General features: G+C 37.7%; 2 protein-coding genes across 2 annotated transcripts; both read left to right on the forward strand.

Annotated features, from left to right (window-relative positions):
• The first annotated feature begins 42,440 nt into the window (after window positions 1-42,440).
• On the forward strand, window positions 42,441-112,050 carry LOC131063578 (uncharacterized). Its single transcript, XM_057997437.2, has 5 exons — window positions 42,441-42,773; window positions 42,860-43,054; window positions 43,139-43,261; window positions 43,390-43,533; window positions 111,373-112,050. Exons 1-5 carry the CDS (start codon window positions 42,690-42,692, stop codon window positions 111,745-111,747), a joined length of 921 nt encoding a protein of 306 aa, XP_057853420.2. The 5' UTR covers window positions 42,441-42,689; the 3' UTR covers window positions 111,748-112,050.
• Window positions 112,051-130,632: 18,582 nt separating this feature from the next.
• Window positions 130,633-132,227, forward strand: LOC131063579 (uncharacterized). Its single transcript, XM_057997438.2, has one exon. The coding sequence runs from the start codon at window positions 130,921-130,923 to the stop codon at window positions 131,875-131,877; it is 957 nt and encodes a 318-aa protein (XP_057853421.2). The 5' UTR covers window positions 130,633-130,920; the 3' UTR covers window positions 131,878-132,227.
• Window positions 132,228-144,179: the final 11,952 nt, after the last annotated feature.

The raw sequence follows: 144,179 nt of genomic DNA on the forward strand, positions 1-144,179 counted from the left end.
TATTGTACTATTGATGATAAAGAGATGCCACGGTAAAAGTACCACTAGCAGTGAGTTTCCAAATTAATTGGTCTTCTTCTTCAATCCTCACCATTGAGTTCATGACTTTGTTCAAACTACCCAAAGACTGATCCACTTGAGATAAGTCTTTCCACTGTCCATCTTTCCAATAATCCTCCACTTTGGTTCCAAATCTTTCCTTGCATTGGTTCTTATATCTGTACCACTCTGGGTTTTCATTTAAAGGGATTTCCATAAGCCAAGGGTCCTCCCAGAACTTAATAAGATTCCCTTTCCCCAACTTCCATTTTGTACCTTTGATAATTAAGTCTCTTGTCCTAGAGACATTTTTCCAAATATTGGATCCAATTGGGATAATCTCCACTTTGAGGAAACTTTGAAGATTTGGACATTGGCTTTTATATTTGTTGTCCCATATTTTTTTCCACTCTCCTTGATTTATATATCCTCTCCAAATCTACTTGGCCATAAGGTATTCATTTATGTCTCGTATTCTTCTAAGGCCCAGACCACCTTTATTCATAGGCTTATAGACCTTCTCCCAAGCAATTAAGTTCATTCTCTTCTTCTCCTCAACCCTAGTCCATAAAAAGGATCTTTGTATTTTTTCAATGGCCTCAGCATACTTAGTAGGAATCCTAAACAGACTGATGGCATAGAGAGGGATACTTTGAAGAGTGTTTTTTAGAATTTGAACCTTACCTGCTTGACTAAGTAGAGCTCCCTTCCATCCAGACAACTTTTTATGGAATTTATCCACCAAGGCTCCCCAAAAGGTATCCGGGGGATCTTGACCTAAAGGGAGCCCCAAATAGGAGGCAGGCAAGCTACCAATTTGGCCACCCAGAATGTTACTAATTTTAATCCTCCTCTCCAGGGTATTGATAAAATAAACAAAGCTTTTAGACCAGTTTATAAGCTGACCAGTAGCCTCTCCATAGATATCCAAAGCCTTTTTTAGTCTTCTAGCGTCCTTCATAATGGCTTTTCCCATTATTATAGAATCATCAACAAACTGCTGATGAGAGCATATTTGATCTGCTGAAGAAGGATTCAGACCACAAAACTCCCTTTTCTCAACTAGTTTTCCAATACATCTCCCCAAACATTCCGCCATGATGATAAAGATCACTGGAGATAGGGGGTCCCCCTACCTGAGACCTCTTGAGGCTTTAAAGAAAGGAGAGGGGGACCCATTCATTAACACAGAGAAAGTAGTCGAAGAAACAAGTTGCTTGATAAGGCCAACAGTCCTAGGATTAAAACCAAAAGCAGAAAGAACATCCATCATAAAATCCCAATCCACTCTATCATAGGCTTTAGAAAGGTCAAGTTTCAGAAAAAAAAACCTTTTTTAGAAAAGGCTAGAGAATGGATGTTTTCATGAACAAAGATGATAGAGTCCAAAATTTGCCTTCCTGGGACAAAATCACTTTGTTGAGGCGATATAATGGAAGGAAGCAATTTGAGAATTCTAGAGGTAAGAACCTTAGAGATAATCTTGTAGAGAGAGTTGCATAAGCTTATAGGTCTGAAAAGATCCATTGAATCCGCCCCCATCTTTTTGGGTATAAGAGCTATAAAAGTACCATTAACTTCTTTCAAAAGTTTTCTAGCACCAAAAAACTCTTTCACAGCTCTGGTAACATCATCTCCAATAATATGCCAATGCATTTAGAAGAAGAACTTGGGAAAGTCATCCGGACCTGGGGCTTTGTTGCCCTTAGAGGACTTAACAACTATCAGAATTTCATCATGGAAGGGAATGACAGTTAAACGGTCATTGTGATCTTCCCCCATAATGGTAGGTATACTATCCAGAAGTTCCCTTTGGGCCTGTTTATTCAAATTCTGATCCTTAGCAAGTAGATTAGAGAAAAAATCCTTTGTAGCCTTGCTCATGGAATCATCATCTTCAACACATCTGCCATTCACTTTAATCTGTACAATTCTATTTATGGCCTTATGTCTAAGAGTGGACATATGGAAGTATTTAGTGTTCTTATCCTCCTCCTTTAACCAGACATTGCTTGATCTTTGTTTCCAGTAGGTTTCCTCTTTAGCTATCATTTCATGATATCTCATTAGAATAGCATCTTCAGTGTTTCTAGACATATAGGTATAACCATTGTGTTGTATCTCATCCTGGATTTCCTTGAGTTCTAAGAGGGTCGATGCTTTTGAGGTAAAGATGTTCCCAAAGCAATCCTTATTCCACTTCTTGACATTATCTTTAACATTCTTCAGTTTTTTGCCCACTTTATACATGACATTGCCTTCAATACTGATTTGCCACCAGTTCTTAATCTTACTTTCCAGATTTGGGTGTCTAGTCCACATTTTTTCAAATCTATAAGGGAAATGTCTCCTATTTTTTACTTCAGCCGTTAAGGTTATAGGGTAATGATCTGATCCTGCCCTTATGTGAGAAGATAAAGAACATTCATGAAGATTAAACCAATCTAAGGAGAGAAGAGCTCTATCCAGTCTGACCTAAATCAAATTCTCACCACTTCTTCGGTTAGTCCAGGTGTATTTGACTCCTTGCAACTCCAGATCATGAATGGCATTATTGTTTATAAAGTCCATTAGGTCCAATCTGCTATCCAGATTAGCATGAATCCCTCCCTTTTTCTCATTTTCCTTCAAGGGAGTGTTGAAATCTCCCATTATTATCCAGCTGTCCTCAGCAAATCTTCTTCTCAGCCCAGTAAGATATCTCCACATCTCGCTTCATCCAGTCTTAGTGTTAGGAGCATAAACATTTGTTAGGACCCATGTAGTGCAATTCTTAATGTGCTTAAATCTAATATAGGCCAGATTATTGTCCTGAATTAACACCTCTCCTTCTATATTGTTTTTGTTCGAGAATGTAACAATTCCTCTCGAGGCACCTTCTGAACTACCTCCACTGACTCCTCCATTTTTGAAAATATTCAAACTTTCAACTTTATCTTTCACCATCTTAGTTTCTTGAATCAAAAAAATGTCGGGGTTTTTGTCTCTAATTGTGTTTCTAACTAAATTATGTTTGTGAGGACTATTAAGTCCCCTAATATTCCAGGAGATGATTTTCATGGATTTTTAGAAATACCCACCTCAAAGATGGTTCTTTGGGTACCATCTGCTAAATTCCTTCTTGTTTCCAATGTTCTTTTTTTGGCATTTGAGTGTCTTCCTAGAGAAGTGTGTTGCGCTCCCACATCACCAAGCCTGCTTCTGGTGTTTCTAGTCAACGTACTATTTACTGGGTTATTGTTATTCTTTTTCTTTTGCTTGTTCTTTCTTTTATCCTCTGCAACTTCTTCGTCCTTCTGCTTTGATTCATTCTTCCCCAGTGCCTTTTTTATATCCTCTTCATCTCCCCATTTTGGATCTTATTCCTCTGAATAGGCCAGCTTTCCCTTTGCTGGGGTGGTTAATGAGATTTTTGAGAGCCCTTGGCCCAAAATGGTACCAGGTTGGGCCTTTTGGAACTGGTCTATTTCTTTATCTTGATCTTGAGATTTTGAGACAAGGTTGAAGTTATCTCCCTTCCTCTTTATTATCTGTGGGTTGTTTATCTGCTTTCTCTACCTCTATCTTGTCCTCTTTCTGATCCTCTTGCTGAGTGTTGTCTTTTTCTTTGTGTACTGAGTCCTTAACACCCTATTCCAACATCTGAGTCTTTGGTTGATTACCCACTTCACTAGTGATTTCTTCCTCCACCCTTACTATCTGGGACTGCTTCTCCTGATTAGGATCATTGGAATCCTGAACTTTTAGTGGCTTGTCCACTTTTTTCCAAACCTTAGTTTGGATATGGGGTTTATCCTCTTTAGATGGACATTTTTTAGCCCAGTGTCCGACTTTTTTACAATGAAAATAGGCGAAGGGGATTGTTTCATAAACAATATTCTGCTTCCACTTCCCCAGTTTTGATTCTATCTCTATTTCCTCTGGCAAGTTCGTATCAGGTCCAACTCCAACACAGATCCTTGCATAGATCAGCCTTCTTCTAGAAGTCGTGATTCGATCAATGGCAATAAGCTCCCCAAAGGTATTGGCAATTCTTGCAAAAATGTCTTCCTCCCAGAATTCCATTGGGATCCCAGGGAGTTTGACCCACATCGGGACTTGGGCCAAAAAATTCTTTGCTTTCGCTACATTAGGGTACCACTTTTGGATGTATATGATGTATTTGCCTATTTCCCAAGACCCACTACATAGAATGTTTCTTCTATCCTTATCACAAGAAAAGGAGAAGGATAGATAGCCTTTGTTCATTGCTACCACATCAACCTCACCTTTTAGGTTCCACTTTCTTTTGAAAAATCCATGAACTATTTCTATATAAGGTCTAGATCCAAAGAAATAACCAATCAAAGTGTTTTCCATTCTAGCGATGTTTTGATCAATGATTTGGTTAGGAACAACGATAGCAAACTTGCCTCAAGACACATTCAAGGAGTTTTTAACAGGAGGCGATGAGAACTTACCTTTGGGCTTGACCCCAAACAACGAGGACCACTTACGTGTCTGTCCATTGGGTCCCCCTTTAGGGTCCGTTGACAAAAGAACCTTTTCCGGATGATCTTTACCTTCCACCATGTTCCCTGAAACACAAGTCATTTGTTGTCCTTGGGCTCCTTCTGAGTTGCCGTCTTCTATTTTTGAAGTTTGAACCTACCCTTTCCCGCTCTCTATTGCTAACTGCTCTTCACATGGTGTTGTTCCTCCCCCTGGGTCCCCCAAGTTCACGGGATCATTGGGGTCCTTACCATTTGAACCTTCTCCTTCCGCAGGAATCTCTGAATCATTTGTCGCATGCTGTCCCGATGCCAATCCAAAGTTCCCGCTCGAATTTGAATCCTGGAACCGCCCGCCTTCCATCTCTCTCCCGCTTCGTTTCAATTGTAATTTTTTTAAATAGTGTATGTTATTCATCTACTAACAGAGATATATTCACAACCAACACTATAAGTATAGTGTGGTATTATTTCTATATTAATATACCATTAATCTCAACCTTACTACATTAAGCTCTACGTGCATGCATTGTTTTTGCCAATAAAAATGGACTTGCAATCATACTTACTAAGCACAAACATGTAGTCTACTCTCCTACTCACATTATGCTAAATTCATAGTCACATCGAAATAAGATACTTTCTTTCAACCTTTTCTTTCAAAATTAAAACTCAGAAGGTAAGAATAGTCACATCAAAATAAGATACTTTCTTTCAACCTTTTCTTCATTTAATTTCAATTAATGTGAATTTCCAAAAAAAAAGAGGGCATGTCTTTATTTTGGTCTTGCCACTACGGAGGTTTTAGAACAAACCCCTCGACTCAACTTAAGACAACAATGAAAAATAATGATATTTGTAGATGTATGCAGGAAAAGCGGGAAAAGCAAGTTGATAGAACTTGAAATGTGAAAAATGGAGTTCTATGGAGCCTTTCTCACACACCCATAGGACTTCTTAGTGCAAGCTATGGAGTAATGAAGTATCACTCAGCTTCCCAAGGTTGGTCCCATGGTTCTCTATCTTACACGGTCCCTCAAACCAATGTTTTTGCTCTCAGATCACTGAGCAAAATGGTTTAGGGATGGCAAATGCAAGAACGAGGGATACTTTTGTTGGTTTTAATATGAGATGCATCCTAAACTATGCATGATCTTAAAATGCAATAAACTAGATTATAAGATGACAAGGTTAGTATAAATACTATCCTAACATGATATATTAGTCTATGATTGAGCTAAAATGATAAAGAAACTATTCTAAACATGCATATTTAGCTAATTCCTAGTTAAAGAGAGGCTAAAATGATGAACATAAAAATGATATGAAAGCTTGAATGTATTTGAGCATAAGTATGATACTACAAACTTGGATTCCTAAAATGGAGGGATGAGAGCTCTATTTATAGCAAAAATAGGGCAATGGATGGTCAAGATTGAAAGATTCAATCAAGGGTTGAGTTTGAAAGTTGGGAATCCATGTTTGCAATTTGCACCAATGAAATGGTGACAAATGTCAACATAGGGTTGGATTGAGAGAAGGGGTTGGAGGCATTAAATGCCTGAGAAGACCTCATGGTCATCTAGAGATAAGGGTTAAGCTTAAGTTAGGCTTACCCATTGGATTAAGAGTTAATCCAAGGATAAACTCTTGTGCAAATGATTAAGAAATAATCATGGTCAAAGCATTAAAGGCTTGATGAGACCCTTGGGTTGGATGAAGGTTAAGTTAGGCAAAAAGTCTCTAACCATGTAAGAGGGTTGAATTAACCATTAATGGTTTGGGAGACTTTGGGAAACTAAGTGGTTGAAGACTTGAAGCCTTTAATGGTTATCAAAGACTTTAAGTGTTTGAGAAGTGACTTCCCTTTGCTTAGGGATGTGACAAAGTTTAGAGATGGGCTAGGCTAATTTAGAAGTGATTAGAAGGGTCTAGAAGAAATTAGGAAGGGGTTTAGGAAGCAAGTGGGAGATGTAGGAAAATGCAAGTGAATGGAGGGATAATAGGATTTAATTGAAATAAAGTTAATTTAATTCAATTTGGTTGCAATTTTGGGGAAATTAAATAAATTAGATTTATTCAATTTAGGATAACCTATGTAATTAAATTTGAATTTAATTAAAAGTGGATAGAAGGGATTTAATTGAATAAAATGATTTATTCATTAAATGGGTATAGTGAATTTAATTGAGTAATTTACTTAATTAAATAGAGGAATACGGGTAATTTAATTAAATTGGATTTAATTAAATAGAGAAATGAACATAAAATATTCATTTAGGAATATGGTCATTTTTATACGTCTACAATATTTTCCTTTCATAAAAAGCAATATTCACACATACGGCATATATCGTTGCCTTCACTGTTAAGTCTTGATAAATTAAATAAGGATAAGCTTTCAAAGGAAGTCTATATTCATACATGTATAAAATTATATATATTCGGTGCTAATGACAATTTACATTAGACTTGCACAAGAATCATGGCACCCGATAATAAATTTATAAAAGACCATATCAAAAGATTTGTCAAAATATTTAATAACAATATCATACGATAAAAGGGTGTGAATTAATATATACATATATATTATATGCATACTTCTCTATACAAGAACTTATATGTATGTATTCATTAATGTCTTGGATACATACATATATGTACTTGTATATGAGTGTATATGTATATATATTAAATGTGTGAAGAAAATTGTGTGTGAAAAAAAATTGTGCGCGAATACAAGTGATTGAAATGTCTATGATGAAAACCAAGCAAATACAATTAGCTCAAACACCTCAAGATAGGGATGTTAGAAAGAAATGAATAAAGCATAAATGACATAAAAACCATAAGATGCAAAGTCTATTCCACTCCATGATTTGATTATCCCATGGCAAGATGTGTGCTCATGATGTAGCTTGTGATTGATGTTGCTCTGTGATGTGTGATTTGAAGACAAGAATCGAGATATGAAGATAGGATGAGAGGATGTGAGGATGAGATGATAGGATATGAGGATTAAATTATGCATTATGAGGGTATGATTGCAATAAACTAGATGAAATTTGGCATTATAGAGTTATGAATGTATGAAAGTGGAGGATTTGCTTGAAAAAGAGGGGGGATTAAATAGGAGTTGGAAGGAGAGGAAGGGATTGTGCAAATGCAACACTTGTCCTTAAGGAGTACAAGTGGAAATCTTAAAAATGTCATGTGAAATAAGATTCCACTACAAGTGGCTCAAGTGTCCCCAAGAGGGACAAATGTCAAAAAGGTCTTGACATGTGTCCTCATTTTGGGAGGAAGCCACCCAAAATTGGTTTCAATTTCCTAATATTTAGGAAATTAGGGAATGTGCACACACATGTGAGGGGAGAGGTTAGAGATGATAGGGTTGGTTAAGAGGATAAGGTTAGTTAGGAGGATAGGATTGGTTATAACCCATGAGGTTAGATTGGAGGTTAGGTTAGAAGGATAGTTAAAGTTAGGAGACATATGATCTAAATGGGATATTTGAATTAATTAAATTCAAATAAGGGAATGAAAAAGGGGAATTAATTAATTTGATTAATTAATTCAAGGAATGGAAAGGGGAAATTAATTAATTCAAGGGTTGGAAAGGGGGAATTAATTAATAGATTGATTAATTAATTGGCTAGTGGGGCATGACTTCATTAATTAAATTAATTTAGCCAAAAGGGATACTTGATTTTAATTGAATAACATGAATTATTCAACTAATACAAGTGACTTAGGAGATTTGATCTAATTGAATTATCAGTCAAATTTAAGTTTCTACATTATGCCCCTCTTCACGGTGGCGCTAGAATAGTGTTAGTGTGAAGACAATAAGACACTAGCAACTCAGAGAAAAGAGACCAATAAAATGCACCAGGTGGACAAAGGAATGGCTAGGGATGCCCCCTCGAGAGGGTGGAAAGAGGAAGGAAGGTTGGGTGACATCTCAGAAGAAACATTGCCCCAACAAACAAGGATGGAGGGCAGGAAGCAGAGGGGAACGAGGAATGAAATAGAAAGAAAAAGTGGAGAGACGGAGCATCATGGAGTGTGATCACCTGCAAAATGAGACGTCCTATAGTGAGCACTTATTTTGATTTAGAATTGTACGTGATTCACTAGGGTATAAGGAACCAAGCTAGAATTTCACAGCCAATGCATGGAATAACACATATAAACAGACACACGGGTTATTCTAGCACCACATAGAGTTATAGAGACCTTGTAGGAAACGATGCTAGAATAACCTCAAATAGATGATATGACCCAATGTAAAATGAGATAACAGAGACCTCATGAGGGTACAACAAGGAACACATCCAAAACACATGACAAGAAAAAACCAAAAGCAACAAGATCACATCCTAAACCTTGTTATTTTCATCGTACCATGATATAAAAGATTGTGGTGACCAAGAGGAAACAAGACCCGAAGAGCTTAAAAAGATAAACAAAGATTAAAAAAAAAGAATCAAATCCAAGACGAGTGTCTGAGATATCTTTTGTCAAAGGAAGATTGATGTGATGAAGATTTTATGATGTCTGACTTGAGGAAGGATACATCCTACACAGACTGATGAGGGGTGTTGTTGATGTGAGAACGATATATCTCAAAACAATACCAGGATAAAAGATTGAGGATGGGATGAAAAAAGGGATCTGGTAGGATCATGATGACAAAGATGCTCAAAGATGACTGTTGAAGGACCAGCTGATAGGATATGATCTTGAAGACATGACCGACATGTGTGATATGTACAATGACACCTATATACAAGGGACAAAGCAACCTAGGAGAAGGCGACATAATATATAGGATGAGAGGAGACTATGCATAGAGAACCCAATGTAGAGGGAGATTTACAAGGACAAGGAACAAGGGAAGTGTGAGGTGAAGTAGATGGAGGCGAGTGATAGACGAGGGAATGCGGGTAACATGGGATACTGTGTTGAAAACAAGTGGATGAGACGGGGATGCAGATGAGGGTGGGTATCAAGAGATACCTCACTGCAAAGAGATGGATGTGAAGAACTAAATGATAATGGAAATTTCCCTTTATATATAGCACCTGTTGCCAGGTTTTCACCAGTGGATGAAATTATTTCTCTTTACTATTTTTTTAACTATGTGAATCTTGCCACTCTATAGTCTTCATCAGAAACAAATTATTTCAAAGAGATTCATAATGATGGTAGTTCGACCTTGATTGGTAAGACTGCTTCTACACCATAGACAAGGGATATATGGGGTGGCTCCAGTAGGAGTCTCGATACTGGTACGATAGGCCCAAGGGGTGGGATTGAGATGGAGATTCTAGTCATGACCAGTTTCATTGCCAACTTTCTTTAGCATACAAAGCAAGGTTTTATTAGTTGCCTCATCTTGGCCATTCCCTTGGGGGTAATATGGTGTAGACCAACAATGTTGAATATGGAATGTGGAACAGAGATAACAATATGTTGGTTTTTGAATGGGGTTCCATTGTTAGTAATGATGGTGGAGGGAATCCCATAGCAGTAAATGATGTGGTATAGGATAAACTTGGACACTTGTACACCAGTATTAAGGGTGAGAGGGATTGCTTCAACCAACTTGGTGAAGTACTCAGTAGCAAAAATGATAAACTTGTCTCCATTTGAGGAAGAGGGATGGATCTTACCAATGAGGCCAAGGCCACATGTAAAAAAAAGCCATGGTGTTGTTATGGGCTGCAAATATTTTGTTATAACATGGATCAGATCTCTGTGTCACTGGAAGGGCACACATTTCTTGACGAATTCACAACAATCATGTTCCATAGTGGGCCAATAGTAATCCACTCTTAAGAGTTGTTCAACAAGAACATATCCACTCGTATGAGCACCACAAGTTTCAGCGTGCACTTCTTTAATCACAAGACTAGCCTTGTTCAAATCTAAACATCTAGAAAGGATGTCATGGTAGCCATGATGATATAGATTGTCTCCTCCAAGGGTAAACCAGACGCAATGGTGAATAAGATTTCGGTGGTCATTACAGGATATATTGGGTGGAAGGGTACCATCTTTAAGGTAAGCAAGGATATCGTGGTACCAGGGTGATTGGGATCCAATAATGTTGCACACCATTTCTGTGTGTGATGTCTCAAATGCAGGCTACAAAAGATGCTCAACTAAAAACTCATATCGTGGACTATCTGATTCGATGTGAAGAAGGAACTCGATGGTAGCCATTGCATCTGCTGCCTTGTTCTGAGCTCTAAGAACTTGCTCAAATATGATACTTTGGAAGTTATGCTTAAGGTCATCCACCATTATTTTGTATGGTTGGAGCTTGTCATCCTTGGTTTGATATTCTTTATTGACTTGTCAAATGACTAGTTTTGAATCATCGTAGACAAGGATATCTGATATGTTCCACTAAATAGTTGTCTTTAAACTAGTGATTAATCCTTTATATTCAGCGATGTTATTGGTACATGGAAAGGATGACTTAAAGGACTTGGAGATGAGGTCAACCTAAGGAGTGGCATATAGGAATCCTACCCCCGCTTTCTTGTGTGTATAGGAACCATCAAAATAAAGTTTTCAGGGGGGTTGTGTTGTAATGGATCAAACATATTCATCAGGAAATTTTGTGATCAACGGGTGAACATCAAGCAATGGTGTTTTTGCTAACTAATCAGCGATGACCTGCCTCTTGATGGCCTTTTTGTCTATATATTTGATATCAAATTCATGAAGTAACAAGACCCATTTGGCCATGCAGCCTGTTAAAGTTGTCTTTGATAGTAGGTACTTTAGTGGATCAATCTTGCAGATGAGTTTAATTGTATGGCTTAACATGTAATGTTAGATTTTTTGTGAACAAAAGACAACAACTAAGCATTATTTTTTCATGGAAGAGTAATTAAGCTCAAATTTGACCAAGGTACGACTGATATAGTAAATTGTTCTCTTTTCCTTGATCATCATGTTGGGTGAGAAGTGCCCCTACAACCGTTGGAGTAACTAAGATATACAGGAGCAAGGGAGGCCCTAGGATGGGTGGCATTAGGATTGGAGGATTAGCCAAGTATTATTTTATCTTATTAAATCCCTGCTAGCATTGGCCATCCCATTTAAACTCTGCACCTTTTTTGAGAAGATGTGTAAACGGGTGACACTTATATGCAAGTTGGGAAATGAAACAACGAACAAATTATAACTTTCCTTGAAAGCTACGTAGATTCCTTAATGTTTTAGGAGGAGGCATCCCTAGAATTTTTTTTCCTTTTTAGGATCCACCTTGATACCATGCCTGGATACTATAAATCCTAATAGTTTACTCGAGGTAACTCTAAACACACACTTCTTAGGGTTCAAGTGTAATTTATACTTAGTTAGGCATTCAAATATTTGTTTGAGGATTGTTGGATGTTTTGCCCTAGTCTTTGATTACATAGTATGTCATCCACATAATCTTCCACTATCTTATGCATGAGGTCTTGAAATATCACCACCATGGCGCATTGATATGTAGCACCTAAATTCTTAAGACCAAAAGGCATGACCTGGTAACAAGAAGTTCCCCATGGGGTGGTGAAAGTTGTCTTGTGCTAATCTTCTTCTGCTATCTTTATCTAGTTATATCCTGAGAATCTATCCATGAGAGATGGCATTTCATGTCATGTTATTAAATCGACAAGGATGTCAATGTTGGGAAGTGGAAAATCATCTTTGGGACATGCTTTATTCAAATCCCTGAAATCTATACACACTCTGATAACACCATCAGGTTTAGAAATGGGTACCATGTTGGAGATCCACTCTAAGTAATCAATTGGTTGGATGAACTTAACCTTCAGGAGCTTTTCCAACTCTACTTTGACCAAGAGTGTTATTCTAGGATGCATCTTGTTTAGTTTATGTTTAATTGATTTAGCATTGGGGTCGACTGTGAGATGATGAACTACTAGCTCAGGATCTAGACCCGACATGTCAGAATAAGACCATGCAAAGTTGATAGGATACTTATGAAGGATCTTAGAGAAGAACTAAAATTAATCATCAGATAATGACGCGGCTACATGAGTTATGTGTGGGTTATCTGTAGTACCCAAGTTTATCTCTTTGGTATGATCTATGAGAATAGTAGATCTATCAAGAGCATGTGCATCAATGAGGGGAAGAAGGGAATCCTCATCCTCTCGCACCTCAAAGAGGTTTTCATCAGAAGATACACCCTTTATCTTTTACCATTTTATGGTCTATAGGTGCCTGAGAAAGGTTTTCACCATGAGATTCTTGATCTTTTGATTCCTTTTCACTTTTGTGATTAAGGATTTTCTCTTCCCCAAAATAGCCTTGAGGATCAAACTTATACACTATGTTCTGCTCGGGATGGTACTAAGGTGCACACTCAGTTGCCCGTAGAAACTGCAAGAGCGTTGTATCATTTTGGAATGTTTCTAGATGTGCAACAGTTTGGCCCCAATCAATGAGCTTAGGGTGGCAAAGGGGAAGGTCAATTAAGAGAAAGAATGTGTCAAAGAGGTCAAATGTGCCAAAGGTTGAGGAAAAATTTATATCATCGTACACTTTTTTTATAACCTCCTTAGGAATGTCTTCAATACTGACCGAGTCATTTTCATTGTTTCTAGAAGTGCTAACTGAACTCGAGGCTTCATAGGAGGGACATCCAGAACCAAGCCCTTGATGGTAAATAGTAGGAGTTGTCTCAATGGGTCTTCTGATTCCTTTTTCTTCTTGGCCTTGTCCACCACCTTGGTAATTCCATTTCTAAGTATCCCATTTGTGGGCAACTAGGTATTTCTCTTTGAGATGCTTGAGGTGAGTATCATTATCTACGAAGACATCCTTGAAGAGACACTGGTTAATATCTCCTTCTATGACCTCCTGATTTAGTTCACCTAGAGATTGGAATGTGGTGGAGCCACACTATTGCACTACAGGTTCCTTCTTCTTTTGCTCTTTGGTTGGGTTTTCATGGGCATGTGGATCTAAAGGTAAGGAACCTACTGGGAAAGTTTCTTGTAGGGTATGTTTGCCACAACCAACATTATTGATCTTGAGTTGGGAAAAGAAAGATGGAATGGAAGTTTTCTCCTTGGCAGAGTGAGTATGGCATCAGCGTCAACATATGAGGAAGATGGAGTGGCAGATGAGGTTCCACTATTGATGCCTAGGCAATGATGGGAATATGGAGATGAAGCCTTGAGAGTGTGACAATACTCGAATAGTTGAGCGTCACCACAAATCATGATTTCGCATCCTTGAAATGGAAACTTGAGGCATAGGTGATAAGTGGAAGGGATGACCTGCATGACATGGATCCATGGGCGACCAAAGAGGATATCGAATGATAGATCAAGATCAACGACATGGCATAATGTGCTCTGTGTTACCGGTCCTACTTGAATCGGAAGGTTGATCATCCCTACCAAATTTCTTTCAGCATTGTCATACGCTTTGATGGTAATGCATTGATTGTGCATATCTGCAACAACGTACCCCACTTGACTAATAAACTTCAATGTACTTCAGGGAAGAACCATTATCAATCACAACTCATTTCACTTCGTATCATTTGACGATGGCTTCAATATTGAGCAGATAGATATGGTCAGGATCTGGGACCATGCTAGCAGATTGAGTGAAACTAAGATGGTAAGTGGAAGACAAATGGGCTACCATAGCCTGAAACTACATAGGATTAATATTTTTGGGAACATGAGCCTCTTGTAATGTTCATGTGAGGATTTCTTAAATGAGTAGGTGAGGCTTTTAGCAAGTCTAGGATGGAGATCTGCGCATGAGTTTTCTCTAAATGCTCGAGGATATTATACTGCATATATATAGATGTGACTAGGGTAGCATTACGTATGGGAGCCCCTAAGGACTGGCATACGAGCTCTCCTAGTGGTCATTGTGCATTGAGTATTGACTCCTTTGACACGAATCATATTGACATGATCTTCTGCCAAAGTAATGCAACCTATTGTAGGACCATAATCAAAGGGTACATTATTGTAATTAATGTTATTGGTAGTACAACTTTGATTAGCATTGGATGTGTTGGCCTGTCCTTGATGCTTAGGAAGGGCATTTTTGTGCATGTCAAGATTGGCATTTGGGGACTTTCTTGTGATAGGATCAACAATGATTTTGCACTGGTCAATGAGGTCCTGAACTAGGTGTTTGAGCTTCATGCACTTGTTTGTATCATGACCCTAGATGTGATGATAGGAACAATACTCATTATCTTTGTACCAATTATGCTTAGGTTCAGACTCATTGATTGGTGTTTTTTGTGGATACATGACCATGTTATGTTGCTCCATGCATTTGAAGATCACATCTATGGGTTCCGCCATGAGCGTGAATTGACATCACGGGCCATTGTAGCCTACTTGATGGGGAGGATCTTGAGACATGGTGATCGTATTTGTCCGATTAACCTATGCATTTTGTGTTTGTGCTTGTGGATGCATGGTGGGAGAAGGATTGACGTAGAATTGTTCTGAGGGTTGTGGTTTTGTAGCCACAATCATTTGTACTATTTTGGAATCAGTGACCATGCATTACCAACAACATTCCTATTTTTGTTCCAATACATTTTCTTGTCATGATCAGGTTTATCAGAATACTCCTTATAGAGTTTAATGACTCCTTCATCGATCAAATCTTGTTCCATTGACACCCCTTTAGACATGATTTCTTTAAAGGTACTTGTGTAATTAAGTCAAATGTGATATGCAATCTTTGGGTGTAGGTTGCTGATGAAAATCGGGACCAATTGAGTGTTTGACATCGTACACGGGAGATGGTCAGTGAGGGCTCTCCATATTTGGGTGTAATCTAGAAGACTTTTAGGCCCTTTTTGTTTGGTTTGACATAGATCCAACATAGAGATATCATTTTCTATATTGTAGTGATAATGAGAAACAAAACGCTCAGACAAGTCTACGAAGGTAGTGATAGTGTTGAATGACAACTTAGAAAACCATTCTAAAGAAGGTCCATTGAGACTCTTGGAGAATAACCATATAAGATAGTTGTTGCACCATGCCACCTCCTGACAATCCATAAAGAACTCTTTGACATGATGATGTGGATCACCTTTCCCTTTGTATTTATCAAATTTTGGCATTTCAAAATGTTTAGGAAAAGGTATTTCCATTATGGACTTGTCGAACGAGTAAGGACAAAGTTCATCAAATTTGAAGACCCATTCAGAGCTACCCTCTTGTAACATTTTGAGAGCGACCTTCATTTCCTCGCATTCGATATTGACAGGAAAAGGATCAAGAGATGACATAGTAGATTTATAGTATGGTCCTTGTTGCACCACTTGGGGTGGAGGAAGATAAATCAATAGTTGTGGCAAGTTTTGATAGCTCACCGAATTTTGGTACATAAGAGCACACTATTGGACAAACAATGGTTGTTGATATTATGGTGCTTGTGAGTATGTTGTAACATTCTATTGTGAAGCAATGTGTTGTTGTTGGGGTTGCACATTAGGGAACGATTGAATTTGGGGGTCCACCTTGAAGATAACTGCCCCCTATATAGTTGGGATATACATTAGATTACACATTTTGCAATGGGGATTTTGACTAGTGTAACTTTCCAATTGATGAATGTTCATCACTACCATAGATGAAGCTGGTGTCTGTAGATAATTGACTCACGGTTTTGAAATAAAAAGTTGCGTCGCCACTTGAGGTTGATATTGTGAAGTAGTAACAACTTGTGGTGTTGATTAGACAGGTGGAGGCAATGATGTTAGCGGTATTGATTGACCAGGTGGGGTGCAGATGATAATGGTGTTGTGTAATTCATGCTCCCATTCGTATCTTGTGGTATAGATCATGGTAGATAACTTAGCATTCTCGTGGTCCAAGTTGGTGATGTGTATGGTGAAAAGTGAATAATGGAAATAACAATATTGAAAGACTAAAATAGATTCAACCACAAAACCCTAGCCTAACAACAACAAAGGATCCACCATAACATATGAAGATTACCTAAGACAATGCAAATCAACAAAATAAAAAAGATTATACCATCACATGTCCACTAGGGTTTGAATCTCCATTCTTCGTATCTCCATTGATCTTGCTTGATATATTTGCTCTCAAATTTTATGTGTGCACAAGAACTCAACAAAGAACAGAAATGTGGTTGATAGCTTGATCGCATAAGATTGATCAGAATGCTTGATTGATTAGAAAGATCATTAGAAAATTAGAATTCTTAGGAGGCTTGATAATGAAAGAAGCATCCTCTTATATAGAAGACACTGTAGGAAATGGAGGGATAAGATTAAGAGGTGTAAAGATAAATGGTCGGCTACAATTAGAGGGTGGGTAGAGGAAATAAGAAAATAATGAGAGGGGTAGGTAGTGTAGGAATTAAGAGATGAATGACATGTGTCATGGGTAGAAAAGGCTAATGAATTCATTAAATAAATACAGATTTATTTAATTAATAGAAGAAGTGGGATCAATTAAATAAATAAAAAGTATTTATTTAATTTAGGAGAAGGACAATTTAAATAAATAAAAGTATTTATTTAAATGAGGAAAGACTTAGAAGAGGATGAATGAATTAATCAAATAAATAAATAAATATTTAATTAATAGAAGATTTAAGCTTAAATAATTAAATAAATAAAAATATTTATTTAATTAGACAGGACAATTTTAGGTGTCAACATTTTGCCCCTCTTTGAGACAATGTAGCTTGTCGCGTTGGCTCAAACCAGATAAGATAAATTGATACGAATTTGCCCAATGACGAGAATGATATGCCCCCTCGAGAGATTGGATGAAAATGTTTGAAAAGATCGCAGACAATCTCTCAATAAGAAAGAAAGGCTAGAAAAAACTGACAAGATAGGATGACAAAGTCACGCAAGAAAAAGACTGACTCAAGAGGAATCAACAGAATCATGTCGATGTCTTAAGAGGCCAACATTGATAGTTTTGTGATGAACATATGCTATCAATTGGATAAGCTGCTTAGAGTATTCACTCAAATAGGTGCCCTAAGGAAGATAAACTAAAAACAAGGCTAGAATTGACAATTCTGTGATAAACATACATTGCCAATTAGATAAGCTGTTGAGAGGATTCACTCAACAGGTGCCCTAGGGAAGACAAATCAGAAACAAGGCTAGAATTTACAATTATGTGATAAACATACATTTCCAATTGGATCAGTTGTTGAGAGGATTCACTCAACAGGTTCCCTAAAAGATAAGACAAAAGCAGCACTTTGTGATGAATAGGGACTACTACTAGGATAGAGTGCCATATGATAGATATAAGCACTAGGATAAAAGAGAAGCACTTTGTGATGAACAGGGAGTACTAATAGGATTAACACAATTTATTTGCTTGGATGCAATAGGACCTACCTATGCTAGAGTCACGGGAGAGATTCCCTTTGACTCAGGGATTACGACCAGAGTTGACATTGGAGGATAAAGTAGCAATTGAGGCCATGGGCTTAAGATATATTATGTATATGCCTGAGTTTTGGGTGAACATGGGGTTGCTGATTGTATTGGCCAAGAGATGGCACTCAAAGACATGCACATTTCATTTACCAATGGGTGAGATGATAGTCACTTTAGAGGATGTGTACAGGATACTGCAAATACCAATCTATGGGGAGTTGGTTCCTTACGATCAAGAGGGAGATCGGGAGGCACTGAGACGAGTGTTCTAGGATCCTAGACTAGAGATGAGAGAAGGACATGTGGCTTGGGACACCATGACAGCTACAGGATTGGCTCTACCGACAGTGCTAGCAAGAGTGATCAGTGGGTTCCTCTGTCCAGATAGGGCGACACGAGGGTTGGTTGTGGGATGGGGGAGGACTCTGGAGACATTGATGATTGAGCACACCAGGTTTGCATGGGGTTGTGTCTACTGGCACACTTGTATTATGAGCTGCATCAGTTTGTATATCATGGATCAGCAGGATTGGGATGTGGAGTGACATTATTGCAGGTATGGGCATATGAGCATCTTTCGGTTACACGGTCAATACACTTTAGAGGCAGGGGACATGGGCACAGTTATGTGCATTTGTATTCAATATGATTACTTCTCAGCCATGGATTGGGAGGCTAGAGTATTGGCGTCGAGTGATTGATGAGGTAGACCTTAAAGCTTCTTCGACTTCCCTTCTAGACCTTTGTGAACAAGTTTAAACCATGGACAAAAGTCTTGATCAAAATGAAAGGTAGGATGAAAATGCAAAGACTATGGAAGACCAATAGGTGTATGAAGTGTAGATGAATCTAGGGTAAACTTGCAATGTCCAAAAGTATAAGACCAAAGTAGGAGAGTAAGGTGTGGCTTCCAAAGAGATGATGGATCTCTTGATGAGGTAAGTTGACCTTGACTCCAAGTATGTATGTTTGAGAGCAAGGTGTGGCTTCCAAAGAGACGATGGATCTCTTGATGAGGTAAGTTGACCTTAACTCAAGAAGACCAAATGAGACCCTAAGATGATGGATCTTGATATGAGACTCACCTAGTGTTGTGTTATAGTATGTTTGCAAAGTTTGATGAGGACAAGCAAAGTAACCTTTTGACTCAAATTTGGAAAATATGTATGAGGGCAATGCAAGTGAAGGAAAATGATTGACTTTGTGTGACCAAGACAGGTTGACTGAAAGATGAAGCCCTATGAGAAGTAGCCTTAGAATCTCTTTAGATTTGAAAACTTAAGTCCTTATTGTTCTCAAGAGTTTTCTTTTAATCTCTCAACTGTGAATGCAGACGCAGTTTTAAGAAACCCATACGTGATTCTAAAAATGTTTTGCAATTTTGTCCAATTGTAAAGTTGTTGAATGTGACCAAATCTCAATGTTTTGACTTTTAGTGGCAATAAGACACAATAACAATGAAGACTCAATGTGTGAAGGTGTTTTTGTCCAAAGGATCAAAAAATATTTCCAAATGTGAAATGTGATGTGAAATATTTTTGCATACACTTGAAAACACGGTAGACATAATGTTTCTTTGTTTTGATTTGAAAATGTTTGAGTGCTTTGATCATGCAAGCACAAATCCTAGGGTTGGCCAGGACAATAGTTGTTGAATCTCACGTGGAGTTTCCCTCGAGCTACACAATTCAGAGCAAATACTTAGATGCTTGACCCCACTGGCTCCACCCTCAGCACTCACTTCTCCATGGCACCCAAGCACCAGTCCCCACGAAAAAACTCCCTTGTGGCAAACTTTGTATCTCTACTAAGGACCATAAGAATTTAAGTCACTTCAGAGGTCCAACAACCTGCGCCAACAACTAGAAGGTTTTTGGTCCTTCTAAAATAAAAAGGTGCTAGTAAGGGTTTTAGTTAGGAGAATATCCTTCGAAGTCGCGCAAGAATGATTGAGGCCTATATCACAACAAAGTACCAAACACTTTAGTAGTCACGCAAGCATGATTTAGACCTCAAGGGCCCTACAAAGTGCTTGATGTGAGATAAATATCAAATAGCTCCAACCTCCAAAATTTTCATCGCAAGAGGCCTATTTATTAGTGAGTTGGAATGCTTGGGTTTTAGTCGTACTCACTTGGGTCATTCCCTCCTCACTAGTAGTCCTAGTGACCACACAGGGAGGCGGGCCCTCTAAAGATAAACACAAAAAATCCTAATGCTCAAAACACAAAAGATACTGGTTCAATTTTAGTGCACCAATTGAAGTGTTTGCTAGACTAAGAAGACAAACCAAGCAATTTTAAAATCAAATATTTTCCACAGTTCCTGCACCGAGATTATTAGTAGTTTTGAAATAATACCCCTCATGTAAGAACACAAGTTAGGTAAATTTTAGATCCAAAAGACTTTGTGAAATAGGGGCCTTCGACAAGATGTTTTTTGATAGATTCAAAGATCTGATTTTCCATGAGTTCTTTTGCATCATTAAAAACATACCACCTGTAAAATTTTCAAGATATTTCCAGAAATGTAAGAAAATCCAAAACATTTTCTAATTTGCTCCAAAAATTAATTTTTTATGAAAATCATAAAAAATTCATAGAAAATGCGCAATTGATCCAAAAAATCTGAATTTTTTACTGGAAACTCTTGATAGCCTTCCAAACTTGCATTAAAAAAGTCTTGCAAACATTCTAAGTAGTTTGTGAGATATGATCAAACTAATGCAAAACCCTAATTTTTAAAGATCCATTTTTTTATGAAATATGTTGCATCAAAATTAAAATCACAAAGAACAAATCCTATGTATAATTCTGAGAAATTTCAAAAATTGTAAAAAAAATTGAAAAATTCACTCATTTGCTCTCAAAATTATTTTTTTATGAAAATTCATAAATTTTTTTTAGAAACTTCAAATATGCTCCAAAAATGCTGATTTTTTAACTAAGAGCTTATGATACTGTTCTTGACCTGCAAAAAAACATTTATGCAAACCTTCCAAGTCATTTATGAGATCCGATCAAAATAATGGAAAACCCTAATTTTTAAAAATCCATTTTTTTATGAAATATTTTGCATCAAAATTTAAATCACAAAAATTAGACCCCCTATAGAATTCTGAGAACTTTCAAAAACTATAAAAAAAATCCAAAAAATTTGCCCATTTTTTTTCTCAAAATTAACTTTTTATTAAAAATCATAAAAAAATTCATAGATAATGCAAATATGCTCCAAAAATTCTGAATTTTGGATTGAGAGCTCTTGATACTGTCCTCAACCTGACAACAAAATTTGGTGTAAAAATTTCAAATGGTTTGTGAGATTGGATCAAATCTCTCCAAGATCTTAATCTTGTGTCCAAAACCCTAGCTACACAAGGTTATTCTCCAAATTGTCTTACAAAACAACAATATAAGGTTAGAAAAACCTAAAAAAGAAAAAATAGATATAACAAAAATCCATGTCCCATCGGGTGTGCCAAAATGTGTATGGTGAAAAGTGAATAATGGAAACAACAATATTGAAAGACTAAAATAGATTCAACCACAAAACTCTAGCCTAACAACAACAAAGATCCACCATAACATATGAAGATTACCTAAGACAATGCAAATCAACAAAATAAAAAATATTATACCATCACATGTCCACTAAGGTTTGAATCTCCATTATTTGTATCTCCATTGATCTTGCTTGATATATTTGCTCTCAGATTTTATGTGTGCACAAGAGCTCGACAAAGAACAAAAATGTGGTTGATAGCTTGATCGCATAAGATTGATTAGAATGCTTGATTGATTAGAATGATAATTAAAAAATTAGAATTCTTAGGAGGCTTGATAATGAAAAAAGCATCCTCTTATATAGAAGACATTGTAGGAAATGGAGGGATAAGATTAAGAGGTGTAAAGATAAATGGTCGGCTAGGATTAGAGGGTAGGTAGAGGAAATAAGAAAATAATGAGAGGGGTAGGTAGTGTAGGAATTAAGAGATGGATGACATGTGTCATGGGTAGAAAAGGCTAATGAATTCATTAATAAATAAAGATTTATTTAATCAATAGAAGAAGTGGGATCAATTAAATAAATAAAAGTATTTATTTAATTTAGGAAAAGGACAATTTAAATAAATAAAAATATTTATTTAAATGAGGAAATGCTTAGAAGATGATGAATGAATTAATAAAATAAATAAATATTTATTTAATTAATAGAAGAATTAGGCTTAAATAATTAAATAAATAAAAATATTTATTTAATTAGACAAGACAATTTTAGGTGTCTACAGTTGCCTATATTGAAGGTGCATTCATAGGTCAGATGATAGGGTTAGTAAAAGGTGTGACTTGCATCACACTATACATCATGGGAACCTGGGCCATCGTAGGAAGTGATGTGAAAAGTTGTGTAAATGACATATTGATTGGGGCATTGTAAATCCCACCTCTTGTGAGTGAAGATGATGCTAGTGTGGACCATTGATCATAAAATAGTTGATAATGTCAATTAAGAGTATCCATGGGTGATAATATGACCAGTATAGGTTGATCATTCAGTGATAATAGTGGCAATAATTGAGCCTATTGGTAGATTGGGAATGATGATGAGGTTTGTCATAAGGGAACCTGTTATTAAAGAGGTTCTTGTGGGCTTATAGTCATAAGTATATCAGGTGAGGTGATAGTCATGCCTTCTGCAACTATGTTTGTGAAGATGGTATTCTTACACCTCTCTATGGTTTCGGCAACCATTTGGGCATGTTAGCGTCCCCTCAATTTTTCATTAAAATTTCAAGTTTGCGGGTTGCCTTTTGGTGTTTCTTCCTTTTCGGTCTTTGTATCTCTTTGCTTTGAACCTAAGTCGTTGAACCTTTAAACAGTTCAAAGTGTGCTTTAGGTAATGTCCTTAGCAACTTTGTCTTAATTAAAAGCAAGCACATTATTGTAATGTGTTTTGAACTTTGTACTCGTGAACCTATTTGGTTCAAAGTTCAAAAGTTTCCTTTGTGTGAGTCGCGACTGTGTAATGTTATTTAACAAGCAAGCGTAAATATGTTTAAGTCGGTATTGAACTTGAACTTTGAACCATTTGTATTTTGGTTCAATGGTTCAAAGTTCAAAGTCCTTTCACTTGTTTGTGTGGTTATCGCTCGCTCTCGGTATTGTTTCGAGCCGCTAGTTTGAAAGTTTTCTGTTGTTCGCTCTGAATGAACTTGAACCATTGAACTCCTTATGAGTTAGTTCAAGGTTCAAAAGGTTCACCCCAAGATGACTCTAAATATTTTAATAACATTGGAGGCAGCGCCACAAAAAGGAATATTCCCAGCATCCAATAGTTTAAAATTCTTAATTTGGAAAGAAATCATGAGGACATTAACTATTTGTGCAGAGGTGATGGACAATTAAGAAAGTGTCAGGTTTTCAGTCATATCACTATTACTTCACACAGTTGAATGAATCATTATGAAGCATGTGTAGATTTTTCTCGATTTTTTTTCCTGTTTGCTTAAAAAGACATGTGAATTCATAAGCAAAATTGTAAAGGTTGTAGTTGTTATAACTGAACGAACTGGAGACGCCGAAGGTAATTTTAGCTTCACTTTCCTAAGAGGGTTTCACATATTCATGGTGGTAACAGGTGAGTTCAGACAATTTCCCTATATTGTATTTCTTTAGTTCAGAAGGTTTGTCAGTGTAGAAGAAATCTTTGGTTTGTAGAAATAGAATTATGACGTCGATACTTCTCAAACTTGGTTGGACATCATGCTTGGTGAGCATACTTCCAAAATTAGATGATACTTCTTTAGCTCAAGCCGACCTAGGGAATTTATTAGAAAGGGCCAGAAACCCTGAAGTTGGTTCAATAATTGAGAGAATAGTAAGAAGTGGTCTGGTTGAAGCTGTTGCATTTCTAGTTGCTACCCCATGTCCAGATTTGGTAATAGCATGTAAGAATAGATACGATGTTGAAAATAGGTGCATAAGTTGTTAGTTGATATTAATAGAGAAACAGTAATGGCTGCTATGGGCATCTCGCATAAGGAGTCATATGAAGACTGGTCGATTGGGACCTCATATGCATTCTTCTCTGAGAAGAAAAGTGTATACAGAAGTGTTATTGCAAGAAATTGGCTTCTAAAAGTTCAAAAGGGTGGGTCACGGCTGCCGAAGCCCCTTACTAGGGAGCACTTCATTATAGAAGTGCGAGATATTGTGATATTGTTGAACATGCCGAAGGGGAATTCACACTCCTTTTATTGGGAGGACTAGATATATTTTTATATTCAGGTGCTTCTATCAGGTGAAAAATATCTTGACTGGGTGCAAGTGATTGTAAAAAAGGCTTCATGAGGGATTAAGTAATTTTGTGGGTATATCTAGCTTTTACATGTCTTCTTATTTATTCTACATATTAGCCTGTACCAGAGATTGGCACAGGACTGCATAGCGAACCATGGGTGGATGGTATGAAAGTCTATGATCACTATCCTTTACTACAACAATAGAAATATGTAGAGCATATCACCAGATGGAATGGTGTATTTGCAGGAAGACTTGCATTTGAATTACAAGGTGATGTTAATAAAATGATGTCAGTTGAAGCTATGGAATTGATTAGTATATATGACAGCTTTTTCATTCAATTTTCCAGGTTTACCTATCTTCGAGTAGGTGGTTTTGAGGGTGAACCGTTTAAGCTACCCAGATATGCCTTTGATAGCTATGTACTCATTGAAGTGAGCAGGCAATTGTCTCATATTGATAAGAAGTTAGGAACAAAGGGTGAATCTGGGGTTTCTTTTCCAATTGAACTTGGCTATTACAACTGTAAATCCGTGCCTGATGCTTTGAACTTGGAGCTGGAATTTAAGAAGATGAATTTGTAGCCTTATGTTGCTAGAAGGAAGTTTGAAAACAGGGGATATGTTGTGGAGAATCTAAATGCAGATGATCATTTCTATCATGAACCCCAATTGGAAGATTACTAGGAAATTTGTAGTGATGAGTACAAAGTAAGGAAGAGATTATGGTCGAGATTTACTCTAGAACAAGTAATTACCATGAGAATTCCCATCAATGTGTCTGGGGTGCAGGAAGATGTAGGGGGGGATGTTTTAGATCCTGAATTTAACAAGAAGGTTCAAGGGTAGCCGATTCTTGAGATTGACTGGGACACAAAGGAAGATGAAAACATTTAGGCCAAGACCTTCAATGTTATAAGGAGGACTGAAAAATGGTTAAGAGATTAGAAATTTAGAAAAGGATCATTCATGTCTTCCCATGAACTAACAGTCGGTTCGCATGCTGCAACTCAACTTCCTATTTCTATCGCTAACAAGATTGTTGATGTTGCAGGTGATACAAAGCCAGTTGTTGAAGAAATTCAACCCAGAAGATCAAAAAGGTCCCTACTGAGTTCTTCACCAGTCTGAGTGACTCATTCAAGAAGCAAAAAGAAGAGAAGAGAGCCAACATTGAGCCAAATTGTTATAGAACTGGATCCAAGTGAGGAAGTTGAAGTGATAATGGATCGATAGGAATTGAATAATCCTCCAGTATAAGATGTAGATACAGGTAAAGAACCAGAAGGTGAGTCAAATCCAATGAACACCCTAACTATTGTTGATTCCCCGAGTGCTCAGACAACTCCTCCATACAAAGAAACTTCAAGCACTCCGCGATGGTTAGGGGCTTCCATTGGGAAGAAACGTAGTGTTGTCCCAATCATAATCCCCATGGAAGATATGGTGAGCAAGTGCCTTGAAAAAGTGTCTAAGTCAAAGAAACTCAAAACACAGACAATGGTGGAGGTAGACGAGGCTACAGGTCATTGGATAGCTGAAATAGCTAAACCTATCCTAGGCAGAGATTCAGAGAAAGCTACTGAAGATGACTTCATAGTGGAGAAAATCGACTTGGGAGTTGCTTCACGGGCGGTTGATGTCAAGCACTTGGAATCCTCCACAAAGAGGATGATTTCAAGATCCTTTAAAGATGAAAAGGAGTTGAAACAGATCATCACCTAAATGGTTGAATACATTAATGCTATACACCATCCAAGTCCTCAACCCATGTCACAAATGACACTATCCTTTGATCTCAAATCTCTGATGAACCAAAAGATGTTAGATCAGGTTCAAAGAAATAAAATGGTGGTAGATAAGTTCGATGAATGGCTTGATATCATAATACAACAAGGTTCAGATTATATTGTCAGCTTGGTAAAAGTGTATGAAGATGTTGTAACCGTAAGTAAGGAGTTAGAACTAGAAGTTGTCACCTGGGAAAAGGAAAGGACTAAATGGGTGGCAGTACTTGCGCAAATGAACAATAAGCATAAATTCGGCGTAATGAAGTTCCTAGTTGAGAAACCCGTGGAGAGTTTGGATGACAATGTGCTTTATTTGTCGAGGAAAAATGTAGAATCACAAAATTCAATCATCAAACAAGGCCATGAGGAATCTACAAGGCTTCTTAAAGGGTTGATGGATCTGATCGACACAATGCAAAAAGATCTCAAGTGTATTGACATTCAACTCATGAAGGAAGATGCTCAAACAATTGAAGCTGCTGCAGACATGGAGAAGATCTTTAAGGAAAGAATGCAATTCATCAAGGAAACAAAGTCCTTGGCTACTGATGATTTCTCAAAGGCGGCTAGAATAGAGTCAATGCTCACAGTTTACTCTGATCATTTGGAGGTGCATAAAGCTAGGGTGTTGCAGGTAAATGTGGATAAGGAGGTCTGGAAGCAACACATCTTACATATTGGACTAGAGTATTTTCAAGTCATCTTGATTTTCTCAGCAACACATCTGGAGTAGTGTAACATGCGCAGTTCCATGACAAAGTAGGATAAATCAACGACCTCCTCTGCCATGTTGGAGTCCTAATCAGCTAATGGATGAGCTGCCAACCAATTTGCGGCTGTTGTTTATTTAGTTTCATCTGTTTTCAAGTAAGTGGTTTCTTTAGCTCTAGGTTAGAGTCAAAATTTTTAGTTATGATGTAACAAACTATTGGCCTGGAGCCTATTTATGTAAGTTTAAGTGAAGACCCGAAAAACTGTGGTTTGGAGGAACAGATTTGATTTCCTTGAATTTCTCAGAACTGATATTTCTTGTATTTGAATGAAAATTCTATTTTGATGCAATCTTTAAAATCTGTGTGTTTGAAGGATTAGCGATCTCTATTGGGATATATGTTGATGTGTGAAATATTTCATTTCATTTCCCAGTTCTCTTTGTGTTTTTGGATTCATTGATTTTCGTCGTTTATAGGTAATCTTCATTGTTGTTTGAATGACATTGACCCTCCTTGTCCTATGAGACATGAGAGAGAATCGATAAGTGTTTACACTGCATTGAGTTTACTTTATTTTGGGTTTATGGAATGAACAGGTGTGGCAGTAGAAGTCTGTGAACTCTACATTTGAAATAGATATTCAATAATATTCTTTACAGTCTTCATAGCATTCTTTTGTGTTGATGAATGAATGTGAATGCCTTTCGCTTTTTTTGGTGAAAAGTCCATTTATTTCTAAATTTTATGTATAAAAATTCATTGTAAATCTCATGAGGAGCTGCCCTCTAATGCAGAGGATGAACCTTAAATTGGTTCACCCAACTATTGGTTCATTTTTTTTCCTTTCATAAAAAGGATGTGCAAGAGTCATATTGTAATTTAAATATAATTTAAAGAAAGGGGCAAATCTGTTAACCAACAAGGCATTATCGAGATTTAAAAGTAACTGACCAATAGGATCAATTTGGACATCTGTCTCATCGGGTTGATCGACCATGTTATCAGCAAGGACAATCAGATCAAACAAGTTATAATTGATAGGAACACTTTCAAACATGATATGACTAACCCCTGAATCAGTATCTGTTTCAGGTTTAGAAAATCCCATTCCAAACTAAGAAGGTTGTTGTTCCATAGCTTGATGGGATTTAGATCAAGTGATAACGAGCATGAAATGTGAGAGGAGATGAGAAGATGATGAAGATGCAGAACTGAAATCAAGGATTTGATAAACTGTCTGATTTGATCAATGTTGGTAAGAGATGAACTCAATGATTGATTCAGAGACAAATCGATTAAGGAACCAAATAATCAAAGCACGATTGGATGACGTCTGAATAAATTAGTGCGATACTGAGGATAGTTAAGAGGATACACTCAAGCAACAAGATATATCAAAGTGAATCAAACCTCTCGCTCAAGGTGATAAGATCATGATGAAATAAAGATGCAACTCTAGACATGATATAGTCATAGAGTTGATGTTGATTTGTCACAAAAAAAGAAAGAAAAGATGCAGACTATTGTGATTTGAGAAAATGAGAATGAAAAGAATTGAATTGTCTGATTTGATTAAGTTGATAAAACTGATTGGTGGACTTAATTGTAGTACCAAATGATTAATAAAAAAGATAAGGATCAGAAAGCGAAAGATGGAGTCGTGCGGGTGGGAGTCACAGAGGGCCAAGCTAGGGCATTGATGCCCTAGCTTGTGATCGAGCATGCATGCAGGGTGTCGAGGGTGCACAGTGGAGGTCTGTGCAGAGCGGGGAATAGTCAAGGGAGCAGGGGAGTCATGTCGTGGGCTGTGGGAGTGTGCAGGTTGTGCGACTCAGGAGTTTTTTCAAGCAGGCCAAGGGTTTCCAGTGGGGTTGGGGGCCTCGTTTGGACCTCCATCCCAGGGGTGCTTGGAAGGGGTGGAGTTTTGGGTGCAGTTCAGTCTAGTGGGCCCCTTTGGGGTGTGGGTTCCTTTCTTCTTGAGATCTAATGTCGAGTATTAGCAGTGAGGCCTCGAAGGTACCACTTGCCATGGATTTTCATGCTGCGGTGGGCTCAAAATCCCCATCCCAGAGCATGAAGACTTTTAAAAATAACCTTTTCTCCTCAAATTCGAGGTCTGGTAGTACTGGTAGCTCTCGCATTTTGAAGGTTAATGGTTGCTTGGAGAGATGCAGTGAGAGGTCGAAGCTAGTTATTCCTCCAGAGATGATAGTCGAAGAAGTTGAGTACTTTTAAAAATGCTATATTGCAATTTTTTGGGAATGAGGGTTTCCTTGCAGTTTTTGGAAAACTGGGCGCAGAGGACTTGGGCTCCGGAAGGGGAAATGGAGATTATGATGCTGGCAAACAACTACTTTATGGTTACCTTCAACTACATGGAGGATAGCAATAGGGTTTTTGAAGGAGGCTCATATTTTTACAACCAGGTGGAGTTGTTCATCAAACCTTGGCATGCAGGGTTTAACCCTTCGGAGGAGCTCTCGAATAGGGTTCCAGTATGGATTCGTTTACCACGCTTTCCAATGGAATTTTGTCGGGAGGATGTGCTCTGGATGCTTGTTGCATTGCTTGGGAAGCCAGTAGGATCTTCAACACAAACCTTGGGGAGAAAGGTAATGACCTTTGCGCATATTTGTGTTGAAATTGATCTTAGTAAACCTATTCCAGATGCTATAGATATGTGTGTGGGTTCTTATTCATGGGTTCAACAATTAGATTATGAGACTTTACCATTTTGGTGTTGTTTGTGTCATGAGTATGGGCATTTATAGCGCAAGTGTCCTAGATATAAACCGGTGGAGCGCCAACCTCAGAGGCTGGCCCATAGCCTAGATGGGGCTGATAAAGGAAAAGTTGCTATGACGGTCGAGGGTGTGGGTGTTGATAGTTTTGTCTCAGTTAAGACAAAGAACGAGAATTGAGGAAAAAAGAGGCCCCTTCAAGAGAGACAGGAGGAGGATACCTTTAATAGATTCGAGGCCTTGGATGACCTTAGCTAGCAGGAGGTGAACCGGGGGTTTACCCCTTTGGACCAAGGAGCTTCAGGGGGGCTCCAGAAAGAGTGATTGAGGACCCTTCCTAGGCTCTGCAAGTGGTTGGAAGCCAACATATGGAGATGGATCAGCCAGTAGGGGTCCAGTTGGGACTCACTTCTGTTTTGGAGGTGAATTTAGTTTTGGGGGAGGGCTCTTCGATAGCTCTGAAATTGGATCCATCTGGGGGTAAAAGTAATAAGCCCTCTGCTCACCTGGGTCTTCATCAGAAAGATATTAAGAAAAGTGCTTCGGAGAAGATCTCAAAGGTTGGCAGAAAGAAGGATTTGGAGAAGATCAAATTGATGGGAGAGAATTTGGTTGAGTCGGGGTCAGTAAAGACTCTGGATTCTCGCTTTTCCAATCCTCCAAAATGATTGTGCTTTCATGGAATGTGAGGGGCTTGAACAATGGCCCTAGACAAAAAGTTGTTCGGGATTTGATTAGGAATCATTCACTCGATGTCCTATTCTTGCAAGAAACTAAACTCTTGGTGGAGAGTATGATGGGTCTGGTGCCAAAGCTATGGGGTCGAGGCGAGTGTTAGTGTATTGGGGCAACGGGTTCCTCTGGTGGGGTGGCCTATCTTTGGAACCCTTTAAGGTTTCACCCTGTCTGGTGGGTTGCCTCCAGGTCTTCGTTATCTGGGATTGTCTCAAGTATTGAGACTGGAGAACTCATCTTGTTTTCTAACATCTATGCCCCTACTGATCTTCAAGGTAAGCAGAACTTATGGTCTCATATTTCTTGTATGCGAGGGCTAGTCCCTTTTCATCCTTCGATTATGGCGGGAGATTTCAATGCCATCCTTGAGTTGAGTGAGAAGAAGGGGGGTGTTATGCATTTGGAACCTTCTTCTATCCTTTTTCAAGATAGTATATCTTCGTTACATCTTGTTGACATTAAGCCTGGTAATGGTTTGTTCACTTGGAACAATAGGAGGGTGGGGGAGTATTAGATTGCGGAGAGGTTGGACCATTTTCTGGTTTCTAGTTTTTTGGATTGGTGGGGGGTGGACCACAAGTTCTGAGATTATTGAATGGAGAGGGTCAAACCACTGGCCCATCAAGTTGGTTTCCTCCTCGGCTTGAGTCACTCGCTCTCCTTCATTCAAATTCCAACTTATGTGGCTTTGGGATCCTGCTTTGTAGGCTCTTGTAGCAGAGTGGTGAAGGAAAGGGAGGCCGACCTTTGGTACTGCTATGTACACTTTTACCAAGCAACTGCAATTTATTAAGTTTCAGCTTAAACAATGGAACCGTCAGGGTTTTGGGAACATTTTTCAGGCTAAGAAAGTTGCTCAAGTTGTGCTGAATGGCATCACCAGTGAAATCAGAGAGAATGGTTTGTCTAAGGCCTTGCTTAGGGAGGAAGATAGGGCTTTCAAGGTGGTAGAGGAGTGGGAGCTTAGGGAAGAAATATACTGGAAATAGAGAGCTCGTATTGATTGGCTTCAGGTGGGGGATAAGAACACTGCTTTCTTCTTCAACTCAGTGAAAGCATGAAGACATGGAAATTCCATCCCTGTTGTAGTCAATGATAGAGGTGAATAGTGTTTATCCTTGCAGGAGATCTCTAGGGAGTCATTACAATATTTCCGGTCCCTATTCAGTGAAGACTCTCAAGGGGAATCGGTGTAGGAGAATCAGGTTCTTGCTTGCATTCCTTCTCTTGTCACCAGGGAGATGAATGAGCAACTTTTGGGTACTATTTTGGTGGAAGAACTTGAGAGGATTGTTTTTCACATGAGGAAAGGAAAAGCCCCTGGACCGGATGGGTTCTTGGTTGAATTCTTTCAAGAGTTCTGGGATATCATCAAACTGGACTTACTAGAAGTAGTCCAGGAGTCTCAGAAGAATAAGCAGATGCTTCGGGATTTGAATGCGACCTTCATCTCTCTAATCCCCAAGTGTGATGGGGCCGACAGGTTAGGCCAGTTCCACCCTATATCTCTCTGCAATGTGATTTATAAGATCATCTCCAAGCTGATAGCAGATAGGTTGAAGAAGTGTCTACGAGATGTTATTTCTGAGGAGCAGAGTGGGTTTGTGGAAGGATGCTAAATTTTGGATGGAGTGGTCATTGCTACGGAGACCATTCATTCCATGGCAACCTCCAAGGAAAAATATATGTTTATCAAGCTAGATATGGCTAAGGCTTACGATAGAGTTCGATGGTCCTTCCTCCCGAAGATCCTTAGGGCTTTTGGCTTTGCTAATGAATGGATCAAATGGGTTATGAGTTGTGTTATGTCTACTTCCTTCTTTGTGCTAATTAATGGAGATCATATTGAGCTATTTGGTGCTTATAGGGGTCTTCGCCAGGGGGACCCCCTCTCCCCTTATTTATTTATTCTCCTGGCTGAGGGTTTGGGGAGGCCGATCAAGTATAATGTGGGTCTGGGTATTATTCAGGGCTGGAGTTAGGGTAATGCTTTGCAATCACAGTCTCACTTATAGTTTTTTGATGACATGACCCTTATGGGACTTGCTCGGATTAGAGAAGCTACTAATTTGTGTAAGATCTTGGATGTTTATCTTGCGGCTTCGGGCCAGATGATCAAGGAGGATAAATCTTCTATCCTCTTTTTCAACACTCATGGAACTATTCAAAGGAGGATTGCTCTTATCTTAAGATTCCAAGTTGGCTCTCTACCCTTGACCTATTTGGGTATCCCTATTTCTCCTGGGAACCCTCCTAGGGAGTCATGGCAGTGTATCTTGGATAAATTTTGACGAAGGTTACACATTGGACTCACAGGTGGTTATCATTTGTTGGGAGGGTTCAACTTATTCAGTCAGTGGTTCAGGCTCTTCCAATTTATCATTGTATGCTTCAGGTGGCTCCTAAGTGGTTCTTGAAGGGTTTGGACTCCCTGGCCGAACAATTCTTATGGGCAGGCAATCTGTCATCTTCCAAATGGAGTCTTGTCAATTGGGACTTGTTGTGTAGCCTGAAGCAGTCGAGGGGGGCTTGGCTTAAGGCAGTCTATCTTATTTAGGGAAGCTCTGGCGGCTAAACTATATTGGAGGTGCCGTGTTCAGCAGGATCGAGGCTGGGCTAGGATTTTGGCCATCAAATATATGCAGAGGATCTCGATGGAGGAATTCCCTAGATATCTGCTTGAGGGAAAAGGTTCAATAGTCTGGTAAACTCTCAAGAGGGGGGCTTCTCTCATTAAGGTAGGTCTCTTTTGGATTTGCAAGAGGGGGGAAGAGGTCCTCTTCTGGAACGATTCTTGGGATGGATACCCTCCCATCCTTGACCAGTTTCCTAACCTTGGGAATCTGTGCCAGAGATTTCTGGAGGTAGGGTGGTCAAGGGTGAGTGACTTCAAGGCTGTTTATAGGTGCGGGTGGCTGGATTTGGACAATGGAAGGCTCCTAATGAGTGGCCACTTGTTGGGATGGAGGAAGAGTGTGCAGAGTTACATGGCATTCTGGTGAGTAGACACTGTAGTTCCCTCAAAGGTAGGGATGGACTTGCTTGGTATCCAAATCCTAAGGGCATCTTTACTGTGGCTAGTGGTTACCAGGAACTTTTGAACCGAAGACTGGAGGGAAGAGAGGTGCGCTGGTGGAAACAGGTGTGGAATAAATTTTCTTGGCCGAAGTGTAGCTGCTTTGCTTGGACTTTGGCTTTGAATAGATGCTTAACATGGGACAACATCCGCAAGCAGGGATTCTTGGGGCCTTCTATTTGTGTTTTTTGTGGTAATAGGGAAGAAGATTTCTCTCACCTATTCTTCAGATGTCCCTTCTCTATGCTTATTTGGCACTATTGGTGGGGGCGTGGAAGCACCCTTATGTTCATGCAGATTCTCTGGTGGAATTCTGGAGCAGCTTGGGCAGACCTCCTATATTGTCCTCCTTCCTCCAGACTGTCTGGTATATTGGGCCCATTTTCATTTTGTGGCAGATCTGGCTCGAGAGGAACAGGAGGATCTTTCGTGAGGTTAGATTGGTTGTTCAACAAGTGTGAAATAGAATAATTGTTATGATTTGGGAGACGGTGGAAGCTAAATGTGAGGTGAACTTTCCTCTTGGTAAAGAAGAGGTAGAGACTTTGAGTAGGTTGGGTTTGCAGGAGTTATCTCCCGCCTCCGCTTGTGTCAGAAGAGGTAGACGTGCTATGAAGAAGGTTCAAAGGGTGGGAAGGTGGTTACCTCCTCAGGATGAGTTTATCAAGATTAACACTGATGGCTCCTCTAGGGGTAACCCAGGCCTTGCTAGAGTTGGTGGGGTTGGTAGGAATAGTTTGGGGGAGGTGGTTTTCCTCTTTTCGGTTCATAAAAGATGGCAGTCTAATAATTTATGGAGGGATTTGCGATTCTCTATGCCCTAGAGCGTGCTTGGGAGTTGGGTCGAAGGAAGGTTATTTGCGAATTGGATTCGCAAATTGTTGTTAACTTGTTGACTGAGAAGAAGGTGTGTGGGATTCAGTGGCAGTTGGTAGGGATTGTTCAGCAGATTCTTCAAATTAGTTCTTTAATGGAGCAGGTGTCTTTCATCCACATTCCTCGTGATTAAATAGAGCAGCTGATTGCCTGGCTAAGTGGGCCTCAGATCATGGTAGTGATTGGAAAGTTGAAGGTTGGGAGCATCTCTCCTTGGATTATTGTCAGGACCTGCAAAAGATTTTTGTTGAGGACATGGATAGACACGAAGTTGGCTGATCTGGGGCTGGTTTTGTGGTTCTTTTTGGGGCCTCGGGACTCTAGTTCTCTTTATAATTCTTGTGTCTGATTTTCAATAAAGTTTTTACCCCTTTATTTAAAAAAAAGATAAGGATCAATTTGATTGAAATGATGTAATATGATTGGTGACTCAACTGATCAAATAAGGAAATCTGACTTTGATGAAAAGATTTAAGTGAAGATTGATGATGATAGAGAATGCAAAAGTTCAAGATGAGGATAATGGTGATAGAGAATGCAAAAGTTTAAGATGAGGATGAGGATGATGATGCAAGCAAAGAATGATGACCAAGATCTGATTAATGATTGGGATGTTCAAATGCAATGAGATAAACCACACCCTAGAGATAGATGATAATAATGACACAAGGATTGAAATGATGACTAAAGTGATGACTTCCAATTGAGATCATAAAATTTATTACGCAAGTCATGACCTTAGTAGACAATAATAACGATGTTAGATTTGCAATGATGACCAAAGTTATGACCAACAACTGAGATGATAAGAGAGACCATGCAAGTCAAAAAACCCTAGTAGACGATAATGATGACACCAAATTTAAAATGGTGTCCACCAGGGGTATGACTAATAACTGCAATAATAGAAGTGAACATGCAAGTCACAAACCCTAATAGATGATAATAACGATGTCAGATTTGAAATGATGACCAAGATGAATTAGTTTGTCACTAGACTAAGGTAATTTCAACAGCATAACGAGACAATTGGCACAAATTCATTAGAATGAGAGGACAATTTGTTGAAGGACAAGACCAAACTAGGACCTAGTGACGTGAGATGTTTGATATATTGAATTGATTTTTGACAAGATAGTTTTGACACCAAACATGGCAAACATGCAAGTATGAAAATGAAAAGCAATCATGCACTTCCTAGGTTGGTAAAGAGATAATGCTTGTTGAATCCCCTAGCCTAGAATACCACATTCAACATGATAGATAGAAGCTTGACAGAATTAGATTCATTTCACAACACACACTTCTCGGGTGTGCCAAGCTTCAAATTTATAAAGATCCTAAGATCTCAAGAATTTTTTTTATCTCAAATTGAGGGGTACATGAGGGGTATATTCAGCATGCACATATCATAATGCTTGAGTCAACAAATAGAGGATTTTGGAAAATCTAAAACAATGGTTCATAGTACGAGATTCTCTTTCAGGGGTCCATGTACGCTCTCTCCCTCAGGAGGCTTCCTTCCTATAGAACATATGTATTGGGGAAGTCAGCGTAGGTAGGCAATTAACACCTATTATGAAGACTTTCATCCCACATATTTTATATAGCGGCTGAGAAGTGACTAGGCCTTAGCCCATTATCGCTTGGGTTGTTCTCCCCTCACCCGACCTTATAGGCTACTCGGGGGGACAAGCCCTCTACATACTAAAATGAAAATGAGTGTTTCTAACACTTTTCTCATGCACCCAGGACCACGAGGGCCAAGGGGAGAGGGTAGTGTGTATCAACTATGGGATCATTCACATGCACAAATGTTCCCAAGGAAAGCAAACACAAAAGATATATGTTCTTTTTAATGCCCAAATTCAAATGTTGTTTACTCTAAAAAGAAAACACTCTCCTAATCTACCTCTGCAAGCAAATAGTTAGAAGTCTAATATTTGTCTTTGACTGATTGAAACATCTCTACAAGCAAAATGATTAGTAGTTTGGGGTTCTTATTGTCTTTGACAACTTGAAAAACCTTGGCAAGCACTCTCTTTTTACCACACACTGCAGACAGAGCATCAGTAACACCAAAAAACCTTGAGAATAGAGACAAATCTGAAATAGAATTGCATTACATTGACCAAACGAATGCAAAATGATATATGGACGAATGCGACATGTTGTCAATACTAATTTAAATTTCTGGCAGTACAAATGCGAATTTCTGTTAGTACTAATGCGACATGATATCAATCCTAATGGAACACGGAATCAGGACGAATGCAACATGCTTAACTATGCAAAACAAAAATTAATATTTTGCAAATAGATTGATAAATTTTTCACATATCAGGGTTAGTAGTATAAGTGGAATCTTGGGAGCATGCTATATTTCTAAATATAAGCTAGGACCCATTTTTCATATTCCAAATATTTGATTTGTGCCTCCTCCTCTTTAATCAACTGTTTTGCCCTCAACACCCTAGCGTATTGTTTCTGCAACTTCCTGCATTCTGCCCATTCTTGATATCCTACAAATTTGATTTTAACTTTGCGAGCCATGGATTAACACATTGAAAATCTATATTCTTCCCTGCTTAGAAAAAAATTCAAATTTGGAAATGAACAGATATCAGGAATATAGAGGTGACACCAAAACTAGCAGAAACGGCATATGAAAAAGTTCATTTTTACCTAGATGAATGCAACATGCTACAAGGATGAATACGACATGATTACTAAATGAATGCACAATGTTAACTAGATGAATGCAAAATTTTGCATAGACTAATGCAAATTTCTACGTATACGTATGTGAAATTCTATTAACAGGGTGCAAATCTGTACAAAAACCTGTAAAATGAATTTATGAGAGTGCAATTTTTTGCCTTCCAGTATCAAAATACATGCAAACAAAATTACTCAAACAACATAAAACAATTAGATCGACCCATGAAGTGGGTTCCATCGGGCATGTCAGAAAATATGTGAAGAAAATTGTGCGCGAATACAAGTGATTGAAATACCTACAATGACAACCAAGCAAACACAATTAGCTCAAACACATCAAGATAGGGATGTTAGAAATAAATGAATAAAGCATAAATGACATAAAAACCATAAGATGCGAACTCTATTCAACTCCTTGATTTGAATATCCCATGGTAGGATGTGTGCTCATGATGTAGCTTGTGCTCAATGTTGCTCCACAATGTGTGATTTGAAGATGAGATTCAAGATATGAAGATAGGATGAGATTATGGGATATGATGATAAAATTTTGCATTATGAGGGCGTGATTGCAATAAAATAAATGAAATTTGGCATTATAGAGTTATAAGTGTTTGAAAGTGGAGGATTTTCTTGAAAAAGAGGGGGGATTAAATAGGAGTTGGAAGGAGAGGAAGGGATTGTGCAAATGCAACACTTGTCCTTAAGGAGGACAATTGGTAATCCTAAGAATGCCATGTGGAATACGATTCCATACTTGTCCTCAAAAAGGACAAGTGACTCAACAAAGGAGGACAAGTGTCCCCAAGAGGGACAAATGTCAAAAGGGGCTTGACATGTGTCCTCAAGGATACATGTCCATTTTGGGAGGAAGCCACCCATAAATTGGTTTCAATTTCCTAATATTTAGGAAATTAGGGAACGTGCACACACATGTGAGGGGAGAGGTTAGAGAGGATAAGGTTGGTTAGGTGGATAAGGTTAGTTAGGAGGATAGGGTTGGTTAGAACCCATGAGGTTAGATTAGAAGGGTGGTGAAAGTCAGGAGACATGCGATCTAAATGGGATATTTGAATTAATAAAATTCAAATAAGGGAATGAAAAAGGGGAATTAATTAATTTGATTAATTAATTCAAGGATTGGAAAAGGGAGAATTAATTAATTCAAGGGATTGGAAAGGGAGGAATTAATTAATTGGATCAATTAATTCAAGGGTTGGAAATTGAGAATTACTTAATAGATTGATTAATTAATTGGCTAGTGGGGCATGGATTCATTAATTAAATTAATTTAGCCAAAATGGATATTAATTTTAATTGAATAACATATATTATTCAACTAATGCAAGTGACTTAGGAGATTTGATCTAATTGAATTAATCAGTAAAATTTAAGTGTCTACATTAATATTAATGCATGAGTGATAAAAATGATTAAATTTCATGGTTAAAATAATAATAACTTAGCTTAGAATACCAATCCACGACTAGAGTTGTGAAACCCTAAACACGTATATAGACCAAAATAGGGTTGCCTGACACAACGAGTTGACGAAAAACAAGGTCAACACAAGACAACCCAACTCAACTTACAGTTAGGGTTTTCAGATGGCATGAGTTCCTCTTCCATTTCCTCCCAACCTGATGATACTTCCCCTCCCTTCTTGGAGGATGACGAACTCCTACACACACTTGGCCAATTCAAACAGTTAGCCTAAAATCCTGTCATAATTTTGACATTGCAATATTATCAACAAAAGTAAAACATCTTATATGTCATCATGTTTAACATCAAAACATCAATGTAAAAGTTGTGAATCATCATTTCATCGTACTGAACATAAAATAACATTACTAAAAAAATAACAGGAAATATCTAGGGCACCATCACTCAATTATAACATGAAACATCTAGGGTACGAATAATATTGCGTAAATATAACATAAAAAAACTAGGACACAAATAACATGGCATAAATATAGCATAAAACAACTAGGGCACAAGTGGGATGTAACAATTTGTTTTTATTAATGTATGTTTGATGGTTGTTCGGTGTCGCTAGTTGTTCTATTCTAGTGGTTGTTTTCTGGTTGGTTGTTCACTGTTGTTAACTGTATGGGATTAGGGCCCTTCCGCTTAATCAAAACAATCCTTCATTAGTTATTAATAGTATATATATTATACTAATAACTATTATCTAGTTTTATTTTCAAGAATTCCATATACAAAATATCTACTTTGAAGTTGGATGGAGGAGGTCAAATAAAAGTATCTTGGCTCCCTTCCTCAAAAGGATATGTAAAATTAAATTTTGAAGGGGTAGTGTAGTGTGACCTAGGGTAGAAAAGTTGTGGTTTTATGATAAATAACTCACAAGGAGAGTTGCTATATGGTGGCTTTATTTTTCTCAACATTAGCACTAATAATGAGGCAGGACAAGAAGCCATAATGACAAGATTAGGAGTAGAAAAGTCACAAAATATAAAGAAATTGATAATGAAAGGATATTCAATGGTTGTAATTTATGTGATGATGAAGGGAAAAATTTTTGAGCTAGGAGTTGAATATTCATATAGGGGAGGCCCTCAATTTGAAATAAATTCTATACTCTATTAGGTTTTCTCATTGCAAAAGGAATTTTAACATTGTGGTGGCTTGTTTCTCTAATCAATGAGTGCAACATTTGTTGATTACAATAATATATGGTCATGGTTTGTATTCTTAGCCAAATTTAGAAATGGATATTTCTTTTAAATCTCCTTATGTATTTGAGGGGCTTCATGTTAAGGGTGTGTGTGTTTTCACATATGTTATTTTTTAAGGATTTGGGAGTAGTATTTGGGGTTTCTTTTCTCTTTGAGGTATGTAGGGCATTCTTATGCGTTATAAAGATGATTGATGACATGTATGATTAATATATTTCATTTAAGTGGTGGTGAAGAGATATGTTAGCATGAAAATGCTTGTATGATGCATTACTCACAATAATCGATGGAAGCAATTGCTAACAACAAGAAAGTGTAAAAGATGATTTCTTGGTTAAGTCTATGGGAAGAATCACAGAGCATATCTACTCATTTAATTTCATATCATGTAGGTTTCATTTGAAAGTAGATGGAAGGTTGTGGGGCATGTGAAGCAATAAAGTTATCATCATGACAACACTCTAAAAGTATGGATTTTCATTTGGCATAACACACTGCTTTTATGTCTTGAAGTGAGGTAGTGACCTAGAGTTTGGAGATTACAAAGCTTTGCTAAGGGTTCCTATCTATCTCAACATAGGTGCTATTAGTGGGGAACTAGGATAATCTTGTTTTGAATCTTAAGTTTGGTTCCTTGCCTCAGAATAAGAGTCAAGTATTGGTGCATCATAGAGTGTAATTGTTGAAGGATGGCATGTCAAATTGATGTTTACAATGTATTTTGCGTAGTGATTTGACCTTGCTAGGTTTAATAAAAAAATATCTTGGCAGATCAAACATTAAGAGATGGTTGTCACTTTAATTCATCGATCTAAGAGGCATTCACTATAAATTTAGTATTTTATCTCCATCATACCATAGTTTGTTTATGTCTCAAAATATTTCTTACTGGATAGTTCATAGAAATGTTGGTCCCAAATATCAATCTAGAACTTGGTGTAGATGTGTAAGCTATAGGAATTAAGGGTATTGGCTCAATGTCATATTCTTCTCAGGGGAGGAGATTAATTGAGTGCAATAGATGAAAACTTGTGATGTGAAATATGGATATTATGAGCCTACCGTGGAGACATTAATTAAGCATTATCTAAGCCACATATTCATTTTTATGGATAATTGGAGGGTGGTAGTGATTACACTATTCCCTTTTTTTGTGAATTCTTTATTAATTATTCTTAGTGTTCTCAAGAGATTTGCTATGGATTTCGATTCCCAATGCTAGTTGGTAATCATAGGGGACCATTAGCTAACAAAAACTGTGCCATGGGTAGAGTTGGTGGACTCTTAACAAACTCAACATGGTGGGAGGGAATGATGGAGTTTGGTGTAGTGGTTTGAACCTCTAGTTTGATCACAATGTTTTGTTTCTAGATTTTGTTGTTTCTTTGTGTTAGTATTTCAAAATTTTGAGGGGTGTCTAGGGTTGAAGGAGTTGGTGGTCATGACAACATCTTATGTATGCATGTATGTATGTTAGTTTTTGATAGTTGATGGTGACTTTTGGTAGCATTTATTTTGTCAGTAGTTCTTTTTAACTCTAGTAAGCTATACTGTTATCTTTATTATGGGTAGGGGCCCTATAAAACCTCCACTAATAAAAAAAATCACATAATTATAAAATATTAAAAATAAAATAAATCTTAAGCTCTATTATGAAAATAATGAAAGAAGCCATAAGAATTTTAATAAAAGTAATAGTCAATATGACTTTAGAATAATTTAACAATTATCATAATTAAAATTTTGAAAAACTATATAAACAACTACAATATATATTTACAATACAAAATTTAAACTTAAATTAGAAATAATTATTTTTTTGTTTAATAAAAAATTATTTTCACTATAAAAAGTAACTATAAATAGCACTCTTAATTGATTAGTAAAATAATATTTAGTATGTTTTAATTTTTAGGTTAGGCAAAATTTTAGGTCATTAAAATAATATTTAGTATGTTTTAATTTTTACGTCATTAAAATAGTAATTAAATAATCAATTTAGATTTAAAAGAAATAATTACTCCACATTTATACCATAAATGAAATACAATATTATATATATCCTTATCATATAATATTAAATCTATATAATACAATAATATAATCTAAAATATTGTATGAAAATTAAAATATCAATTATAAATAATAATATTACCCAAAATATACAATAATAAATCTATTATTAATAATTATATTAATTTTTTTATTAAATAATTATTAATAGAAATTAAGATTATTATTATTATTAATTTTATGTTATAATTTAAATAAATTATTATAGCTTAATCTATCATTTTTAATTATATTATAATTATAATTATAATTCTTATTTATTATTATAATTCTAAAATCATTATAATAATGATTAAGATTAAAATTAAGTTTATAATAAAATTTAGTGTTAGAATAAGGATTAAGATTAGGGTTAAAAATAAGCTTCAAATTATTTCTAATTTAACATTAAAGTTAGGCTTTGAATTAGTTATAAATAGTATTGTAATTTTATACCTAGCCCTCTTTATTATTGAATAAGCTTGGCTCAATAGAGAGGTCATAATGGAAGGACCTCATTTTTGGCATAAATGCATAGAAGAGTCCAAACCAATCAACAAAATAGTCCAACAAAAATTTGAACCTTAATGATAACATTAACAATATGAAAACTTAACTATCATACTAACAAGGACCCACTTTTTAGTTGATTATTATTATGACTTTAAGTTTTTCTAATATTATTTGTTTTAAAAAAAAATAAAAACAGAAAAGAATTAAAAATCCAAGGCAGAGGCACATCCCTCCATAACTTGACCAGGAAAAATGGAAAGAGCCGACTTCTGTGCGAAAATGAAAGATTCAACGGTAAGAATAACTTGCAAGTGGAAAACATTACTTTTAAAAAGAGAATGTCCATTGTAAATGAAGTACGACACTTCATAAACACGTGCAGACAGGCACGAGGTTACGTATAGGAGAGCAAATAATGGTGAATTAAGTACTGTGAATCACCTGGAGAATTCAAAGAAAGATTTTGGGAATGGATAACCAAAACGCACCTTCTCCCTTCGCAAGGATATCATTACCTCCATGGATGAACAACGCCTTGCACAAAGTGATGCAGGTAAATAAGATTACATGAATTTACACTATTAGACAAGGTAGTTAATGCATGACTTGTTTATTGCTCTTCTTGTCTTCTCTGATCAGGATGGTCAGGCATGTGTGAAGTCAATGTCTAGTCAATTGCACAAGCTAGGATGCCCTCCAAGGAAGGATGGAGTAAATGCAAAACCCACAAAGGGAAGAGAGCCGAAGGCTTTGGATTTCAAGGCCAAATTGGCAAAACAATTACAAGCCTGGAGGGAAAACAATGAATGGGTTGACACATCTCCGAAAATAGAGGTATTCTGTGCCTTTTCTCACATAGTTATGGTAATGTAAAGATGGAATGCTCTTAAAATTGTAATTTTGAGGTGGGTTAAACAGGTTACCGTCCCTAAAGGTACCCTCTGCAATCTGAAGGCCATTGTTCAAGTTGGGTTGCCACCAGATGCAGTGTTCGACATTGTTATTGATCCAGAAAACAAGAGGGTATTCAAAAACATCAAGGTATGCAGTTACCCTTTTATCTGGATGGGCACCCTGCTGTATGGTTTTTGTGATCTATATATAGAAAGTAAATTGTTTTGGTAACTGATTGTTAAATGCTTTATGCACTTGTTGGGATTTGTGCTCAGGAAGTAACATATAGGAAGGTTTTGGAAGATGATGGATATCGCCAATTGGTTGAGGTTGAGCAAGCTGCAATGTGGAGGTTTCTTTGGTGGTCTGGAACAATAGCTGTCAGAGTTTATGTTGATCAGGACAGGCGCAATCATATAGTAAGTAACTAAGACACACCATTTAGTTGATAAAATGCCCCCATCTGTTTTTTTGTTAAGTTTCTTCACAATGCTGCTTTGACATTGATTCAAAGATTTTATGGACCGTGGGAGACTTGCAGACAATGTAGGCAAATTTTGAAGAGGCAAATTCTCATGGATTATGGAAATCTACTAGGATTGAGCTATTTTTATTCAATAGATATGTCAGTTGCGATCTACACCTTTGAGCACAAGAAAATGGATATAGAAATATGAGGACATCAAAACAAGCAGAGAGCACCCTAGAAATGTTGAACATCAGAGTTAGTAGAATAATTTTATAATTTACAGGAGTGCCATTTGCACCTTTTGAACATTGCAGGGGTTTCAAATTAGCAAGTTCATGCTTTTGTGTCTATTAGTTTATGTTTTACTGCGTCTATGATGGGGTCCGACACTGAAGTATGGTTAAAAAAACAAATTTAAAAATACCAGGATTTCGAATAACGTGTCAGAGGATTTTATATTCTAACCCTATGTCTAGGGTATAATTTGAATGAAATAACTTTGAGTAATCAAGCATGATACCGAACAGGCTAAATCTTGTTGTCATGGTACTGAATTTTGCTGCAGCAGGATCGTGACATAACTACAGATCACAAGCTATGGAGAAATCTAACCTTGACTCTGTTGCCTAGGAAATATTAAGTGAACATGGCAATTTTATAATTAGAACTTAAGAGTAATGTTGTTTTACAAAACTATTGAAAACTTTAGACCCTTTCAAGCTTGGTTGCTGTCCATCAATATGAAAGGTACTTCTGTTTTCTTATTTTTATAAATAGAGTAATAATTACAGGGGAATTAAGCTGCAGGCAGGCGCATTAAAATTGTTTTTATATCTTTGTAAACATTTATGTTGCTTATTGTGTCTATGACCACTTACTACCTTCTTGTTGGCTGAACCCAATGATTTCTATGCTGCTTGTTTTGTTCAAGCTTCTTGCAAGCATCAATTCATATTCACACCAATATTTCTGGTATTGGATGACAAGTTTTATACCGTTTTTCTTAACTTTCCAGACACATTGAAAAATAATGCATTTCTCAAGTGAGGTGGAAGCAGTTCTTGTAGGGGAAGGGCTAGCAGGCGTACATTAATTAAGGGGGCTTATTCTAGCAAGCTGATTAATTAACTGTTGTATTGTAGGGCTATTCTATTGGTTAGGGGTAGGGGGAGCCCCTACTATTCTTAGCCAGCAGGGGGTAGGGCCAGATTCTATATGCCTGTGGGGCAATTAATCAGCTTGCTACAATAAGGGGTCTAAGCTAGAGCTTAAAGCCAAATGATTCAATCTAAATTAGAGCATCACCAATTGATCTTTCAGAGTCAGGAAATAAAATATTCTAAGTTGCTGGTTCAGGCATGGGTTCACAGTTTCGTGTGCCAATTTTTACCTAGGTTGTAGTTGGATATGGCCATACAAAAATACATTAGATATTGAAAATATAAAAGAATAGCCATAATTGGCAAAAAAAAAACAGATAAACAAAATTTAGTACACAACAGAACTGATAATTGATAATTCAGTGTAAAATCTTAAAGAGAAATCAAAACAGTTTATATATGTTCAAAATACAAACTCGATACAAACCATCTAATTGCTTTTCAGTAAGAGCATTGCCATCATCAATCGGTTTATTAGAATTACATGGAGCATCAGTGCCACTCTCCCTAGCTGCAGTATGCATGTCCTGTGTAGCTGCTTCATGCCCCTCATTGTTGATTGAGCTAAGCAAATGTAATTATGCCAAGAGGTGTAACTACAGTGGCAGCAAGAGATGGAGTATGAGCATGTTAACAAAAACAATTAAAGAACCGACTATATTTAGAAAAAACTAAAACTATTAAATAAGTCTTAAATATACTAAAATAACTCGTAGTGAATACAAATAAAATAATTCTTAAATAATTTTAATCTAAAACATTTTTTAAAGTATAAATTCACTGTAAAATAGCTCTTAAATAAGTAAAAATAAAGAAAAATAAAATAACTTAAAAGTAATTCTAGTATACAAAATAAAAATAAAATGAAACAAAATAATTTACAAATAGTTCTAAAGTAAAATAAAATCACTTTAAAATAAATATAATAATTCAATATTCATCTCTTTTTAGGTAGATGCATTTAAGATATCTTTGCTACTATTACATACATATTCCTAGGTTATAGTGTTTTACAAATATTTGTTTTCTTTTAGAATTTGAACAGCATCTTGGAGATGAATTGAGTGTGCATATCTTGTTGATAAATATGTCTAGATTCAATTCTTGAGCCACTTTTTCCTTTCTTCATATTCATATCATTTGTGAGAGACATTGCTTCTAGAGTCTTTGTTAGGAGTTTTGAATATTTTTCATAATAGATGGTGATATTTTCTTGCATTGAATTTTGTGTTTCTCCAGCGGGAACTTCTTCTTCCCTTTGAATGAAAGTAGGATGAAGAGGTTTTTCAACAGTCCCAATTTGGGTTATGTTGACGTGTGTTTTGTGATCACGCTCAACACAAAATAAAGTTTTCCAATGGTCACTTTTCTCTCTCTTGATCAAAGTTCAATTGTATGTTAAGATTGCGATAAGTTCAAACAATTGACTCCAAGGTTCTGATTATTCCATGGATGTGACTCAGTTGGCTTGATGTGATATGCCGGTAATCCAAGGGGACTTACGCACACTTAAAGAAGATTAAACAATTTTACGACTTTCAAGGAATTTAATCACAAATGATTTGTCAATGAAAAAGCTCTTCTTTTTGGGATTTTTGATTTGAGAATGCTGAAAGTAAAATGAGAGAGGGTTTAGGGAAGCTATGCTAAAATCTAAGAACAAAGGAGACAATGGTTGCCCAAGTGAAATCAACCACACTTTGCTTTGCCAACTTCATACAACTACACAAAGGCGATGCAATCTTCAAAGGTTGTGCAAGAGATTTTCATAGCACCAATGAACACCATCAAAGAACAATGTTCATCTGATGATCGAAGTTAAATTTTCACATAAAATGGCTCAGACTAACCTTACACTGTTGATAACAATCAGCTAGCAACAAAAGGTATGAGAAAAAGATTTCACTCTAAACAATATCATCAATCCCATTCATCTAAATGCTTGAAATTAATCTACTCTAAGTGAGGAAAGCAAGACCATGCAAGCTACAAAACAGGACAAGTATAAACCATCAAAAGAACAATGTATATTATAGTTTACTGCTCCAATAGCTTATCGCAACAATCTTAGACAATCTCTCCTCTCTTTACAAATGAGGGGATTGTTGAGACATGGACCAGCTAGGACTCGAACCTAGGACCTTCCATACGTTGCTGGAGTGCTCTACCACTGAGCTACTGGCCCCTCTTGGACCAGTCCATCGTCGGACTGGGTGTGGCTTATTTCCAACACCAACACCCCCCCTTAAGCCACACCTCTCGTGTGCTTGGGGCTCCTAGCCTGGACCTGGCTCTAATACCATGTTTTAACCGCGACACTACATGTCCGAATGGGAGGTTGTCGTTGCTCTGATAAAGTATTCTGGCTCTGATACCATGTTGAGACATGGACCAGCTAGGACTCGAACCTAGGACCTTCCATACGCTGCTGGAGTGCTCTACCACTGAGCTACTGGCCCCTCTTGGACCAGTTCATCGTCGGTCCGAGTGTGGCTTATTTCCAACACCAATAGGGATCACCCCTTTATATAGGCCTCAAGCCTTGATTACATGCAAACCCTAATTAGGGTTTGACCCCAAAAGATTCCACACACATGATACAACAAGGTGGGAATAAACAATAAATGCCTATCATGCCCTTTTACAATAAATTCTTTCTTTCCCAAAATGGTGTCCACTGTGCATTAAATGCACCACTCCAAATTTGTCCAATGTCATAAATATTCTTCCATGCAAAAATCAGCCATAATGCCATAAATGCTCCATCATCTCCCAAATGTGACGGCTACATGCAAAAAGATGCTCCACTACCTTATTAATTACGACGGCTGCCATGCATTCTACCACCACTTGGTCAAATATTCTTGTCATGAATGTGCCACCATGTCATGCAATCAAAAGATTCTCGTCCGGAAATGGACGACCATTATCTCGCTCATTAATGGCATATGCAATGAATCTGGCGACGACTGTCTCCAATTCTCCTATGGAGACACTTGGCATGCTTTCCATCTTGAATTCCATCAAGGCAATTTCTTCTTCGCACTTGGAGAAAAACTTCTCCCAATCTTCCGCCAATTATTGAGTCCTCCACATTGTGTTGGAGAATAAGGAAACATTTTCTAGATGTGTGTTGGAAAACGATTCCACAAAGAAATACTTATGCAATCTGCTCCTAAGGAAGTCCATCGTCAACTCATCTTCAGTCACTCCTCTCGAAAATAGTGCCTCAACTACCTTAAGGATTTCTCCTTGTACTTTCCTGACTGAGTCTCTCAAAGAAGTAGACTCTCTGCTGAATCTTTCAAAATATTATTTTCTGGTGCAGATGACATAAAACCACCGTGGGAAATCATAAACATTGTTCTCCTGGACAACTTTCCTATCAATCAACGTTTGCCTAAGAATCTTCATTAGCTCTTCGAGTTGCGGAATAGTCAAGTCTTGGTAAATGTGCACATCTTCCCATGAACTAGTCACGACTTCAGCCTGTTTGGGATAGAAAGGATTCTGGAGTGAAGGCGAGCCAAGTTCTCAATCAATCCCCCTGCTGAAGTGAAAACGCCTTCCACCCACTCCTTAGAGCATCGAGCTCTCTTCCTTCTTCAGCGCCATCAACAAATTTCTTAGGAAGAGAGGAGGGAAGAACAAAGAACAAATCTTCCTCTCTAAGGGGATGTTTGAAACCCCACACATACTTGCACAAGGCCCAATTTTCGCTCTTTAGCCTTTTGCACTTTTCCTTCATCTTTTTCATTTTCTCCTTCATGGCCAGAGAAGATTTGTCAAAATTTTCCACTACCCATGTCGTGGATGCATGCCCCAAATTGACTTCCATGATCACATATTCATTAGGCGTGATCTCACTTCTGTCTTTGTCTACTATAGGCTCGACCAAGTGCACTGTTCTCAATCCGAATTCATCACATGTGATCTTATAAAATTTTCGGGCTGCCTTCTTTTTAGCGGGTTTATCCATCCTACTTAGAAGTCTCTCCAATTCCTGTGCGGGATCCATTTCCTCTTCGGACTCTCTTCTCATTCTTTCCCTGAGCCAATCAAGAGCGGCTGTAGGTTGATCCTGAACTTCCATGTGTACTTGCTCTTGTGAAACTTCCTCCATGTCTTCGAGAATGGTTTTGATGAAATCATTCTGATTTTGCTCTTTTGGATGTGGAGGAAATTCCTGCCTTTGATTTGCCAGTTGAACTAGTTTGTGAGAAGCACTGGCGCTGAGCATATCTTGTGCTGGTGCCTTATCAAAAATATTATCCCGAGGTTGACTTCTTGGAGCCTCCTGTGCAAACATCTCAACCTCCTGAATACTGGATGAACTGACTAGCGATTGCGCTTCTTCCACCCTTCTGTTGAGGCTCTTTCAGTTGAACTTCTGGCTGGACTTTCGGTTGGGCATCTTTCATCTTCCTTGTTTTGGACTTCTTAGGAACATTCATTTCTTTACTATGTCCAACTCCTTCTTGCTAGATTTCTCCTTCTTCAGCTTGGGCTTGCGATGATCCTTTTGTGGCGTCACTATGGGAATCCATATTCCCCATCAATTGGTAGCTCAGGCGAAGATTTGCTTCTTTTAGCATCCTGATGTGTCGATCAATCCAATGCCTTGTAAATTTCAGAACTGGCCTAGCAAAAACATCTAAATCATCAATTTCAGGTTCTGACCAATCCAGAACCTAGATGGGTGTATCCTTCAACTTTTCAAATCCTGGCTATATCACATCTTGATCTTCCTTCACCTAATCTGGCACCTGAATGATTTCACCAATTCTAATCATGTCAAGGGGCAATCTGGAAAACATTCTTTTCCTAATCTCAAGATCATCCTTGGCATTTGCCCAAAAACCCTCCAAGTGAAATTTGTGCCTGAACTTTATTTCGGCGACCATCCTGATTTTGTTATATGGATCAAAGTAGGATCTCGTCGTATGGAATGTCAAGTCATAAAATGCCAATTCTTCCATAGACTTTTCAGCCGCTGCCAATGACGGACACAATTCCACATAGTTGCCTACGACAATAGGGAATTCAATGGACAACTTTTTTTTCTTCTTCTGAATCATAAGCTGTCAATTGCCTAGTGAGTTCCAGCAACACCATTTTATCCAAGGGATATCTTGGTAATTTGTGCGGCTGAAAGGCAAATCCTTGGACCCGGATATAAGTAAATTTTGGAAACTGAATGTATAAGGCTCCAAATTTCTGTATTAGCGCCCTGGCCTCGGGCGACACTCTTGTGTGGAGTTCATTTACAACAATTTCGTTAAGTACATGGTGAAAGTGCCATTCACCAACTTGAAAGAATTGGTGTTGTACAGATGCAACTGGGGATAACACTCATAGACCTTAAACTGTCTTGGTCGACATCCCATGGGCCCCTTTCCTGGCAAGTCGTCGAAACTACCCATCCTTGCCAGCAAATAAATCACATACGAGCTCATGTAAAAGGATTGGGTTTGCTTCAACTTCATATTCTTCAAGTGTTCATGCACATAATGACAAATCAATCTTGCCCAATCCACTATCCCGTTGTTATTCATAACTTCACCAATGAAGAAGAACATCCAGGTTTCAAATGTGAAGGCATGTAGACATCCCATTATCCTATTCAGCATCATTACAAGGTCCGCGTACTCCTGCTTGAAGTCAAAACTAGTAATCTGTTGAGGCATCTTAGAAATATGTGGTCTTGACTTCTGCATCCAGGTTTTGTTGATCACCTCATCACATCTTTCAATACTAGACTCATATATTGCTGCTGCTCTATCCTTGAGTCTGTAAGTCATAGAATGATATGCCGAAATCCCAAAAGTTTCTCCAATAGCTTTGGCTGTCAGGTTAGTGTAATATTCCCCTTAATTTTTTTTTTGTTTTTAGCAATAAGAGTTACAAGCAAACACCATAACCCGTTAAGGTTAGAGAAATAATCCAAACTGCTGAAAGGGAACCCTTCCACCTTTTGTTCACCGAGAGCCCAATCTGGGAGGGTGAGAGCATACGGTGTTCCGGGGATCGTTAGCACCATCAATCAAACTGAAATTACAATGCACGGGCGGCAAGCCAGCCCCTTCTGCTTATCTAGCAGGATAGAAACTGAACTCTTGGTGTAAACCAGCCAAGGGAAATTACAAGAAATTGAAACTCAATCACTCTACCGTGTATTTCGGCAGGAGGACATTACATTAAGCTATCACTCTACCGCATATTTCAGCGGGAGGACAATTGCATAAAACTTATCACTTGACCACTTATTCAGTGGGAGGACTGAGTACATAAACTGAATTACAAAGCAAGAAGGCGGCTAAGTCAGCCTCTTCCACTTATGCAGTGGGAATTACAAATAAGAACAACAAGAATGATTGATCAGTACTACTGAAACAATCTTACAAAATAGAGATATGAGATAAGATAAGAAGCTTAATGCTGATCTCAAACAATCTACTATCAAAATCACACCACACTTGAACACTACTGCTGTTCTAATTCTGCAAGCTAGAAAACACACTATCCAATCACTACCGGAAACACCAAAACACTCATAACTTCCTCAAAACTAACCGGAATCACACCAAATAAAATGCAAATGACTAATATAACATAGGCAACCAATCCAATACCTCAAAATCGCAACTTGGAAGCCTCAAATGTGTTACACGCATCCCAAGGTAAGTCTGAAAATGGTGCTATAGCAGCAAACTTTGATTTGCAACCAAAAATTGTGATGACCACCAAAAGCCACACCAAGATAGGAGAATGATTGTCTTCCCAATACGCTTCCAAAGAGCCGATACCCAGAACAATGCAATTACTTAGTCAAGAGGTATGAGCAAAATATGGTTTCAGCAACTCCGCGACCAGCAACAAGGAAACACTCCAAAATCCACACAAAACTCTCCACAATTTGCAGAACACTCACAGACAACACTGGAATTACAGGAACACAGCTAGGTACTATCTTCCAAGTACAAAACTGAGACTTAGCTAGGAAGCCACACTTCGAAGCTCAGATTTTCAATCGCCAAACTGGCAGCATAACAATGCAATTTCATAAGATACCCAAAATGAGAGCCCAGGGCTCTTATTTGTAACTTCTTGCTCCACCAAATCAAATGCAAATGCACACAATACGCCCAAATTACATGTCCTCCAAGGCGCCCAACACATCTGAATTTAATTAAACATGTCCCCTCAAAATGGCGTCCACTTATTCCCAACTCCCTAGGCAAAGTTCGACTTTTTGCTAGGTGAACAACTTGCAATATTAAAACAATATAATCCTGACATGTTTAATCACTCTCAACGCCACCTGACTAAGGTAAATAATAATATTAGTAGCATATATTTATCCTTTTCCCTAAGTCACCCAAAACACAATTAATAAGTAATATAATAATTAAATATTAAACCTTAGGATAAGGAAATAATATTTAATTCAATAACTTATAACTCCGGTACTGATTAACATCAAAATCAAGGATGAAGTTGTGCGATGAAGACCATAGAACTGCGTTGAATCAGGACCCTGTCCGAGACTGCTAAAAATAGAAACGCTCAATACTGCCACTGTCTAAAAATGGTAAGTCATGAAATACTTATCCAAAAATCATGATCTTCGCACCCAGAGGAAGAGCTTGGAAAGCTCAGTAAGACAACATCATCCAAACAACCAAACCCTAACTTACTAAAAATAGTAAGTTCTCACTTCACCAAAGAATCCAATGCATGTTATGCTACTCTGGAGCTCATGAAAAACCCAAAAGGAAACCGTAGACAGAACTGAAGAATTCCCTCCTGATAAACCCTAAAAAACTCGAACAGAACTCCACAGAAGTTGGAAACCCTAATTCTCCTTTCCAAATAGCCTATGGGTCTCCGGAATAGGCCAATGGACTACTGAACTAATCACTGCAGAGAAGGGGACATTACAGTTAGCCAAAAGCTTTCCATCTAATGTCAAAATTACTCTTCTTTCTTCATCATAGTGCTTTGCACATTCCAAAATCAACTCTGGACATTGAATGTTTGGAGGGAAGCCTATAGCTGAGATAATTCCGCTCATGACAAATTTAACAGCAGTAGGTGATGGATTGCGTCAGGCGGTTCCAAAAATCTTGTTCGGGAAATCGCCCATCTGGAATGTTCCCAAGTTGGTGTCGCTATTTTCCTTCCACTTGGAAATAATCTTTGACTTTGGAAGGAATCCCCTCATCTCATTCTTGATCTGTGCTTGCCAGGAAGTAGCTGTAGCCTTGTTGGATTCCGCCTTTCCTACAAAACAAAGTAAATTAATATTAAAATCATTGTAAGGAATTAAATAAAATAATGGAGAGGGAATTCCAGCTGATAAATTCCTAATTTGGAATAAAATAGAACCTCTGCGAACAAGAGCTTCTTGAAAATAAATAAACTCTTCAAATCTAATTTTTCTCCACCTCTCTCTAACTTCAAATTTCTCCAAATCGCATGTGAGAAATGAATTGTAATTCATCGTTTAAATAGAATTTCTCCTCACCAAGTTGCTAAGTTGGCGAGAGGTTAAACATGGTAGCTGCATTTAAAAATGCGTCATACTTTCCTTGACAACTTGCCAGGCAAATGGGTCCTGCCGTTAATGTTGAGTTTAAAAATGGAATTTTCCATTATTCCATAAGTCACCCGTCATAAATTTGGAATTTTCCTTTTGCATGTTGCCAACTCGTCGATTGTGAAAACCTTTCCATTTTGAATTTTATAAGGATATTTTGAAAGATTTTGCTTTCCACTTAGAAGTTTATCGATTTTTTCACTTAGAAATCTTGTTCGTCCAGATTTTTGGAGATAGAAAAGTCCTGGAGAGAAAATTTTATTTGGGAAGAATATTTTGTACTTTTTGAATTCATCTTGTTTGGAGGGAGCCTTTTGATCAACTTTTCACTTTTCATATTTTTTAGGAATTTTTTCCATTTTTAGCTTCGGAATTCAGGAGAGAGAAAACTCTCACTCGGCCAATTTTGTCTTTGCCTTGAAATTTTTTCAACTTTTGGCGAATTTCCATGCCTGAGAGAGACATTTTGAATTTTTTCCCTGGGGGGATTTCCTTTCCTCTCTATCCTTGACTTAATTTCGATGCCCTTCTTTCCAACTTCTTCCTTGGGCGTGGAATTGACCTTGTGGAGGAAAATATCGCTTGGAAGGAATTCCTTCCTTACCCTTGCTTCAACGTGTATTTCTCGCCTTGGGTGTGGAATCTACCTCATGGAGGAATTTGTCTTGGGAAGGAGAAATCCTTCATCACCTTGTTCTAGCGCTCCCACCAGGACTTGGGTGCTATTTTGCTCATGAGGAGGAATTTGATGCTGAGGAGAAATTCCTCCTGACCCCAATTTTGGCGCTCTCTTACTTGACTTGGGCGTTGTTTCCATGTAGTCAAGGAATTTTGGTCAAGGAGGCAAATTCCTCATGACCCTCAGTTTGGCACTCCCTTAGTTGACTTGGGCGTTGATTTGATAGTGTGGAGGAATTTGGGGGTGGAGGAAAACTCCTCCACAACCCCATTTTAGCACCCATCTCCCATGCTTGAGCACTATTTCGATGCTATGGAGGAATTTGGGTGATGAGGAAGAATTCCCCCATCACCAAGTTTTGGTGTTCTCTCCTGATGCTTGGGCGCCATTCACACCTTATGGAGGATTCTTGTGCTTGCCAAGGAATTCCTTCCTAACCTCAATCTAGCGCTACCTTTCCAGATTTGCATGTCACTTTGCCATGGTAAGGATTTTCTTGGACTTTGCTAGACATAGCCAATTTCGCACTTTCCATATTGGGATGCCATCTTGGATTGAAGTGGATTTTTGTGCCCTAGGAGATTTTTCAATGCCTTTCCACTTCTAGAATGAATTCCACACTTAACCATTCTTGATCAACTGTTTGCTTTTTCAAACTTTCTAGATTTAGACAAATATTTAGGAAGGTTTTGTCTTCAGTGTCAGGACCACTGCTTGTGATGGACCTGCCAAAATTACTAAAAATAGTAAGTTCTTCAGAACTTCAAAATTAGGGCAAGATGACACTAAAAATAGAAACTTACTAAAAATAGAAATTGCTAAAAATAGTAAGTTTGATTTTTGGCAAAATAAAGACAATTCGGGAGGCAGTGAAATCCGTAAAAAATAGTAACTTTCTAAAAATAGAAAACTGTTCAAAATTCGCTCAAATTTCACTGGTAGGTTCCTTGAAGGGTCGTGATTCCAATGCAATGTTCAGTTTTTTCAAAACCCTAAGGAAAAGACCTCAAATCTAAGTCTGAAGGGTGAAACCCTAAAATGGACCAAACGAGTTCCAGACTTAGCCAAATTTGCTCAAATGACTTACAGGCTTGATCAAATTCACCCAAAACACTTGCAAACTAAGGAGACCGAAGAGACTGCTGTGAAAAAAACCCACATAACCAAAACAAGAAGACCAAGAGGACCTAAAAAGTAGGGGGTCCCTATTTGGAATCTGATGATGTGTGATTAGGTCACAACAGGTTTCTTGTGTGTGACTTTCCTGTTTATTATTGTTAGAAGAACTTGCCACACTTTTTTGATTGTTGGAATTATTGTGTTTTTTGGTTGTTGTGCATTGTATGTAACATTTGTCCCATCATATCTAACGTGAGGTCAAATTTTGTATCAATCCTATTTGCGTAATCATAGTTTTCATTCTCTCTATACATGTTTGCTTCTTTTGCCTTATATTCCAATGAGTCTTTATCACTTTGTCCTTAGAAAATTGATGTTGAGTTTTTCTAAGTTCTCTTTGATAATATCGACTAAATTTATCACTGATTTGCATGGGAAGGAAATTTCACAGACTGGCAAGATCCAACTCTGACACCATTTGTAATGTCCCTTTAAAATTTTCCTTAATTTACTTTGAATATAATAAACTCTTTGAAATGTATCTAAAATCTGCATAAATTAGGGGTTTTCATCCACTAACTCAGCAATGGAAATTAGGGGTTTTTGTCCTCTACTTTCTAACCTAGAGGGATCTCGTCCTTGTTTGTTGATTGATAGTCCATGCTCTAGGAGTAATAATCCAGATAAATAAAATGTATTCACAATGTCCCCTTCTCCTTGCTTGGTCTCTTTTTAAATACTTTCTTCTTTAACAGCCACAACTCTTCGTATGCCCTTTGATATTTAATTATAGTTTCAATTTAGATTAATTAATTCTTTTGTTGGCTACCTTTTTACCTTTCGATTTTCTATTCTTAGGAAAAAGGCTGTGATTAACTTTAGTTTTTGTCTTATAGCTGATTATGTCTTACTCTTGTTGCTGGTTTTTCCTTGCTTGTTTTTGTCTTATTGCTGAATTTGTCTTGTAGTGGATATTTACAGTTGCATCTCCTTTCAAGGTGCCTTTGAAACTAAATTTGTGGAACCATACTTTGTAATCCCTATATAGGATTACCAAATGATTTGGTAATTTATCCTTTTATTTAATTGTAAGGAGGGGGCTCCTTCCCAAGATTGTTTGTCCTCAAGCAATCGTAAATTAGGATGTGGAAGAATTTTTGCACTCTTCCAGGCAGCAACCTCTTCAGGGAGATCTTTCAAATATTCTCACATTATTTTATTTCATAGCTTCCTTTCTCTAAAATAATATTAGCCTCAAGAATCAAAATCAGTTTCCCTCTACGTTAGTCCAAGTTTTTGGGATGGGGACAGCAGGGGACACATTTTGGGTCCCTAATTTTTTGGGCCATTTTTGGGAATGACAAGGGATGACTATATTAAAAATAGGGGAAATTAAAAATATATAGGGAAATACTTTATCAAATAATGTATATACTATATAAAAATAAATAATGGGATGGCATGGGCATAATTTTTTTTGCCAATGGAAGACTCTATTGCATCCCATGCTTGCACATTAAACATATTTGCAACTGTTTGTGGCCTCTCACCACCACTAATCTTCCTCTTGCCTCTTCCACTACCAACCATGCATGTCATAGGCATAGCTGATTGTCCACTTGCAGAAGAATGTGCTAGCTTTATCACAGCGTTAGACCTCATTTCTGCTTCCATGTGCAATCTGTGAGTCTCTGTCTTCTCATCCTCCTTTATGTCTGGACAAACTTTGACTCCACGTCTTGTAACACCCAAGAAATGAGACTTTACCCTTGTGTAGCTTCCTCTAAAATCTGTCTTGCAAATGTGACACAACTGCACTTTACTCACCCCTGAATTTTTACTTTTGGTCTCTAGGGTTGTCACAAGTTGGAGAAGAGTTTTTTTGGTTAAAAGGGCCCTTTGCATAAGGTTTCAAGACAATTGAAGGGCACTCAAATGGATTTGGTGGCTGCTCACCTCCGCCCTCGATACTTCTGCACTCTGATAAGGTTGAAACTCTTGTATTTATTTGAGTTTCTTCCACTTCATTATCACAACTATCATTCTCATTGCTGCTCATGTTGGTTTTGTGAGATTCGATGAAACTCTAAATTGAAAAATAAGGATAGATGACTTACCTCTATCAAGAAATTATTGTTCCACTACCAAATATGCCTTGGATTCAACCCCTCTTACAACTCCTTTAAACTCTACTAAACTTTTTTTGTTTCTCCTTCAACTTCAAACCCTACTGCAAACTGCAATATTATTTTGACAAACATAAATTGAAATCATATTCATTAAAATGAGGCTGGTTTTTCCATTCAGGGTGACTTGAGGTGTGGGGGCTCACCAAAAATGAATAAATCAATTTTTTTTTAAAAATGCGTTGCACTTCATTGCCGTTCCCACATTTCAAAGACATTTTCAGCCAATTTGGGCTTTTTAGGGATGGCCCAAGGACATCCCTAATGTGTCCCCTCGTCCTCGAGACATCTCAAAAATAGGGATGGATCAAAAAAGGCTAGGGATGCATCCACAGGTTTCCTTGGTTTCCCTTCATTATTTAGTGGGAGTAGATCTAGTGAGGGAATAATTTGATTTCTTAATGCTCTTTTTAAACAAGATACATGAAATTCACATTATGAATTTTACGATTTTTTAGTAATTCCAATTCGTATGCAACCTCCCCAACTTGTCGTATGAATAAGGGCCATAGAATCATGGTTTCAACTTTTGTGCTCCACACATTTTTAAGGAAGATTGATTGTAAGGTTGTAAGCTTAAGAACGCCATTTCTCCTACTTCAAACGTTCTCTTAGTTCAATGTTGATCAGCATATAACTTCTGCTGATTTTGTGCTCTCTATAGGTTTTTCTTAAGACACTCCAAAATTTCTTGACTTTTGTTTGACTAGATCATTTGCCCTTGGTACTCTGCTATCTGTGATGTCCAAATCCACAAACGATAAAGCATCACAATCATACAAGGCCTTGAAAGGTGTCATCCAAATGGACATAATGTATGTAGAATTGTAACAATTTTCCCCCAAATAAAGCCAGTTTGCTAAGGCTGTTTGATGCTTGGCTACATGATTTTGAAAATAACCTTCAATCCATTTGTTGACTATTTTTGTCTGTCCATCAATTTACAGATGATAATTGGTACTTGGAGATAATTCAATTCTTGTTAAATGAAAGATTTCTTGTCAGAACAAGTCGAGGAGCTGATTATCTCTATCACTTACTATGTTTTTTGGCAACCCATGTAATTTGAAAACATCTTTCAAAAATAATTTGGCTACTTGAGGTGCCTTAAACTTTGTAGATATGGCAAAAAATGGACTATATTTATTAATTCTATCAACCACAACATACATACAATTTTTACCTTGGGATTTAGGGAGTTTTGTAATAAAATCCATTGATATACTTTCCTGTTTCTGGTGCAAAATTGTTAATGGCTGGAATAATCCTGTAGGAAAAATATGTTCTATTTATTCTATTGGTAGATAAGACATTCCCTTACATACTTAAGAATGTCTTGTTTGAGACCCTTACATGAAATCTCTCCCTAAATTGTATGTAGGTCTTAAAGTAGCCTTGATTTCTAGCTAGTGATGTGTCATGTGCAACCTTCAAAACCTTATCCTTTACCTTTGATCTTGGGATAATATAAATTTTATCTTTGTCTAGAATAGGGTCAGCTACTACCTTATTATATCTTTCATCATGAATCTTTACTTCCTAAATATTAGTAGTGAATGGATCCTTCCATATTCTACTATCATGTTAGCCTTCCAATCAAGAGAAATCTCCTAATGAACATAAGCAAGGCTTCCTTGATAGAGCATCAGCTACTGCATAATTCTTTCCTCTGACATATTTAATGTCAAAGTTGTAGGCTTGAAACATTTTTACCCATTTTTGTTGTTTTTTGTTTAGATTTCTTTGTCAAAGAAAGAACTTCAAATTATTGTGATTTGTTTTGATCACAAACCTTCCACAAACCAAATATTGTTTAATTTTATCTAGAGCATGCATTATAACTAGCATCTCCTTATTACAGATTGAATAACTTTTTTCAATGTTTTAACTTTCAACATTTAAAAGCTATTGGATGCCCTTTTTGCATTAATATGGCTCCAACTCCTTCACTTGAGTCATCACATTCTAGAACAGAAGGAAGTGAGAAATTTAGAATGGCTAGTACAAGAATTTACTATTGGAGTTTATCAAAGGCTTGTTGAGCAGTCTCTGTCCATGCGAATGCACCCTTATTTGTTAAATTTGTCAATGGAATGGCTAATTGATAGAATCCTTCGACAAATCTTCTATAATAACTACAAAGCCTAAAGAATCCTCTCTATTGAGTTAAATTTGTTGGGAGCAAATCTATAATGGCTTGCAACTTTTGTTGATCAACTTGCACTCACTGAGCACTAATAACATGTCCTAAATAGAGAATCTTTGTCAACCCAAACTAACATTTGTATTCCTTAGCATAAAAATATTACTGCTCCAATATTCTTCAAACTTCATCCAAATGTTGTAGATGTTCCTCCCATGATTTGCTGTAGATCAAAATATCATCAAAGAATACTAAGATGAACTTCCTCATTTGATTTTTGAATACATAGTTCATACATGATTGGAAGATAGCAGGAGCATTAGTGGAACCAACGGGCATAACTAAAAAGTAAAAACTCAAAATACCCAAAATGACATTGGTAATTTTATGCACATCCTCTTCTCTCACTCATATTTAATGATACCCAGGTTTTGAATCAATCTTTGAGAATTATGTTGTCCCATGCAATACACCAATTAACTTACTAATTTTAAGAACTGGATATCTTGTTTAATGCCCTGAAATCTATGCACATTTTGCATAGTTCCATCTCTTTTTTTTACCAATATAGTTGAAAATGAAAAGGACTAGAACTTGGCCTAATATGATCCATGTCTAAAAGTTCCTTAACTGTTTTTTCAGTTTTCTCAAATTTTCTTGCATGCCTATAGGGAGTAGTAATTACTGGTTTTGTTCCAGTTTCTAGTTCTATTATGTGTTGAAGCCCTTTATCATGAAGCAATCCTGAAGGAATGTCTTTGAAAACCATGCTATACTTGTCCACTCCTAAAACACATCTCCATTCTTTTTATTCATATAACTCTAGAACTCCAGTGATAATGCCTTGTAACATTACATCGTTTTGATTTGAAACTTAGCTCCGTAGTTGGATGATTTTCTGTAATTAAATTGGTTTTTCATATTATCACCACATAGAAGTCATCATGCATGTTGTATTTACCAAGAGCAATCTGCAACTGTTGAATTTTTCTTAGTTAATGGAATGGTAAAATTGTCAGTCTCTATAACATTGAATCCATTGAAATCTTCTGTTTGTGATCCTCTTCTAGCAAGGAACCCTTCATCAATGAAGGTATGTGTTGCTCCAGTATCAATTAGAACTGTAACTTAGTATCCCTGCAAAACTCCCCTTACTCACAAAGGATGATATTTAGTAGCAATTGACAAGGTTACAAGTGCACCCCTTGAATGTTCACCCTCTTTTACCCTCTTTTATTTCTGCTTCAAGTTTACATTTATCTACTTTGGGCTTTGATTCTTCCTCCTTGTTAGAAATTTTTTTTATGCAATGTACTTGGTCTTTTCCCAAACAGTAGTGTCCCCAGGATCCTATGGTTTTCTGTAAGGAAAATGTAATTTCTTTTGTTGGGAAAACCTTTTTGAAAAGGTTTCATATTCTGTCCTCTAGGAATGGTTTTCTGAAAGAACTTATTCTTGACCATTGCAGTTTCTAAATTCAATGCTTTTTTAATAGCCTCTTGAAGGGTCAATGGATCAAATGCTCTAATCAAACTCCTAAGAGGTTCGGTTAACCCTTTGATAAAAAGGACAATTAATCTTCTTTCTATAACATCAGACACCATTATAGATAAATTTTGGAATTTTTCTACATATTTCTCCACTGTTCTTTCTTGTTTTATTTTGGCCAACTCTCTAAATGGACTTTAGGATCCTTTCTATCAAACATGTCAATCAACCTTTTACAAAATTCATCATATGTGTCTATTAGACCATGACCTTCGGTAACCAACTGATTGTAGTACCATTTGTGAGCCGATCCCTCCAAGTGTAAGGTGATGAGTTTGATGGCATCATCCTGGGATATATGTTTTAGCGATAGGTATGTGTCTAACTTCTACACACATGCACTAGCAATACACTTATGAGAACCATCAAACGTTTATAATGTTAACTTACCCAAAGCTTGCTGATGATCATTTTGTCTTGTTTGGGGCCTAGGTTTAATTCTTGACTCATTTGTGCCTTTCTTCATATTCATGCAATTTTTGAGAGACATTGCTTCTTGAATCTTTGCTAGGACTTTTCTATATTCCTTTTAGTAGGTGGTGATATCATCTTGCATTGAATTTTGTGCTTTTCCAATGGGAAGTTCTTCTCCCCTTTGAATGAAAGTAGGATAGAGAGGTCTATCAACAGTCCTGTTGATGTGTTTTTATGCACATGCGAACACAGAATAAAATACCTAAAGGTACCTTATCCTCTCTTGAGCAAAGTTTCCCGACTGCTGAAGATCTCGCCAAAGGATCAGTCGAGGCAACTCCAAGGTTCTTGTATGTAGGTTCTCTATTCGTGGATAAGCTCTTTGTGGTATGATGTGATTTTGTTGGAATCACAAGGGGACTTACACTTGATGACTAAACGTTTGATTTGCTTTGAATATTGCTGGAACACAGGATTTCACTAGCCTAGATTTTGAAAAAAAGAAAAAAAGGATGAGGGCGAGGAAAGGATCTAATTCTGACACTAAGAATGTAGGAGCAATGAATGATCTTTGATGAAATTCTAACTAAGTCTTGTGTTGACATCCCAGGACCATCTCCACAAGGTTAGTGCGATCTTCGGAGGAAAGCTTTATGATGTTCAGATCATTTCTACAGGCATAGACACCATCAGGTTGATGCATATCAGTGAAGAAGCGACAATTGAAGTTAGGCTTAAGCTGAATGATTCCAGTTGACTACACAAGGCAAGTCTGCAATCAACAAACTGCTAGTAGTATTGATATACAAATTTCACCATCAATCAAACACATTTCTTCCATTCATCTAATAACATGAAATCAAATCTGAGAGAAGTATAGAGACCATGCAAATTGTTGAATCGACCCATAGCTTTCACCATTTCTTCAATGAAGTTTTACAAGCCTTTTACAACATCTTGGCAACAATCTTTGCCTTCTCTTTCTATTCTACTCTAATTGCTATACTATTTGCTGACTATCCACTTTTAGCTAACTATTCGCCTTCTAACTACTGACTAACTATCATTAGCCTTTACAAATGAGAAGCCAGGGCTTATATAGTGCCCTCAATACAATTCGATGGCTCAGATCAACTTGAGATTAATGGCTGAGATTTTACAATGAAAACCCTAATTAGGGTTTGTTACAACAAACTCAATTCTGGCCAATTAAATAATTGCATTATTTGGACACATGTCTTCTCTAGAATATTCGACCAATGGATAGCTAGGGTAGGTACATTGAAGTTTGTGCCATCTCCCATGAGTCAGGTACATTGAATCTGGACACGCTGAGGTGGACCAATCCGACTGGAGGAGTGATGACTCGGATGGCACCTTGTTTGACACTTGTAACTTGGTAGATATTCAATTTGATGTTGTTGAGAAGCTAGCTTTAATTAACTTTTCTGAAACTGTCTGCTTCTTCAACGAACCCTTGCTTTAACTTCCTTTGTCTTTGATGTGCAGGATGGATGGTGTACCTTTCCTTAAAATGCTGGACTGGAAGAGGTTGTCCCTGATGATGCTGGACTGGAGAAGGTCGTCCTTGATGATGCTGGGTTGGAGAAGGTCGTCCTTGTTGATGCCAGATTGGAGAAGGTCGTCCTTGTTGATGCTGGACCGGAGAAGGCCGTCCTTGATGATGCTGGGCTGGAGAAGGTCGTCCTTGTTGATGCCGGATTGGAGAAGGTCGTCCTTGTTGATGCTAGGCTGGAGAAGGTCGCCTTTTAACTGCAAGACAAACAAAAAGATGATTAAGGACACATAATAAATTCATTTCAACATAGCATTTTATACCTTAAATCATCAACAAGAAGACGTCAAAATTAAGTTTGTTCAAGAGTCTTTCCAGGGACGGGCCCTATAAGAATTTCGCCCTGGACCCTCTGGAAGGGTCAGGAGTGAATTTTGCACTTTTGGACAAATTCCATCATGTCTTTATTCCAAAATACCTTCCAAGGCAAGCATACACTAGTCTTTTCTCCACCAAGGCCTAGGAATCCATTTCTTGATTGTCATTGTGAGCAATTTAGGCGATACTGGGAATTTCGCTCTGGACCCTTTGGAAGGGTTAGGAGCGAATTCCAAGCTTTAGGTCTCAATTCCTCATCTCCTTCACTTCAATTCATCTTGCAGGGCAAAGTAACATCATTTCAACCTCAACTACGCCTTAGGACTCCTAGTCTTGACTTGACACAAGGAGGAAATAGGCAGATGAAGAATTTCGCTCTGGACCTTTTGGAAGGGTCAGGAGTGAATTTTTTGCTTGTAGCTCACTTCTCCATCATTTCAACTTCAAATCACTTCACAAGGCAAGGAAACACTTCTCTTCTCTCATCCAACTCCAGTTTGACTTAATTTTGCAAGGAGAAAAAGGTGATTGAAGAATTTTCGCCCTGGACCCTCTGGAAGGGTCAGGAGCGAATTTCTTCCTTTAGGCCAAAATCATCATTTCTGGAGACAACAATCTACCCAAGGGCAATCTCAAGGGCATCTTTCACCTTGGCCTAGGCATGGTTTAGCATAAATTTGAAAGGAATATGTAAATTTTAGGATTTTCGCTCTGGATCCTTTGGAAGGGTCAGGAGCGAAATCCAAGCTTTAGGCTTATTTCCTCATCTTTTCAAATCCAATCCACCTCCAAGACCAAGGACACATCGCCTCACTCCTATCTAGGCCATAAAAACCAAAAACCTGACTTGATTTGCAAGGAAAAAAGGGTGATCCTAGGAATTTCGCTCTGGACCCTTTGGAAGGGTCAGGAGCGAAATTCTCATTTTGGCTTTAAAATTTGCATTCTTGGTGACTAAAATCCACTCTAAGGCAATCCAAATGACTTCTCTCACCCTTGTCCAGGTTTGACTTTGCTCAAATTTTGGAAGAAAAGATGGTTTTTAAGATTTTCGCTCTAGACCCTTTGGAAGGGTCAGGAGCGAAAATCACTTTTTAGGCTTATTCCTCTATCATTTCAAGTTGCATTCACCTCAAAAGGCTAGAAAACACTTCTCCTCTCACGTCCAACCCAAGTTTGACTTGATTTTGCAAGGGAAAATAGGTGTTTGAAGAATTTTCGCCTTGGACCCTTTGGAAGGGCCAGGAGCGATTTTCATCATTTGGCTCAATTCCTTCAAACTTGATAATTATTGACCATTCAAGGACATGCCTAAAGACACCTCTAATCTTGACCCACACTAGACTTGGCATAAATTTGAGGGAAAAGATAGGTTTTGAGAAAATTCGCTCTGGACCCTTTGGAAGGGTCAGGAGCGATTTTCAAGTTTTCTAGCATGTTCCTCCATCATTTCATCTTGAATTCACCTCACAAGGCAAGGAAACACCTCTCTTCTCTCATCCAACCCAAGTTTGACTTAATTTTGCAAGGAGAAAAGGTGATTTTAAGATTTTCGCTCTGGACCCTTTGGAAGGGTCAGGAGCGAATTTCCTATTTTGAGCTTGTTTTGGCTACTCCATTACCTCAATCCAATATTCAAAGGCAAGAACACATCAAAGTCCACCTAACCATGCCGTAAAACTCAAGAATTTGACCATCTCCAAGAAGAAAATATGAGTTTCCAAGAATTTCGCTCTGGACCCTTTGGAAGGGTCAGGAGCGAAAATCTTGTTTTGAGCTAAAATCATCATTCTTTCAACTTGAAACTTCATTGCAAGGTAAAATCTCATCTCCCTTTGCCCTAGGAACAAGGTTTTAAGCCTGAGAAAGGTCAAAAGGTATGCTTGTAAGGAATTTCACTCTGGACCCTTTGGAAGGGTCAGGAGCGAAATTCACCTTCTTGGCTAGAATCCTTAATTTTTTCAAGGCTTTCAAACATTTCCAAAGTCCAAACATGTCCACACTTCCCTTCAAGATGCATTGCAACTCAAAATTTGGTCAAACTAGGGAGGAGATGAGCCTTAGGAGGATTTTTGCTCTGGACCCTTTGGAAGGGTCAGGAGCGAAATTCACCATTTGGGCTTGATTGTTCATTTTTTAAACTTCAATTTTCTCCTGGAGGCAAATATAGATCGTTTTCCATCAAAGGAGCAAGGTTTCAAGCCAAAACAAGGGAGCAAAAAAGGTTTATGATGAATTTCGCTCTGGACCCTTTGGAAGGGTCAGGAGCGAAATTCACCTTTTGGCTTTAATCTTCATCTTTCAAAGTGTCCAACTCCCTCCCAAGGTCAGAACATGTCAAAAATCCCCCAAACATGCCTAAGGAACTATGAAATTGGTCTTGACAAGTGATAAATTGAGGTGCATAAGGATTTTCGCTCTGGACCCTTTGGAAGGGTCAGGAGCGAAATTCCTAATCTTGGCCAAAATCCTTCACATTTCTACCTTCCATCACCTCAAAAGGCAGAGACATGTTATTTCCTTCCCAAATTTGCCCATGGAACAAGGTTGGTATCCAAAACAAGGGAGCAAATGAAGCTTATGAAGAATTTCGCTCTGGACCCTTTGGAAGGGTCAAGAGTGAAATTCCTATTTTTGGACAAGATCCTCACTTTTCAAAACACTTCTCAAGGCAAGAACACATCAAGACTCACACACAATGCCTAATAAACCAACGCCCATCCAAAACAAGGAAGGAAAATGAGGGTTATAAGGATTTTCGCTCTGGACCCTTTGGAAGGGTCAGAACCGAAATTCCTCTCCTAGGCTAGAATCCATCATCCCAAGGTCTAAAATCTCCTCTCCAAGGCAAAGTTGCATCAAACCTTCTCAATTATGCCTCAAAAGTCTACAAACTTGGTCAAGCTAAGGAGAAAAAAAGAGGAAATATGAATTTCTCTCTAGACTCTTTGGAAGGGTCAGGAGTGAAATTCACCTTAGGCCATGATCCTGACTTCATTTTTTCGCATTTCTTCATTCAAACAAGTGCTTTTGCCTTCATTCAAGCCTAGGAATGCGTTAGTTCTAGGTTTTGGTCAAAGTAGAATGTCTTATGGAGAATTTTGCTCTGGACCCTTTGGAAGGGTCAGGAGCGAAATTTGACATTTTGGACTCTCCGTCAGGATCATTTTATGGAATATAACATTTAAGTATAAGTTATATTCCATATATACTTCCAGGATGTTTGAGAGTGGTTTCGGACCTCCAGGAGTTATATTGCAAAATCTAGTTTTTGGAGGATTCTTCAGTTTTCCAGACTTAGTCAAATTTCAGGATCAGGACATTCCAAACTTAGCCAAATTTCAGGATCAGGGCATTCTAGACTTAGCCAACTTTCAGGGCATTTGAAGATCAGGATGACATTCCAGACTTCATCACTCACCAACTTGACCTAGCTTGGACCTTCAAGAATGATACCCACTCATAAAGCAAGACACAATTAGCAACAAGAGCAAAACCAGGCCCTAAGGAAGACTCTCAAAGAAACCCTAACCTGGAGCACCTGCTGACTCCCCTGGCTCAAGCAAAGCCTACCATCCTATTGATCCCCTGGCGACACTCAAAATGCAAAGGCTAACAGACAAACCCTAAACACCTAGAAAGCAAACCCCAGAAAGCAAAAAAAAGTAGGGGTCCCCATTTGCAATGGGGCGATGTGTGAATATGTCACAACAAGTCCCACCCTTGGTTCCTTGTGTGTGACTTTTCCATTTATTATTGTTAGAAGAAACTATTTCACTATTTTGATTGTTGGAATTACTTTGTTTTTTGGTTGTTGTGCATCATATGTAACATTTGCTCCATCATATCTAACATCAAATTTTCTATCAATCTTATATAATCACAGCTGTCATTCTTGTTGTACATGTTTGCTTTTTCTGCCTTATATTCCAATAGAGTTTCTGTCACTTTGCCCTTAGAAAATTGATTCTGAGTTTTTCTAAGTTCTCTTTGATCAAATTGACTGGCCCTATCACTAAATTAGATAGGAGGGAAATCTCACATGCTGGTAAGATCCTACTTTGATTCCATTTGTAATGCCCCTTTTAAATTTTCCTTAATTTATTTCGAATATAATAAACCCTTTAAAATGTCCTTAAAATCTGTTTGAATCATGGCTTTTTGTCCTCTAACTCAGCAATCAAAATCAGTGGGTTTTTGTCTTCCAGTTTCTAACCTAGAAGGGTTTTATCCTCAGGTTGTTGAACCACACTTCACAGTCCACATTCCACAAGGAGTAATAATTCAGACATAAAAATGTATTCACAATGTTCCTTTCTCCTTGTCTGATTTCTCTCTGAATACCTTTGTTCTCTAGTAGCCACAGCTCTTCACATGCCCTTTGATCTTTAAATATTAATTCACTTAATAATATTAATTAATTCTTTTATTGGCTGCCTTTTTACCTTGCGATTTCCTTTTCTTAGGAAAAAGGTTGCGATTAATTTTAGTTTTGTTTTTGTCTTTAGCTGATTTTGTCCTGTAGTGGCTGTTTATAGTTGTCTCCTTTCATATCGCCTTTCAAACTGAATTTACTGAAGCATACTTTGTAATAGTTGAATATGATTACTAAATGATTTGGAGGGTTCAGCCTGAATTTAATTTTAAGGACAGGGCATAACAACGGTTGAAAATGAAGCACAATCCCATATTCGCACATTGAGGATTGATAATGGTGGCGAATTCATGTAAAAAATGTTCGAAGACTATCTCAAGAAAAATGGGATCAAGCATCATCTCATAGTCGTTCAAAGTTCACAATTCATAACAAAATGGAGTACTTGAGGGAATGAACAAAATTGTGATGAATATGGATCAAGCAATGTTATGTTTCAAAGGATTAAATTGCTATTTTGATAGAAGCAACTCAAATAGTAGACTATCTTTGCAATAGGCCACCTTCAGGAGCTCTTCAAATGAAGACTTCGTATGAAATTTGGTATGGTCATCTTCCATCAATGTGACATCTTTAGATTTTCGAATCCACATGCTATGCATTGGTTCCCAAGGAAAAAAGGAACAAGTTGGACCACAATAGCTCTTCAAATGAAGACTCCATATGAAATTTGGTATGGTCATCCTCCATGAATGTGACATCTTTAGATTTTCGAATCCACATGCTATGCATTGGTTCCCAAGGAGAAAAGGAACAAGTTGGACCACAAGAGTAAAAATCACATCCTTTTGGGATATTTAGAATCCTTAAAAGGCCTATAGATTCTTTGATGAGAAAAACTAGAAATTGCTCATTGCAAGAGATGTTTTCTATGAAATGGCAATGGATACAGCTCATATTGATCAACAATTGGGTCGGCTTGAGAATTTTCAGAATTCGATGTTTTCAAGGAGAATTATATGAGATTCCAAACATTACCGGTGAGGACATGTACTTTGGGTTTTGTTGAATTTGTTTTGCCTCTAGTAATTGAAAAATAAACCCTTGATGAAGAAATTAAAACTTCATGAAAAGATGAAAATATGTTTTCAGAGTAGTAGTTAGAAGATGAATGGGCTCTAGATCAAGATAATGAGGCACCAATTTAATAAAAAAAAAGATGCCAAAATAGGCCATACAGACATTGAAAGATGTTAAACTTGATGAAGTTGGAAAAACATGCACTAGAAAATTCCTTAGAAGAGATACAAGATAAGCTAGCATACCTTACCTTGGGATAGTATTTAGAAGAAGTAATCAATATTACTTTTGACTTAGAAACAAATTCCTTCAAACAAGCTGACAGGTTTGATGTGTGGAAGGTAATGAAATTGAAATTGGGAATTGGTTGATCCTCCACTTAATTGTAAACCCATTGGTTAGTGGGCCTTTTGTAATAAATAGAAAGTAGATGGCTCACTTGACAACACAAAATGAGGCTTGTCACAAAGGGATATACTCAAAAAGAAGGGATAGACTATGAGGAGACCTTTGCATCAAAATGAAATGGACCACTAGTTGAGTCTTGTTGGCTTTGACAACACAAAAAAATGGAAATTTCATTAGTGGATGCAAAAACTTGTGTTCTAAATGGTCATTTAAAGGAAACAATTTACATGACTCAACTAGAAAGTTTCGTAGTTCAAGGTCAAGAACAAAATTCTGCAAGTTGGTAAAATCATTGCATGGTATGAAACAAGTCTGAAGTGCTTGCTATGAAAAACTCACCAAGTACCTCTTGAGCATGAACTTCAAGCTTTTTGAATTTGGAGATGCAACTCTTTTTTTTAAGACAATTGATAAAATAGTTGTATACTTGGTTGTATATGTGGATGATTTGCTCATAACAGAATATATTGACGGTTACACTACAAAGGTCATTTTAAACTAATAAAAGGATTTGAAATGATAGATGTGGATCATCTTCATTAGTATTTGGGTATTGAAGTGATTGAAAAATCCACATATTTTTTTATCATACAATAGATGTATATTGGTGAAATCCCAAGCAAACTTGGAATGGTGTATTATAAACCATTCAGCATGCTGATGGAACAAAATATGAAATTGACATTAGATAATTCATGATATTGGAGAGTTTGAAGATATTGAGTATATCTAGCACATTGGAAGTCTAATCTATGAAACCACAACTAGAACAAACATTTCTTTTGTTGGTGTTCTTTCTCTAGATCCATGCAACAATTGGGAAAGTGTCAATAGGTAGCAACAAAGAGGGTTCTTTGATATTTGAAGGGAACTCAAAATTTTGGGCGAAAATAATCTAAAGGCAGCAGATTTCAAACTAGTTGGATATTCAAACTTAGACTATGCAAGTTGTTTGAAGATGGGAAATCTATGTTAGGTTTCTTGATGAATTTAGGATTAGCATTCATCACTTGGAAGACAAAGAAGCAGTCGGTGCCAACTCTTTCTTTAGCACAAATAGAATATACGGCAGCTTTGAGACTGGAAGATCACCAACGGTTTGGGAATTCTTTGTAAAGGAGCCTCGTCCTTCTCCAAGGGGACATTACGTGATTGTTTGATACTTGATATTTCTCCTTAGTTGTTGGTGTGACAGTGACAGCCATTTTTGAGGACAAAACCCCTTAGAGATTTGTAGGTTGGATGGAAATCCAACTCTACTTGTGAGGTGGATTCATTTAGAGTTCATCAATGAGCTTATCTGCAGAATTTTGAGCAGATTTGTGGAAGTTCCAACCACGGTTTGGACACAATAATGGAGCCATGTTGCAGGTTGAAGGTTACATGAATTTATATGATATTTTTAGCTTGGGCAACCTCTTGTAGGGCATGTTTGGAAGATTGGGTATGTGTTGCATGTATTGTTTGTAAATTTCTGAGTAATTGCAGCATCAAATGCTATTGTAATAAGTGCCAAAATTCACCAATGTGATAGCAATATACAAGGGTTTACAGTTCCATTATGAAAATTCTCTTATTTTCATTTATTGCACGTTCTTATCGTTGCATGCACAATAATATTCAAGATATGAAATAGACACCAAGCATATATCTAAACAAATTCATAAATTCCATTAAAATTCAGACAATAGGATATTTCACGGCCAGGGTTTGTGCCTGGGTGAGCTGGTTTGTTTGGGGCGAACTTGGATGCCTGGGCACCCAAATTTACTATTTGCTTTGCAAAATTTTATAAAATTTATAGCAATAAGGGTTTCTTGTTTGTAGAGATTTGTCTTTGATATTTGCAGATTTGTGTGATTGTTTTGCAAGTGATCGTGCAGGTTTAAGACTTAAAATTATTAAGAACAGCAATAGACACTTGATGGATTTATTCAAATTTTGTATGTTTAAAGCAAGATAAAACAGTGCAGCAAACAATTGAGTTCTGACCTCTTACTTGTTAACCTTATACAATGTACTGGAGCAGTTCTCAATCACAACAGCAGAATACCCATGCATTAGCTCATTCTGATTTACAATCCTCGGCTAATGAACAGCAACATAAATATTCAGTTTCCTAAGCTCACTTATGATTTACACACTTAAGCAGTTGGACTCACTGAATACAAAACTCCCTGAACTTGTATCAGACCTTACAATCTGAGATACACACAATACTTCTAATAGAATAGCTGATGTCCACACAGATTTAGAGTCCCAATCTTCTCCTAAAATAAATATAAGCTAAATTGCAATTATCTTCTTATTCCCATGCCATTGTCATGATCATTAGTAGTCTGATATGATTTGTATACACTTCTTCAGTTTTAAGTCGTAGACAAGATCTAACAAGTTTATGGTGGTTTTGTTGTTTATATGATGCTATGTCAATGTGACATTTTAATCTTAATTAATGCTTCTAGGCTGCATACTTGGAACTCTTAGAAAGTATGTATCAGATGACCTCATTTTTCACATTGATAAGTGTACTGCAATTAAAGGGGCTTGGGATATTTTTCAGAAATTGTATGGTCAAGTTGATGAGATTAAGGGCTACAAGCTTGATAGTGAACTCACAACTTTGGATCCCAAGGATTTTGATACAATCCAAGATTATGTCACAAAAACAAATGAGCTAAGAGCAAAGCTAAAGGATTGTGGAATTGACAAAAAAGATGCTCAATTGGTTTACAACTTGTTGGACAAGCTTCCTTCAGAGTATGCAGTCTTTGTATCTAGCTTTCACACCCATAGGTTAGCTCAAGGTTCTTCATACACTTCTCCCTCATTTGATTCATTCATGGAGATGTTGATACTTGAACAATCTAAGTTGACTAAGATGGGGATTCTCAAATCTTCAAAGTCACAAGCTTTGGTGGCTAATAAAGGGAATCAAAGCAATCAAGGAAAAGGCAAGAATCAAAAGCAACCTAAGTCCAAACCACAACAAGATGGAGCACAATCTTCCTCTCCACAACAAGGTGATTCACCATTCTCACGTAAGAGGAAATCATATAAGGACAGTCTTTTTTGTGGATATTGCAAGAAGTCAGGACATGATGAACATCATTGTTATAAGAAGGATATTGATGAGTTGAAGAATCTTCTTGAGAAGAATAAAATCAACCTACCATCCAGAATGTCTACATCGACTTCTTCCAAGGATAAGGATAAAGGAAAGGATCACTCTTTTGGGACAGACAAAGGAAAGGGACAAGCTCTTTGTGCTACTACAAGTCATGATTCAGGGAGATGGCTTCTAGATTTAGGGGCTTCTCATCATATGGCATCTTCGCAGTCTATGTTTTCTACATTTGAGCCTTGCCACATGCCGCAGATTTTGATGGGCAATCATACATACATGGATGTGATTGGGAAAGGATCTATTGCCATTGGGGATAACTCCTTCAATGATGTGTTGTGTGTACCCCACTTGATAAACAATCTTCTTTCCATCTATCAAATCACACTTGGGGCAACTAGGAAAACTGTGGAGTTCACACCTGATTCAGTTATCATTAGAGACTTGGAGAGTGGAGCTATCATTGCGACTAGGGTGGTTGATCATGCATCTCGGTTGTACTCTTTTTCACATTTTGGTCTTATTGATGAGGTTGATTCTTCCTATGTTGATGATTCAGATTTTGAGGAGAACATTGGGTACTTGAACTCGGGGATTCTCACATGTGACCCCGTTCTTGAGCCTTGCATTTCATCTCCTTCTCTTGATATCACACCACCTATTGCACCTGATGATGCAGCTAGTGCGACAATTTTGCCTTCTTGTGATTCAGTGCAGCAGGATATTTTATGTCTTCCAACTTCAGTTGATTGGGATGCCTACTTGACAGACATCATTGATGACATCCATCTTCTCTTTGATGAAGATGATCCTTCTTCGATTGTTGCGAGGGATCACTCTGACCCTCTTGTGCATTCTCTACATGATAAATCTTATGAGGTTGACATGATTGTGGATACCTTTGTCCAACAATTGGAGGAGGTCTCTTTAGCTTTTGAGGACACATATGAGTCTTTGGACATTGTTCTACATTCATCTCCACTAGATCTTGGAGTGCCTTTTTCAGCAGCGTGGCGCAGTTTACCACCTTTGGAGGGGGTAACTTTCAGCATCGACATGGGGACACTTGAGCAGTTTTCAAAGATTCCTTTCATCATGAGTATTTTTCCTACATCTTCCTTTCATGATTGGGGAGACTTCATGGATACACCTTTGGTTTTGTTTCTTCCTAAGGGGAGGAACGTGATTCGATGTTCGTGGAGCAGTTTCTTCATTCATCATCGAGCTTCTATCATTGGTGCAGATTCCACATTGAGGGGGGGCTTCCTAGTCTCTCTTCTTCTTCTCTCATATTGGGGGGGACTTTTTCATCACATGGGATTTTGTCCTTCACATACTTCTATGAGAGTTCTTTGTATCTAGTTTTCATCTCTCTTTTGGGGGAGGGTTTTTTCCCATTGGGTTTTTCTCTCTTTCCCCGCTTTGTGAGAGATTTCATTGCATTGGTTTGCATGCATTTGCATCTGTACATGGGTACCTGACATGGCCTAGTAGCCGGGACCCATCTTGCATTGCTTAGTTGCATTGTAGACTTAAGTGCATTCCCTTAAGTTGCGCTTAAGGGGGGGTGTTGGTGTAGATAATTATTCATCATGGATATTATTACACCTTACTTAAGTTTACTTAGGTACATGCATTTCATAGTAGTTTGGGTATGAGACAGTGCCACATTGGGATAGTGTGTAGGAGAATTTTCACTTTTTGTGGACTTATCTTGTTGTTACATTCCACATTCAGTGGGTGATCCACCTCATGTGAACTATTATATTGTTTCTTCTACCTACCCACACCTATTTCCTACCTACCCTTGTTTCTTATTGAGCCACATGTCATGTTTGTGTGCTCACATATCCATATAGCCTTGCCTATATAAGCAGGCTCATATTCATTGTATGTAACGCTTGATGATCCAGTTGATCAGTATTTTCATCTTGATAGAATACAGTTTATTTCTATCATCTATTTTGTCTCTTTATTGTATTGTTCATTGAGCCCTTGATCTTGGCAAAATCTCACAAGAAGCATAATTTGTAGTGTTAAGTCCATTGTAAATGTGGAGAAGAATTTGAGCACAATACAATGTAAAACTGTGAAGAAAATTGCATTGGGTTGGGTCTATGGTGATATGTAGGGTATGACCATGTGTTTTTTTGGGCAAAACCCTAAAACTTGGGCAAGCCTATATGGAATTTCAACTATTATTACCATAGTTCTACAAGGACGTGACCCCCTCAAGAATGCACATTTTTGAATTTGAGACATCTTGCTGAAGTAGAGTATGTCTTTGGTCAATTCCTCCAATTATGGATTGTAAATGATATTCAAATTTATGTTCAAGTTTGAAGTTATATATATTATTATTATTATTCTTTATTGATTTTTTCTGTTTCTTATGTCACAGGTTGCTGAAGATAACATTAATTATTTTGATGCATCTACAACACTTCATTGACATATACTTATAGTCTATGCTCATCGATCAAGGCATGCCTTGACCGGTCATGTCTTTTGACATGCCCAATCAAGACATGTCTTGATCAGTGCATAGGCACCGCTTTAGTTAATATTACTACATGAACATGTGTTATACCGATAACTATCGGTCACGTCATTTATCCTTTATTGTGTGTTATACCGATAACTATCGGTCACGTCATTTATCCTTTATTGTGTGTTATACCGATAACTATCGGTCACGTCATTTTCCATTTAACATGTTTATACCGATAACCATTAATAATCGGGGCACGTCAATACAGTCATCCGATAAATGATCGGGATGAGTCAAATATAATCATCAGATAAATGATCGGTATTAACATGCGATTAGGATGATAACTATTATAGTTATAAGTTTGGTCTGATCACAACATGGGTAATATTATCGATTATGCATATAAGATGATTATGACAAGTTCATTTATTTAATCATGAGGTCTATATTTATATTGTAGTTATATCGATAAGGTAGATGATTGAATGAGAGATAAATGAAGTCTCTCATTCAATCATTTATCTTACTGAAGCTACTAAGTTTCAACACTCCCTCTTAGCTAGGGAAGATAACTAGAGACCTATGAAAATAAGCATCATATTTCTCATAATGAAATGTATTACACGACTACATAATACAAAGGATCATATCACATATGCTCGTGACATGATGCATCACGTAATGAGTGACACATGAATATATCACATCATCTCATGATATAGATATCACATAACACGTGATATCAGTATCACATAACACACGATACCTTGGATATAAAATACTTGAGAATGTTGAATTCCCTTATATCCAGGTTACGGCATGTGCATTGACATTATGTCACATAATGTCTACCATAACATATCATGGCACATCCATGATTTAGAGTGATATCAAGTCAGCATGGTATCAACATTACAAGATCGTCACCTCATAATGTTTAATACAAGTGTTCATAGTCTAAAAGATCGTCACCTTTTAGAATTGTACACAGGGGGTGGAGCCCATAAAATCATAACACGACAAAAGAAGTTTACACATTAAACATCTCATATATTAGTACATATTACAAAAATTGATTATAACTCAATCATACCAAGACCTTTTCTGAAGTGCTCAACTTTTACTCTAGCTAGAGGTTTGGTCAGTATGTCTGTTGTCTGGTCTCCTGTACTGATATACTGTAACTGAATCATATTCCTATCCACCATATCTCTCACATAGTGATAAGGGATCTCAATGTGTTTGGATCGATCATGAAGTACAGGGTTCACGGAGAGTTTTATATAACTCTGATTGTCACAATGAATTATAGTAGGCTTCATTGGTTCCCCGAATAATCCCACAAGTAACTTTCGTAGCCATACAACTTCTCATGCAGCCATGGAAGCTGCGATATATTCAGCCTCTGTAGAGCTCTGAGCTATTGAAGATTGTTTCCTGCTAATCCAAGATATCATGGCTGAACCCAAGCTGAAGCAGCACCTTGAGGTGCTTTTCCTGTCAGACACACTTCCAGCCCAATCTGAATCAGTGAACCCGTGAAGATTCAAATCAATATTCTCATACTTGAGTCCGTAGTTGAGAGTGCCTTGAAGTTATCTCGTTATATGTTTTACTGCCATAAGATGAATCTCTGTAGGTTCACACATGTATTGACTCAAGGCATTTACTGGATAACAGATATCAGGTCTAGTATTGACTAGATACATTAATGATCCAATCATCTCTCTGTAGAGCGTAGGATCTACCAATGGGGAATCTACTGCTGTCTCCTTCAGTTTGTGAAGATTAGTTTTTATGGGAGAAGTCATTGGTCTGCAGTTCATCATGCCAAACATCTTCAATATGTCTAAGGTGTACTTCCCTTGATTAAGCACAATATTGTCAGAGTTTTGCCAAACTTCCAATCCAAGGAAGTAATGTAGAAGGCCTAAATCCTTCATATCAAACTCCTTCTCAAGGTCTTTCTTACATTGATCAATAAGGTGATCTTCTCCTATAATCAAAAGATCATCAACATACAAGATCAATATCAACATATCACCTTTGATTCGTTTGAAGTATAGATTTGGATCTGCATCATTCTTTGAGAATCCCAATCCCATGAGATAGCTGTCAATTCTTTCATACCAGGCCCTAGGGGTTTGCTTCAGTCCATATAGGGCTTTCTTTAATCTGCACATGTGACTCTGCATTGTGGATCTCAAACCCTTCTGGCTGCTCTAAGTAGACTTCCTCAATTTTCCCATTCAAGAAAGCAGTCTTTACATCCATCTGATAGACTTTCCATCCTTTGGCTGTTGCAATGGCTAGTACTGCTTTGATTGAGGTGTATCTAGCAACTGGAGCGAAAGTCTCATCATAGTCTATTCTCTCTTTCTGTGAGAACCCTCTGGCTACAAATCTGGCTTTATGTTTCTCTATGCTACCATCTGCAGCATGTTTGATTTTGAATAGCCACTTGGATGAAACAACAGATTTTCCTTTTGGTCTAGGAACAATTTCCCAAACATCATTGTTTAAGATGGATTGATATTCCTCTGACATGGCATCTTTCCATACTTGATGTTTAAGTGCTTCTGATACATTAGAAGGTTTTGATTTGGAGAGATCATTCATTAAGGCTACATAGCTAGTGAATCTTTGGGGCCTCTTACTTTCTCTAAAGGTCCCTGAAGGAGCTACGAAGTTCCTTGCATCTTCCACTGTTTTGTGAACCCATAGTGGTATTTTCTTAGGGTTTTCTTGGTGTGGAATCTGAACTTCATTCTTATTCTCTTCTGAATACTCCCTCTGAACCTCAGGTTCAGGATCCTTTTCTAGGTTTGAAGATGGAGCATAAGTTTCTGACTCAATAGAGTATCTAGCCCTTTTGAAGGCTATGTCTTCTTCAAATATTACATCTCTACTAAGTTCAATATTACTATGTCCAGGTACAAATACCCTATATGCTTTAGAAGTTTACTATACCCAACAAAGATTCCTTTTCTTCTAGAAGGTTCTAGTTTTGTTCTTTTCTCTTTAGGTATATGAATATAAATAGGGCATCCGAATATCCTAAAGTGAGTGATATCAGGTTTTATACCTGTGAAAACTTCTTCAGGAGTTTTATCTTCAATGTGGGAGTGAGGGCATCTATTTTGTATGTGTACAACAGTGTTGGAGGCTTCTGCCCAAAGATGAGTTTCTAAGTTTTGGTCAAGAAGCATGGCTTTGGCTGCCTCTACAATGGTTCTATTTTTTCTCTTAGCAACCCCATTTTGTTGGGGGTTGTAGGGGACAGTGAACTCCCTCTTAATCCCAGCATCTTTACAAAATTCTCTAAAAATGTCTGAGGTGTATTCCCTCCCATTATCAATCCTTAAGGTTTTTATTTTCCTTTCGGAAGAGTTTTCAGAGAGAGATTTGAATTCCTTAAATCTCTTGAGAATCTCTTCCGATTCTTTACGTTTAAGAAAATAGATCCAGGTCTTCCTGGAGAAGTCGTCAATGAATATTACATAGTAAAGGAAGCCCCCTAATGATGGTACAGACATTGGCCCACATAGGTCAGAGTGAACTAGCTCTAAAACATTGCTTGTTTTTCTAGAACTATTCTAAAAGGAACTCTTAGTATTTTTGCCTAGGGCACACCCCGTACATGTACCAGAATGGTATTGTTTTAACTTAGGCAAATCAATTACTAATTTTTCCATTGAACATAAAGCACGAAAGTTTAAATGACCTAATCTTCTATGCCAAATTTCATTTGAATCTGTAATCTCATGAAGGAGGGCTAGGTTAGATTTAGTGCATACCTCGTATAATTAGCCTTTTCTATGTCCTAGGGTTGTAGCCTTCTTGATGGAAGAGTTTTGTGGCCATACTAGAACTTTACCATTCATGAATGTTATTCTGTACCCATCATCTTCAAGTGCAGATATGGAGATTAAGTTCCTCTTGATGCCAGGAACGAATAGGACTCCAGTGAGTTGAAGAGACATGCCTGTCTTCAACTTAATGGTGTAGGTATCGACGCCTTTCACTAGATGTGCAGAGTCATCACCAATGGTTACTTCCTCATTGGTTTCTTCTACCATGGAATCCAATAATTCTCTATACCCAATGATGTGCCTTGAAGACCCACTGTCAATGATCCAGGTGTATTTATTGGATACTTGACTGGAGAGAGCATAGTAGAATACATGCTTCTCAGAGTCATATTCTTCCCTTTTAACTTTTGCAAATGTAGCTTGTTGTTTGATTCTATCTGGACATCTTGCTGCATAGTGTCCATATTGATCACACCTAAAGCACTGAATGTAAGAGTTGTCTCTTTTAGATGACTTTTTCTCATGTCGGTTCTTTCTCTTCTTGAAATGTTTCTTCTTGTTGGAGTTGGTATTTAAAACATGGAGATCTTCATCTATGTTCTTTTGTTTGATCCCCTTCTTATTTAGCCTTGACTCCTCTTGAAGACAATCTGCTCTTAGCCTATCAAATTTCAGATATTTAGCTCTTGCACTGATGCCTTGGACGAATGTCTCCCATGTACTAGGCAACCCATTTAGAGCAATAAGCGTTAGCTCTTTGCTCTGGATCTCATAGCCAAGCGTTACCAGTTCATCCCTTAGGGCTAATATCCGCATAAAGTATGCATTGATTGACTCCCCTTTGTTCATACTTATATGATTTATTTCCCTTTTTAGAGCCAGGGTTTTACTTGCATTATTTATCTCAAATGCACTTTCGAGTGCTTTGAACATATGATAGGCAGTTTCATGCTTTGTTATTATTGGCATGATGTGATTTCTTACTCCATCGACTATGATCTTCATAGCCTTTTCATTTCCCTCGATCCATGTTGATTTGTCAGGTTCATCCTCTGGTTCTTTAGATTCAATTTTAACAAATGATTCAACCTTGTTTTCTTTTAGAATCATTTTAATTCTGAACTTCCATGCTGAGAAATTGTCGCCTCCTTCAAGTCTGTCCTCAAATCTGATAGCATTAGCCATGGGAAATATGATGTTTATATCTTCGGTTTGAACTTCTCAAATTTGAATGCCTCAGGTTCGATCAGCGTGGCTCTGATACCATGTAAATGATAGTCAAATTTATGTTCAAGTCTGAAGTTATATATATTATTATTATTTTTTATTGATATTTTCTGTTTCTTATGTCACAGGTTGCTGAAGATAACATTAATTATTTCGATGCATCTACAGCACTTCATTGACATATACTTATAGTCTATGCTCATGCCTTGACCGGTCATGTCTTTTGACATGCCCGATCAAGACATGTCTTGATCGGTGCATAGGCACCGCTTCAATTAATATTACCACATTAACATGTGTTATACCGATAACTATTGGTCACGTCATTTATCCTTTATCGTGTGTTATACCGATAACTATCGATCACGTCATTTACCATTTAACATGTTTATATCGATAACCATTAATAATCGGGGCACGTCAATATAGTCATCCGATAAATGATCAGGATAAGTCAAATATAATCATCAGATAAATGATAGGTATTAACATGCGATTAGGATGATAACTATTATAGTTATAAGTCTGGTCTGATCACAGCATGAGTAATATTATCGATTATGCATATAAGATGATTATGACAAGTTCATTTATTTAATCATGAGGTCTATATTTATATTGTAGTTATATCGATAAGGTAGATGATTGAATGAGAGATAAATGAAGTCTCTCATTCAATCATTTATCTTACCGAAGCTACTAAGTTTCAACATGGACATTGAGGGGTACCTCTTTGTCCTTAGAATGGTTTGGAGACTTCAAGAAGTCCCTCAATTGTCATAGAGGCTCCAAGAAGTTAGATGAAACCATAGGGTTAATTGGATTGTATGTATTAGATAATTTGTTCCATATTGTGAAGAGTACTCACTTGATGCAAGTGTGGAACAAATTTGATGACTTGTTTGACACCATTATTTGCAAAGGCAAATTTGGCATCAATTTCTTTTGATTATTTTTCTTTCATTGAGGACTTTCTTGCTAAGTTCAAGTTGATTTCCTCACAATTAAAAGGTTTTGGAAGAGGAAAACAATTTTTATTTTATTTTGTTAAGTTGAAGGGCCCATTTCAAGTGTTCTCATCTACCTTCTACTCCACCATGGATGCCTTAGGAATTGATTTAAAGCTGTCCACCTTTGAGTTGTTTTGTGAGCATCTTACTAGAGAATAGACCAAGTTTATCTAGCTAGATGTGTTTTCTAGTTCTTGTTAGTTTTAGGATCAGAAATGAAATAAGCAGAAATACAACACATAGAACAATGAACACAAAATTTTACCCTGGGAAAACCCTCCTACTCGAGGGAGAAAAACCCAACAAATAATATCTTCTTATAAAAGGAATAAGTGCAGAAGTCTGCATACAAAATCAGGCCCTTGAATTTGGCCAAGTCTTATACAATAATATATGCTACTTCTCCTTGAGCAAATGCTAATACTTCTTCAAATAATCGGATCTGCTGCTAGGAAATGCCAATTGGTGAGTGAATGATTTTATGCCCAAATGTGGAGACTCCACCTCCTTTATATAGCAAGCTAGGTGACTACCTTTCTAGGGCCGACCTTGGTAATACAAATAATTGTTTATAATATAAGGCTGGCCTGCCTTAAATATTAAGGAGAAAATATCTCCTGAAGCTACCAAACACTAACAGTTCTAAGAGCCAAGTATTGATGGCTCAATCATTCAAGGGCAAAGGTAAGAATAGGTGGAAGCATAAGAAAAAATATACTTTAGTTGGCGAGTCTCGCTCCAAACCAAGGTAGAAAAACACTTAGAAGTCTACATTTCCCTCTCTTTTTTCTAAGTCAGGTTCATCTTCCTCCAAGATGAAGAAGACATGTGATCTTTGTACTTTTTGTGGGAGCTTGGACACAATGAATCTAGATGGTAGAGGTAAAAAGCCTTTGGAGGAAGCGATGGAGTGGTATAGATTTTAATCTTTAGGTCTTCTATATTTTTCCATAGGTTTGTAGGGTTCATTTTCTTGTTATTGGATACTTGATATAAGTGCTTCTCACCATATAACACATTCACATGATCTACATTGTTCACTTTTTGAGAATAGTACTTCTTAGATTGTGGTGGGTGATTCTTCATAGATTCTTATTGTGTGGTTAGGCACAATATAGTTGCTAGATGGGTGCATCAATGATGCCCTCTTGGTTCAAGAGATTTTTGCTAACATTTTTTTTTATCAGATTTGTCATTTTGGTGAAGGTAGTTGAGTTCACATCAAATGATGTACTTGTTTGAGAGCTACAGGAGCTCGAGATTATTGTTGGTATAGGGAGTGTTGATCATAGATCTCATTTGTATAGGTTTGGTGGTTTTGAGTCTTCGTTATGATCATTCTTCATTCCATATGCCAATTCTTTGAGTAGGCTTTGGAATGAATGGTTTGGTTGTTTGAATTCTAGATATTTGCAACAATTTAGCACATAGGACAAGGTGATGGGTCTTCTTAGAATTTCATGCACTAAGGGCGTTTGTTGAGGTTGTGTACTTGGCAAACATCATTGGGACCTCTTTCCCAAGGGTAAGGCATGTCGAGGAACCTCTTGAGTTAGTTTACAATGTTCTTATGTCATTTTGAACTCCATTTTTAGAGGCCAAGTATATGCTCAACTTCATTGATGACTTCTTTTGACACATGTGCATGTGCTTTCTCAAGCATAAGAGAAAGGTTTCTTCTTCCAAACCTTCAAAGTATTTTGTGGAGAAACAATTCGGTCTTTCTCTTTGGTGGATGCACATAGATAATTGGGGGAAGTATGTGAATTAGGCATTTTAGGATTTTTGCAATGAGCACAGTATTCAACATCAACATGCAATTTCTGACACCACTCAACAAAATGGTATAGTTGAGAGGAAGAACAATACTTTAGGGAGAGGTTGAAAATTGCATGATTCAATCTCGGAACATTGCACCCATCTTTTGGGTTGAAATAGTCAAACTATGTTCAAAATTGTACGCCCCACAAGGTAGTGCAAAATATGAGATTGAGGAGGCTTGGTGCCATGTCAAGCTTTTTCTATCTTCTTTTTGAGTATTTGGTAGTGAGGCTTGGGAATTCATTGCAAATAGTTGGCATAGGTTAGTGGAGAGGAATATTCAATCTTTGAATTTTGTTGGCTATTACGAGGATGTGAAAGTGTATAGGTTGTTTGATCTTATTATTAGAGGTCTTCTTTTATCAAGATGTCTAGTTTGATGAGCATTTCACACAAATTGATACACCATCACTTGCTTTTCCCTCATTACATACGGATCTTTTGAGGGCTCTTTGCTGCTTGAGGATGTTGGTGACGATGATTGTCCTAATCCACCACCTCTTGGTGCACTACCTTTGCCATGTTGGGCTTGCACTTTTCTTGAGGAGTTTGAACCTTTTTGCATGGATATTTTCACGAGGAGATCTATATGGAATAGCCTTTAGGTTTTATGCACGATTCTTCACTTGTTTTTGACCTTGGTATGGGAAGCTTCTTGTCTGCTTTTGGTTTCTCCTGTTGTCATTCCAATTTGTTAGTTGACATGTAGAGACAAGGAGAAGATATTTTGATACTTGTTTTGTATATTCTCACATGTAGCTCCACCTTCATGATTCAGGGTGTTTAGAGAGCATTGATGGAGCGGTTTAATATGACAAATCTTAGGCTTTGGCATTTCTTCTCTGGTCTTCAATTTTTCTAGTTTTTCTTGGGGATTTATATTTTTTTAATGGAAGTGGGCTCTTGATTTGCTTTAGAGATTTGGCATTGTCTATGGCAAGCTTGCGCCCACTCCATTTTTGTCAAGTGTTACACTATCTAACAATCACACTACACCTAGAGTTGATGCTACATTGTATTGGTAGTTGATTGGTAGTCTTTTGTACTTGACACACAATCATCTTTATATTACCTTTGTGGCTTGCCTTGTCTCTCATTTCTCTCAAGATCTTCATGAGAGTTATTGGAGGCAGCTAGATGTATCTTGAGGTATATCTCATGGCAGCTCACATTTTGGCATTCACTACACATTAAGAGATGCTTGTATTGTGGGCTTCATTGACTCAGATTCGGTTGGTGATGATGATCATAATTTCTGGTTTTGTTTACGACCTTCGTTCTAGTTCAATTGCATGGTCTTGTAAGAAGTAGACAACTATTGCATTATTGATAATCAAAGTGCCATACACATTTCATGCAACCTAGCGGAGCATCAACAAAGTAAGCATATTGAGATTCACATGCACTTCATTTGGGAGCACATTCAAGATGGTCTTCTCAGCTTGGAGTATTCGTCTACCGAGGAGTAGGTTGTAGACATCTTCACTAAGCCTTTGGCATCACCTTGCTATCTTCACTTGTGGTTATAGTTCCATAGAGTTTCTTAATTTTGGGATAGTGGGGATTGGCACAAAGCCATATAGTACTTGAAAAATTAGTTATACATTGTGGTCAATGCTTGGGGTGAAGGAAGTTGTCCTTGGGGGGTTATCTTGAGTCCTTCCTTCACTTGTACACGTTTCTTTTCATGTTTTCTCTTTTTTGAAGAGGAGTTTTTTCCTATAGGTTTTGCTTCATTTCTTCATTTGTGATAGGTCTTTCGCACATGAGTACTTCATCAAGCCTTGTTGCTTGAACCCATCTTTGTGTCTCGACACTTTTTATCCTTCCTAAGTTGTACTTAAGTGGGGGTGCTGGTGTGCATGGGATTATTCCTTAATTGGTTTATGATTTAGGTTCTTTTCACATCGAGTTAGTTAAATTCACTTAGGACATTCACTTTTTCTGTCTCAAATCATGAGATTATGACACTAGTCATAATCTTATGCTATCCTATGTCTTCTCTTGCCTATAAAGACAAAGCCCCTCTAAGTACATTTCATTCCATTTTGCATTGTATATTATTGTATTAGTATCGACATTATAGCATTTGGTGTTGCACACAATTGTTGCTCCTACGAGTCCTTTTGATGACTTCAACAACATAGACATAATGGCCACCTTCCTAATGAATATTACAAGACTTTATGATCAATTCACAACAATTAAGGTTAAGGCGGAGGAAGATGAGTTGGTAACAATACTTGTAAGTAGGATTTCTCCATCTTGGGAACTGTTTGTTCAGGGTGTTTGTGCTCGTGAGAAGCTTCCCACTTTGAGAGGCTTTGGGATGTTTTCATGCAAGAGTAGACTAGACTGGAGACTTTTTCAGCTAGAGAAAAATAGAGTCAAAACCTAGCCCTCATCCCATCAAGAAGAGAAGGAGAGGAGGACCTGGGAAGGGTCAGAAAGGCAAAGAAGAAGAATCAAATTCTTTGGACCAAGTGAAGGAAGACTTGAGTGGTGTTCTAAATGCCATCTCAACGTCTTGAAGAAGAAACCAAAGTAGCGGGAGTTTATCTAGACTTGAGAGAATTTTCTCTATGATATCATGCCTATCCTCTAGCACTATTTCTGGTGTAGAGTGGTACGCAGATACTAGGGCATCAAGACACATGATCTTCAATAAGAAGGTATTCAACAAACTTGAAGAATGAGAGAATGGAAAATAGGTGGAGTTGGGCGGTGATGCCACTTGTCGGGTTGTTGGATTGGGCTCTATCTCCTTTTGCATGCTTTTAGGTGATGCTATTGAGTGAGATGATGTCTTGTATGTTCCTAGTTTGACAAAGAGTCTTCTTTTTAGTTTCTTGCATGACAGATCTACAATGTATTGTTGAGTTTGATGATCTGCAAGTGATTATCAGAAAACACAGGCTTGAAGTTGTTCAAATTGGCCAGATGAGTTTGAGATGGTGGCCTTTACAAACTACTTGCTGATCTGTTCAATCAGGTGTGGCAGGATGCTATGATGGAGGAGTGCCCTATATTTATGCATACAATTTCTAAACTAATACCCAAATCTAATCAAACTACCAATAAAAGAAAGTAAACAGCAAATACATAGAGATAAGGATGTCCTTGTTCATCCACAATAATTACTCTAAGCCCTTAGGCAATATAATTAGGTCTTTAGCCTTGCAATTGTTTCAGACCAATAGGTCTTACAATTTGGTACAATGGATTTCATTAGGAACTCTTTCCTAGTCTACAGTTACAGACATTTCTGCAACATGAGCAATCTACAAATCTTCAGTCCTTTGCCTACGACAAGCAATGCGCAGTCAGATTCCCCTCTAGTGTGCTGTTGGATTTTTGATCATAGTTACTTGGGTTCCACATGGAAATATGCCTTCTCCCAAGATCTTCAATTGCCCAAAGCTTTTTTCTCCAAACTCAGTGCTCAGATGAGTCTCTAACCTTTATTCAAACCTTTATTTGTAATAGACAATTCTCAAATAATTCTTGACGAGTGGAACTCAAATTAAATAAGTTGGCTTCACTAAACTTTTATCTTTACAACCTTTCTTTCATCAATTCCCAAGCATCAGGATGCACTCCACTTCTTTGTGCCAAGAACTTCAATAAGGATCATTATGGCCTCAAATCACCAAACAGATATACTTGTACCTCAAGAAATATTCCAGTCAACCTTGTTCACCACAAGCCACAGGATGTATTCCTCTTATCCCCCAAGTAAAAGAAAATGATGCCAATTTGAATAATTTAATTTTGCACCAACTCAAATAATGAAATATGAACACATAAAGCTCAAAAACCCAAATGAACCCAAACCCCTTTGAATAATTTCCTTTGAATAATTTAATTTTGCACCAACTCAAATCATGAAATATGAACACATAAAGCTCAAAAACCCAAACGAACCCAAACCCCTTTTCATTATTCAATCATGGCAGTGCAATATTATCAGTTAATCTGCATAGAAACTCTTTGCCAATATGTGCACGGGGCACTGGCAAATAATCCAGATCTGAGAGAGATGAATAGAAGATTGTATTTCATCATAAGCTTTCTTTATCAGATTGTTGTCCATGTTCAAATCTCAGTCCTGTGCTATGCTAGCTTTCTTCTTTTATTTGTCTATTAATCTGTTTCAGGAAAATTCTGATACAGTGAACTGCCTGTGTCATATTCAGATAGTATTGTGAAATTCAGCCCGAAGCAAATGGATCAAAACCTGTAGAGTGCCTTCTGTGTCTTGCTAATGGTTCACCAGGATGGTGAGTCACATACACAAGTAACAAAAAACGTATAAAATATAAAAAACTACAATCTGAAATTCACTAGCAATATTACTTTTACTCATTGTATAGGAAGGTAATAACAAAAATATTTAGATGGTTTGTATCTAGAACCTGTCCTTTGTGGCTGAGGTTTAGCCAGCTATAGCACTACAGTTCGCACCATTGATTATAGCTAGCATCAAACCATTGACAACTGCTTGGTCATAATAGTATAATAAGTCTAATTAAAACTTCAATTAAATCCCACCTAAATTATTTTTTTTCGATTGATCTAGTTAAGTTTGAATCCATATTTAAAAGCTGCATAAATGCTATGATATATTATTTTTCAGTTGGTAAGTTGAGTTTTACATTTTAATTTTCAATCTTGAATCATTTGTGGAGGTGCGTGGAAGGCCTAGGTATCTATCATAATTTTGATGTATATGAAACAATCTCTGGTTCTTCATTGTATAAAATAAAATCCTTTAGGGACAATCCTGTTGCATTTAATGTTTTGAACATGGATTTGCAAGGAATTCCTATCTCTATTTGTAAATGGAGTTATCTTATCAGTAATCTGAATCAGTTTTGCCCATGCAGGCCTCAAAGATTTGTTTCAAATAATGATAAATTTTTAAATTCTTTTTAGGCAATTCCTTTCCCAATCTTGTTTCATAAATAACATGGAATACAGAAGCTTGAAGACTCCAATTTTAATGTTGCCATAATTCGAGGCAGTGACTTCAAAATAAATCTGAAGTCAGATTTCTCTCTGGTTCTTCATTGTGGATTTCTTCATTTTAGCCTTTATTGTTCAGATGAAACTTTTCTAAATAGCATACATACAGATGGTGACCATTGTTCTTTTTGATACATGGTTATTGGTGTTTTCTATAGCATCTTATGGGAGCCATTGGAAATTTGAAATAACTCAGTGTTTTGCCATGGCCTGGCAATCACAAAACAAACAATAAACTTGGAATGTCTGATTGCTCAAATCTAGTCATGCTTTCTAAGTATTTATTTGGAATCCACGTTAACCATGCACTATTCCCACGTACCATAGAGAAATGGCTTGGAACTACTGGTAGTACTTATCATCAGTAAATAAGATTACAACTAATGTATCTCTCAATGTAGAGTACTTTATAAAGAGTACACTACTTGAAAACATCACTAGCTTCTTGTACAAAGCATGGGTCCAGATGGAGCATGTGTTTTTCAATTATCGTGGGAACTTATCAGTACCTATGCTTTTAGTCTATATTACTGAATTAGAATCAGAATCAGGTATGGGTATGTGGATATGGTATGCTGGTGCAGAAATTATTTTATGGAGGATTAGGTATGCTCTGGGTACACATACAAAAATCAAATATATGTATAGATATTTATTTATATGCAGCCTAAAAACTATATTAAACTAATACCATATTGAATTTTAATATAAATCTATATTAGATCAAATATATTGTATTACTATATTTAAAAAAACTATATAACTGCTATACTGTTTTAATATCAATGTTTTTTTAACTATATTCCAAGAACGATATTAGTAGCATACTACCTATATGTACTATACTAATATCCAAGCTAATATTGTTAATTTTTATATACCATAAGAACCATACTATCTATACAAAACTAATATTAATAGTCTTTATATCTATACGAAAATAATTATTAGGTTCATGGCATTGTTTGTTTTTGTGATATTAAGTTAATAAGTTACTATACCTTAATATCACAATAATATCATTACCATACAAAAAAAGTATAGAGTGAAATTACGCTTTAATATATTAAAGCATTTTGAGTTGAGAATAAAGTTGAAACATAGATGTGTTAAATTACATAAAATTTAGAATCATATTGTCAGTAGAGGGATAGGGCGAAACATGATATAGCCGAGTTTCTGTCATGCTTTGAAATGAAATGCATGACACAATACTAAGTCAAGAATATGGACCAGAAGTAGAAAATGCTCAATAATTTAGGGTTTTGTTTCACTTTTTGAGTAGAAAGCATTTTTTTGTTTGTTGTGACTCCTTTATTGTTGGTTGTGTCTTGTTAGAAATGCATTGAGATTGTTAAATGACCATTGTTCACTTGCCGATAGGTTTTTCCTATGACTTTTTATGCTGGGATCTTCTTCAAATTGATTTGGAATGGCGACATCCATCTTTGAATTGCTCGGCTTTTCCCTTTGCTGTTTCTACATGATTTCAACTGCTCAAAACTGAACCTTCTCAATTTTACATTTGAATCACATCTGATTCTGTTTCCGAGATTAATTGTACTAAAAAAAGTAGGGTTTTCTTGCTGATTTGGTAACATAACTTTTGGCCTATAGGGGCACAACCTTAGCTCTAGACCAAATCAAAATGATTGTCTGAATTCATTACTCTTCTATTAAGATGAGTATTCCTATATTAAAACACAATGACCTTTCATTAGAGATGATTCCTCTATTGACAATAGCTTTTCTGCAATAACTAATAGAACATCTATTTCTCAATTAACTGCAAGTGAACCCACAATTTTTACATGATTCTTAGCATTTTCACAAAAATATTACTTATCAGAATTGCTTTTAGATAACAAAATACACCAATTTGCTGGTTATTTAGAGATATAATGCAAAAGCAAACAAGAGTTTGATCAGCCTCAAGTGTGAAAACAACCAAATGATAATAAGAACAAGAAAAAAACAACATTCAAATCGGTGCTTTCTGTGCCTTTAATCAAATAAAAGACAAGCTTTGTGCTCTTTCTAACCATTAGCAAGGCCATTTGCATGTTTCCACCTTTGAACCAAGCATGGCAAGATTGACATCTGCAAGTTATTAACTTCAGTAAGAAACAAGCTAATGGTAACAAAGAAACAAAATGAAACCAAGGAGCAATTTCAAAAGATTGAAAAGCAATGTAGCCAATGCTCTAAAATGGATGAGGGCACAGGAAGTCTTAAATGGGACAAGATAATTCACAAACATGTTCATCAGATATGAAAGATCTATGTGTTATATGTGATAATGAAACATGTTTGCCAATTACAAGTGACACCTTAAAATGGTATTGTTGGCAATTGACACTCATTCGGTGGATTCTAGTGCATGGATAATGGATTAGGGTTGTCATTGATGGCAACTCTCCTTGGAAATCTTATCCGATAGTCATGGTTTTTGGTAACCGGTAGAGGAAATGGTCCAGTAATCTGTCTCCGGTATTTTAGGATAAGCAGAGCACTTTAGGTCCGGAATCTTTGCGGTGATTGCGGTGGTGAGATTCGTACATGGGATGATAGGGCCGACATGTAGAAATCATTTTGATTGATCCGCATATGTTTTAGTGATTCGGTCTAAGCCGACACCCGGTTACATGCTACATTGCATATTATGGTTGGCCGACTTGATGAATGTTGTATGTTGTGATTGCGGATATATATGACCAATGTAGGAGATCATTTTGGAGCATGGTATGAGCAAGTAGTGACTGAGAACCCTTTTTGGCGCAGTTTCACGTGCGTATTCTTGATCCGGTAGCTGATTGAGAAGTAGAATAGAGCAAAATTATAGAGGTGTTACAGTCAAACTTCTTGCACTTAACCGGAACTCATCCAGGCATTGTTTGGTGCTATTTTGGAGTTCAATTATTGTAGTTATCATTTTAAATGATCTGTAAGTCAGCGAGACTTCCATATTGTAATTGAACCTTTGGTTCTAGGCAGTGTGCCTGAATGCAAGTGCATTCCCCTTATGTAATATTTATGTACTTTTGATCACTGTATATTAATATTGTGGGTTCCAATCCCATCGTGGTTTTTTCCTTTCCGGGTTTCCACCTAAAAATATTGGTGCTATGATTCTGTGGTTGATTATCTTGTGTTTCTTTATTTTACTTTCTTGCATTTGCTTCCGGTGGTCTGAGAATACATTTGAAACTTTATTTACCGATAGAACACTGATTCACCCCCCCCCCCCCGCCCCCCTCCTCTCAGTGTTCCTTGATTCCAACAATTGGTATTAGAGTGTAGTTCCTTTGAAGAAGCCTAATCGCTTGAGGAAGGTCCGAGAGATTGAATCAATGGATTCCGGTTTGCAGAGACAACTTTGTGTGGCACTTGAGGATCTTGATGCAGCAAGAAATGAAATAAGTTCCTTAAGGAGAAACTTGAATGTAGTTGAAGACTTCGTTAATGATTTGAAAGATCAAGTCAACACTTCAAGAGACAAGAGGAAAGAGCTTATGGACAAGCTGATGAATGTGATAAGCTTGCTAGAGAGAATGTTGTATTGAAGAATGAGATGCAATCCATTGTGATGAAGCTGACTAAGAAGATTGAAGACCGGAAGAAGAATGCAGAAAGTTTGACTCAATCATTGAAAGACATTAGATGAATGCTTCAGGCTTACCTATGAGAATGATCAGTTGAAGCTTGAGTTGACACAATCAAGGAATAATGGTCAAGAACTTGAAAGACAGATTGTTGCCCTAAGAGATGAACTTGCTACTGCAAATGAATACAAAGACAAATTCAATGCTAGCTCAGCAAGGCTAGCTCAGCAAGGCTTGATGAGATGCTGGAAAGACAAAGACATGGAAAAGACATGCGAGGACTCGGATTTGAGAAAGGAGAATCCTTCGGATTTGGACAAAGCAATGCAAAGCCTAATCATAAGAAGAGCAAGAATCCTTCGGTAAGACAACCTAATGCCTATAAATTCAATGGTAGATGTTTTACTTGCAATAAATTTGGTCATATGGCAAATCAATGCAGAAGTAGGATGAATAATGGAATGAATAATATGAACAATGCTCCTATCTTTACCGGTCAGTGTTTCATATGCAATAATTTTGGTCACAAGTCAAACATGTGCAGAGTAGTAATGAACAATTTTCAGAACAAGAGATGTTATGCTTTTGGGATGTTTGGACATATCTCTAACCAATGCAGGATGAGACCAGATCAAATGAATTTCAAACCTATGCAGAGAAATGTTGTTTGCCGTGCATGCAACAAAACTGGTCACATTGCAAAATTCTGCAGAAGTAAGAATAACAAGGTTGCATGGGTACGGGGGTTCTTGGAGACGTCGGGTACTGGTACTGGTACAACTATTTTTTCAAAATAGAAGACGTGGGCACTTGGAGACGCCAATTTTTTTTTTTTAATATAATTTAATAATTTATAGAAAATCTGAAAATCTGATGACATTGAAGTTTCAAAATAAGAAATAACATAAGTATTAACTATGAAGTTTAGGATCAAAATGCCATACAATCACTGTGTCATAGTTTCAAACTGATTAGTGATACTGATTACATATTGAAAATAGCCTGATAAACAACAAGCTGATACGCAAACCAAAAACTGAAAGCAAAAATCAGAAATTTTATATTTATAATCTACTCTTCTTTGCCATGATCATCCATATCAAGGTCCTTAGCTATGAGGCTCTCCAAATAGTCATCACTCTCGAATTCAGGTTCCTCTGATGGTAGAATAACAGGGGGTAAATCAGCTAGTCCATCTGCTTCAACCACTTCATCTACAATGGCTGCAACTTCTCCATCAGGTGAATTTTGATCCCATTTTGCCAAAGGACCCTCATTGTATCCAGGATCTACACAAGAGAGAAGACAAAGTGAGCTATGAATGTACACTAGGTTCTTTGCTTTCTTTGTTCCTAATCGGTTCCTCTTTAGTGAATGAATGAACCCATAAGTGCTCCAATTTCTCTCACAAGATGAAGAGCTAGCCACTTGTGAGAGCAATTGTATTGCAAATGATTGCAATTCAGGGGCTTCACTTGCATGATTCCACCACCACTCTATAGGGTCTTTCTTTACTTTCATATCATATATAGCTTCCACAGAAGCAAAATCACCTTGCCTAGGTGAAAACTCATTCCATTGAGTCCTCATAACTGAAGCTTCCTCACCTCAGCCATAGATCTTTTTAACCGCAGCCCAAAAACCCTTCATTACCTCTCTATCCTGATGTGGAGCTCTCTTTTTGGTCACTTCTATATCATACCATTTAGGATTAAGGGCATAGGCAACACAATGAAGAGGTGTGTTAAGTTTGTTCCACCTTCCATGTAACTTTTCATCTATCAAAAGATATAGAGAAATATCTTTTGCATCAGTTATCTTCTTTACTCTTTCACACATGGAATCTATTGCTTCATAAACCTCTCCCAAACATGCTTTATCTGAATCTGCAAATTTGATCACCTCACATATGGGCTTAATAAAGTCCACAACAAACTTAACATCCGCCCAAAAATGCTCATCAAGGACCATAGCTCTCACCTCAACTGCAATATTTGATGTAGATTGTTTCCAAGCTGCCCATGCATCACTAACAACCGTGGAACACAAAGCTCCTTTGACTTCACAAAGGTGGTCAAGAAGAATGAAGTAAGAAGAAAAACGTGTGTCAGCAGGTTTGAGAAGTTCCACCTTGGCAAATTTATGATAAATGGCTTGTGTGTGGTGATGGTTACATATCAACATTTGTATCTTTCTGCCCTTCTCTATGAGATCTGAAATCCATAGGAACTTGCCAATATCCTTGAGAGCATTATTTAATGAATGCACACAACATGGTGTCCAAAATATCTGCCTGTACCTCTTTTGCACCAACATGCCTGCTGCTTTACAAACAGGGGCAGCATAAGTAACAACTTGGACTACATGTGATGCCCCCACCTCCTCAATGCTGTCACATAGCTGGCTATGAAGAAATTCTGCATTTTTTTCTTGCCCTGAACAATCTATTGCCTTAAAAAAATAAGGCCCTTTGCTACATGTTACCATGATATTAAGTAGTGGACGATTCCTAGCATCTGTCCACCCATCCATCACAATACTACATCCTTCTTGAGCCCACACTCTTTTCAATGGTGCAGTTTGTTCCTCTAGTCGACTTTTTTCTTTATCAACAAGAGTAGTGCGAAGCTTCTCATACCCAGGTGGTTTATAGCCTGCTGGTGCATTATGGATAGCACGAACCATCTCTTCATAGAATGGAGAGCGAGCCACATTGAATGATATTCCATTTGCATAAAAGAATCGTCAAATGGCTGCATCAACTGCTTCTCGTCCTTGCACATCAAACAATCTTCCAATGGGGTTCGCGCTGCCAATGTGTGGTCTTTTGGGAGTTGGTTCAGTTGCTACACCTCTAGAAGTCACATCCACCTCTGACTCTATATCATGACTGTAAGCTGTAGTAGTTGCCCCTGTTGTTGAAGCATGAGAGCTTCGCATAACAACTTTCCCATCAGCCCTTTCCTGTTCTCTCACAACATCATATCTTTCACACTCATTTGTACAACCTTCAACACCATTACATGGCAAGTGGAGGAAATGAGCCTTCACCCTCGTGTAGGTACCTTTCCATCCCAAATTACAAAGTTTGCATTTGATAGTGGTTGTTCAACCTGATCCTTTTGGCCAAGGAACACGGTCAACATACTTCCATAGTGGGTACAACCCTTGTCTTCCTCCACCTGACATTTTGAATGGTGAATCTGAATAACAAATAAAAAGTTAAAAACAAAAAAATAGCTGATGGACTAGCTGATTTACCCCCTGTTATTCTACCCAAAACGTGTATTTGCAGGTTTAAGTATATAATTTTTTTAGTAATTTTAAATTTACCAGAAATTATTATATAATTTTTTAATTTACCAGATTTTTTTTTACTAATTTAACAGTAATTTCTGGTAAAAAAATTATAGTACTGAGTAATACACTAATAGTAATACTATTAGTATATTAAAAAAATTTAAAAATTAAATTAGAAGTATACTGTCTTATACTATTATGAAACAATAAACAATGAAAAATTGAAAATTGAAAATTCTGAAATATATTAATTTTTTTTGAATGCATGTGAATTATTTTTTCATGTATTTCAAAGTATATAAACTGTGAATGTTCGATACATTCACAGTTTTTATACTGTGAAATCAGAAATACATTATAAATTTATAAAATTAATAAAACTATAAATTATAAAACAAATTCTGAAATACATAGTATCAGCGTTTCAATTCAATGAAAGAAAAAATGAGACAAAATCGTGATATAATCGAAAAATTTAAAAACCTTATTATGCTCTGTGATTTTCGATTTGTGTTGGAAGGCAAGCAAAAATCGTTCGCGCGATTTGTCTTGGGCGGCAAAATGACTTCGGGTGGCTGCGATTTGTGTTCGGGCAGCTGCAAAATGTAGGGTAAATGACTTTGTGCGACTAAAAATCTGTTCGCGTAGTGTAAACGACCACCGTGACGTTGCACGTTTAGGGTTTGTTGACTTTTTGGCCCCCGTGACGTCGTATTTTTAAGGATTTTTTTAATTGTTTCACGCGTTTTAGGTTTTTTAAAATTTTTTTTGGGCGGATTCGTCAGGAGACGCGCTGCCGACTCTTGCCCACGTCTCCTACAAAACACCTCCACCCACGTCTCCCACACAAGATACGGGTACCAGTATCCGGTTCGAGTCTCCAGGGGTCTAGGGTACGTTTCCTTGCAACCTAGAAGAATAATAATCTGGTAAACAAAGGCAAATCAGATGAGAAAGGCAAAGCAAAGGTAGAAGAGATCAAGAACAAGCATGAGAAGATGTGGGTCAGAAAAAATGAATCCAAGGCAGACAGTGGATTTGCACCTGAATCAGGTGCAGGATCTGCTTCCGGTAACTAAGGCATTTAGCCTTAGGGGGTGGGATCTTCATGCATAATCTTGTAGAACCCCCTGAAGAGATCTATGATCGATCAAGGTTAATTGTAGATGCTTGGAGATGATTATCCGGAATTCATCATGTCGATCTTGGAATCCGGTGGAATGGATTATGCTGAACAGGACATTCGATTGAACTTTACAGTTGCATTTATTTCAACTTAAAGTTAGGGTTTGCAAAGTTAAAAGGGCCAAAATATGAATCATTTCTCACATTGCAAGCGAAGAGTTGAAGCTGCAGAGCAAGGCGAACTAGTTTTCAAGGCGATCAAAAGGCTTAAGGTGATCCAACAAGGAGTTCTTGTGCATTCGACAAAAGAAAAAAGTATTTACCGAAGCGTGTTTTATCCTTTGAACCCTAAATTTCTTGAAATGGCGTCTTCTTCTATTGATACACCTCTGGTAGTAGAAGTTTATGAGTGAGCGAGACCACAATTCAAAAGACATCCTTTCAAGTCTGTTGAGGATGATCCCAATGGTGCTTTTTCATCCGTGCCATACAGAGTTTTGCATGTTGATGATGTTAAGGCATACATTCACTGCACAGTTGGGGAAACCAGAAATAAGGACATCTTAACTTTGTATATTGACCACATAATAGATGAAGTTGGAAATCCCAAACCGGAATATGCACAGTTACAGAGGAAGGGTTTCATGTAGTTTGTTCACTTTCCGACATTCGATGAGGATGAGTGGGTAAGGTACATTTTGAGCCGTGTCCTCGATGAATTCATATGGTTGGACCAGCCCTACAAGATAACCAAGAAAGCAATCCATGCAGTTACATGCCTGAATCAAACTGATGGAAAACCTAATTTAAGGAAGGTGACAAATCCAACCGTCTCAAAGCTAACCGGTGCTCAATTTGACAGCAGGTCAATGACGATTGATGATATCTTAGAACATGATGTCAGATTTGCATCAATGATCATTGGGTACAAAGTTTATCAGTCTAGCAGATTGAATTTGATCTCCGGTACTGCGATATATGCAGCTTATCAAATGGTGAAAGAGGATGTGTAGTATGACTTGTGCACAGTTCTTCTTGAAGAGCTCCTGAGCAATTTGAAGAAAATCAAAACTGACAAGAAGAATGTTTTCAAATTCGGTTCACTGACTGTTTGTCTAGCACTGTACTTCATGAATGAGATACCCGGTACAGGCAGAGTCCAATGGGCATATGACTTACTTGTAGCCACACAGATCAAACAAGGTTTGCAGAGATTGGGAAATAGAGAGAATCAGATAGCTGCCTTGTGGAGTTTCTTCAAAACCTTCCAAGGCAGAATGAAGAATAGAGTAAGGATTCCTAAGGAAGTGGTGGACAAATATGCTGATACTATTTGCTTCATGGTTGACAAGGACCAGTGCCATATGGAGGTTGTAGAGCTAAGAATAGTATGGATAATGCCAATGGGTTATGAGGTTGATGCTCAAACTATTGAAAGCTATGCTCAACATCTTTTGAGCAAACTGGTTGACCTTCAAGAACCAAAATTTTGCACTTTCAAAGAAAAGGATATGGAATTGCATGAGAAGTTCACTCAGCCTGAAAGGAAAAGAAAAGTAACTAAAATGGCCGAGGTTGTGGCAGAACAGATGGGCTTTACCAGAGAAGCTATCAAGAAAGCTAAGGAGAAGAAGGCTCAGATGGAAGCAGAGATGGAATCAAAGAAGCCTAAGATTGAACCGGTTTTCTCCAACGCAAAGTCTAAGGAGACTAAGTCTTCTCCCACTCCGGTGAAGTCATCAACAACTCAAAGCTCATCCGGAAAAGGAGTGTTGAAGTAGAAGGAGAAACCAAAAAGAACCTATGTTGTTGCATCTCCTGTTGCAACTGAGACAGAGTTAGATTAGGAAGCAGAGAAAGCAAAGAAGAAAGGAGAATTTGTCAGAGTAATTAGGCAACCCCACTCCGGTGGTGAGCAGAGTAAGAAGACAAAATATGAACCCTCTCTAACCGGCAGGCCTAAAAGAGGAAGAAGGCTAAGGACAAAGTTTGATAAGGATCTTGAATTTGGCAAGGTGGAAGGTAAATATACCTTTATTCCCCCATGTTGTGCGTTGCACACGCTCCCTGTCGTTGACAGGGTCCCCTTTCCTCTTTTTGGTCTTTTCACCTTCGCCCTGTTGAGCTCTGCGCAGGGTGTCTCGCGTCCTTTTGAGCGTGCCCGTAATCAGTCCATGAGATGATGATGTCATGAACGGAAGCCTAGAAATCCATAAGATCAGTTTAACCTTTGAGCATTTAAAATTCCAAGAGATCGTTTAAACTTGCGAAATCGCCTAAGTTAGGTGAGAAATGGCAGAAGCTTGCAAAATTCCCCAAGTAAAAGATAAAGTGTCTGAAGGTCGCATAAGGACCCAAAGTGCTGATTTTTCGCCAAAGGATATAGAGGAGATAAAAATGCAAAGTGTCAAAAGTCGACAAAACCTCTCAAAATCCTGAAATTCGCACTGAGGGGGAAAATTACATGAGTTTCTAAGAGTTTGCAAAATGGGTGAAAATCCCAAAATTCGCTAGTATTGGATAAAATACAAGAAGTGAGAACTTGCAAAAGCAACCAAAACTCTGAACTTTGCAAAACCCCTGAAAATGCCGAAATTGCATTATAAGAGAAATCGCGTGAAAAGTTAAGAAGGTTTGCAAAGTGCCTCCAAAGCCCGAAGTTGAAGAAAATCGCGATTTTTTAAATAAAGTTGGCAAAAGCACACAAGATCCCAAAAATCGCGTTTTAGAGGGTAAAGTGCGAAAAGTAGAAGTTTTTTAAAAAAAGCTACAAACTTGCAAAAGCTCTCCAAGTGCCGAAGTTTTCAAAACACCCTAAAGCGTCGAAATTTGCATTCTAAGAGATAAGTGAGTTGAAAAGTTTGAAAAGCACACTAAAATGCCGAAGTTTTCAAAACACCTTCAAACGCCGAAGTTCGCATTATGAAGAAAAAGTGCGAAAAGTCCGAAGTTTTCAAACCTTTTCAAATCGCCGAAGTTTGCAAATGACTTAAAGATTGCGATTCCTTTTTCACGAAATTTCCAAACCTCCCTCATTCGCCGAAGTCCGCACTGTGGGGATAAAGTGTTAAAGTTAAATAAGTTTTCAAAGTGTTCCATTCTGTCAAAAATCGCGATCTAGGGGATAAATGCCAAAAGTTGAAAAGTTGAAAAGTTAAAATTTGTGAAACCTTCCAAACCTCCGAAATCCATTTTCCACGATAAGTCGCGAAGTTTCAAGTTTACATAAGGCATAGAATCGCCGAATTTCGGCAACCAGGGCAAATTGCTGGAGTCTAAGTTTGCATGAAATCCTCTCCCTCATTCTCCGAAATTCGCCCAAAACGGCGTGAATGTTGAAGCGTGAAGTTTGAAGGCTCTTCATAACTCAAGAATCACGATTTCTTAACGTTGCAACCCCTTCTCAAAATCGCTTTTAACCTAAATCACGTAGGAAGTAAATCGCCAAATCACGCAGGTAAAATCGCCAAATCTAAGTTTTTAAATTGCTGCATCTCTATCTCCAAACTTAGGCGCGAAATTGGGAATAGGGAGTTAACCGTTGAAATTTGAAATTGCAGAACTCTCCCATCCCAAATTTGCGAGTTGTGAATTTATCTTTTCAAACGTAGGGCATAAGATAGACATTTTTCAAAATCCAAAGGAAACCATTCATTTCGCTAGGTAAGTTTGCCTTGTCCCTCTTGAAATCATTTGAAGTATATGCAAATTGGGATAGATGTGTTTGTGCAAAATTGGTTAAAATGATTAAATCTGTAAAACGCATCTTTTCCCGTTTATAAGGCGTCAGGCAAAGCAATTGAAATTAGAAGTCTATTCCCAGGAGTCAACCTAGAAAATGCATTTTCAGACTTAGGAAAAATCTTAAACTTCATCCGTTTTTGAAAATCAATCCTAAAATGTCTTAAGTGTAAATTCAGCAGTCGAAATCGCCTAAGTCCTTGAGCCACAGCCGAATAAATAAATTTGTAATCGAAAAGCTTCATAAATATTCATGTCTAAATCAATCAAGCTTTTTAGCTAAAGTATCATGCTTTCTTTAAATTCGGTTTTCAAATTAATCCTTGTGTGCTAGCGTATCCCTTTTATCTAACCCGCTTTGTTTCCTTTACATCGTCTCGTAATCCGCATCCGTTTGTGCAGGATAAATGCCTAAATCGGCTGTAGAATCATCAAAGACGCTTGGTGCAGTTGAAACGTCACGAGCATCCAAGTCAGATATCCCTCGCAGAGTCGAAAAGATGAAATATCAGTATCAGAGAGGAGGATTGAGGGAATCAAAAGTTCAAAGTGTGTGGGAAAATGTAGGTGATACTGACCTGGGGCACATTGATATTCAAGATTTCAGAGACCGAGTTTTCTCCCCTAATGCCCATGGTAGATGATGGAAAGTGGCATCGCTCAAGCAGCAGGATTTCCCCCGTCAGTGCAAAATTATGAGCTGGTAGTAGAGGCTGCCCGACATTACCAACCAAACACCAGATTGGTGCTCCTTGAAAATATGGTCCTCGCCGACTTCACTCCTGAAGCCATTGGCGACACGTTTGACATCCCCTTCCCGAACAACCCCATAGCAACAACTATAGATGAAGCGTAGGTGGCGTATGATATGAACCCCGCCAAATGCAAAACACTGATAAATGAGGAGTGGTACAAGGAGAGAAGACCTCCAAGCATCATGATTGGGAAAAAGACCCTCAGGAGTGACTTTCATAACGAGCATGGAGATATGGTCACATTACTCAGCAAGCTTATGGGACTCCCCCAATCCAACTACTTTGAAGAGTGGATGTTCTACTTTACAGAACAGGTCTTCGCTGGGAAATCCAAGTTCGACTGGGCCCAGATCATAAGTGACAACATCCATATCCAGTTGATCGAACTTGAGGCAAAAAAGTACTTTACTTCCTATCTAGTCTACATGTTCGCTAGAAACCAGCCATTGCCAGGTTTAATCATGAAGAGTGAAATTGGGAATGGACCCAATCAGGTGAAGGTATATGATTGTTATCCACAGTTACACTATCAGGACATAGCTCAAAGGGAAAAGAACAGCCCTGCCTATGTAGTTGTTCAGTATGATCGTGTCAATGACGCTTTCACAATGCGCCTGCTCAGGCTGATGCAAGGAGGACTACACATAAGGCTCTCAGAGCAAGCTACCATTTTGGTACAGAGGTATGGCGCCTAGTTCATCCAGTTCCCAAGATTCTCCTACATTCGAATAGCTGGCTTTGAAGGCGCTCCTTTTCGACTTCCGCGATACTCAACCGACAAAATAGTTCTTTTGGAAGTCGCAAGGCAGTCACGTTCGGTGAACAATTTACTCAAGGACAAGAGGCAGTCCGGATTTGCCTTCCCTATGATCATAGGTAACCTTGATGTCCATCTGAAGAATCCAACCCATGCAGAAGAATCCCTTGCAGAGCTCGCCTCCTACGGCCTATAAGAGCATTCCCCAAGGAAATGCTTTGATCACGACCATCTGGCAAAGAGAGCCTACGGTAGGCGATACAGAGCAAAGGACTCAGTCGAAGATTATTGGAAGAACTACTCTGATGACTATGAAGTCCGACGACGCGAATATTCAAGGCTGAGTGTGCAGCAAATGCGACTCTATGAATACCATCAGGTCCCGGATCAGCTAACGGATTCAGGAAATTGCCTACAAGTCCGGGAATTTGAGGCAGTAAGACATCTTTTGCTAGGCATCGATTGGTCACAAGATCCAATCACTGATTTTGAGGCAGTTATGGCAGCCCCAAGAAGATACATTGATCAGTGGTTACACCAGCAAATTGAGCGACTGATTCATGAGGGAGTCCAATTCACCTACCACTTGATGGGTAGCCTTGATTCTCAGTCCTCTGAAGATGAGGGAACCTCCAGCGCACCAAAGGAAGAGGTTGAAAAGTCCGAGAAAAGGAAGAAGGCTAAAGCTAGCAGAGGGACTCAGACATCTAAGAGAACAAGAAGGGAGAAGATCCCTATTAGAAGACCGGAAGTAACTTCATCATCAAAAGACCCTAGTTCATCTGATGATGTAGTTGAACTAGATTATATACCTGCTCCACCTTCCCAGAGTGATATTGACGCATTCGGAACTGATGATCCTCCTGCACAAGACATGCTAAATACATAGGTAAGAGCCATTGAATTTGCCGAACCTGAGAATCAAGTGGAGGAAGGAGAGATTCCGTAAACTCAAGGGCTTGAGGTGCATGAACCCACCCAGCAGAGCCGCCATGAACTGCAACTGCATATTACTTCCAAGGATGACCCCACTGTTGAAGGAGAGCAAAGGACAGATGAGACCCGGGAGCCTGAAAAGACTGAAGAACAACCATCACATGAAGATACCAGACAATTGTTCAGTGAAGTAGGAGAGAATTCAACTGCGAGCAAAGGACTTGACACTTCCTCCACTCCTCCTGTAACAGAGCAGCTACAAATATGCGATGAGCCAGCTGAAAACATTAAGGAGCAGAGTGCAAATTTAACCATAGCATCAGCCCAGACCATACCTCAAGATTGGTTAGTTGCTCGAGCTCAGCGAAAGGCAGCCACCAAGCCACCCATTGACTTGGAGGACATTTTCTCGCACATAGACGAAGCCAAGTCCAAGGGGAAGAAAAAGCCTAAGGCATATTCCCGGATAACCAGAGATGAGCAAAGGAACCGTACCCTTCATATCGCCACCCCACCTGCCGATAAGCCAGCAGATCAAGTTACACTGGCTAACTATAGCATCACAACTGTCCCCATTGGACGAGCCACTAAGGAACAGGAAAGGGAGGAATTCAAAGACTCCGTGCAAAACATGCTCAGACAACTCGAAGAGATAACGATTGAAAAGGACATGTATCGAGCTCGTGTTGAGCAAGCCGAGGGATACATTGATAAACTCCTGAGACCATTCCATAATGCCCCCGAGTCCCATATTCCCCCTACAACATTGGCGCAAACGACCACCACAAAATTTGAGGGAGTACGAGATACCGCCAAGGTTGTCAAGGAATGGATGCAAAGCATTAAAGAGGGGAGAACAAATCATTGGAGAGGTAAAGGAAATGATCCACTACCAAGAGACCATTTTGGTCAAGCTGCTCGAGGTAAAGCGGGAGTGCCTCAAAGTTCATGAGGTAGTCGCTACAACTTTTCCTCTCGTAAGAGCCCTTTTTTGGACCCAAGCACAGATTCCTACATTGCTCGCCATCCTAGATCCCTACGACATCAACATTTTTAAAGAATGGTATTGGACCATTACTATGAAGAGGGAGACAAGAGAAACCATTGACAAAGAACAGGCAGAATGCGACCAAATTTTGAAGAACATGGAGGAACTCGGCAAGATAATCCTCCGATCAATGGTTTTCGGTTGGAAGAATGATCTGTTCGATGACGTAGTGCAATCGGACTGGGAGGAAAGATTGAGAACAGATAAGATCGCCTACTCCACTGAGGACCTGAATTTTGTCGGTAAATTACATTCAGACATTTTGTGCTTTGAGGTTAATTGGTCCAGCTGGCAGGATGGTCTAAAACACGTAGATTGCCATCTGGAAGGCATGCAGTATAAAATACGTCATCCCCCTATGCCTCAGTTCACGGTGCTGTTCCAATTGTGCATTAGGTTCCAAGAGTATGTCCGTGAAGAACGTGCAGCAGATTGAGACCTTTGGAAAGAGTATTTGCATGGCGAAGATGAATTTTTGGTAAAGGAAAAAATGCTTTTTTCTTTTAAATTTGAAAAAAACACTTTTTGGGCAAAGTTCATATTTGACTGCCAAGTCAACTGTAAACTTTAGACTTTGTGCATGTGCACTTTTTGAATTATTGTGGATTAACTTTAACTTTAACTTTAGGTCTGAGTTGTTGAAGGTTGTGCATGTAAACTTTAACTTTTTAGGTAGTTATTGCTCCCCTTTGGGTGGTTGCTGATATTTACCTTCCGTTTATGGGTCTGGGTACCTTTTGTAAAGATGAATCTGGGCCACTTGTTTAATTTAGATCTTGTCCATTCATCTATTTTTGGAAGCCTATTTAAAGGGACTGGTTTTCCCTTATTTTGTAAGAAGTTCAAGGATTAATGCAAAGTTAAGGCTGTTTTCTTTTCATTGTGAGTGCATGGTCTCCTTCTTCACCATTTAAATTATTTTGTTATGTCTTTCATTTTTCTATAGCATTTTCTAGATAGACATTTGATAGAATCCTCTCTGTTCATACCATTAAGGACTGACTGATTGTCATTCCCTTTGCATGGTTAATCTGAACCTTCTCATATGCTTAGTTCGGTTATTAAACGGTTAGTGAATGAATATAAAATTCTGAATCTATGTTTAATAGCATGAAAATCTTATTTTCCCTTGAAGATCGCACTAGATTCTTACAAACGTTGTGCTTAAGTAGCTGATAGTGTTTAATCTGGTTATTTGGAGGTGTCTGTCTGTTTTCATTGAAAATGCTATCTTGGTTAAATAGTTAGATCTTCTATATCTCTTTATCCTATCCCTCTTTTTTCCTTTTTTACCAAGAAACCCCACAGTCCAGCTGAATTAGTATCGATTCGACTGAAATCAACTGATAATGAGACTATTAGAATTTTAGGGAACTCATCCAACAATTGTTCATCTCACCGTAAGTCCCCTTGTGTTTCGAACAAAACACATCAAACCACTGAGTAATCCCACAGTCAGGACCTGACAATCAAAACCTTGAGGTCGTCCCCTTTGATCAAACGAGAAACAACATTAGGGATTTCCTTATCTCAAGAGAGGATAGGATACTCAGCGAGTGCATTCTATTCTACGTTGGCCGGATGGAGTTTGCAGCGATGCGACTTTAGACACGTCAACACCCCATTAACTGCAAAAGAATTGACTGATGAAATAGTTAATGATGGTAATCTCAAGAACATTAGTGCATACTATGATGATCTTGATGAGAATGAGCAGAGGGAAGTTGAGGAAGCTGTTGTGTTGCATTTGCATAACTTCAGCAAGTCATTAATTGAGTTAGAACACAGTATTCCGAGAGATTTATATAACATTCTTGATTCTAGAAGGCTAACTGCAAGGCAATTAGATAAGGAAATGAAACAGCGTGAATTGATAAATATCAGTGCCTGCATTTCTCAAGAAGAAGTTGATAGACTCATGGAGCTAGCCAACAAAAAGGATTTCAGAAGCAAAAACAGAGTAAACAGGCTTATTGTTGGCAGGGTTGAGGAAGTAAGAAAAGAAACTGAAGAGATTTGGAAAAGGTTCTTAACGAACAATCAATTGCCAATCAATGATGATGAACCTCAGAAGGAAGATACTTCTCATCCGGTAGACCAGGCCAATGTAACCCTTGATGTAGCAAATAGTCAAAATCCTCTAGTGGATCACCCGAAGATTGTGGAAATGAAAGGTGAAGAGGCCCAAGAGACACCTAAAGATGATACTGCACCAAGTGGTGACATCGGTGCACAGGCTAAAGAGAAGGATGCAGGAAAAGTAGAAGCAGAGAAGGACAAGGCATCGGATAAGGATGAAGTCGATAAAGGAAAGCAGAAAACTGACAATGTCTCGATAATCACGACAATTGACACTCTGAAGGACAAAGGGAAAAGAATTCTCCCCCAGATCTCCATCAATTTTGATAGACCGCTTGACATTGGGCAGATGTCTCTAGCTGAAAGGTTGATGGTTGCTGCAGCAGTCTAGGTTCAAGCGAGTCAGGACTTCAGAGAATGAGGACAAGAAGTTGATTGAGATGTCTATAGGTGTTTTACAAAAGGTGGTCCCGGAACTGCACTTAGATCCAAATTTTAACCCCTCTGGCAAGCTCTTATAGTTAATCAACAATATCAGTACCAATTTTGAATCACTGGAAAAGGCAACCACCAAGAAAGTATTGGACAGATTCAAGGAGGTGCGTATGCAGACTTTTCAGAAGATGATTGAAGATGACGGAGTTAGATTGAACAAAGGACTGCAGACTATCTCCGAGGCATTGAGTGAAGGAGGAAAGATATACAAGTCATGCCTTATACCGCCCAAAATCACCTCAGATATAGACAAGCAGATAAGTGTTTGCCAGGGCAAGCTTGACAGTATATCTTAGTCATTTGATTCCAATGTTTCCCTTGCCAGTAGTGTAGAAGGTCAGGTGATGGCTCTAACTGATCAAATCTCGAGCCTAAATTCAGAAAAGGACAAGATATTGAGGCGGGTTGGTGAACTCTGGAACCTTATTGCTCCCCGGATGGACACCATGCTGAGCAACAAAGTTGATTGCTTGAAGACAATGGCACAACCAGTTCCGTCAGAATTGAAAGATGTGGAGATATATGCTTATGTTTTCAGTGCTTTCATCACAGTTTTAGACAACTTGAAGAATGGATGGGACACACTTAGGATTTTTGAAAACCATTTTTGTAGATATCTTCAAGTATGTATAGAATATTCGGCATATACCCCTGTATATAAGTTTTGTGCGGCACCCCATCTTTGGCATTGTTGTCAAAGGGGGAGAGTAGAGTGAAAAATATACAGAGAAGGATACAAGTTTTTGGGTTGATACAGGTTTTTGAGTTTTTGGTCTAAGGGGGAGCCTTAGAAATTTTTGATCCGGTATACAGGTTTCAACACTTAGTCATTTTTCATGAGTGTTGCCATCAATGCCAAAGGGGGAGATTGTTGGCAATTGACACTCATCCAGTGGATTCTAGTGCATGGATAATGGATTAGGGTTGTCATTGATAGCAACTCTCCTTGGATATCCTATCTGGTAGTCATGGTTTTTGGTAACTGGTAGAGGAAATGGTCCGGTAATCTGTTTCTGGTATTTCAGGATAAGCAGAGCACTTTTGGTCCGAAATCTTTGCGTTGATTGCGGTGGTGAGATTCGTGCATGGGATGATAGGGCCGACATGTAAAAATCATTTTGATTGATCCGCATATGTTTTAGTGATCTGGTCTAAGCCGACACTCGATTACACGCTACATTGCATATTATAATTGGCCGACTTTATGAATGTTGTATGCTGTGATTGCGGATATATATGACTGAAGTAGGAGATTATTTTGGAGCATGGTATGAGCGAGTAGTGATCGAGAACCCTTTTTGGCGTAGTTTCACGTGTGCATTCTTGATCCAGTAGCTGACTGAGAAGCAGAACAGAGCAAAATTACAGAGGTGTTACAGTCAAACTTCTTGCACTTAACCAAAACTCATCCAGGCATTGTTTGGTGCTATTTTGGAGTTCAATTATTGTAGTTATCATTTTAAATGATCTGTAAGTCAGTAAGACTTCCATATTGTAATTGAACCTTTGGTTTTAGGTAGTGTGCTTGAATGCAAGTGCATTCCCCTTATGTAATATTTATGTACTCCTGATCATTGTATATGAATATTGTGGGTTCCAATCCCACCATGGTTTTTCCCTTTCTAGGTTTCCATGTAAAAATCTTGGTGTTATGATTTTGTGGTTTATTATCTTGTGTTTCTGCATTTTACTTTCTTGCATTTCCTTCCGGTGGTCTGAGAATAAGTTTGAAACTTTATTTACCGGTAGAACACTGATTCACCCCCCCCCCTCTCAGTGTTCCTTGATTCCAACAGGTATATGTAATAAGAACACAAGCTCAATAAGTTAGATTAAGATAGACTTTTCATCATTGCACAAGTAATCTATCTAACCCATTTTCATCTAAAACGGGGTTGAAAAAAGGCCTTTGGTAAATGGCGAAAATTTTGGAGCATCCATGATGATATAACTTTCTTAATTGAAAATAATTAAAAATAAATAAATATAACTATACATAAAATATATATACGCGTGGTTCCGCTGCCCTCCTCCTTGTTGCGCCTGTTGTGGGTGATGGCTTGCGTGCCCCCTACCCTGAGGGTTGTGTTGGTGGCTCGGCTGGTTGTGTTGCCTGTGTTGCGTTGTAGGATCCGTCTGGCTTAGATGCTCCCAGGGTTGACTCTGTTCGTTGTGAGCCCTCGACGGTGGGTGTTGTGGCGTGTTCTTGCCCTCCCCCACTCATTGATCCCCTTCTAAGGGAAGTTGCTGGTGCTGACTCTTTGGGGAATGCCTCTCTGCCGGTTGCTACTGATGTTGTGGGTGCTAAGGTCCCACCCAAACCTTCCTTTGTTGGCAGACGTAGCTTCGCTCGTGTGGCCAAATCTGCTGCCCAACCCTCCAAGGGAGTTCATCCTCTTCCCTGTGCCAAATCCTCTCCTGTGATTGTTTGTGGACAGTATGTGGTGGACAACATTGGGTTCTACCAAAGCTGTGCTTTAGTGTGTAGGTTTTCTGGGCTTTGGCCTTCACTGCTAGATCTCCACCGCTGGGTAAGTGACTCTTGGAGGCCTTTGGTGGCTCATAATATTGAGCTTTTTCCTTGTGCTAAAGGCTTTTTCATTGCTTCTTTTACATCTCCGATTGATTGAGATTTGGTTTTGGGCAAGTTTTGGGCTTGGGGAGTGCACCCCCTCTCTGTTAAGCCTTGGACAACTTCCTTTAACCCTCTCACTGAACTGCTTAATGTGTGCCCAATTTGGGTTCGCCTTCCAAATCTCCCTCTTCATTTTTGGGAGCATTCTTGCTATGAGGCTATCGGTAACTCTATTGGCTGTTTCTTAATGGTCGACGATGCTACGTCTTCAATGGACCACACTACCTTTGCTCGCATCTTAGTTGATATTGACATCTCCTCACCTTTGTCGGGAGATGTGGTTCTCATGGTTGGGGATCGGCCTTGGACACAACCGTTGGATTTTGAGGACCTCCCCTTTCGTTGCCAGAAATGTTTTTCTACGGGTCATCTTGCTTTAGACTGCTCTATTTCACGCCACAAAGGTGCTGCTACTTGGTGGAAGGATGCTATTGCTGATCATTTGACCATCCATGTTGTTGATCCTGGTTCAAATAGCTTCTTTCGAGAGGCTGAGGTGCCTCTTACTGTTGTTGATGCTGCAGTCGATGCCCCTAACTTGCAGCTCTGCTCTACATCTACTGGTTTTGCTCCTGGATGCCGCTCCTCTGCAACACCCTGTTGTTCTGCAACAGACCCCTCCTGTTCTGCTGCAACCGATTGTTGTCCCGTAGCAGCCTTCTGCTTGTTCTATTGATGGTTTCCAAGTGGGATCCTTACTGCTTGGTCATTCCCTTGATGGTCTCAATGACAATATCGCCTGGACCGTTGTTTGTCGCAAGCGGAAGGGGAAGTCCTCCCTGCCCCCCCAAGGCTTGGGTGTTCATACTGCTCCTTGAGTTGGGTCCGAGTTGTTGAAGGTTGGACAGGTCTTTTTCTTTTGTCCGACCTTGCTTGTTCGGGGCTTGCTTTGATGTGTTGTTCTTTACTTTATGCGGGCTTTTCTTTTTGATAGTCTTTGACTATGTAAAGGGTTGGCACCCTAGTTAACGCTTCTTTTTAATAAAAAACTATACATAAAATATGTTGTAATTCGTAATATATATAAATATATTTAAAATAAATAAATAATTCATAATTTATATATATTATAAATATATAATAAGTTAATTAAGAAATAATAGATCGTTTCGGTTTTATGTTTTTATTTATTAAATTTACTAATATTAAATATATATTATAAATTTAACTGGAAGCCAATAGGACATAAATGTGTCTTGATTAAAAAAAGACTAAAGTCAACATGTGATAGGCCAAGGTTAATGGAATGCTGAGGAGATTGTTCCCCTTCAACAAAATTTAGATATTTGGTGTGACAGCCATGGAGAAGAGATGAATTGCAATGGAGAGTTGATGTGATTCTTTTGGGTGGAATTGGTTCTTATTTTGTTTTAGTTTTAACGTATTTTTAAAGATCAGTGGGTGCCTAATGGCTAGGGTTGTGCCCTGTCACCCGAGGTACCTTTCTGGGATGTACTGACCATTCACATGTGCTCCAACACCTATCTCTGCAGCTGCCCCTGCTTGGTTCAGTGATAGGACCCAGAATAGGAGAACCAGGTGACATTGAAGAAAACGACATTACTACAAAAACTTCAACTCCAAACTTGACCACTTATCTCACCCTTATAAGGTAGTAAATTTCAAGAAGAAAAAATGATTGCAAAATTGAGAACTAACTGACATGAGTTACACAGTGAAACTAGTAGATGAACACTTCCAAAGGCAAAAATGAATTTGTTAGGTGTGCGACTTAAAAAATAAATAAGAGGTGAAGTATACTTTTGTCTTAGATGCCCTTAATATAATGACATTAGGTGTGTCTGGATAAATGTTTGCAATCATACCCTGGTTCATCAAATCAACAAATCCTAAATAATACACCAAACAAAACTTGGAGGTCTTATTCTGATTCCAAACACCCTTTTAAACAGCACTCTAGAAAAGTTAAACATGTGAGCTTGACTAACCAAGTTTTGCCTGATGAGATTATTAATAATTTTGTTCACATTTTTTTCTCATTTTAGGTTGATGAAGATAACCAGTTATTATTTTTCTTGTAATTCCTTACTCATTTCCAGGACAACTAAACTTGAACTCCAATAACAAGTAGTGAAAATTGATGTCAACAACTCCAAGATCAAATTTAGTAGCAAGGACCAAGACTCTTTGATAGGTCCTACAGACCAATCTAGCCTAAAGGATGTAAAAGTTTACCACCACCACTGCCACCATCCTCATTATTCCCATTGCTGTCTTCATCATAATATTTCGCATTTATCTGCATTCTAAATTCTGAATCAACCATTTCAGTGAAAGAGATTCTTGCTATAATATACAAGCCAAGAGTTTTCCAGTGGTAGCCTTCTCTCTCCTTCCTACCATATCATCATGGCACATGAAACAATTTCCAATCAAAGCTTTTCATCAAAATGGCTTTCATTTCCATGCTTTGAATTAAACTGGTTGTCGTGGCTAAACCTTGAGACAGTCATAGGCATAGGGTGTCCTTCAACATGTGCCTCGTCTCATACAAAATGATGTCGCATAACATTGAATGCATTACTCTAGGCCTACTGGTTAGCCAATCTTATAAGTTATTTTTTCTTCTTTTGCCGAAATACTTATCGAAGTCTGTCACGTTTGTACTTCTTCATACATCTGCGTCTTTAGCAAAAAATTGTTTTCTTGGTTTGTATATAGAGGCACAAACATATAGATACAGGTACAATATATATTTAATAAAGCCATTAGCACATGGCCAATGGCCTATTTTTTTTCCTTCAACATGTGCCTCGTCTCATACAAAATGATGTTGCATGACATTGAATGCATTACTCTAGGCCTACTGGTTAGCCAATCAAATAAGTTATTTTTTCTTCTTTTGCCGAAATACTTATCGAAGTCTGTCACGTTTGTACTTCTTCATACATCTGCGTCTTTAGCAAAAAATTGTTTTCTTGGTTTGTATATAGAGGCACAAACATATAGATACAGGTACAATATACATTTAATAAAGCCATTAGCACATGGCCAATAGCGATTTTGAGTGAGATGAAGATCTACATATCATACGGAAATTTGAGTGATTTTCAGGCCAATTGTGATGTTGAATAGGATTTATGTAACATAAGAAAGTTTGTCTGACTCTCAATAAATTTGTCCTGATTTACTTCTGATGTACCTTTGTTTATATTGTAACGTTTTCTTGTTTTGCAGGTAAGATTCCACCTGGCAAAGGAAGGTTTCATGAAGAAATTTGAAGGCAGATGGAAGTTAGAACCTATATTTGTGGATGAAGAAGTCTGTACCATTTCCAAACCTAGTACATTAGAAGAGTATGAGTTATGCTCCCGTGGGAAAGGCAGAGTAGCATCTTTGATCAAATTGGAGCAGCTGGTTCAACCTGCTCTACTTCCTCCACCTCCCATTTCATGGTATGTTAGAGGTATCACTGCAAGGACCACAGAAATGCTGGTAGAAGATCTTCAAGCAGAAGTTAAGAGACTTAGGGAGGGTTTAATTCCCTCTCCCTTAATTACCAATGAAGGAAAGCTTCCAGAGGCTGGCGATGCTTCAAGGCACTCTATTTAATTTTCACATGACAGGCAGATCGGTGACAATGATGATGCTGCAGAGCCCAAATGGCAGCAGCAGAAGAGGAGTAGGAAGTAGAGAAGCAAGCCTATCAACCAAATACACATATTGAGGCAAGTCCTAAATGTTATCAGAGCCAGTCTTTCGAAGAGAGAAGATTTGATCGTTTGTATACTATTCTTTCATTACCAACGTATTTCTATTTCAATTGAACAAAAAATCTGTTGAGAAAGTTGGAAACCTTGTTTCTTTGGAAATATTTTTTAGGGAAATGCAATCCATTTTTCTTTCTTGCACTTATCATAGTTGAGATGATTTTCAAGTATGGAGAAACTGAAGTTTCAAGATGCGAGTAAAGAGCTTATTACTGAATCAGATTATTGGCAAAGAATTTAAGGATGATATACAATTTAGCAAATCCAGTCAATGTTTTATAAAACTTTACATTCCTAGCCCTGAAAAGCAACAGTGTTAAGTACTGTGATTGTTTTGATACATTAGAAATCAAATTGATGACAGTTGTTGAATATGATAATGTTAGAACAAACAGGAGAGAATATAATAAACGATCCATGAGGAGAAAGGCAGAAATAAACTGAGATACCTGGAGCCTTCTAAGGAACTATCCAGGAAATAAAGATCTAACCTCGACATCAATTAAGGATTTATTTAGAAATGGGAAAAAGTTTTTCTTGATTCAGAAACCCAAATTAAAGAATTGCTTATTAACCAAAAAAGATTGCTCCAATTTAATGGCTTTGATTACTCTATTAACATTTTAAATAGTTTACTTCAATTAAGTGGTTTTAATTAGTATATTCACACTAAAAACATATTTTCATTATTAAACTATTTCTTTTATTCTTGTGTCACCCTTTTTTATATTATCTTTTTAGGAGAAGATTAAGAATGTTAAATTATATGGTGAGGTTTTAGAATCAACTTTATAGGTTTAATTGATTATTTCATGAGTTATTTTCAAGGATCCTACATTTTTTGTGAGCTTAATCAACTTCAGATTTTTTTTTCCTTGCATCAATATGGATAAAACTAGATATCTTGAATCTTTCTATAATATATACGATATTATTACACAATGCTAGGAAATATCGTGAAAATTATCACCATACCATCCAAGTTATGGCTGCCATGAGAGAAGACATTACACCTAATTGCAACCTGTTTTAGAAGATAAAACTGCAAAGCTAATGTTATTGTACGTTAGCACAATATGGAAGAGGAAGATAAGGTTGAGTATGGCAATATCCTTGGTGACACCACCTTAAAGTTATAATAAACATGAAAATTACCATAATACCAAAACTTGAGCTAGACAAGAGGAAGCATTATCTACATGTTTTTTAATTAACTAAAAAAAGGAATGTGAGCAAAGGCCCCTTGCAAGTGAGTGAGTCCTTTCATCAATGTCCTTCTTTTGCTAACCAAATGTGGTAGGGGGTTCACCCTACTTATTACTTAGTAAGGTTATCTAGAGATTATATAGGAATTGAATATGAAGAACTTGGGATTGAGCTATCATGTATTTCCCTAGATCCAATGGAAATGATATACCTATGCAAGCTTCAAATTTTAGAGGCCAGGTAGGAAACATGATGATCAAATCATCATATACTTGTTGGTAATATGAAGTGCTTGAAATAGTTGAATTATATGGAAGGGGGCCACTATGACTATAGCAAAAAGTTTTCCAATTCTTGAGTTGATTCAACATCATAATTGGCCATAGAGGGACCATTTTGTTGTTGGACTTTGGTTTGGTCTAGTGCTCTTTCTCCATGCTCACCTAGTAGTTTTCTACTCCATTTGCAATATTAATTAAATATAATAATTGCACCTATAATGTGAAATGTATCCACTATCTCCTATAGAGTTGAACAACATTGATAAGAAGTTCCATGCAATGGCCAATTCAACTTGATAGACTTGTCATCTCAATTGATGCACTCCCAATTTTAGAAAGTGCAATCCCTACAAGGGTCCCATGCCCCTCCCACTATATTGTTGGGTAGCCCTAGCCCTATTTGGGTGGGAGGGAGTTGTTGGTTGAAAATTTTGTACACTTGGGGAAATATACAAAATTGTGGTTTCAACCACAGTGTGTGAGTAAAACTCTCCTAATTAAGGGAAGACTCCCCCTATCTATCTACAACTTAAAACTAAAATAGGATGGAACATCAGACTTTCTTCTTCTTTCAAGAAAGTCAATATCCTTTTCTCTTCACAGAAAAGTGATAGCAATTAAAACAACAGTAACAACTTCTGAAATGAAATGAGAGAAAGAAAATGAAGTTTCCTGAAAGCTCAAAGACTTTTGTCACTTCCTTCGGGACGAGACATCAATGCCAAGCTCAAAGTCTTGATTATGTGAAGTCCTATCTACCATTTTTCTATATTAATGATATTCAGAACAAATTATATCAGCACAAAGACTGAATACCTTATTCTCTTCTACGTAAAACAGTATGAACTAGTACAAGCTCAAAGACTTACATCTATTTCTTACAAAATTTACTTTTAAACTCTCTTAAGAACAAGTGCAAGCACAAAGTCTTACATCTTTTCCTAATAGAACTTCTACTTTAACTAAATTAATCTCCAATACTTGCAGCTCAAAGATTGCAAATCAGATTCGATTAAACTCTCAAAGAAACACTTGCAAGAAAGATAATATGAAACCAAACTCAAGAATGTAACACAAAGACTCAAAGCTTGAGCAATTTTCTTCTATTTCTTTCAATTCTTAAATTCACACATGAAAGCTCAAAGACTTCTTTGCTGCAAATTTGACATAATTTTTGCTTGCTTTTTAAAAGATAAAGATTACAATAGACCCCTCAAGTATTTATAGAAGAGAAGTCTTGAGAAAAAGATGGGAGGATCCTAACTAACTTGAAAGATTTTCTCAACCACCAAGACTTATTCAATAACTAACTATGACTTATTCCAACCACAGTCCTAACTGAACACAACTTGTAGTTGCTTTACATGTAATTACAAAAGTACAAGTAAAGACTTAACTTACAATTTACAAAAGGTTTTTTTACATGTAACTTGTCAAAAGAAAAATTACAACTAAGAGATTATAATTTTTAAAAATACAACTAAGTGTTGAAAAACACTTAAGTTGCAGTGTGAGAAGATATGAATGTTTCGAACTTCTGGATAATCATTTGCAGCTCATCAGGATTCGGTTCATTGGTATTTTTGGCCACGATCATGGTTTTCATGATAACATCATTGTAATGAAGGATTGTGGCATTATTGCTCTCAAAGGAAGACTAAATTTCCCTCAAGTAAGCTTGATAAGTCACTAAGGCTTGAATGGATGCTGCTTAAAATGGTTCACTTTTCCACTCTTGACGGTTCTTCAACTGCAAATCAGAGAGAACCTTTTCTTCTACCAATAATTCCCCATCATGACCATGATGTTGCAAGAAGCTTTCTGACAATGAGAGATCATATCTTGAAAAACTTCCATTCGCAGCCTCATAGCATCATCAATGTCTTCAATAAGTGACTTAAGAACAAGGGCTTTGTTCTCCAAGAGCTCCTGATATTCCAAGTACACAACTCTTGAAGGAATTACCTGATGTTCTAGAAGAACACTTAACTTTTGATGAGGAATTTTAAGCCAAATAGTCAAGTTGTCTTCTACCTTTTCCAAATTCCATTTGAAAGTATCAGAAACTTGGTTCAATTGTTCTTCAATGGTCTTCAACTTGACCATCATTTGGAAAACCTCCTTCAAGATTAGTGCACATAGATTATGAAGCTGGTCAACCCAAGATTCCAATGCTTGTACCTTTTGAGTAGCTCTCTCAATTCTCTAAATTGATTCTCGTGCCTCGGTAGAACTTGAAGGATTACTCACTTCACCAGTAGGTTTTGTGATCTTACGAATAGTTGCAATAAGTTGCCTATTGTCCTCTTCTAGCTTGTCTTTCTTGGCTAGAAGCTCATCATACCGTTGTACTAGTGAAGCTACAGAATACTGGGCATCATGCTTTACTACCTCATGCATTTGCTTACCCAATTCTACCCGTGACTTTGTAATTAGCAGTTGACATCTCTTCATGTGGCTTATCTGCAAGAGGTTCAACAATTTCAGCCACCTTCATCTTACTACCATCAACTGTTACCCTTGAGATTGTTTTGGCTCTTTTAGCAACCTTGGGCCTAGATTGCTTAAGTTGTTGGTAATCAAAGGAATTGAGAGAAATCTCATGCTTCTTCCTCTTGGGTGTGAATTAACTAAGCCATGGAGGTAAAGCCATCAACTTTCCTTCGGTAGCAGCTGCAAGCAAAGGAGAAGCAGTTTCTGTTTGAGCAACTGTGGTCATCCTAGGGGAAGTATATGTCTGGATGGCAACTATGGCCTGCTCAGTAACCAGAGGACATGAAGTTTGTTTCATCAATCTCTGATAGATGAATGCATGTAGGAGTATCCTCGAAGATTTCCAGCAGACTCTCTTGTTGATGATCAATAGGAGGCTCAACTGCTGAAATAGGGACGATATTCTGAGGAGACTCCTCCACTACTATGTCAGGAGGAGATAGAGGCAACTCCATGGAAACTGAGGAGGGAATCTCATGAGGGGACTTTGAAGGTAATGGCTTCGGTGCATCATCTGATTGTTGTCCTTCTTCTGGATCATCAGGATCGATCACATGAACATGAAGCCGATACTTTTCTTTCCCATGAACTGTCGCCTCCTCAGGAGCAAGTACTATTGTCCGACTAACCCGTAATTTGATCCTAGTACTTGAAGATGATGTGCCTTCCTTATTGTCAATCTGAATCTCAGACTTATGTCCAAGAGGCCCCATAGAGTTGTCTTCTTTTCCAACCTTGATCTTGATAAGTATAACACCATTACTTTTGAGTCAAGTATTAGTGTTAGCTAAGATAGGCTGAAATCTTTCAAGAATGGAAGTGCATTCTTTATTTCACCATTGGATTAAAGGAAGTGGTGCTTCCTCAACCCTTCGTGAGACATACTCTGTATCAAGCACATTCTCATCATCAATCATTCCTTGCAGAATGTCCACCAGGTTCAGATCAATAACTTGCTCAACAGTAAGCCTGCAGTAGTCCATCTTGAGAACCTCCATTTCTGTACGGAGATCTACCCAGATATCCTCAATACGATGCACATGTACGAAGGACTTTTTGATCTTTTCCTTCATACCTCGGTAGTCAAAATCTGCCCTGGACTTGAACCTTTTAAGTTTAATCTCTTGCATCTCAGTCTCCATAGCTTTGGCTTTGACGGATGTGACAAGAGAATACCGACCAATCTTCAATGGTGTTGTTGTAGAAATCCCCATTTCGACCTTATGTTTGACAGATTGATGAGCGTGCACAACCATGATCTATCTCCCCAACTCTATAAGAATGATCTTATCAGTTGAGTATCTAGGAAGCATGTATGGTTGCCCACTATAGCATCCGACTCTCATATAAGTAAAGGTCGAGAATTGAAGAAACAAGCACCCATACTCATTCACTCTTTTCCATGTTTCATTTGACACCCTTCCGTCCTTTAGAGTCTTGTTAAATTGGCACATGAAGTAACCAAAGAATGCATCTTGAACCCTTCTGAAATGTAATCTGTTGGATCTCAAAGGCAACTGATCATAATTTTTCCCACATAGGTATGAGCAAATGATCACCTTTGGTAGAAAGACCAGGGAAATGTCTGAGTGATGCTGCCAAATACACTAAGTATGAATTCATGTAGAAAGTCATGGTAGTAGGGACTGTTGCAAGTTGTTCGCACAAAGCATCATTGATAATCTCTCCCCATGATATATGATGGGACTACCTTATGAACATGGTAAACCGATACATCCAGGGCTCAAAAACATTAGAGTGTTCAAGACCCATCATCCTGCTGAGGAGAGTAATGATGTCTCCAATTTCCCACTTAAATTCACAACGGTACAACTTAGCCCACCTCGTGAAGGCGGTTCGTGGCTCATGAATCCATCTGTTAATGTGACGTTTGTAATCCTTTTCCCTCTTAACATAGTACTCACCTGCACTATCCTTTGAAATTTCCATATAAATAGGTGCTGGTGGTATTCTGAAGACTTTCTTAATAGTATCCACATCAAGGCGGATTATTGCCTCACCATCATCATTTCTAATGGTTCTTGTCTCCTTGTTGAAGCGATGGGCGCAAGCGAGAACAAATTCAGGTTCTAAGGTAGCCACTGGAAAAGAAGATGCATGATGAATATGTCTGTCCAACAATCGCTGCATATTACTATCCTACAGATCCTCCACCCTCTTAATGAATTCTGACATGTCAACATGCCCTATCTCTATATCCTTGATATGATCCAAAGGAGAGGAAACTTGTGAAGGTGAAACTTCATTCTGGTACTTGTCTTATTTATACTTCATCTTCTTCAGAATGGGAGATGATGGCAAATCTGACATTGATAACCTGGTATGCTGCGATGAAGACTTAAAAGTGTCAAGGCAACATCATAATCAACTGCAATTAACATTTTTCCTTCTTCAAATGGGAAGAACTCCAACTCTTGCACTTCACAACTTTGTGAGAGAAAGATGGGAAATAAATGGGAATGCTGGAAATTTGACTTTGACCAATTTCGGATCTTGGGAAAAGTTTTACAAGTATACAAGTGGGGAAGAATGAACATGCAATCGAATTTTTAAAACTCGAATGCAAGTATACTTGTAAAACGGAAAATAGAGAAATGAGTGAAAATGAGATTTAGACTTGTGGGAAATGACATGAACGGAAAGTACGGATATAGGCAATATGGATGGATAAAAATGGGAAGATTTTGGGAATGTCATTTTCAAGAAAATGGGAAGAACTTTCAACATGCAATCCGGTTCTAAAAACCCGATTTTGGAAGAATGGGTGTTTTTCATCTTTGCAAATTGGAATTTCACCAAAAGATGGTTAAAGCCTTATCACCATAAGGGAAGATCAATTATTTTCATCCAACTTGTAATTGGGATTTAAAATCCCGAATACAAGTAAAGAGGGAAAATGAGGAAGAACAATGCAATTCACAAATTGCTTTGTAAAGGGGAAAATCTCTCTCACAAAACCGATTTTAGGGCAAAACCAACATATATACAAATTTACAACTAAAATGGAAAAACAAGAAAACAAGAAAATGAAACAAGAATAAAAGAAAACATACCTTGCTTCAATTCAAAATGCCTCTTCAAAAGATGAAACAATCTTTGAATGAAGAAGACAATCTCTTAAATAAGCAACAAAACGAACTTGAAAACCCTAGCCACGTTTTTGAAAAACGTCTTTAGTAGCAAAAACGCCTTGCAAAGTGGCAAAAGAATTGGTCAAATCTCCCTTAAATCTGAACGCCTAGGGTTGAGGAAGCAAAACGATATAGGAGAGAAGAGATTTGTGGCATCTTGGAAGATAAAAACTTGGTGTTTTGGCAAACATGTGTTGTTGTTATAGCGCCTTCAAACCAACAAATAAATCCACCAAATGGCATGGATAGAGTTTCAAGATGCATGAAAATAGAAAGGAAACCAAAAAGTCTTCCTCCTAAGATTTCTCCACAAAAATCTATGGAAAATGTCAACCAAATCCTTCAACAAATTCGCCTTAGAAGCTGGTCGGGTTCTTGGAAGAATGCAACAAGTTTTATTTTGCATGTAAGAATGAAAATCGGGTTTCTTTTTTCATTTTACAAGTTTAAAAATGTCACTTTATTTTGCACAAGGCAAAATCGGGTTTTTGAGACCATATTGCAAGTTTAAAATGCCTTTATTTTCATTCTAGGCAAAATCAGGGTTTTGAGAGAGAAATACAAGTTATAATAACTTGTAAGAGGAAAATAAAATCCCCTCAACAAGTTTTAATAACTTAATACATGTAATAGGGGAATAAAATCCCCATTAAATCTGAAATCTTCTTTCTCAATACCCCTCCTATGTTAGATAGAGTTAAGTCACTGCCTAGGATATAAGATAGGTAAAATTCCTTGTAAATACTTAGGTCTTCCTTTGGATAAGGGGCGTAGAAGAAATAAGCTATGGGACAACATACTATCCAAAGTAGACAAGAAATTTGTCTCCTGGAAGAATAAATGGCTTTCTATGGCTGGGAAAGCAACTTTGCTGAAAACAATATTATCAGCTATACCAATTTACCAAAGCTCCTGTATGTCCATCCAAATGGGGTCAAGGAAAAATTAGACAAAAAACTTAAACACTTCTACTGGAATGGGGCATCCGAACAGAAGAAGCTTTCTCTAATTGCATGGGATAAGTTATGTAGACCGACCAAGGAGGGAGGATTTGGCTTCAAAAATTTGGCCATACAGAACTTGGCACTTGAAGCAAAACTGGTATGGAAAATGTACAAGGAACCTAACTTAAAATGGGCAAGGTTACTTAGACATAAGCACCTGTCTAATAATGACTCGCTAAGTATTTTTAGGACAACTAATCCTCTTAAGGGATCTAGGATATGGAATTTCCTGTTAGACATTAGGAATCTAATACTTGAGCGGTTATCTTGGGATGTAGCCAAAGGGGATCAAGCTCTCTTTTGGGAAGACTCTTGGGGAGGTTACCCTGTTCTGGAAGGACAAATGAACAATTCAATTGTCAAAGATAAGTTATCTGCGTTATGAGGAAGATATGTCAAAGATTACATTGAGCTCCCAAACAACGATCCTACTTTGGGATGGAGATGGAAATCACTAGAAAATATAGAGATCCCTAGGCAGGAGAGAAAAACTTTAGAAAATCTGATAAAAAATAGGAGTTTATCATTAAGGAATGATACAAATAAATTGGTCTGGACAGGCTCCAATACAGGTTCTTATAATGTTAAGGATGGTTACAAAATCCTCAACAGTAAACTCCAATATCCAAAAACTAATTTTCTGATACATCTTTGTTAGAATAAATCATGCCTACCTAAGGCAGGCATATTTGCTTGGATGGCACTTCAAAGAAGGATCCTTACTGCTGACATATTTACTAGATTGGGCTTTGAAGGGCCGTCTAGATGTCCTTTATGCAAACAAGATTCAAAATCTGCATATTATATTTTGTTAAATTGCCAATACAACAATAAATGCTGGCAAACGCTATGACATTCAAGACTGGTTTAGGAACTGGCTAGCTTTGGGACATAAAGGCATTTATAGTATTCTATGGACTTATGCCCCCTCTATCTTGATATGGGAATTGTGGAAGGAAAGGAACAGGAGAATTTTCAAAGATAAACATCTAGAATCTGATCAATTATTGCTTAAGATTGAGGAAGCCATAGTGGAAGTGGTCAATAATAGGTTATATTCCCAACAGATCGAAGAAGTTTCTCTGTCTAGTTGGGATGAAAAAATGAGGAAAAATTGGCATGGCTTAAAAATTCCCCCTCACATAGGGAAAGGTAACAATGCCAAAGCCAACAAAAGAGCCAACTCTAAATGGATCCCCCCTAAAAATGGATGGTTTAAATTAAATTTTGATGGTGCCTCAAGAGGAAACCCTAGTCAAGCAGGGATTGGATGCATTATTCACAATCAGGATGGAGTAAAAATTGCTAGTTCATGTAAACCTATTGGCCAAGAGACGAATAATATGGCATAAATCCAAGCTCTAATAGAAGGACTTCTCTTTGGAAAAAAACTTAATATAAGTAAATTGGAAATAGAAGGAGATTCGGCTATTATTATTAATGCTCTTAGGAGGGAATCTAAACCTACCTAATTGGAAATTAAATGGTCACATTAAAACAACGTTAACTTTACTTAAAAATCTTGAGGATTATTTCCTTAACCATATATATAGAGAAGGGAATTATGAAGCCGATAAAATTGCTAATTTAGGGGCCGATGGGGTTTGGGAAGAGGTAATAATGGCTAGGGGTGGTTTTTGATTTTGTTTTAGAATTTGATTTTCAATTTTGGCACTTGCTAGGATAGGACGAGTTCATCGTATCGATCCTGTCTTAATGTAATAATTGCCCATTATCTCCTTATTATGACTCGAACAAATTGTTTTAAGCTCAAAGCTGGCAGTGAATGCTTTTTTTGCATGATGACTAGATAAAGTTGATCCTTAAGATCAATCATATATCTTGATGGACATACCACACATGGTAATCCTCTTTGTCATTATTATGAGGCATCGTCTTCACCTATTTAGGTTTTCAAGATGCTTTTAGTTTTGTTTTCTTCAAGGTTTCTGTTGTTAGTAATGGAGTCGCATATTGTGCTTTTCCCTAAGGAAGAGTGTAGGATGATGGCGTTTAGGGGCAAGGTGAAGAAAGATAGGTGGCGTAGGATCCTACTAGACTTAGACAACTTGTCAGTCAGGGCAATTCAACAGTTAATGGGGGAAGATGTCATTAACAATGACTATAGGTTTAGGGTTAATCCTGATATACCTACCACCTTTGCTGCTATACTTCTGGTGATAAATTTCTCAAAGGTAGATGTAATATCTCTCTGCAAAGCAATTTTTAGGAAGGAGCTTCTTAGGGGTCTGGAAATAGCAGTGAATCCCCTTTCTTGAGGACTATGTAGGTGTCAGTAGCAATCCGTGAGAGTCAAGTAAAGCTGTTGTTGTGAGACGCGCTATCCTAGTGTTAAAAGATAGGAAGCAGTTCATAGAAAGGAAGGAGTTGATGGAACACAATGTAAAATTCCTTCAGAGGTGGCTTTACCTGAAACCTACAGAGGGAACCCAGTGGTGGGTTAATTATATGAAAGTGGAAGGCTTTAACCCCCCACCAGACTGCCCAAATTCAGAGCTACATAAATTTCGGGTGCTCCCACCGTGCATTATCAAGGCTTTTGACCTCAGGGACCTTGCGGAGAGTTCTAGCAAGGCAACGAAGCGTAAGTCCTTTGCATGTGAGGAGGATGGCTCGTCTACCAGAAATGCAACCATGGCGACTGGACAATCTCCTAGGTGGAAGAATAGCTGATAAACCTGTCTTAATCCAGAGGATACATTTTGTCAATCTGGTGTTCTCCTAGTAGTAGATCAATTAGGACTTTTGGGGCTGTTTTCGATAGTAATACTTTGCTATGTTTATGTTATTTAGTTACGCCTTTGTTTATTAACTTACACTGAAAGATAGTTATATGATAATATCGACATTGGAGGTGGCCTTCTGTGACCCTTAGTTTAAACTTGCTTATTGTCCTGGTTACTCTGGTTTTGTTTAGGAAAGTTAAAAGTTATATGTCTTTATCTTCTCCGAATTTGCAGATCGACATGATAAATGTTATCCTCCATTATTTTGGGAGAAATTTACTTAACTTCATCAATTATATTGGATATTGTAGTTGAGTATTATAAATGGGCATATTTCGATAATCAATAAGCATTATGATGGAAAATCTAAGATTGATGATCCAACATTTCTATTAGCATTAAAATATCTTCATGAAGCATGCATGTTAAAGGTTGTAATTTATCTCACCTTTGAATGCATGATCTATGTATATGATGATGATTGGTTAGTTTAAAGGAACCCTTACATTTCTTGCTTTGGGTAGTTTAGATGGTCTGTATTATCTTCTATGAGGTTCATATTTATGCTCATTCATTTATATATATGTCTGATCGATCTAAGGCATGTTCAAACTTGGGCTCTGAGCAGTAGTAGGAATCTGTAATTTAAAAGTATCATGATTCATGCAAAATACTATATAAATCTCACAACTCACATGCTTATAAATAAATATAAGCAACACCATCCGTTCTGGTAGTATGCTTGTGATGGCTTAAGGTTGATATATTGTCTTTACTATGATAAATGAATAAAAACATTCCTCCCCCATGTTATTGTAGCCTGGATGATCTCTTATAATGATATCCAAACAAACTGATGACGACCTCAAAATAAGAGATGATTAAGGGTACAATAACCTTTGAGGGAAGTTGACAATAATAGTTAAATAAGGAGTTGTGATTCAAGCTGTTGACAAATTTATCATGATATGTAATGCTTTTAGACATACTAACAATGGTCTTGGCTGTAAGGTGTGAAAAGGTACTTTTGCAAAATTGTGGAATGGCGTTGTTTCAAATCTTGCAAGAAAAGAGTAAAAGAATTCAGGGTAGAAGATGGCATTGTGGACCCACTCTTTAACCTAGCCAATTGGGACTACCATATTCCGCCTCCCTAGACTCCTAAGATGGGATTTTATAGGGCCGGTGTTGTTAATTCAGCTGTTTTGGACATCATTAACAAGGAAATCTGAACAAGGAAGGATCAAATTACAACACAAAGGAAATATAGGATGAATATTAAGAAATCTTTCAAATAGATTAACCTGGATGTGAATTATCCAGGGATTCATGTATCTTGTACTTTGCTATTAGTTGATTGTAGCATTAAATTTGATTTCAGATCCATTAATAGATCTGGGCTTGACAGGAGGTTTTCTTCCCTCCATTCTTTCCTACCAGTGCCCACACTGAATGGAGATGTAAAAATCAAATTTTTAAATAAATAAAATTTCTTTGGCTTCAGCCTTTTACCGATAAAAAAAACAAACACAATAAATAAATAAAATTATTCTTCGTGCAAGAATAATAAAGACCATTATGCCTTTAATACATTTTAAATGTGGATTTATCATTTTCCAATGATCATATAGTATTTCATATAATTTTACATGCAATACATGTTATATAGTAATATCAAGTCTAAATATGTTAAGATAAATCAAACTTATTACAAGGTAAGTTTGATCTTTTTATATGATAGATTTATTGTTTGATTACATACTAGTCTTAATAGGTATAACAAATGGGTCTCCTCCACCATTGACAAGCTACTCTTCAATGAATTTGTTGTCCTTTAAACCATATTTTAGCATTGTAAACGTTACTTTAGTAAGATTTCGATTTGGGTTCGGCTCCCTAATCTCCCCCTTCATTTATGAAATGATTGCCTTTTAGAGGAAGTGGTAACGCCCATGGAGATTTTTTGATGATGGATGATGAATCCTTTGATATTTTCCATTCCACCTTTGCTCGTATATTGGTTGAGTTGGATTTTTCAAAAGGGTTGCTTGCTGAGATTTTACTTAAATTTTCCAAGGGTTCTTGGGTCCAATCTTTGGACTATGAAGGGGTTCTCTTTCGATGCAGAAGATGTTTTAAAACTGGTCATGCAGTGGCGCAATGTGGTTTTGAGAAAAAAGACGACGAAGACCACATGGTGGAAAGGAGCTTCCAATTAGCATTATACGGCTATTAAAAAAATCTGAACAACCTAGGAGTTTTTCTGAGGTGGTTGCTATGGAATCTTAGGATCTTGGGGAATCCTCTCCGGATGTCACAAATGGTGGGGTTGATGAAACTGTGCAAGAGCCTCCTGCTGTAACCCCTAATGTGAGAGCGAATGGGCCTCAGGATGGTATTTATAGTGATAGTGCTTTGACTTCTAATTCTAGTGTCCTTTTGGATAAGGCCAAGCCAACAGGGAGGTACACAGATGATATTTCTGAGACTGTGGTTGTTGGCTTTCATTCACAGGATAATGGTGCGCAAGTTTGGCATGATAAGGCAACACAAGTGGAAGAGGGCTAGATTTCTGTCAAGGGCAAGAAGGATAAGTTTTCCAAGCCTTCTTTTGACATGACTCTCCACTCCCACAAGAGTAACTCTAAATGTGAATCTTGGTGGTTCTTGTTCGGGGGCTGGCTTTTGGATGGTTGCATGTTGTTCTTTTTGCAGCATTGTTTTGGGGTGGTTGGCTGCATGCCGCTCTTTTAGCAGACTTTTTCTCCTTGGTTGTCCGCATTTTAATGTTCCTCTTGTTTGGGCAACTTTCTGGTTGTGGGTTCTAGCTCCTTTCAAAATCTGTTTGTAAAGGGTTTTGGGTCCCTTCAGAACCTGCTTTTGCTTTAATCAAAAATATTTTATGGAACTTCATCCCTCATAAATTTTTTTGTTTGAGGTTTCTAACCATCTTTAGATCTTTTTTTTTTTGCAATTCGTCAAGACAGAGAGAACGAGTCTTAGTTAATGCGTCTTTAGTTAAGAGGTAAGGATTGGGAACTATCTATTCCACCAAAATCATTTAAGGTGTACTCCCAATCTTATCTCTTATTTATTGCACTTCTAGAAAATCTAAATCTTAGTAGATGGAAAAAATAAAAATATTATAATTTTCAACAATTATAGTTAACTAATTAAACTAGGACCTTTATGTATCTCATAGAATCTTGTTAAAGTTGTTCCTTCCCCTAGGAAAAAACTTATAAGATTCCCAATTTATTGTGATGTTCCAATCAATGTCCAAAGGAGATGGTTAGATCATCATGGGTTTGTGATAATTAAAACAACAGGCAAGGATGGAATAGATTTTATATCTAATCTTTTCCAAGATTGAGCAAACTATGGTGTATTAAAGGCTAGAGAACAATTTGTCACAAGTAGAAGCCCCAATGGATGGTAGTCAACTAGGTAACATGAAATTAATTAATTGATTTATTGGTGCACATAAGGTGGAAATTAATATCAAATTAATTCATTAATGGATTATGTGTTGATAAATGATTAATAATTGGATAAATATGTGGATAATTAATGGATAACTAATGGATAATAATTTATTGTAATAATGAATAGTGGTAGTCTAATTTAATTAAATAGTTAGAAATTATACAATTAAGTGCTTAGGCATTAGGAGTCCTTGGTGACAAATGGTGATAAGGTCCTAGGTGATGAATGAACGATAAGGTCTTAGGAGATGAGAGAATAAATTAGGTGATGTGATGAATGCATGATTAGGTGATAAAGAGAAAGATTATGTGATGAGTAGTGACAAGACAATAACAATGTGTACCTAATTGACTAGGATTAAAAGATGAAGGTGAGGGCAACATTATTTAAGGTTTAATAATTATTTGAATATTTATTATTTGAACCTTTGATTTACTGGATTTATTATTATTTATTATTTAATTATTTAGTTATTGGGCCATTCTTATTATTTAATTTCCTTTTTACCCCCTTTTTGATATTAAATTATTATTTACCCTACCTACCCTATTTTATAATTGGTTGTGAGATTTGGGTAATTTAAAGAATATTATTTTATAATACTTTTACCTCGAATTTGGGTATGGTTGGTATGAATAATAATATTTTTAATTATTGGATGTCAGCTATGAAGGGTTATGGTTTTTGGATTAATTCATATTTATTGAGTTCTTTGAGCTTTGTCGAGGGTTGGCTTGCTGGAGATTATTTTTCCATTATTGCGAGATTTTGGATTTTGGCTGGGATTTGGATTTGGAATTGGAGATTGGATTTAGGATTGCGCTTTGTCAAATTTCATCGTCCTTTTTCTTCTATTATTAGTTTGGAGAAATCTTTGTTCGCTGCATTTTCATTTGAAAAGATTGTTTGGAAAAGATTGCTTGTTGGAGGAATTTGGAGTTTTCCACACAGTAGATAAATAAAATATATGGATATGAACTTTGGTTTAATTTGCATTTTGTATGGTTGCTTATACTATGGAAAGTTGAGAATGATTTTCGTGCTTCTGTGAATAATATCTATTTTATCTTTCTGCGCATAGCCGTGTATGGTTCATGTTTGGACTAGTTGTATATTTGGATCTTATTGGTTTATCATCTTGTGGAGAGACCATGTTTGTCCATGCCTTGTGCTGGAGTCTATCGTATCCCTCTCTGTTGTCGGAAGTGGATTTTTTTAATTGTGTCGGATGCGTATGTTTTAACTTGTATTTGATTATCTTGCTAATCTATGGCCATTTTGGTTTATTATGTTGCATTGTACCACTCGATTGGCCTAGGCAACATTTTTATGTGCCTAATGCGATTCTGGACTTTATCGTGAATTTTTTCTCCATTTTCTGAGTCTATTTATAGTTTAATCATATGCGCTAGAGAATACTATATATGTGATATCTGAGTAAACAAATGTGCTACCTTGTGTCTTGCATGTGCTACCGATTTGGGTATATGCGCTGTAGAAATATGTAAAAGCGCTGCAAAATGTTGTGTATGCGTTGTCTTTCTCTGTATACGCGTTATTTCATCTAGTAAATGCACTAGACTAGTTAATAAAAGTGTTGATTTGATTGATATATGCATTGAACTATTTTGCATATGTGATGTAGTACTTTGTATATGTGCTAATGTATTGGGTGAATGCATCAGACTACTCTGTTCTGTGTTTGTGGTTATTTTATCAGCTTGAGTCAATTTTCTGAATTTGTCGTTTGTACTAGAGGCTGTATTCCAGTTCCTTGTGATTTTTGTGAAGGTTTATTTGATCTATAATGGATTGTTGGCATTTTGTGATTTAGCAAGATGTATTTGCCTTGCTCGAGTATTTGTGTATCTATATGGTTCCAGCAAGATGATATTGCCTTGCTGAGAATGTTGTGATATTTTTGGCTGAGCAAGATGGATCGTGCCTTTCTCATGATTGCAGATTTTATTTGAGGCTCTTGGTTTCTTTGTAATTTGACATTATGACATTTTGGTTATTGGTTCATTTGTGAATGGTTTTATGAGATTATTGTTATGTGGTTTTGATTGAGCCTCCTTATTGTTGTTTACCCTAAGGTCTTGGAACATGGTTAGGGGGAGTGGCTTTCATGAGTTGGTAGGGGTCATATGAGAATAGAACCCCAAGAGGTTCCTTGTAAGGATGCTTGTGGGTATAGACTTCCAGGATCTCATTGAAAGTTTTCATGTTAATCAAGTGATAACCTTAATAATTAATTAGATGGGTTAGGAAATTAAAATTTATCTAATCAAGATAATAATTGAGCTTTTGTGCCCCATCTCATAGCCCTTGAGGAATGACTTGGGATGAGCTTGGGAAGGCCATAACAATGGCAAACCAAACTCCCTTGATTCTCAGGTAGAGACGGTTCCGCGTGTCTATTAGGGGTGTGGATTGCCCTTCTAAGTTGTGAGGGTAGCATGTGATGACACTCTTCCCTACATGTGTCCTTGTTCCTTATGTCATGTTTGTTGGAAAGCCTCTGGGAGTTTTATGCTTTCATTTCAACTTTGTGGTGTGATTTTATTGTTGCTTATGTGGTTGTTTTTCTATGGAGATATTGTTATGTTCATGTCCTTTGGTTGTTAGGTGTCAGCCTAGCTCTAGAGTGTGTGTGGGACCTTGTGTTATCTCTTAGCATAGGGGGTGGTTCCTTAATGGTTCCACATTGCCGGGTGGTTCTAGAGTGTGTGTGGGACCTTGTGTCATCTCCTAGCACGGGGGGTGGTTCCTTAATGGTTCCACATGGTTGAGTGGTTTGATACCTTCTTCCATTGGGATGTTCTCTTCATTGGATGTCCATGCATGGATGTGGATTCTCTATCTCTTCAGTTCGTGATTAGATTCATGGAGTAGATTGTTGTATATCTATGAGAGTGGCTAGTCATTATTGTATCATGTATAATGAGTTAGGTACACTTGTAGATTGGAGACCATGTATCTTGATGTAAGACAATATTGTAATCATTGTAATTGGGAAATGATTTAGTTGGTTTTGATTATTATTCTTGTAATTGAGATGTGTTGTAATCCATATTAGTTATTTGATGTATCTTGGATGTTCAATATTCATGTAGTGGAAAAATTAATTCATAATGGAATAAAATATATTATTAGGGCTAGTATTATGAGTGTCTTATGATTTGAATTAAGAAGATAGACTAGTGATGCATGGATTAAAGTAAGGAAAAGATTATACTTTAGGAAAGTTAACTTGTATATTGGAATAGTTCTTAATTGGTTGGGATTAAGTGTTAGGAACATTTGAACTTGGTGCATTTAAAATGAACCTATAGTTAGGATTAAACGGGGGTTTTATTGGATAGGCATTAAAGGCAATATAAATGGATATCTTTTATGATCTTTAGAAGATAGGATTATAGGATAATTCATGGATGATTATGATGTGGTTAAATTCATGATGTTGTTATTGTAGTTAAGAAATGACGTTAAGATACCCTAAGAAATGTTAGTTAATGAGATGCTATTTATTTCGGCTTGCGTACTTATGTTCTTATGATCATGTTAGAAGAATTTGATTATGTGCATGATTAGAAGATGATAATGTGATATGATCTGTTTATTTGAGTTTCATATGTGATGCATTGTAGTATATATATATTTTTAAAAATTTATCCCTATTTGTATGTTAGTTGGTTTATTTCTCTAGGGTATTTGGCGGGCATTACATATTATAATTTAAAAAAAAAACAAAAAAACTCAATAAATGACAAAATTAAGATAGTCATACTCCACCAATTAAACTACAACCTTTAACATAAAGTTTGTCCCTCTCATAAACTCTTTTTCCTCATTGTACCTATAAAAAATTGTAATAGCTAACAAAATTAAGAGAGTCAAGAACTAAGTACCACATATTCCACCAAAATAAATCCCAATTTTATTTCTTGTTTATTATATTTATAAAAAAATTAAAACTCAATAAATGATAAAATTAAAAATCAGTCATACTCTACCAATTAAAATACAATCTTTAACATAAAGTTGTTCCCTCATAAACTCTTTTTCCTCATTGTACATATAAAAAATAACAATAGGTGGCAAAATTAAGAGAGTTAAGAACTAAGAAATATCTATTCCACTAAAATAAATCTCAAATTTATTTCTTATTAATTATTGTACAAACAAAATAAATATCAATAAATAACAAAATAAAAAATCAGTCAATACTCCACCAATTAAACTACGTCCTTTAATATAAAGTTGTTCCCTCCCAACCCTTCAACCTAGTGGAGGTTAAACCTTTATTCATTGATCCATCCACCCCCTAGGAAAAACACATTTAAGATTCCTAATTTGTCGTGACGTTCAAATCAATGCGCAAAGATGTTAAATCATTTTGGATTCGTGACAATTACAGGGATTCGATCTTCAAACCAATCTCTTACAAGTCCGTGCACTCTATATAGTGTTTTCAAAGTTGGAGAACAACCAGTCACAATTAGAAGCCCTAATGGAGTGCAGCCTGTCCCTCATTCTATATATACAGTGACAGGCCAATTTGAAGGTGTCATTCCTAGAGAAAAAGACTCTTTTTTCTTCAGTGAGGTCAATTTGAAGGTTTCATTTCTAATCATAGGGTTTTAATGGAGCGAAAAGGACTGCTTTTCCTTCCGGTGCTCTTTCTCTCTGTAATTTTAATGGCTCTTCTCAATCTGGAAAAGAGAAAGCACGCCGGCGAAGTCCTGGAGTACGAGAGCCACGGCTGGTTCAGAGAATCCGCCGCTTGGGACGCAAAAGGCCGGAGATTTCTCGTTTCGTTCATGGAAGGCGGCCTGGGACAGATCGGCGAGACTTCAAAGGAAGAATATACAGTCGTAAAGGACGGTGATTACGCCGGCAAAGCAACGCTAGGGTTAGAAATCGACCTCCCCCGGGGTCGAACCCTGGTCGCTGTCGCGGACCTGTTTGGGAAAAATTACAGCGCCCTGGCTGCCTACGATATGGCCACGTGGCAGCGGATTTTCCTCGTCCAGCTCAGCAGCGCGGGAGCTAAGTCCCTGGCCGATGACGTGGCAGTTGACGCGGAAGGTAACTCTTACGTCACGGATGCGTATGGCAACGTCATCTGGAAGGTGAGTCCGGAGGGTTCTGTGGTGGCCGTGATTTCTAGCCCGGCGTTCAATTCCGTTCCGGCGACGTTGCCGTTTAATATGGTGGGGTTGAACGGGATTGTTTATCACCCTGGCGGTTACCTGCTGGCGGTTCACACTTGGGCTGGCGTTCTGTTTAAGATTAGCCTTGACGGTCAGCACGTGACCGCGGTGAATATGAGCAGCTTTTTGGTGATGGGTGACGGCTTGGAGCTGCTTACGCCTGAGCGGCTGGTCGTAGCGGGTATGCCCTCCGCTAGGATTGTTGAAAGTAGGGATGACTGGCGGTCTGCTAAACTGACTCACAGGTACGTGGGGCCCATGCATCGTGGTGCTACTGCGGTTACGGTTAAGGATGGTAAGGCGTTTGTTAGTCATATTTTGGGTTTGGGGTTGAGGAAAAGGACGCACCTTATTACCGAGGCTGTTTTTAAACCAGTCAGCCTTTAGGTAAAAGAGGTAGTTTTTATGGTTGGGGGGTTGACATTTAGGTGAAGAGTAGTTAAAGTCTTGTGATTTCAGTTCACCCAAGTTGTATGTTGTGTTAGATGGACTTTCAATTATTATTTAGATAATATAGTTAGGGTGTTTATGGTTTTTTTAAAGTTTAAATATATATGAAAATAAAATGGAGTTGTCAAATTAAATGATTATCTTATAAAAAAGAGAATATATTTTGTCTATAACAAGTGAGTTTGGTTTATGGGAGCATGAGGTGAAATCTTGTACCTTTAAGTTAAATTATTAAGAAGGGGACATTATAGATTTCTTGATAATGAAAGGCATTGAAGTTTTATAGACATCGAAGATTCTTTTATTTCATTTTGTTTTGTTGAAGTCTTTCTTTCAAAAAATTAGTTTAAGATGGTAATTAGATCATTAAGATTGGCAGGATATGTAATATTATATTATTATTTATTGGATTTAGATTATATTTAGTTATTTATTAAAATCAAAGTACAATTAATTGTTCTTTGCTCATTTCACATTATTTTTTTAGATAAATATGTTTGAAAAATGAGATTATCCTTAATAAGAAATAAGGTTTATCTCATTACAAAATCCAAACAAAAGTAAGCTCTCTTTTAGTAGAAAATAATAAAATCATAAAGAAAAAAATATAGATCTTATAATTAGGTAATCCAATTCATTTGGTTGCACATTCAATTGAAAAACTTAGAAAATACTAAAAAAATAAAATAAAATTGTTTAATTGATTGGTTAATCAGCTTATTCCAAACATTTATTTGAAAAACAAATAAACTAAATAGTCAAGTATTTGTTTACATTTAGGTAGCAACTACATGTAAAATTTTCAATTTGACAACTTTAAGAAATAGAAGAATATTTGAACATATGCACATTTAAATGATGAATAAATACCAAATTTGGATGCCCCACACAACTGAAATTGATGCTAAACAACAATATGACAAAATTGCAAAACCCTTATCAATCAAAATATACAAGTACCAACTTACCCACAAATGATAAAAATATGACAATTTTAAGCAAGAGGTGTTCCCTTATTTGAAGGGAATGACGAGCATTACATGTCAAACAAAATTACCATTCTCACGTCCGTACACATGCAACGTGATTGAAGAGCTGTCGTTCGTTTATCAATTTTTACCATCATGTAACTTCAGTTTGAATAGGCAAATCAAATTTATGTTTTTGATGATGGCTAATCCATTATTAGCATTAGTACTCTTGTGATGATGAAATTTGGCCTGCAAGGGTGAAAATGATTGCATTGCCTTGCACTGGAGGCTGCATTATTACAAGGAGGAGATGAATAACTTTTCTCCATTAAAGAAGAATGAAATGAACCAAAAAAAAATATGATGGGGATTATTTTGAAATTGTATTTTGTTTCAAAGTCAGCAAATTTTGTTCCTCAAGCTTAAATTGTGTGTTTTGTTTGGTCATATTTGTTTTTGATTAGGAAAGCAAGGATTAACAAGGCCCATACCCTTTACAAAAGGAACAAAATAGGGGTGCTCACCACAAAGAACAAAAGAGGCCACAACAAGGCACAACACATAGGTCCAAATGATCGTAAACAACATTAGCCAAACAAATGCAAAAGGAATAAGAGGCTACAAGATGACATACAACCCCAAGGCCAACAAGGCCAAAACCAACACAGAATCAAAATACTCCTTGCAAGGAACAGTAAGAAGACAACCCACAAAGTGGTGCAACCTTACAAGGGGGATGAGAGGGTCCCCAAGTCAACTAGAAGATCAAGGTGGCCACACCCCAACAGGAACTCAAACCCCCTTCAACAAAACCCCTATTCACCTCAACAAAATAGAAGCCCACCTCAATAGTAGCAGAAAACGAGAACACTGTCAGACTAGTAAGCCAACCACGAGTCCAATTAATAGCCAAACAACCATAGAGGAGAGAAGACCACCAAGAATAACCATCAACCTCTTTCTTGTAGCCAATCACCACCTCTATAGAGGACACATCCATCTCCATAGGATCCGTGAAAGAAGAAGAGAATCGAAGAAGCTAAGCTCTCATCATGGTGAACGAAACACACCCCACCTCAATAGGGGCAAAATCAAACTCCAAAGTAGCCTCGAAGGTGAGCACGACCCCGAAATTGATTCCAATCCATAACCAAAAACTAACATTGAAGCTAGGGCGAGCCCTTGAAAACTAGCAACTAACCCCTAGCCATCAGATATAACAAGACTACTGTCTGTACAAACTAAAATGGACAATCTCATCGAAAAGACAAAATGCAACCCAATGATGTTCACAGTAACCACTACAGTCCAATTCCAAAAGGCATAACTCCCACCACTTGAATCTGGAATAGGTGCCATCATCAAATTCACAACGAAGATAACAACTTGGGGAACAAGACCCCATTTTCACCGAACACCAAGAGCCACCCGTAGGGCCCTACAAGTTCTATGTGGGACAAACCCCCACCGCAACCCAACATACCACAAAAGGCATTCACAAAGTTTCCAAGGATAGTGAGGGCAATGTCCCAAACACTTGTAGGGGTCCAAAGAAACCATCGCAACACCATCAAGTACCACATAAACACACCCAAAATAGAGGGGTCAAGTGGTAAGCACCAAGGCGAAGCCAACACCCCGCATATCAGCAGGCGATTCCAACAACAAAATGCAGTCACCATACCAAGCCCAGAACCCCCAGGTTGCATGTACCCACGTACTAAGATACACTTAGCAACAACCAAAATGTAACTGCAATCCCAAAAGCTAGGTTTGGCCATGCACAAATTTGTCACGAAGACCTTCAGAGCTAAGCTCAAAACAAAGACCCAATCCGGGACAGCGTAGGGAACCACCAAGATACACCAAAGAACACAAGATCCAAGCCAAGAGGAGTCATGCCAACAACAATAATAGCTCCCATAGGTCCTATGGCCATCATGAAGCAGCAATCCAACTCCACATAGGGAGCACCCACAGTGGAGTGCAATTCAAATCTGAAACCTCGCACCAGAACAGACCTTAAAGAAAAGAAGGTCTTGACCAACATCTCTGCCCTGAGAATCACTTCTATTAAATCATCAACAACAGAGGAGCCAAAACCCTTTGTAGTGAAAAACTCCTCACTAGTGCCAAACTCAGCACAAAGCACAACCTGAACAAGGACATACCATACCTTAATATCAGAGCCACCAGTTTTCATAGTCTTAAAATCCATTGAAAACCCCTGCACAAGCAAACTCCTCCTCAGTAGGGGTCTCCACCCAAAAGGTAACCAGAAAAAACCCACCTTCAAAGGGCTTTTGGGCATGGCCAAGGCAAAAAAGCTGAGAGACAAACTCTAGAACCCACATAGAACAAAGGAAGCCCACTCTGGAGCACACCTATGAAGGCAAAAAAACATAAAGTAGAGAGCTTGAGCCTATAGCACACATACATTATGGGTTCTACGAACATAAACCCCAACCAATGACCACAAACACCACTACAGATTGCCCAAAACAGGGCGCCAAGGGGAGAAAAGTAGCCTACTCAACAACTAACTCACCAAACCATAAATCCCAAGCAAGGCCAACATGACTGCCATGGGGACCATCCTGTGCCTCACACAGAGGGAAAGGAGAGTCAATTCTCACTGCAAGCAGGAGACCAATCCACCATCAACATCGGCTCCAAGAATGTTCCCAGCAACACCATCTCTAACACATCCCCTGCAACCACAACCAACAAAAGGGAAGGTCATCCAAACCTATAAGGCCTTGGGGGAACAAAGGATTAGCACCTAACGAAACACGAGGCCTCCGGAAATAGGTGAATCTCTATCATCGTTAGTCTCAACATCACCGCCATCTCATTCAATTTGAAAACCAGAGTTTCCCGCTCCTCCGCTCCACTCTGCCATCATCGTTGGTCATATTTGTTATTTGGTAGTCCATGCTGATTTTAGTGGAAGTTAGGATAAGAGTTTCTTTAAATTGAATATAAGATGATTGTAAAAATCAAATTGGATATTTTTAAATATAGAAATTCTAAATATAATGAATTTATAAAAAATATATAAATAGAAGTGTTCTAAAATAAGTAGAAGGAATTGTTTGAAATAATATAAAGGAAAATATTTTATATCATTTTAAAATATATTTTTATTTTTATTATCAATATTTTCATTTCTTTTATTTAATTTTTTTTTAAAATTTTTAAAATATATTAATAAAAAATTAAATTTTAATGTTTTTCCCATTTCAATGATTCAAATCCATATCATATATGAACCGAGCCAGCTAACTTGTTAGTTCAACTGTCCACATTTCCAGATAGATGTGCAAAATAATTGCATCCTCTTTTTGTTTACAAGGATACAAAAATGAGAAGTTTATAGTTGTAGGATGGGTTTCATGGAGGGGTTTAAGCTTGGTATGGGATTATTTGAACTCTTTTCTTGGAAAATAGGAGCTCCTATTTTTAGGCTTGCATATTTGAGTAGGTGAAAATGGGTCGGGGTTAGAAATTGCTCCACCAACTTAGAAATGTTAGCTTATGCATGTTATTTATCAGTTGTCAAACATCTAAGTTTAGATTTCTCTTAAAAAAAATTGGAGGAAAAACGACTTTTTTACTTGTTTTTATCATAGAAGACAAAGGTATTCTATTCATGAGACCACCAACTTCCTTAATTTTCAGAGCTTAAACTTTAAAATATTTGAATGAATATTTGAACTCAACACCATCTAGGTGCCTACAACATAAACTTTAAATTTATTGGAAACAAAATTATTTGTAGGACATGGTTTGTTGAATGAGACTTGTGATCCTATTTTTAATGCTATGTTACACGAATAAAATAAATTTTGCTCTTTAAAATAAATTTTTTAGTTTTAATAATTTTAATGTAATTTATTTTAGTTTTTGATATTTTTATTTGAAATAAAATTTTATTTTTTGTTGAATTTATTTAAGGTAATTTAATTATATTCAAGTTCAAATCTACAATAAGTTTGTATTTGTTAATAGAGAGTTTATCATAATATATTATTTAATTTTTTAGATGAATATTTTATTAATATTTTAATTTTAAAAAATTCAAAGATTAGTTTTATTTTTTAATTTGACCATTTATCAATTTGGAAAAATTACAAAAGATACAAGAAGAGAAATGTCATATTTGAGGGGAGAAAAATGAATGCATCTATTCAGGCTCGAAAACGAACTTGTAGTACCAACGACATGCATCGACTTACATGTCCGAGACATGCATACCATGCCAACTTGCCGCAGTGGCCAGACCCATGGTATGTGACGTAAAGTTGTCGTTGACTCGCCGATTTCAATCCTCGGGGCCCACGCGAAATTACGTGGACATGCCAAAGGACGACCGCGGCTCGCTTCGTGGCTACCAGCGGTTTTTTGTGCATAACATGCACACTAAAAGCTACAAAATAAAAAAACCAGCGACGAATAAAGAAACCGCGTTTAGATGACATACCTGGCGAGAAAAAGAGGGCACGGGCTCCAAAAAACGCACATTAAAAGCTACAAAATAAAGAAACCGCCGGCGAATGAAGAAACCATGTTCAGACGACATACCTGGTAGGAAAAAGAGGGCGCGGGCTCCAAAAAATTGTACGTTCGTCGGACAATAGGCTAACATGGCGCATTTTTTATGCGCCTAACATGGAAAAAAGCAGACTAGCATGCAAACAAAAACATTGTTGTTTGACTGCAGAGCAAGTTTATTGTTTGACTACAGAGAAAGTTTGTTGTTGAGTGTAGAGCAAGTTCATTGTTCAACAAGGGCAGATTTGAGCACTGTTTGAGGGCAAACTTTTGCAGTTTTGTGTATCGTGTTGCGGCTTGGGCTGGAGGCATAATGTGGGAAAATGCACACTTTATTGTTGAAGCATAGAGCAAGTTTATTGTTCAAGGGTGGATTTCACCATTGTTCAGGGCAGATTTTTGTGTCGTGCTGCAGCTTGGGCTGGACAAGCGTTTCGTGGGAGCGACAGCAAGGCGTGAGGTATGTTGAAATCTGCCTGTATAGCTCAAATATTTCCTATTTCATAGAGGTTAGGTTATCATTTGCGAGCTATGCTTTAAAATTTGTGTTTAAAATCAACATGGTTTGCATTTTATGTTTAAAATCAATATGGTTTGCCTGTATAACTCAAATATTTGTCTGTTTTGGAGCTAGAATAGATGCGTACCGTCGCATTAGGGTTAGAGATGGTGTGGGACACATTTATTCTGGCTCCAAAAAACATTAAGCTGTGACTAACAAGCGATGTTAGTCCCCCCTTTTGAACCCTAGGTTTTTTATTGGATGGTTGAGATTGCGCTAGGGTTAGAAGTCGTTAGAAGCCGTGTTAGTGCCAGATTAGACACAGCCATGTTTGAAGCTGCGTTGATTGGTCGCGTTAGGGTTAGATTTAGAATAGATCACGTTATTGTCGTTTTGCGGGTTAACATGTTGGGCGGGTTATCTTTGTAATCGTAGATTTTCGATTGGATGGTTGGGATTGGGTTAGAAGTTGCGTTAGGTTTTCGATTGGTCATATTAGGGTTAGAAGTTGCGTTAGGTTTTCGATTGGTTGTGTTAGGTTTTTGATTGATTGCGTTAGAGTTAGAAGTCGCGAACACAGGTCGTGTTAGTTATAATCGTTGTTTCACGGGTTTGTAATTTGGGCTTAACCCGCGAAGTAGCGAAATGATGAAATTCGCAAGCGGTTGTGTTTATTCACGCAAAATTGTGAAAGTACTTAAAACTGTGTGTTAGTCACAATCGTCGTCCAGCGGGTGGTCAGATGGTTTGACCTGTGAAGTTGTGAAATTGCGAAAGCCCGTAACAACCCGTGTTAGTCACAATCGTCGTCCAACGGGTGGTCAGATGGTTTGACCTGTGAAGTTGTGAAATTGCGAAAGCCCGTAACAACCCGTGTTAGTCGCAATCGTTGTTTCGCGATGGTAGAGAATGTGTTTAATAGGTCACGCGCGAAAGTGCGAAATCACCTAACACAGTGTGTTAGTCGCAATCGTTGTCTCGTGAGTCAACAAATGGGATTGACCCGTGAAGTCGCCAAATTGTGAAAGTGTATCACACGCGGTGTTAGTCTTCATCGCTACTTCGCAGTAGTAGAGAATGCATTGAAGAGGTCATTCACGAAATTGCGAATGAGGACAACACGACGTGTTAGTCGTCATTTCCCTCTCGTGGGTCAACAGATGTTATTGACCCTTGAAGTAGCGAAATTTCAAAAGCGTACTCACACTGTGTTAGTCGAAATCGCTGCTTCGCACTAATAGAGAATGTGTTTAACAAGTCGTGCGCGAATGTGCGAAATCACCTAACACAATGTGTTAGTCTCATTCGTTGTCTCGCGAGTCAACAAATGGCATTGACCCGTGAATTCATGAAATTGTGAAAGCGTATCACACGCGGTGTTAGTCTTCATTGCTGCTTCGCAGTAGTAGAGAATGCATTGAAGAGGTCATGCAAGAAATTGTGAATGAGGCTAAAGGAAATGTCGGGCATGCAGTTTGCAAAATAGCGAAGGCACATAACATGTTATGTTTGTCGCATTTGCGGTTTCGCGAGAGTAAAGAAAATGTCGAGAACACAGTTTGCAAAACAACGAAGGCGCATAACATGCTATATTAGTCGCATTCGCAATTTCACGAGGGTAAAGGAAATGTCAGGCATGCAGTTCGCGAAACATCGAAGGCACATAACACGCTATGTTAGGAAAAAGGAAAATGTCGGGAGCGCAGTCCGCGAAACAACGAAGGTGCATAACACACAATGTTAGTTGCATTCGCCGTTTCACGAAGATAAAGAAAATATCGGTCATGCAGTTCGTGAAACAACGAAGGCGCATAACATGCTATGTTAGTCACATTCATGATCTCGCGAGGCTAAATGAAATGTCGTGCACGCAGTCCGTGAAAGAAAGAAGGCACATAACACGCAATGCTAGTCAAATTCGCCGTATCGTGAGGATAACAAAGATGCAGGCCACACAGTCCATGAAATAATGAAAGTGCATGACACGCAATATCTAAAGAAGGTGGTGGGTAAATGAGATATAACCAAATGACAAGGAGAACATCAGACCATTTATAACCTATTTTCATCTCCAAATTCTCATTCGAGGACGGATAATTTGTGAGTCAGGGTCAAAGGTAGAATTCGGGAGCAAAATTCAGTGGCGACTTGCAAGTAAGTATTCAGTCTCTCCCTCAAGATGATATCTGTAGAGGCGTGTTTGCAAGTAAGAAATACGCAGAAAAAATGCCTAAAAGAAAAGGGGAAACCGGGGATAGACAAAGCTCAAAACGAGAGGTCAGCCCAGAAAAAAAAATCTAGGATGGTAAACCCGACCAAGAGGCCTATGCAAAAATCATTGTTAGATGCATTGCTTGGTTCTACAAATACATTAGCTAAGTGTGTTTTTAAAGACACTTTAGAGGGTTGCAGAGATGCTTTAATCCTACTTTCCGGAAAAGACCTATTTTGGTTTTTCTATAAAAACATAAATGAAAAAAATTCCAATATCAAACACTTGGACGTACGATGTAGCCAAATTAATCATGCCAAATGTGTTTATAGACCATGAGTTGATTCAGGTATTGGCTGACAATTATGACCCTGTCACTAAAGTTGTGAGGATGTTGAGTGGGAAACCTTTGGTGGTAATTACTAGGTCTGCCATTATTGATTGTTTCACATTGAACAAAGAAGCCCTCACTAAGGTAGACCTACAACAATTTAAAATGGACTATGACATGTTATTGAGGACATACAGGAAAGATGAGCTCCCATATCATAGGAGAAGGGGTGTGAACAACCAACGGTTGATGGTTACAGGGAGTGAGCCATTCCCCGTTGATGATTTCCTTGGGCATTTCCAAAAAACCTACTTTGCCTTGTGTTAGATTTTGGGGGAGGATGCCAGTAAGTTTTATGTTCATGGCTATGAGAATTCAAAACTCAGATGTCAATCTGGAGTTTGATTTTGCTTCAAAAATTGAGAGGAGAATACGAGGGCAGTGGGTGGCATGGAAAGAGAAAAAGAGCAGTGATTTCCACCACTATTCCTTATTATGTCATCTTATCTTATTTCAAAAAAGGCAGGCGTTTGCAAAAAGATTGAAATTAGGAATAGTGGATGAAAATGGATACAGGCTCCCAATTCAGTTTTGGTGTTACCTGTGGGATAAGAGATGCAGGGATTCAGATTACAAGGTCTTCCGCGACTCCTTTGTTGCTAGTATTGTTGTTGTTTTCCACATAGCGGTTGACAGATTGTCTCCTGGAATAAGGAAAGTATTGAGACCTTTTGCCTATGACCTTGAGAAGGGTCACACTCACAATTTTACAGATTGGTTTTACATGGGCGATTATACTATTATTAGGGTCTATGGTTGTCCCCAGAGTCCCCATTTACTGCCCATGTTTGTACCAGACATGCTTGCATTTTTGGAATTTATATGGCAGATGTTATGGTTGGAAAGAGAGTTGATCGCTCCAAGGAAGAAAGGGACATTTATGCCTCACCATGTGACATTTGGTGGATTCTCAATTGGATCTAACATGTTGGAAAAGTTACAAAATTACTTAAACAACAATTTCAAGCTGAAACATGGTAAGCAAAGAATGTGTGATCCTGTAAACCACATCGGCTCTGTTATTAAGTCAGTTTCACATGAGTTAGTGATAGAAGAAGACTTGAGCAGTAATCTCACATCAAATGGAGAAATTATGGATAGAAGGAAGAAGTGGGAAATCATAGCAAGAGTTGAAGAGGAAAAGAAACAAAAGGATCCATCTTCCCTAGGTTCTATGTTGTTGTGACAGATGGGTTGGAGTAAAATAGAATTGTGTTTCCAAAATTTTGAAAAGATATATGGCAAATCATCAGGTGTGGAAGCACCACCACAAAAGGTCGAGCCTCCACCAAAGGAACCTGTAGGGGTTGTGATTCAAGAGGTTACGAATAATAAATCCATAGGAGAAGTGCATGAAGAGCGGGATGATACACTTGAAGCTGCTACTGCATTGAGGGTCGTAGGGAGAGAGGAGCCATCTGATCAATCAAATATGGTTCCACCTAGGTACCAGGAAAAGGTACATGGCTATGAGGCCCAAGTAACAAAAGAGGCAAATCCTGCCAATACTAGTGATGAAAGACTGGCCATGTCAATGAGGTTCCTTGATGATGACAAATTCATCCATAGGAATTTGAATATTTCTGGTTAAAGAAAAAATGAAGGAATTTGAAGAGAGGAAACAAGTGAACTTCACGGGAGTAGAGGAAACGAAACATGAGGAGTTGATTGCTCAAACTTTGAAAGAAATGAGATTGGATGAAATAGACTTGACCCTTGCAGAAGCAAGAAAAATTGTTATAAACAGTAGCATGCTCATAATTCCAGGAATGACCATGAAACAAACGTTCTTGTTGGATCAGGTTAGGCAACAAGATGATCCCATGCTAATTGTTGAATTTGATTTAGATGAAGGGGTGAGTAGAATAGGGTATAATCCCAACATTGAGATATTAGCCTTATGGGCGAGCTCTAAAAGTACTCGTAAGACGAAGTTGGTTGAATTGGTAAAGGAAACTCAGGGGGAAACACTTTTCAAATCCATAAAAGAAACATGTCCATTAGAGGCAGCTACAATGTTTACGAGGGATGAAGTAAAGCAAATGCAAGGAAAGTTACATGAACTAGAGGCCAGGAAAAAGGATATGAATGATGAAATAAACAGGTTATATATTGAGAATGCTACATTGAGAGGAAAGCTGGAAGGTCAGCCTAACAATCAAAATAAGGCAATCATTATGTATACGCATGCCCCTTCAAAGAAAATCGATAAAATATGTGACAACAAAGAGTGGACTGAAGAAAAGAAGAAATATGAGAAAGAGATACAGGATATGAGGGCGGCCAATGAGGAGATCCTGCAAAAAATGGCACAAGAAACTCTGTGGGTTTTTGAACAAATTCTCCTACACAGGGTCAACTTTATAGTGGAGAAACTGGAAGAGACATATGGGAGTTATCGCACTTTGTTGAAGATGTTAGAAGTGTTCAAAGAGAATAGGCCCAAATTGGAAAACCTGTCAAACAAATGGCAACTTGCATATGTGACATTGGACACGCTACACAAGGTGACTTAGAGAAACCTTGACACTAAACTGAAAATAAAAGAAACTTGGCAAATGGTGCAAACAATCGAAAGTTGACTCAATGAAGTTAGAAGTATGGAGCAAAAGGTGAGAGCAAAAATTGATTATTTTTACACATTTCAACATTGGACTATCCCTCATATCATGGACAATGAGAAGCATATTCGGGACTTCGATGATTGGAAGAGCGAGTTCACCCAGATTGTAACAAAGATCAATGCACATTTGAAGGAGGAAGGAGATATCAATGTTGAGAGCTTTCATGTGTTTCAAGACGGGATTATAAATGTGGATTTTGGTTACGCCAGGTTTGTTGCAGAGGTCAGGAATTTAACAGACAAGAAGTGGAAAGATCATTTGATGAACATGCCCATCATTCTGAACTTTCAGTGGCCCAATGATTATGAATTTTACCAATAGGAAGTGACTCTTCTGAATGTTCTTGCAAAACGATAACAGAGATTGTCAGGCGCAGAATCTGAGAGTTGCAATCCTCTTCAAATTTGTTTATGTTTTTAATTATGTTTACGCAAATTTGTTCTCTTATTTCTCCATTATGTCAATTAGTTATGAAGAGGTGTCTTGTAACGGTCTGAAGCTTGTTGCTTCTCCCAATTTTGTATAAAAGGGAGATTCCAAGACCAATAGAAAACAGATTAGATCTTCTGAGAATACCGTAACAGTATGTTGTACCTCATTTTAGTGGTGAAATCAATAGAAGAATACAAAAACTTATCTACTCATTTGAAGTGTTAGTTTCAATTTTAGTTTCTTCATTTCAAGAATAAGAAGGGGACATCACATAATATACTCGATTCTAGTGAAATCAAGTGAAGTAAGTTTAGACCACGTTCCAATATATATATATATATATGCAAGCAAAGACATTTGAGAAAGCCACATATAACTATTCTTCATATGCAAACATATGTAACCCTATAACCAATTGAAGAGGCACATATCACCTTGTTCAACCATTCATCATACAAGACATGTAGAAAATCCACATATAACCATTTAGAAAGCATGAAAAACTACACAAGAAACCAGTCAATAACCATTCAAGTTGTTTAAGTGAAGTCAA

Source organism: Cryptomeria japonica, chromosome 4, assembly GCF_030272615.1.
Source record: "Cryptomeria japonica chromosome 4, Sugi_1.0, whole genome shotgun sequence".
Taxonomy (NCBI): domain Eukaryota; kingdom Viridiplantae; phylum Streptophyta; class Pinopsida; order Cupressales; family Cupressaceae; genus Cryptomeria; species Cryptomeria japonica.

Excerpts from the sequence above, each read along its gene's own strand:
- LOC131063579 (XM_057997438.2), top strand. The coding sequence starts at position 130,921 with ATGGAGCGAAAAGGACTGCTTTTCCTTCCGGTGCTCTTTCTCTCTGTA.
- LOC131063578 (XM_057997437.2), top strand. The coding sequence starts at position 42,690 with ATGGATAACCAAAACGCACCTTCTCCCTTCGCAAGGATATCATTACCT. Across the intron at positions 42,774-42,859 it reads CCTTGCACAAAGTGATGCAG|GATGGTCAGGCATGTGTGAA; the intron begins GTAAATAAGATT and ends TTCTCTGATCAG. Across the intron at positions 43,534-111,372 it reads AGGACAGGCGCAATCATATA|GTAAGATTCCACCTGGCAAA; the intron begins GTAAGTAACTAA and ends CTTGTTTTGCAG.